Source organism: Mesocricetus auratus, unplaced genomic scaffold, assembly GCF_017639785.1.
Source record: "Mesocricetus auratus isolate SY011 unplaced genomic scaffold, BCM_Maur_2.0 Super-Scaffold_100014, whole genome shotgun sequence".
NCBI lineage: Eukaryota > Metazoa > Chordata > Mammalia > Rodentia > Cricetidae > Mesocricetus > Mesocricetus auratus.
Window position 1 is genome coordinate 54909543 of NW_024429197.1, and position 144179 is coordinate 55053721.

The following is a 144179-nucleotide window of genomic DNA, read 5'->3' on the forward strand; positions in this document are numbered from 1 at the left end:
ATTGTTTTGGAGGCTGTCCTGGAATCGGCTCTTAGACCAGGCTGGCCTCGAACTCACAGAAATCCACCTGCCTCTGCCTCCAGAGTGCTGGGATTAAAGGCATGCGCCACCAACGCCCGGCTCCCTTGGTTTTTTTTGGACAGGGTTTCATTTAGCTCAGGCTAGCTTTATATAGCCAAGGGTAACCTTGGAATTTTGGCCCCGTTGCTTCCACGCTTCCACTTCCCAAGCGCTGGGAATACAGACACCTGACACGATGTCCATTTTGTGCAGTATGGGGACTGAACCCAGCGTCTCCTCTGTGCCAAGTGAGCACTCTACCAGCCATTCTTAGTCACAGGGCAGTCCTGGGAAATGTAAACTTTTAGAAAGACACTGTGCTGTCTTATATAAAAATTAGATTTCCCTACTCATGGAGCAAGGGAACATGGAGGACTGAAGGCAATGAATAGGCTGCTTTTGTTTTCCTTGTTTTGTTTTTTGAGACATGGTTTCTCTATTTAATAGTCCTGGCTGTTCTAGAACTCCATTTGTAGACCAGGCTGGCTTTGAACTCACAGAGACCCACCTGCCTCAGGCTCTGGAGTGCTGGGATTAGAGGCACCCACTCCCAGTTTACAGATTGCTTCCTATTTATTGTTCTTCTTTATGTTTCTTCAACACTGTGTGGAAATCACATATTGCCAAAGTGAGTGTTTGGGTTGCTGCTTTCTTCTAAGGGGTCTCCTCTAAGTGGGAAGGTGACTGGGGGGGCAGGTGGGGAGGGAGGGAGGGATGAAGAGAAAGAGGAGGAGGAGGAGGCAGAGAGCAAGCAGTAGTTAAGTAGACAAAATGCATACTTACTGTGGTGGTTGGAATAAAATGACTCCCATAGGTCCACAGGGAGTAGCACTATTGGGAGGTGTGGCCTTGTTGGAGGAAGTGTGACACTAGGGGGTGGGCTTTGAGGTCTCAGAAGCTCAAGCCCATAAGTCACTTCCTGATGCATGTAGAGCCAGGGCTAGGACTTTCAGCTACCTCTCCAGCCATGTCTGCCTGCATGGTACTATGCTTCTAGCCATGATAATATTGGACTAAACCTCTAAACTGTAAGCCAGAGGCAATTAAATGTTTCCCTTTATAAGAGTTGCTATGGCCATGGTGTCTCTTCACAGCAATAAAATCCTAACTAAGACACTTACCTTATGCCACATTCTAAGTGTCTTACTTTTCATAAGTTTGAAAAAAGGTAGGACAGTTAAAGAAATTCATTCTATCACAGTTCCTTCCTTCCTTCCTTCTTCCCAGCTCTCTCTCTGCCATGCCCAGCTCCAGTACTTCCTTTGAGTGAAAGCATGTACACTTGCGTGTGGAGGCCAGAGGATGACCTTGGCTGTCTTCGGGTGCCATTCGGTTTGGTTTTTGTTGTTTGTTTTTGTTTTGTGAGACATGGGGTCTCACTGACCCACAACTTGCCAACCCCAGGGCTCTACCTATCTTTGCCTTCTCAGTTGGGATTCCAAATACATGCCACCAGACCTGACTTTAGAAAAGTGATTTCTGGGGCTTGAACTCAGGCCCTTCTGTTTACACAGCAAAGCCTTAGCTGACTGAGCCATCTCCCCAGCCTCACATTTTCTTTTCAGATAGCACAGACTTGCATTCCTTAATCTCCAGCATTATTATGGGTTATGCTAATTATGGGAGCTGGCCTTGCAAGGTGCAAGCTATAACCCTTATGTACCGTGAACATTTTATACTTCATTCATGCAGTGGCCATTTATTAAACATCCACTGAGTGCTTATTCCATAATTTTTGCTGTAGACATAAACAGAGTCCATTCCTTCATATAGCTTACATTATAGTGGAGGGGGTGTTGCTGAGGGTCACAGGATTTAAGCAAGTTAACACAAGCACGGATGATGTCATTCAGGTAAAGGGAGATAGTGCAATGTACATAGCAGGAGGGTGTGGCAGTGTCCCATAGTGGGAGGGGCTGCTTTAAAAGGAGGAACTCTCCTTGGAGAACTGAGACAAAGCCATCCATAAACATGATTCACCACAGGGACTTGCATAGATCTGAGCTTCTCTTACAAAAGCCAAGGTGTAACTTTTATTTAAATGAGCATCAACAAAAAAACCCCAGCACCATCAAGGATAAAGAGTCCATGAAGACTAAGGAGGAAACTGTCCCCAGTATTATTAGATTCATTTTGAAACAGAAACTTCTCCAAGTATGTGTGACTTTAACATGAAACAATTTCAACATCATTCTTGCTTAATCCCTATGCTAGGTAAATCAGGAAATGGGCTATTTGGGTAATCACACTTGCCTATTGGAGCATAATGATTCCTGGCAAGGAGAGCTTTGTTTATCAAATGACCCTGTTCTAATTGTTCACGGGAAAGAACTGATTTATATTTGTCATCTGTGATCTTATAAAGTTGCTCATATTCGGAAAAAGAAAGCTGACATCACTAAGAGCAAAAACCCAGAGACTAGATGTTCCAGTGGCTACAACACATTTATTACTTGTAACTGAAACAAATAAGTGACGAGAACCGACAGCAAATAGGACCTCAGCTCAGCCGGCGCCAAACCCAAGCTTGCAAATAGACACTGTTGAAAAATTAGACCTGATTCTCGTTATAATATAATTATGTCATTAATTAGAGCACCATAGTTTGAAAACTGGAGGAGTTGAAAGTAACACGAAAACAACAGAGCATATGGGAGAGGAAGTCACCAACAAGATCATTTCACATCAAAACATATTATATTAATTTAGGAAGCAGCGAACTCTAAATCCAGCCCCAGGCATGAGTAATAGTGTGGAGTCTGGTCCCAGACAGGAAGGAGGTGAGAGTAGAGTGGGGTGGCTTAAGGGTGGGGGTGGGAGTAATGAAATTTTCACAGGTATTACAGTTAAATGACATTCAGGTCCTTTCTAGTTCTGTGTATCTGTTTCTAAGCACCTTACGAATGTGTTTTTAGCTGGGTGGTGGTGGTGCATGCTTTTAATCCCAGCACTGGGGAGGCAGAGGCAGGCGGGTCTCTGTGAGTTTGAGGCCAGCCTAGTCTACAAGAGCTAGTTCCAGGACAGCCTCCAAAACAAGAATAACCAAAAATAAAAATGTGTTTCTAATGCCAGCTTCATAGATATTTGTGTGTGTGTGTGTGTGTGTGTGTGTGTGTGTGTGTGTGTGTATATGTGATATATATATATATGTAATTATAAAATTCACCCATTTGAAGAGAATGCTTCGATAATTTCTTTTCTAGTCAAGGATCTTATGTAGCTCAGGGTAGCCTCTAACTCTGTGTGTTGGGGAAGATGACCTTGAACTTCTGATCTTCTAGTGTCTGTATTCAGAGTTGAGATAAGACAAATGTGTCACCATACTGGGTCTCTGCATACTGGGAGGCACCCGGGTCTTCCTCCATGCTAGTCCATCTCCAGACAGGAAAGTGCTTAACTAGTGTGTCACCTCAATCAAAGCCATTTTTTTTCCTTGTTACTTATGGGTTAGAGACCATTACCAGCCCAAAGGTCATAACCTGTGGCCTGAAGACCAAGTTCAAACACCTGTCTTTCCTGAGCCAATTCAAAAGTCAGATTAATAGTAGAAAGCAGAAAAAGGAGATTAAATCAATGTGGTCACATTGAGAAGAGGGACAAAGACATCAGGGATGTCCCAGGATCATCTTTGGCAGGAGACCCTGAGTGCTGTTAATGTTCTGCAAGGGCCAGTGACCAGCAAGCAGTATGTGAGTCTGGGTGATCCAAGGTGTAGTCCTGCCCATCCTCTTTTTTTTTTTTTTTTTAAGTGTCCTGACAAGTTGTAAATCTCTTTCTGAGAGAAAAGTTTCCCTTCTGGTCGGCTCATGCCTTTAGGCTTTCACCTTTCCAGGACAAGATTCCTGGAGGGGAGCTCTAATTTCTTGAGATGCATTGTTTTAATATTCTAAAAAACAATGAGTAAGACACGTGTGGGTATTGTTTTTGTTTTTAGATTATGATCCTTCCTACCACTTTGGCTACAAGGTGTTTTTTATATTTTTAGTATAAAGGCGTTACTAGAATTTTAGGGAGTCCCTTCATGGTAGCTAACTGATACTAGGAAATCAAGATCTCCTTTTGGGGCTCTTAAATTATTGATAAAATAATTTAAGAATGGACTCAATTTGAAGTTAGAGGACAATTTTATGCGAGTTTAAGAGAAAAGCCTCAAAGGGCAGTGGTGGTGCACGCCTTTATTCCCTTATAAGTTGTACGCCAGCCTAATCTGCAGAACGAGTTCCAGGACAGGGGGAGAACATAGGCTTAGAAAAGAGAAGAAAGGGAAAAGTCTGGCTTTTCTGAGTAATTCAGGAAAGTGGGCAGACTTAGGAAGCTGCATGTCAGTCTCTCCGTAAGAGACAGCAGTAGGGGGAAGGGATTCTGGGAAGGAAAAGTGAACTATCTCACAAAAGAAAGAAGTATTCCATTCTCCTCTTTAACGTGGCTTCAGGTGAGCCCGCCTTCCTAGGGGTGGTGCCTTAGCCAATGCACTGACACCTTTAACTGAAACGTCAATTCTCCAATCAGGTCAGAGATTCTATTCTGTTGACCAGTTTTCCCTTAACTCACCTTTACTGCTGCTGTGTTAAAGGTGCTTGGAGCCAATAATATCATCAAGCTGGTATCAAGGATGCCATGGTGACTGACGGGAAATGTGTGTTAATAGGCTTCCGCCAGCTAGTCACTCTGTCGAGACCCACGGGAGAAGAGGAGGGTTGGATGTAGGCGTACTGCTATCAGCTAGGTGCTGCAGATTAGGGCGTTTCTGACTCTGTCATGGCTGTTTTACTTAGCTGCCTGACCCCAGGAAAGTGACTTAAACTCCGAGTTTCAGTTTACTCATCTGTGCCCCACTTCTTAGGGTTACAAAGAATGGGCTCCGGCGTAGTTGTAGTACATGTAAAATTAACACTCCGTTAATTAGCTAGCTGCTTTCATGTTTACAGACTGACAAACAGTATTTCAGAAGCCAGATACCGCATATGCAAATGACTGCATCCAACAAGGGGGAAATAGTGATAAAAGTTTGGCGTCTGCTGGACACCACGGAATCGGGTAGGGAATTTTGGCGTGGTCTATACGAGCAGGTGTTTTGTAACACTTGCCATCAAATTACACCCTTAGGGGAATTTAAAATAAAATTGACCCCAACCCTAAAGTATATAGCTTTAACTTTTCCAGCTGGATTGCTCAATTCTTTTGCAAGTTAGAAGCAGGAATCAATTGCTAAGCAGTCCACAGATAATGGAGAAGGCACATGAGATCCAAGGGATACAGCCTTAAAGACGGCATGCCTATCCTCATGGATAAGTCAAGTACGAGCTACACACATCTATTTCCATAAGGGCCGAGTGAGAGACGTCGCTGTAGCAAGAGTATTCTGGACCGGGTTGGGAGGCACACAGGGCTCTGAGTTACACTGACGCCTTTGCAAACACAGAGGCCAACACAGTTCCTGTCTCTTGAAGAGGATGCTCTCTCTCTTTCCACACCGGGCATGTGATGCGTCAGATGCCTCTAGGTGACCAGTGACCCGTGGCTGTCCTCCAGCTGCAACTGCCAGACGCGCTGCCCTCTGGGCGAAGTAAACGCACTGGTTCCGGACGAAGGACCGGGCGGACCAGTAAGCCACAGAGAGCGCGCAGCCATGACCTTGTGTTGTCAGCTCGGCGCTCCAGTCCGGGCGCCAGGCTCACGCTAACCTTCTGGGGAGGCGGGTACCCCAGAGGTCCTTTCCCCGAGCGCCCGCTGACTCTGTTGGGTGACTCCGCCCCACCGAACCCGGTTGGTTGCTCTCTAAGGGGCCGCGTGCGGGGGCGGGGCTAGCCGACGAAGGGGCGGGGCTAGCCCGCGAGGGGGCGGGGCGCCAGCCCGGCATCCGCTTGGGCGCTGGGTGCGCTGTGGATCCCGCGGCGCCGGTGGGGGGGCGGAGACAGCTGGGTCGGGGCGCCGGGGGCCGCCCGGTTCCGCCTCCACCCGCGCTGGGCTGAACCAGAGCCGAGGCAAGAGTCGGTTCTGAGTTCCCTGTGTGTGTGCGGCCGCTGCTGAGGGGAACATGGCGCTCGTGGGCAGCCGAGTGGAACTGGACGCCGATGAGGTGCGAGGACAGGCAGGGGCGGGCTGGTCCCGGCGCCGGGGGGCGTGGGAGGGATGCGGAGACCCGCGGGGTCCCGGCTGGCCGGGAGGGTGAGCAGCGCTGTCCTTCTCGCCGACGAGCGTCCCGCGGGGCCCGGGCAGCGCAGCGCCGAGCCCGCCCGGCTGAGCCTTCCTGGACCCTCGGGGTAGTTTGCGGAGCCGTTCTGGAGCCGACTGTCGTCGTCCGTGGAAGTTCCGCGGGGTGTCAGCCGGGCCGGGCAAGGCTGCCCAGTCACCCCGGGACCGAGGGCGGGAGCCTCAGCCCGGAGGCTCACCCCGGAGGCCGGGAAACGTCCCTTGTGGTCCAGAACCGCCGGCGGCCTCGCCCGCCCGGGCTACCGAAGTGACCCGCCGCGTCCTCGCGCGACGCCGGGGTCTGAGCGCTCTCTCGGGCGAGGGCGCCCGACCTGTTGATTCGAGCGCTTCCTTCAGCGCTCCGTTGATGCAGGGAGCGCTCTCTCAGAGCTGAGGGGCAGGCTCCTGCCGCCGCCGCCGCTGCTGCCATTTTACCTGACTTGAGTTTTACAAGTCGTGGCCTGAGAAAGCTTTGGTTTCAAATGATGCAATAGGTGGATGATCTGGAGGAGGCGAGTTGGGGTTCTGTCTTTCCTGCCAGAAGATCCTGGTAACGAATAAATACTGTGCTTTAACTGTTGACCTTACGAACTAATTGATGAAAAACCGAAGGACAGATCTTTATGCTACTGGCAGTTAAGGTGAGCCGAAGCTTTCCTCTAGAGCTTGTCCAGGGCATTGGGTGTGTTGTGGGACCTTCTAACTGCACAAGGCAAACCCTGAGATAGCATAATTATTACTATTTTCTTCTGTGACGAGTTATTTATAGCTTTAGGCTGTATTTTTGATATGACCTGTTGCCTGCTGTTTTAATTTTATAGCCCTAGATCTTGTCTGTAATCGAGGTAATAACACCTTTACTACTTTGTCTATCACTTCCTTAGAAGTTTCTATGGCTCCCTCTTGTGTATACGTTAAATATTCATGCTCTTGGCATTGTAGGCTCTCTACAGTGAGGTCCCAATTGCGTCTGCCTTCAGCTGCTTCCCTGTCCCTAATCAGGTAGTTTAACTGTATTGAAAATGAAGGGACAATAAGGAGCCTGATGACAAAGGCCTGTAGTCTTTGCTCTCAGATGACTGAGGCAGGAGAATCACAAATTCCAGGCTACCCAGGACTAAATGGTGAGTGCCAGGCCAGCCTGGATTATATACCCATGGGGATTTTTCTTCCCCAGTAAGGGGAAAACCAAGACTCAGAGCCTCTCATAACTATGGAGTGGTATTTCTGACTCTTGCTCACTTTGAGGAAATGTAAGTCATAACAGTAGGTGTAAACTGGGACTGTCTTGGAATAATGGAGACAAGGGACACTCAGTGTCAACCTCCAATGAAAAAGCTCAGGAGTGGAGAAGAGATAGCTGGTGAGGAGGGCTTCAGCTCGTGTGGGACTGTTAGGTTTCAGAGCAGCCTGGCACAGAAACTTGAACACATGCTTGTTGACTGAATGCATCACTGCTGGAAAGCTACGGCTTGATCAGGCCCAAGGTTTGCCATGTCGTTGGTTGCCTATTAAGCTCTTATTTCATGCTAGGTATTAGGTAGTCTTAGGTGATGGATAAGGCACAAAGAGACTCTTTGTTCATGTCAAATCTACCGTTATCCCTCATGGCGTATAGGTATGTTGGCGCAAATTTATCCACAGTTTACTGAGCATTCGCTCTGTGCTTAAATTTGGTACCTTAGAAGGAGAAGGTTCGCCGGGCAATGGTGGCGCATGCCTTTAATCCCAGCACTCGGGAAGGCAGAGGCAGGCGGATCTCTGTGAGTTCGAGGCCAACTTGGTCTACAGAGCAAGTTCCAGGACAGCCTTCAAAACAATACAGAGAAACCCTGTCTCAGAAAGAAAGAAAGAAAGAAAGAAAGGAAGGAAGAAAGAGAGAAAGAAAGGAGAAGGTTCAGTTTTGGTTGCTTAGGTCTTAGCATGACTGTCCTGTTTCACCAGGTGAGTAGAACGGAAGCAACTTATCCCTCGGTCCATACCCTAAGAACGCTTTGCTCTGACGCTCTTAGGAAGTACAAGGACAAAGCATGTGACTGAGAGAGCCCTAAGCTCTTTGCCTTGCTTCTGTGCTTGTGCTTGGGGATTAACTTGCCCATGGCCATTTATTCATTGAAATGGCAAACATCAGACTGTCTTAGGTGTCAAACTAGTGCTGATTGGAGAAACAGCTGTGCCTAAGACAGAGGGGACCTTGTCTATGACTGGTGACCTTGAAGGACAAGTCATTCCGCCTCCAAGGGCTCATTCAGTGTCCTGGTACTGAGATGTTAGGGCTGTGGGTATCTAAGTGTCTAGTGTCCATTTTTTGGGGGGGTCCCTTTTGAGGTCATGGTTAATACTAAGGGAGTTCTTTTTCTTCCTAAGTAGGAAGGGGAAGATAGTGTATCCCTTGCATGGGTTTTTTTTTTTTAAACTGATTCCCTCCTGCCCCAAGACAGGGTTTCTTTATGTAACAGCTCTGGCTGTCTTGGAACTCACTGTGTAGATAGGCCGGCCTCGAACTCAGAGATCCACCTGCCTCTGCCTCCCAACTTTATCAATTAAAGGAATGCACCTCCGCTACCTGGCTTGAAAACTTCTTCTTCTTCTTCTTCTTCTTCTTCTTCTTCTTCTTCTTCTTCTTCTTCTTCTTCTTCTTCTTCTTCTTCTTCTTCTTCTTCTCCTTCTCCTTCTCCTTCTCCTTCTCCTTCTCCTTCTCCTTCTCCTTCTCCTTCTCCTTCTCCTTCTCCTTCTCCTTCTCCTTCTCCTTCTTCCTCTTCTTCTCCTTCTCCCTTTTTTTTTTTTTTGAGACAGGGTTTCTCTGTATTGTTTTGGAGTCTGTCCTGGAACTTGCTCTGTAGACCAGGCTGGCCTCGAACTCACAGAGATCCGCCTGCCTCTGCCTTCTGCCCTCTGTGTCCTGGAATTAATGGCACATGTCACCATGTCTGGCAACACACTTCTAAAGGTGGTATTATAATAAATAGAGTTACTGGTGAGATTTCTAGAAAATGGCAAGTGTGGAAAGAGATAGGCCTGAAGCAAATGCTGAGGAGTTGTTAGTTCCCAGCCAGACACAGGCTTCCACCACACTCTGAAGTGAGGAAGCCCTTTTTTCCACGGTCCCATACTGTTCTGTCTCTCTCCAGCCTCAGGAAGCTCAGATTGTGTGGTTGGCGGCTGGAGGAGCAGGAGGCCATTTGACCAGTTCACGGGTTGGGATGAGGCCTGAAGAAGAACAGAGAGGTGTGGGGTTGGAGAGGAGAGGCTGAATTGCAGGGCCTGATCAGGGAGAGCCAGGGGGAGGACTTGGCTTGGGGCAGAGGTGTGGGGGAAGGAGCATGCAGTGGTAATTCTGGTTCCTGTGCGAGTGCAGGTTGGGTGGAGGTGGTGGAATGTTCTCAGGAGAGGGAGTCATTCCCATACCTGTGGGATGGGTGCATAGGCAGGCACCCTGGGCTTATGATAAGAAGGTGGTTTGTAAACTGTAATGCAGGTGGCTGGAAGGAGAGCAGCATCAGTTACTCTCACTCAAGCTTGGGTTAGCAAGCTGCCCTGTTGGTGAGATGCTGGGCGTTGGATGTCTTCTGGGATCCTAGCTAGACCTGGAGCGCTGACTTCCTCAGCAGAACTTTCCCTGGTATTGCCCGCCTCTCTGCAGACCTGGGTACCCCCTCCGTCCTCTCTCGTTGGTAGGACAGTTGTGCTTCTGTGGGCAGGTGTTTGAGGTGCCTTTTGCCCTCTCAGTGGTCTCTGCCTGTGGGCCTGTTGCTAATGGTCTACAGCAGGAATCTGATATTGGGAAATCCCGCCAGACTCCCCGTTTCCATCCCTGCCCCTCCTGAGTGGGGTCTCCCAAAGTCACTTCATGTTCACTGGCACACTCGTGAGGGTACCCCCACCCCCAGCCCAGTAAGTCTGGGCTCCCTCCTAATGCACTGGATCTCTGTGCCATGGTGGTCATGTTGGTGAGTTCATCATACCTCTCTGAAGGGACTCTTTCTTGTGGCCTGTGGACAAGTTCTCGGCCTGGATGGTATTATGCTGACACTTGTAGGGGCCTGCATGTTTAAAAATATTTCAGTAAACGGTACATTGTGTATGTTAGTTGGATCTTGGGTGGGAAGTTCCCGGATCTGAGAGCTTGGGTTTTCTCTTGGTGGGGCTCTGGAGGGAGGGCTCAGTTTGGGTGTGCTGAGAACCTGCAGGCACTGGGGACATGGTTGACTTTCTCATTTACAGATGAATGGAGGCTACCTGGAGGCAGGATTTGGTGTGAAAGGGTTCAGTCTGAATGGTCAGCAGGGTGTGTCCTGCCCCCAGAAGGGAGGGAGATCAAGCCTTGGGTTCAGACTGAGACCCTGTTGAAGGACAGTGACTTAGAACCCACCCTTTAATCCTGGGGGTAAGGGGCTTCAATCTTTTTTTTTTTTTCCCCCGAGACAGGGTTTCTCTGTGACTTTGAAGGCTGTCCTGGAACTCACTCTTGTAGACCAGGCTGGTCTCGAACTCACAGAGATCCACTTGCCTCTACCTCCCGAGTGCTGGGATTAAAGGCGTGCACCACCGCCTGGCTGAGCCATGATTCTTAATGGGCAGCAAACAGTTTGAAATGCTGTCTATAAATTCTTCCTGGTTTAGACAACTGTCACGTAGAAGGTGACATTTTGGACAGGGCCTCAGAGGAGGAATTTCCGTAGCCCGTGTGGGAGCTGAGAGCCTGAGGAGAGCTGTGGTGGAGCGAATCTGGAGGTGGTGTGGCTGTGGAGGTTAGGCTGAGACTGTTGAGCCAGGCTCTCCCCGAGCCCAGTGGGGAGATGTGTGATTCTTCCTGTATCTGAGCATTGTTTTTTTCTTTTTACTTTTTGTTTTGGGGGAGGAGTACTTGAGGCTTCTTTTGGCTTGTTTTCTTTTGTTTTGCTTTTTTTCAAGACAGGGTTCCTGTGTATATTCCTGGAACTTGCTCTATAAACCAGGTTGACCTTGAACTTGGAGATGCCCCTGCCTCTGCCTCGCCTCTGAATGCTGGGATTAAAGGCATGCACCACCACTTGGCTGTCTGGGGCTGTTTAGGTTTGTTTGGAGTCAGTACTCCTGTGGATATTGTCAGCCATCTCCAGCATTATTACAGTGTGTGTGTTTTCTGTCCAACACATTGCCTGAAGACTATAAACTCCTCAGAAGCGTGAGGAGCAAGCTAGCCCTGCAGCAGTACCAAGTGGGGTCTGATGGCTTCATCGTGAGAGAGTGGAGACTGTTGGGAAGTTCAGTGATGTACTCAAGGGCCCAGCTGCTGCGCCAGGCCCTCAGAGGCCAGCAGTCTGCAGTCAGTCAGCGCCTGCCTGGTGGCTTCTGGGCGAGCACTTGGAAATGAGGCCTCCCCACCTTCCTCCAGGGCTCTCATTCTTTCCTACTCCACCCCCCTCTGCCTGTGAAGTGAGCCTCTGAGGGTAGTTCCTGGATGCTCAGTGGCTTGGAGGAAAGGAGAAACCCTGGCTGGGCTGCCACTGCAGCCAGGACTCATGCTGGCTCTCTCCCAGGCTCTGAGAATCAGGTGATGAGGCACAGCCCGTGTAATTCCTCAGACGTGTCTGCCTGCCTGGGTCCCTGCTCACTCCGTGAGGCTGTAGTCAGAGTGCTGCCCCACTGACTGAGGCTGAGGACGGGAAAGTGAAAGTAAAGGCGCTGGGCAGTCATTGTCCTTCCTGTTGAAAACAGCCTGAAGGGACAGAACTGGAGAGTAGAGGTGTCCTCAGTGGCAAAAGAGCTCTCGTCCACACAGTGGCACACATCTGTAGTCCCAGCTACTCCATAGACTGAAGCAGGGGAATCCCTCGTGCCCAGGAGCCTCTGCATCTTAGAAACCGAAAGGAAGCCTTTGGTACAAGGCCACACAGCTATTGGAGGCAGAGAAGGTTAACTCTGAATTCAGCGTCCTTTCCTTTAGGCCAGGGCACTGAGAACTGTGGAAGTCCTAACACAGGTGTGGCCTCTGTCACCTATGTTTTAAGTAAAATTTTATGGGATTGCAATCATGGCCATTTGTTTAGATACTGCCTGGGTCTACACTTGAGCACCTGGGTCAAAGGTCATATGGCAGGTACTACCTAAGTACTCCTAGGTTCTTTCAGTTTGCTGACCCTTGTACTGGGTGATTTCTAGGGATATAGTTTATTTATATATGTTGTAGAGTCTATGATTAAGTTTGCTTACTTCCTTATTAGACTTCAGAACCTAGGAAACACTAGTCTGTGTGACATATCCCATCAAGGGGTGTGTGCAGATCTAGAGTAGGGTGGAAGTGGGCTTGAACCTTGCTTCTTGTTCAGTGTAGGGCTAATCTCTTGGTTTCTTCATTGTAAGGAGAAAGCAGTTCAGCCCGCTTCGTAGCTGCGAAGGTGTGTTAGGTGTTAGCAGAGCTGTAGGGCTGGGCATCAGGGATGACTCGGACACTGGCTCCTGTCTCTGTCATCAAGAGCAGCTGTTGGCATTGTTCTCCCAGTATGCATGACTGGCATACTCCACTGGGGGTTCCCTTGGGACAATGCAGTTTCCTATTGGGTTAATTCCCAGGACTCCAGCTGTGTAAATGATGCTGATCTACAGTCCTTAGGTTTTCTAGGGGAGAAGAGAGAACTCACAGGGCCATCTGTTCTAGCTCTGTCCACCACTGAACAGCGCTAGCATTTGTCAGCAAGAGAAGTGAATGCCAGTCATTTGGAAAGCGGTTCCACTGACGCATAGGTAGACGGTGGTGTAACCTCCAGGTGCTCTGAGTATTGTGTTGTGTTCTTACAGCACCTTTGTAAGGGTGGCGATTTAGGAAAGGCACGTTTGTGTGGTTACTGTTTCTGCTGAGATTGAGATGGTTGGTAACCGGTCCCTGGAGAACAGCCACTAAGAGCACCATCTGTGCACATCCACTATGCTCTCCTTTAAAGGATGGGCCTTGCCTACCTCCCCTCTCTTTTTCTTTCTCTCTCTGCTTTTCTGCCTGTCTCTCTGTCTCCCCCCTTCTCTTTTTCTTCTCCTTCCTCTCTTTTCCCATTCCATTTCCCCTATTAAAACAACCCTCCACGAGAGCTCTGTCGTATGACGTCTGTCTCTCGTGGGCAGCTTTTTAAATTACAGCTAATGTGACCGATGGACAATGTAGGGAAAGAGCATATGGGGAGAGAAAGAGTGAACTCATGTGAACCAGTAACACACTTTCCTCATGGTTTTTAAAAATAGTGCATGGAATGAACTCAGGACCTCATGTATGCAAGGCAAGCGTTCTGCCAAGTAAGCCACATCCCAGACAATAACCCACACTTATGATTACTAACCCACTACTGCCAGTAAGCAGCCCTCTCCATAGTAATTGATAGTAACCCATTCATGAGGATTTTGTCCTTAGTGTTCCATTGCTGGAAAGAGATACCATGACCACGGCAACTTATAAGAGGAAGCATTTAATTGGGGGCTTACTTAAAGGTTGAGAGGGTTAATCCATGATCACCACGGTGGGAAGTAGACAGGCATGGCACTGGAGCAGTAGGGGGGAGGCTTACACCCTGATCTGTAGGCCAAGGGAGAGAGAGGCTTACACCCTGATCTGTAGGCCAAGGGAGAGAGAGGCTTACACCCTGATCTGTAGGCCACAGGGAGAGGGAGAGACAGATAGCCAGACAGACACTTGGACTTTGTTGTTTTGGTTTTTTACTTTTTGGCTCTTTTACTTTGTCTTTTGGGGGGCCTGCCACCCCAGCTCCCAAATAAATCACATAGGGAGGCTCATTATTACTTATGAGTGCCCAGCCTTAGTTTGGCTTGTTTCTTGCTAGCTTTTCTTGTATAATTATCCTGTCTGCCTTTTGCCCCTGGGCTTTTATCTTTTTATATTTCTATATATCTTATGAAATTTCCTCTTGCCCTGTGCCTGGCTGGCTGGGTGGTTAGGTGATTGCCCCTAGTGTCCTCCTCCCCTTGTTAAACACTTTTGCTCCTTCCTCCCTCCCAGATTCCTCCTATTTATATCGTCTGCCTGCCAATCCCGCGTATCCTTTCTCCTGCCTTGCTGTTGGCTGTTCAGCTCTTTATTAGACCATCAGGTGTTTTAGACAGGCAAAGAAACACAGCTTCACAGAGTTAAACAAATGCAGCATAAACAAAAGCAAAAGATCTTTACATCGTTAAAACAAAGTTCTGTCACTTAAATATAATACACCTTAAAATAATTTCCCACAACAGGGCTTTTAAGACATCAAAGCACACCTCCAATGATAGACTTCTTCCAACAAGGCTATGCCTCCTAATCCTCCCTAAATATTTCTACTAACTGGGGACTAAGCGTTCAAACACGAGTCTGGGGCCATTCGCTTTCAAACCACCACAGTCCTCATGTTGTAATCACTTCCTGAAGATCCTAACTTTCAGGACAGTTGGAGTAAAGAATAAAGTCCAGTGTGTGGACTCTGGAGGACTCTCTTAATCAGTGGTAGTTATAGTATAAGAGATTAAAAGGTAATGGAAGTGACATGTAAGGACTCCTGGGCACTGGGGCATTTTGGATTCTTGCTCGGCCCCAAAGCAATGCATCAAACTAGACTGTACTTCTAAAATTCAAGTCCATCCTCACCTTGTCTCTTAAAAGTCTTGTCTGGGCTTTTCATTGCCTTTGAGGTAAAACGTGGTCATTTTGTCACAGTGGCTCAGTGGTTCCCACTCGTTTTCGAGACAGGGTTTCTCTATTGTTTTGGAGGCTGAAACTCATTCTGTAGACCAGACTCGCCTTGAACTCACAGAGATCCGCCTACCTCTGCTTCTTGAGTGCTGGGATTAAAGGTGTACGCCACCAACGCCTGGTGGTTCCCACTCTTGAGTGTGCACAAAATCTCTTTGCTGAGGACCAGGTGGCTTGTTAAGGTTATCCCTGAGTTTTAATACCAGTGTTTTTTTTAAAAGATTTGTTTGTTTATTATGTATATAGCATTCTGCCTGCATGTATGCTTGCATGCATGCCATAAGAGGGCACCGAATCTCATTACAGATGGTTGTGAGCAACCATGTGGTTGCTGGGAATTGAACTCAGGACCTCTGGAAGAGCAGCCAGTGCTCTTAACCTCTGAGCCATCTCTCCAGCCTGTTTTTTGTTTGTTTTTGGTGTGTGTGTGTGTGTGTGTGTGTGTTGGTGAGTTTTTGAGACGGTTTCTCTGTGTAATATGTAACAGTCCTAGCTGTTGTGCAATTCACTTTGTAGACCAGGCTGGCCTTGAACTCACAGAGATCTGGTTGCCTCTGCCTTAAAGGCGTGTACCAACACTGCCTGGCTTTCACCAGTGATTCTTACTCAAGTCTGGGTTGAGTCCTAGCTAGGTATTTTTGCGTAAGCCATTCCAGAGTGCTTATTGCTCTGGGGCATCGTGCCCTCAGGGTGTCCTGCCTCACTTTCACCTGTTTCCTTTGAAGTTCCCACACAGGCTAATCAAGTCTTAGATCGAGGTCAACCCCTGCAGGTGTGAGCACTCACACAGCTTCCTCTGCTGGCCCTCCAGCTATTTAGCAGTCCCCAGCTGCCTCAAAAGAGAAATAAGTCTTTCTTTGGCCCATTTGTTGTGACATCCAACCAGGATGGGATGGGTCCTGGGGTTCAGCAGGAACTGTGGCCTTTCTTTTCTGTAGAAGAATTTAGCAGTTCCGAAAGGCAAGGTATATCCTCTCTGCCATCTGAGTCAGACTTCTCTGTTGCTGGGATGAAAATGCCTGATAAACAGCCAAGGAAGGGTTTGCTCCAGCTCATTGTTTGAGAGGGTTCATTCTCTATCACTTGACTTTGGATCTCTGGGCCTATAGTGTGGCAGCATGTTGTGGCCATGTTACAGAGAAAAGGTAAGAAAGGTCGAGGACAGTAGACAGGTCTCAGATGCCTGCTTCCTCTAACTAATCCTGTCTTCTGCTTTTCACCACCCCTAATAATGTCTTCTTCATATGACTCCAAGAAGCATTAACCCGTTGATTAGGGGTAAGATCCGAACACTTCCTAATGCAAGCAAGCAAGCAAAGTGGCCAACCACCTAACTTATTTATACATCATAAACCTTATTCCTTCCCTCCCTCCACCCAGTTTGCAAACATGTTGGGCAAATGAGCTATAGCTCACTCCTTTGTATGTGTTCAGGGACTACTTTTATCTTTTAGTAAGTTTAGAGTTCTGTAACTATCACCTCAATTCCACTTAACATTTCCGTGCCCCCATTTCTGATCTCAGTTTATTTTTAACACTTAAAATGATTAGAAAAATTAAAGACCCCAGGTGTATTGAAACTGAGCATCTGTTCCATGTGCAGAGAACAAAGCAGACTGGAGATGTGGGGTGAATTTGGATTGGGTTGTGCCGGCACAGATACTGTGACGCCACCAGGAGTCTTGAGGGCTTCATGAGTCACGGCTGCCCAGGACAGTAGAAATGGGTTCTGTTGCAAGAAGACAGATGTATCGGTGTCTTCTTTACCCCCTCATTTTCTGCTTCATTCCCCGAGGCAGCTGCTGAGTAGCCAGATTTCACTTGGAAGAAGCACTAACAGTTACACTTTGTAAGCCCTGGCCTATTTAGAAAACTGGACTGTCCTAGTAGCTAGTCTCAAGGAGGATGGAGAGTCAAACAAAATCGCCTGGATTTCAGATTTTTTCTATTTCAAGCAAGGCATATGGATGGGAGGAAAGACCATGGGTGGGCTTGTAGCTGAGTAGACATGGGTGGGATTCTGCTATTGGCTGAGTGCATCCGAGGTCTTCGCCACCAGATTGGCCTGTATCTAGTCTATGGGGCATTTTCTTGATTAGTGATTGAAATGGGAGAGCATAGCCCACTGTGAGCAGTGCCAACCCTGGGCAGGTGGTTCCGAGTTGTATAGGAGAGCAGGTTGAGCAAGCCAGTAAGCAGCCTTTCCTCCATGGTCTCTGCTTCAGTTCTTGCCCTGACTTCTCTCTAAGCTAAAAGAAGCCCTTTGCTTCCTGGAGTTGTCATTGGTTTATCGAAGGACTCAGCTGGGCCAGGGAAGCAGGGAAAGACACTTTTTTTCCTAACTGAGAGCTAAGTGAGGGAGGGTTCCCATCTTGCCTCCTTGGGGAGTGTGGGGCGTTCATGAAATGAGGGCGCCTGTGCTTTGGCCATAGGCATTGCTTGACCATGCATATCTGCAGCCACTTGATTATTTCGTATCAGTCACACACTCGGGGCATTTCTCATGAGTTCTCAAGCTAGACTCATGGAAAATAGACTTTACTATTTCCTCCAGTCAGTCATTAGCCTAAGTGAGAAGTTAGTTTGCTTTGGGTTGTATTTATTAGGGTATATGAATTTAAGAATTGCTATTTGAGTTGCTGGCTTGAGTTTCATTAACAAGATGTTTAATGAGTTTTGGTTTGGAATTAGGACAGAATTTCCAAATATTTCTGAGATGACCTAAACACATTTTTGTTGTTTTATACTGTATTTTATGTGGTATTCTTAGCATTGCCTGTTATAAAATCAAGATATTCGGCTTTGATTTCATCTTTATTTTCATGCTTTTAAAAATATTTTTATGTGTATGAGTGTCTTGTTTGAATGCATGTGTATGTACTATGTATGCCCGATGCCTTTAGAGGTCAGAAGAACATCAGATACCTTGGAACTGAAGTTAGAGATGGTTGTGAGCTACCATGTGGGTGCTGGGAATCAAACCAGAGTCCTCTGCAAGAGTAACTTCCTTAACCGCGGAGCTATCTCTCCAACCCCTATATCTTTTATAAATAATGAAATCAGATGTATGCTAAAGAGTTGTCTTTAAATAGATTTGTTATGATTTATTATCAATCAAGATTTGATTTGTATTCCTATTTTGTATACCTGTATAACTGGTGTTACATAAAAATTTCTTGGGCAAAAAGGGATTATCAGTAAAGAATTTAAGAAGCCACCCATTTGAAAGTGTACAAGCCCAATTCCTGTGGAAGTAGGGTCTGTTTATCACATGATACCACTTTTAAGGTCCAACGAACCCTTGTTCCTGTGCTGAAGACCACAAAGACCTTGCTTTCAACCGAGGCCGCTGGAGACTGTCATCTTTTTCTAATTTTCTGAAGCCAACATATGGCTTTAAAGTAGCCGCACATACCCAGAGGGAGCCTGGCGTCAGCCTCCATCCTCCCTTTCTAGCTGTTTGCCCGTTCTTTGCCATCAGCCACCGCTGTGGAGTTTGCAGCTACATTCTGCTCCTCTTTGCTATCACTTCGGCCCCCTCCTCAGCCCTGCACCGTGGTCTTACACGACCCCACCCTTGGGCGGTGGCCCTGCTGGTGTCTTTGCCTCTTCTTTGCCCTCTGTGATCTGCTCTCCACTCTGTCTTCCCTATGGTTTGCAGACATTGATTGCACGCTTCTTCCCAGTGTACAAGCTTTCAGTGACTGTCCGTAGTAATTAGAAGAAAACCGTGCTGCTTGCAACCAGAATAGTTCTGCTTGGTCTTCTCCCTCCACCTGTCTCCTGCCTTCCTCCGCCTCTTTCCCTCTCGACACCCCAGCTCCCATTCAGTTTCTTGCATGTGGCAAGCTGTTTCTTACCATACTGCTCTTGTGTGGCCTTCCTGGCCTAGCTGACTCAGCGGAGAGCAATTCCTGAACTTCCCATCCTCACCACAGAGGTCAAATTTCCAAAGAGGCTGTGCTGCCTAGTTTTATGTCATCATGACACAGAGAGGAGGGAGCCTCACTTGAGGAAATGTTTCCATAAGATCCGACTGTAGACAAGGCCTAATTTTCCTAATTAGTGATTGAGGGCCCACTTCAATGTGGCTGGGGCTACCCTTGACCTAGTGGTCCTGGGTTCTCTAGGAAAGCAAGCAGAGTAGGCAAGCTCTGGGGAGTAAGCACCCCTCCGTGGCCTCTGCATCAGCTCCTGCCTCCAGGTCCCTGCCCTGCTCCAGTTCCTGCCTGGCTTCCTTCAGTGATGGGCGTATTGTGTAGAAGGGTGATTGTCCTTTGGTCATGTTCATCACAGCAATGATAGCCCTAACTAAGGCAGCCGCTTTGCTTGGTCCCTATCTTCACATCAGCTGGGTCTTTTCTGCATAGTGAGTTTCTTTTCTCTTAGCTGTGATCATTGTCTTCATGATCTTGTTTGTTTATATCCTTTTAAAAATCTGCCTCCTTTATCTAATTTTCATTGCAGGAAACAGCAGTTGCTGTAGGCAGTTAAAGGAGGAAATGAGGTACTTGGAAGCACAACAGTCGCGTTTGATGTAGGCTCCTGTTCATGAATCACCTCAGTCCTATCTAGAAATGACCCATTTACGGAAGACCCTGGGGCTCTGGGATTAGATTTTTTTTTTTTTGGCTATGTTTGTTAGCTTTCCATTACTGTGACAAGATATCTGCAATAAACTATTAAAGGAGGAAATGTTTATTTTTGGTTTCAGTCCCTGGTCAGCTGCCTCCATTGTGTTTTGGGCCCCAGGCGAGACAGATCATTCTAGTAGGTAGATGTGGTTGAGCTGAGCTGCTGATCTCAATCTCGGGGTGACCAGGAAGTTGGGGTCAGACAGGTTCCAGTATCCCATAAGGTGATGCTCTCTATGATGTGACTTCCCTCCTAAGTCTCTACCTCTTACAGGCTCCATCACAGCCCAGTAGCACTTTATATTAGCAGCACTGTCAGGGAGGATGGAGCCTTCAATATGTGAACCTCTGTGGGCATTTAAGACAAAGACCTTGACTGGAGTGCCTTTATGGTACTCTGGCACTCTGCAGTGAGCTAGAGTACATGCCCAGACACTGCTGTTGACATAGCCTGTTCTCACCTCTGCTGGGCAGCAGGGAAAGCCAGAAAGAGGAAGAAGGTGGGCCCAGTCCTCCAGATGGCCAGGGTATCCTGTCAGAAGGCCTTCCTCCAGTCGCCACCTCCAAACTCTGGAATTACAGGTGCGTGCCACCTGCCCAGTGTGTACAGGTGTATTTTAGCAGGTGGAACCTAATCCATGCCCAGGCATTTAGAGGAGTTGAGAGATTAATTTAGGGCTTGTGATGAAGTCAACTTCAGACAGCAGCAAACCAAACACTCTCAAAGTCCTTGTGGAATGTACCTTGATGTGCCAGGTATGAGAGTCAGTGGCTATATACCTCAATGTACATTGGACAATTGGGCAAATAATCTAAAGTTCAGATATACCTCATATTCACAGGTTAAGAATTCAGACATAGGAATTCTTATGACGAGCAAGAACTAAGTATTAGACTTTTCTCAAGAGGGAAGATTGTGAGAGTTTATAAGTTATCGGTCACCCTGTAGAGCACTGAAAAGAGTAGGAATCTTTGAGTCCATGCTGATGGAGATAAATAGCTAGCTATGTAGCAAGAAGGTTGGCTGTGGTAGAATACCGTGGGGGTTGGACAGGGCTGGATGCAGTGTTCAGGGTTAGATTGCTGCTCTGGTGTGGTGGCTGGTGATGTTTGTAATCCCAGCACTACAGAGGCCAAGTCAGGACGGCACTGTCCTCAGTGCTGAGTTGAGGGCCCATTTGGGTGAGGAGTAAGGTAGTTTGTGAGCTTACATGCTTTTCTTCCAGCAATGATGCTGTAACGATAAACGGCACACTTACTGAAAGTAAAACTAAGTATTTATTGTAGAAATTACTCACAAGATACCAAACAAGTAACCCAGATGAGCTGAGTAGTTTTCCACCGCCAAACTGGAAGCCGAAAACCGGAAAAAGAGACCAAGACTTCCGGTGTTCAGTCTTTATACCTTCCCCTGTAATGCCCCCTAGCCATGCCCAAAAGTGGGCCTGGTTAGTGACTTAGTTCACCGCCTACCTTCATACACGTCTTTACGTCTTTATGTCTTTAGTCATGCCTAAAGTGGGTGTGGTTAGCGGTGTGGTAAACCGCTCTTTTATTTGTATGCGCCTCTAGTAAGTCACATGGTTAATGGTGGCATTGTTTTCCTCCTACACAGCAAACTTTTTTTTTTACATTAATTAATTGAGTCATTGTATGTATATGTGTGGGAGTCAGAGGGAAGTCCTTTAATCATGTGGATTCCAGGATTGAACTCAGATCTGCAGGTGTGATGGCAAGTGCTTATCTGTTGCCCTGTCTTGCTGGCCCTCATCATAAACTTCTTAGTAATTGCCAAACAAACGCAGTCACAGTGCAGTGGGGAAATTCATGATTAAAATCAACGCCACTGGAGGGGCAGGCATTCCAGATAGAATGCCCTGAGAAGGTATGGAACCCTTACTCTACTCACAGAGACCGTCAGAACTTCAGTAATGAAGGCTGTAAAGAAAAGAGGAGAGAAGAAAGAAAAAGAAATTGTCAGATTGATGGAGGCAGGAGAGAGACAGGACGGCTGAGTGCACTAGCTGACTCTAGCCCGGAGCCTGTACTACAGGAATAAAAAGTTCTGTGAAGGTGCCATGGAGTCATCTGACACATGGTAACCTGGGCAGTGGTATAAAGTGGTCTAATTACAGAACCCAGCTGTGTAAGAGGTAAATATGTAATTGGACATTTTTTTTTGGGGTCGCCAGCTCCCAAATAATGACAGGGCTTCTTATTAATTATGAAAGCTCGGCCTATAGCTTAGGCTTGTTCCTAACTAGGTCTTTTTTTTTTTTTTTTTGGTTTTTCGAGACAGGGTTTCTCTGTGGCTTTGGAGGCTGTCCTGGAACTCACTTTGTAGACCAGGCTGGCCTCGAACTCACAGAGATCCGCCTGCCTCTGCCTCCCAAGTGCTGGGATCAAAGGCGTGCGCCACCAACGCCCCGGCTCACTTAATATGTCTTAGAAATAGATACACTCTTACTTTTTATGTAACAAGGGAAGAGAATTGAGTGACATAATTGCAGCATAGTGTAATCTATGGAAGATCATGTGATCAGTTTTTTCCCTAAGACTGTATGTTAACAGGTGGATCCTGGTGTATGAGTATTTTTATTTATTTATTGTGTGTGTTCACATGTGCATGTGGGCACCTTCATGCCATGCCATGAGTATGGAGGTCAGAGAACAGATTACAGAGGTATCTCTATGATGTGGGTCCTGGGAATTGAACTTTGGTCATCATTTGTCTTGGCAGCAATCATCTTTACCCACAGAGCCATATTTTAATAATGTGAAATTGAAGAGACAGTATTGTGGTGTTAACTCTCTTCCTTTTTAATTTAATAACACTCCCTTTAGTGATAGTTTCAAAAATCAGATAGTTTAAAACACTAACTCCTGGTTCTGCTTGCTGTTGATCTCTTGAATAAAATTATCCCCACCCCTCATAGTAGGCCCTTAGCTGTTCTATGAATTGTGGGTAGGTAAGGTCTTGGTTAGCACTGGATGGCAAGGGTGTTGATATACAAGTGAGTTGCAAGGTTGACTTTACAACCATAAAAATACTAGCCACTGGGTGGTGGTGGCGGCGCATGCTTTTAATCCCAGCACTCGGAAGGCAGAGGCAGGTGGATCTCTGTGAGTTCAAGGCCAGCCTGGTCTACTGAGCAAGTTCCAGGACAGCCTCCAGAATAATACAGAGAAACCTTGTCTCAAAAACAAACAAACAAACAACCCCCCCAAAACAAACAAACAAACAAAAAGCCAAAACAAAAAACTAGCCAAGTAATATCAATGAACATGAAATAGTTTGCTCATCTATGCTAAGTAAATCCAGCATATATGATTGCAAAAGTCTTACCTTTTGCAAATGAACTTTATTGTATTTTATGTACTGTAGTGTGCATTCTTTAGAATATCTTTTGTATACTTTTGACATTTCATACATCATATCCCCTCCTAAATGTGGTACACATTTTATGTCCTACATACTCGTTCCCCTGTGGACTCACTATAGGTGCTCTGTTATGGCAATTTAGAGGTTCTGTTTGTTTTTGTTTTTTTGAGACAGGGTTTCTTTTTGTAGCCCTGGCTGTCCTGGAACTTGCTCTGTGAACAGGCTGTCCTTGAAATCACAGGCATCAGCCAGCCTTTGAAGTGCTGGGATTAAAGGCATTCACCACTGCTTTCCGGTGGTGTGAATGGTTAAAAGTCCCGACTGTAGAACTTCTCCCTTAAGCTGCAACATCTCCTTATAAAGTTAACTTTCATTTAAAAAAGCATGTCAATCTGCTGGCAATGGACGCTAAAGCCACACTATCCCATCTTTTCATGAGGGTGAGCGACATCTGGTGGTTGATTTCTTTATAATCTCATCACTTCCCTGGGCTCCTTGTGTGAACTGTTTCCTTTGCTTGGAGGATCAAGTTGGTGGCATTGACAGTGGCACACTCTCAGAAATGCAGTGCTCCACTTGTGTGTCTCACGATAGCTAGTCTTCCCTGAGGTTTGTTTGCGTGTGTGATGGGCGGATGCCCGCACTGAGGAGGTGGTTTTGTGTAATTCAAATACTGTATGACTTTGGATCTGTGCCAGCCTCTCTGCTTTACGCTTGAGGCTGGGTCCCCAGAGTCTGTGTTTGTTGGCCAAACATTTGGAATGTCTTATCTCTTTGCTATAAATATACCCTAATCGGATTTGTTTCCTCCTTTCCAGGAGGCTCAGAATGTTGGGTGTGAAAAAGAATTAAGTATGATGAGGGCTTCTAGTTCTGTCTTCAGGAGTCAGCCAAATCATTGTTTCTGAGGGTGGATATCACCTGCAGCTGTATTGGTGGAACCTGTTTTGAGTCAGGCCTGTGTGTGTGTGTGTGTGTGTGTGTGTGTGTGTGTGTGTGTGTGTGTGTGTATGTATGGTGTCACCAAAACCCTTACAGAACTTCTGGGAAGGGGTTGAGATTCCTGTCAGAGCATCAGGAAATGGAGGCCTAAAAGGGCTAGACTTGCTTCAGGTCAAGGGTAGAGTCAAGGTTGACACCCAGACAGGTCTACCTTCCAAGCCTAAGTTGTATTTTCCACCATCCTCTACTGGCACTGTAATTAAGCCACTAATGTATATTTACTTACAGTGATAGTGCTCAGAGACAGACTTGCCCCTTAGACCTTAGAGCGCATGACTGAGCATGTGACCCATAGACTTTCCACAGAGCCCTGCTCAAACTTGCAGGAGTGCTTTTTGCCGGGGAGGGGGAATTGAGGGATTGGGTGGGAGACTCATGTCTTCATGCTGTGATTACATCACTGGGCATTGACTGTTTGACTCTCTGGTCACCCTGATTCTCCTAATAACTGTCGCATGCTGACACTGGAATGGGTGGCAAGGGTTTGCTCTGAGAAAGGGAAAGGGACAAGGAGATGGGCAGACAGTGACTAGACACACTCCTTCCTCCAGGCTCTTGAGGACCTCCATGCCATAGTCATCAGGTGTTCTCCTAGATCACCTCAGGTCAGACTAAGGCTCTTCTGCACGTTAGCAGCACTCACGCTCCTCCTTGGTTGGTGACATGCCAGCACAGTTTCCTGCGTGTGCGAAGAGAAAAGCGCTTTTGTGTTTTTGACTGTTTTTAAAATGAAGATCTTATGTCACTGTGTGAATCATGTGTAGGCTGCTTTAGCAGATAGCTGAGTCATCTGGATAAAATATAACCCACCAAAATGAAGCAGCTGCTTAGCAAACATGGACTCACTTGATTTTGTTATAGTTCTCTTGTAACTGACCATGTAGTCCAGGCTGGCCTTGAACTCACAGAGATCCAATTGTCTCTGCCTCCGAGTGCTGGGATTAAATGCATGTGCTACAATGCCTGACTATAGTTCCTACATTTATAGAAAGTGGTCATTCCTACCAGAATGATTTAATCTATGACCCCAGGTTTTTACATTAAAATCTGTGATATTATGGGGTGGTGGTGGGAGGGAGAACTGTGGCTGGAATGCAAAATGAAATAAAAAAGACTTAAAAATGGAAAAAGATATGTTATTTGTAAAAATGAAGTTTTAAGCATCAAAAGGCTTAAGCCAAATGCTTGTAGTCTCAGCACTTAGGAGGCTGAAGGGTGGCCTGGGAGGCAAAGTCCTTGAGCGCCAGAGTCCCAGATCTGCCTAGACAATGTAGTAGTCCTGTCTGAAGGGCAAAGGAAGGAAGCAGTGAGGAAAGAGAGAAAGAGAGAAAGAAAGAAAGAAAGAAAGAAAGAAAGAAAGAAAGAAAGAAAGAAGCAAGGCACAGTGGTTTTTAATCTCCGTGAGTTTGAGGCCAACCTGATCCACACAGTAAATCTTAGGTCAGCCGGATGAGAGCGCTTTCTCCGACAGTGACTGGAGAACAGTGCACTAGGAGGCTGCCTCAGAGGTTGTGTGAAATTATATTCAGTCATAAACGCCCCAGGCAAACTTGGGCTTCAGTAGGTACACAGTTAGAATATTGTTTTAAGAATAACGGGATATTTTGAGATGAGGTCTCGAGTGCTGGGATTAGAAGTCTCTGCCACCACACTTGAAGTTTTCCTGAGGCTGAGTTGTGTTGACTGAAAGCTCTCATTTTCTCCCCAAACATAGAAGTCAGACTTAAAGACCTGTGGGTCAGAGGCTCGCCATGCTGCTTCCCTTTTCTTTTCTTCCCTTTAGTCTGCTCTGATTGAGAGTTAAGTTTGTAGCCTTTGAAACGTCCTGAAGGTTGTATTTTGTTCACCGCCAGAGCTAGGAGCAATTACAGGTGTGGCTTTGGAGGTGGTCTCTGGAACACCAGCTTTTGTAGCTTTAGATTAAGAGCTCTGGTTCAGTTCAGGTTCACAAAGCACTTGCTTTGATTTCTTTTCTTTTCTCTATTTTTGAGACAGAATGTTGCTATGTAGTCCTGGCTGGCCTGGAACTCACTTATATAATAATGTTCTTTTTTTTTTTTTGAGAATTTGGTTGAGTAACTATTTCTTCTTTTTCCAATATATTTTTTATTTAAATTAGAAACATGCTTGCTTCACATGTCAATCCCAGCTCCTTCTCCTACCCCTCTTCCCTTGTCCCTCCACCAGTCCCTCAGCCCCCCACCCAATCCCCACACCATTCCCTAGGGAGGGTGAGGCCCTCCATGGGGATCTCCACAGTCTGTCATTTCATCCAGGGCAGGACATAGGTCCTCCCCTGTTTGTCCAGGCTGAGAGAGCATCCCTCCATGTGGAATGGGCTCCCAAAGTCCATTTGTACACCATGGTAAACACTGATCTACTACCCAAGGTCCCAGAGATGGCCGACATTACCTTCAGGGCATCTGGGTCAGTCCCATCTGGCATCAGTCTGGGGTCCAAGAGCTCTCCTTGTCCGGTCAGCTGTCTCTGTGGGTTTCACTAGCACTGTCTTGACCCCTTTGTTCATCACCCCTCCTTCTCTGTCACTGGGTACTAGGGGTTCAGTTCAGTGTTTAGCTGTGGGTATATGCCTCTGCTTCAGTCACTGGATGAAGGTTTTAGGGTGGCATATAAGGTAGTCCTCAATCTCAGTCTCAATCTCATCATCAGGGAGGGGCATTTAAGGTAGTCTCTCCACTATTGCTTAGTTTGCCAGTTGGTGTCATCCTTGTACATCTCTGGAAATCTCACTAGTGTCATCTCTCTCCTCAAACCTATAATGACTCCTCTATTGTGGTATCTCTCATTCTGCTCTCCTCGATTCTTGCCCTGACTCAACCTTCCTGCTCCCCCATGTCTTCCTCTCCCCGTCTTCCCTCTCCCCAACCCCCATGTTCCCAAACTGCTCAGGAGATCTTGGCTCATTCCACTTCTCTGGGGTATCATGCATATCACTCTTGGGAACCTCCCTGTTTCCCAGACTCACTGGCAATGGGATTGTAGGCTGACACTCCCCTGATCCATGTTTAAAATCCATATATGAGTGAGTATATACCATGTTTGCCTTTTTGTGACTGGGTTACCTCAGGATGGTTTATTCTATTGCCATCCATTTGTCTGCAAATTTCAAGATTCCATTATCGTGTCCCCCCCCCCCTGCCGAGTAGTATTCCACTGTGTAAATGTGCCACATTTTCTCTATCCACTCTGCAGTTGAGGGGCATCTAGGTTGCTTCCAGGATCTGGCTATAACAAATAATGCTGCTATGAACTTAGTGGAATAGACATTCTTGATGAATAATTGTGCATCCTTTGGTTATATGCCTAAGAGTGGAATTGCTGAATCTTGTGGTAGACTGATACTGATTCCCATTTTCCTGAGGAATCTCCATACTGATTTCCAAAGTGGCTGTATGAGTTGGCACTCCCACCAGAAATGGAGGAGTGTTCCACTTTATCCTCATCCTCTCCAGCATAAGCTATCATTGGTGTTTTTGATTTTAGCCATTCTGACAGGAGTAAGATGATATCTCAGAATTGTTTTGATTTGCATTTCCCTAATGGTTAAGGATGCTGACCACTTTCTTAAGTGTCTCTCAGCCATTTTAGACTCCTCTATTGAAAATTCTCTATTTAGTTCTCCAGCCCACTTTTTAATTGGATCCTTTGGTGTTTTGGAGACTTGCTTCTTGAGTTCTTTGTAAATTTTGGAGGTCAACCCTCTGTCAGATGTGGGGTTGGTGAATATTTTTTCCCATTCTGTGGGCTGCCTTTTTGTCTTGCTGACTGTGTCCTTTGCAGAAGCTACTCAGTTTCAGGAGGTCCCATTTATTAATTGTTGATCTCACTGTCTGTGTTACTGGTGTTATGTTCAGGAAGTGGTTTCCTGTACCAATTTGTTCAAGGGTATCTCCCACTTTCTCTTCTGAGAGATTCAGTGTGGCTGGATTTATGTTGAGGTCTTTGATCCATTTGGACTTAAGTTTTGTGCATGGCGATAGACATGGATCTATCTGCAGTCTTCTACATGCCAGTATCTAGTTATGCCAGCACCATTTGTTGAAGATGGTATCTTTTTTCCATTATGTAATTTTAGCTTCTTTGTCGAAAATCAGGTGTTCGTAGGTGTGTGGGTTAATATCAGGGTATTTAATTTGATTCCATTGGTCTACCTGTCTATTTTTTTTTATCATTTTTTATTTTAATTTTAAATAGCTTGTTTTACATGTCAATCCCAGTTCCCTCTCCCTCCCCTCCTCCCACAGTCCCCTTCCCCCCCCTCCCTCCCACCCTATTGCCAAATCCTTCCACATAGGGGATATCTAGAGTCTGTCATTTTACTCTTGGTAGGGTCAAGGCACTCCCCTAAGAGTCCAGGCTGAGAGAGCATCTCTCTTTGTGCTATAGGCACATGAAGACAGTTTGTATACCAGGGATAGACACTGATCCACAGCTCAGGGCCCCATAGGTTGCCCAGGCCTTCTCACTGACACTCACATTTGGGGGGTCCAGATCAGTCCCATGCTGGCCTCCCCACTGTCGGTCTGGGGTCCAAGAGCACTCCCCTGTTCAGATCAGCTGTCTCTGCTGGTTTTGCCAGCCCATTCTATGTCAATTTGCTCATCACTCCTCTCTCTCTGTCACTGGGTTCCTTGGGTTCAGTTCAGTGCTTAGTTGTGTGTTTGCCTCTGCTTCCATCAGTCACAGGATGAAGGCTCCCGGATGGTTATAGACATCAAGTTCATTATCAGGAATGGGCATTCGAGGTGGTCCCTCCACTATTGCTTAGCTTGCCAATTGATGTTATACCTTTAGATCACTCGAGGTCACTCTGGTGCCTGATCTGTCTTCGATCCTATGATTCCCTCTTCCCCCTATTCTACCTCCACCCCCTCAACTTCCTGTTCCCCCATGACCAACTCCCTTCCTCTTTACCCCCTCTATTCTTCCCAGGTCCCACTCCCCCCCACCCCTCGCCGTGTTCCCCATCCATTCAGAGGATCTTGTCTCCATCCTCTTCTCTTGGGTACTATGCATATATGCATATCTTTTAGGTTCTTTCCTGTTTCCCAGACTCTCTATCTGTGGAAGTGCAGACTGGCACTATCCTGATCCATATCTAGAATCCATATATGAGTGAGTACATACCATGTTTGTCTTTTTGCGACTGGGTTACCTCACTCAGGATGGTTTCTTCCAGTGCTATCCATTTCCCTGAGAATTTCAAGATTCCATTGTTTTTTTCTGCTGAGTAATACTCCATTGTGTAAATGTACCACATTTTCTCTACTACCTGTCTATTTTTGTGTCAATACCAAACTGTTTTCATGACTATAGCTCTATAATAGAGCTTGAAGTCAGGGATGGTGATGCCTTCCGACGTTGCTTTGTTGAACAGGGTTGTCTTGGCTATCCTGGGTCTTTTGTTTTTCCATATAAAGTTGAGAATTGTTCTTTTGAGGTCTGTGAATAATTGTGCTGGGATTTTAATGGGGATTGCATTGAGTCTGTAGATTGCTTTTGGCAGGATTGCCATTTTTACTACATTGATCATACCTATCCAAGAGCATGGGAGATCTTTCCATTTTCTGGTGTCTTTAATTTTTCTTTAAAGACTCAAAGTTCTTTCGATACAGGTCTTTCACTTGTTTGGTTAACGTTACCCCAAGGTATTTATGTTGTTTATGGCAATTATAAAATTTCTCTGATTTCTTTCTCAGCCCTTTTATCATCTGTATATAGTAGGGCTACTGATTTTCTTGAGTTGATTTTGTATCCTGCCACTTTGCTGAAGGTGTTTTTATCAGCTGTAAGAGTTCCCTGGTACAGTTTTATGGGTCACTTATATAAACTATCATCATCTGCAAATAGTGAAAGTTTGACCTCTTCCTTTCCAACTTGTATCCCCTTTATATCCTTTTGTTGTCTTATTACTTTAGCTAGAACTAGAGGTATGGGGAAAGGGGACAGCCTTGTTTTGTTCCTGATTTTAGAGGAATTGCCTTGAGTTTCTCTCCATTCAGTTTGATGTTGGCTGTTGGTTTGCTGTATGTAGCTTTTATTATGTTTAGGAAAGTTAGAATTCAACAACACAAATTGCAGAAACCCTGCAAACTTATGGAAATTGAATAATGGGCAATTGCACCATCCTGGTTCAAAGAAGAAATAAAAAAAGAAATTAAACTCTTCTTAGAATTCAATGAGAATGAAGACACAACATACCCAAACTTATGGGACACTTTGAAAACAATGGAAAGTTCATAGCACTAAGTGCCCACATGAAGAAACTGGAGAATACTTGCACTAGAGAATGAACAGCACCACTGAAAGCTCTAGAACAAAAGGAAGCAAACTCACCCCAGAGGAACAGATGCAAGGAAATAATTAAATTGAGGGCTGAAATCAATAAAGTATAAACTAGGAAAACAATACAAAGAATCAGTGTAACAAAGAGTTGGTTCTTTGGGAAAATCAACAAGATAGACAAACTTTTATCCAAACTCACCAAACGGCAGAATATGAACATGCCAATTAACAAAATCAGAAATGAAAATGGGGACATAGCAACGGACACTGAGGAAATCTAGAGAATCATTAGGTTATATTTTGAAAAACTATACTCCACAAAATTTGGAAATTTAAAGGAAAGGGCCAATTTTCTGGATAGATATCACTTACCAAAATTAAATCAAGAACAGATAAGCAATTTAAATAGACCTATAACACCTAAGGAAATAGAAACAGTCATTAAAAGTCTCCCAATCAAACAAAAGCTCAGGGCCAGATGTCCTCAGTGCAGAATTTTACTAGAAATTCAAAGAACAGTTTATACCAATTCTCCTCAAAGTATTTCATGAAATAGATGCAGAAGGGTCTTTGCCAAACTCTTTTTATGAGGCTTCAATAACATCGATACCCAAGCTACACAAAGACATAACTAAGAAAGAGAACTTCAGACCAATATCCCTCATGAACACTGATGCAAAAATACTCAATAAAATACTGGCAAATTGGATCCAAGAACACATCAGAAAACTCATCCACCATGATCAAGTAGGCTTCATCCCAGGGATACAGGGATGGTTCAACATACGAAAATCCATCAATGTAATCCACCATATAAACAAGCTGAGAAACAAAAATTACATGATCATCTCACTAGATGCTGAAAAAGCCTTTGACAAAATCCAACACCCCTTCATGATAAAGGCCTTGGAGAGATCTGGGTTAACAGGAATATAATAGTGTTCTTACATTGGGTATTAGAATTTAAAATGACTTGGAAGAAAACCAGAGAGAAGTTTTGATGGACTTCAAGAGGGAAAACGAACAAACAACAACAAAAAAACCAGGACAGGCAAGCTGCCTCCTGGAGAAAGTGGGCAAGGAGAAAGTCAAGCCTTTTGAGTTACAGGCCAGAGGAGCTGGCAGGCTCCTTAATGGAAGTTTGTGAGCAGCGAGGTAGTTATCAGGACGAGTGAGAGTGCCCAGACCATCAGTCAAGCGGATTGGAAAGGAGATGGAAGGAGGAAGCTGTGTTCTTCAGCCAGACCTTGAAACAGCAGACAGGCTAGCAAGCAGTGGAGATCCCAGCAGCTGCATCGAGACTGCTTCTGGCTAGAAAGTATATATCTAAGGGGACAATTGTTACTCCCTTTTTTATGTATTTGTATATGTGTGTCTCGCGCTCACATGGGTTCAAGGTGCTCACAGAGGCCCAAAGAGGGTATTAGATCCCTTGGGACTGGAGATAGAGGTGTTTGTGAGCCTCCTGATGTAGATGCTGAGAAACAGACTCAGGTCCTAGCTAGGCAGGAGGGGCACACACTTTTGACAGTTGAACATCTCTCTGGCCCCGCACATATCTTTTTAACATCTTTCAGGTGTGATGGACAGATTTCCTCAAGGATCTTTCCTTGTCCAAGTGATTGACAGGCCCACATGGCTTAACATTTAAAGGGAAGAGGAAATAGCATTTCTTTGTGATCTTTGGACAGAGTAGAATGGCATGGCACCATCCAGGACTAGAAATACAACTCAGGTTCCTTTCTTTTGGCCAAAAATCACAAAACAGAGCTGTTTAGAAAGCATGAAAACAAAACAAAATAAAAAATAGCCAGGCTTTACTGGGAAGACATTCATGGCCTTACCTCAGTGGGCTTCAACAAGCCGTGCTACCTCCACCCTCGCTTTTATATGGTATTACAAGTCTTTTTAAAACTTTAGAATAAAACAACTGTGTTATTACTGTGTTAGTGTGTATGAGCCGAGCCAACCCGAGGGGGCATATGCCAGGATACACTGTCAGAGAACGACTTTGTGTGTGTTTTCTCTCGTTCCTTTTGTGGGTTCTGGGCATTGAACTCAAGTTAGGAGGCTTTCATGGCAAGCTCATTCGGGTTTCCACAGCCACCACTCACCATGTGGCAGTCCCTGGTGTCAGACCTTAAAGGCAGGAAGGGAGCTTCCTCCTCCTTATTTTAAATCCTAAGGAGTGCAATTGTGATATTTTTCTCTTTCTTACAATGAGTTATTTGCCAAGTAAACAAAGAAGATGATTACAGATTACAAGTATTGTGGACGAAAGAAGTCAGATGATGAGAAATTGTAAGTTGCTATTCTTGGCAACTTTAATTAGTGTGATCAAAGACCTAACCTTGACGAGATGAGCTGAAATCAAATGATGAGAGTCAACACACACTGGAGGGAGGTAGAAATGCGCCCTGCTTGTTAGAGGAGCTGGGAAGAAAGGTCTGTGACTGAGGAGCAATGGCTGTGAGGCTGGTGAGTGGAGGTGTGCTCAGGGACAGGTGGACCGGGCTCTGAGGCTGTTGAAAGGAGTTGGGCTCAGCGCAATGAAACCTCATAAAGGGTCTACATAGGGTGGGGGTGCAGAGGGGATGGGAGTGGGGAGGGGAGGGTATGTGCTGCATAGTATTGGAAGGGGAAGACGAGGCTGCTCTTGTGTGAAGATGGGACGGGAGCTAGGGAGGCCAGTGAGGTGGCCCTTGTAGAGGTAGGTGCTGACGGCTTGGGTCATGGTGGTCGGCTAGGGGACAGAGAGAAGGGTGCTTTGAGACTGTGCTCTTTGGGAGGGATCCCACGTAGCTGATGGAGGCCTTCCCACTTGACTTTTGCACCTGTGAGGGAGCTGTTGCAAATGTGTGTGTCTTGAGTGCAGAATGTATTGTGCACATGAGATAGGGGACAGAGGGGAGAAAAGTGGAGGAAGGGAGGGAGAGATATGAATATATGAATATGTTCCGGCAAGTTTTTGGCTTTTCGAGACAGGGTTTCTCTGTGACTTTGGAGGCTGTCCTGGAACTAGATCTTGTAGACCAGGCTGGTCTCGAACTCACAGAGATCCGCCTGTCTCTGCCTCCCTAATGCTGGGATTAAAGGCGTGCGCCACCACAGCCCGGCTTGTTCTGGCAAGTCAACTTGACACAAGCTAGACTGACTCATCACATAGGAGGACTCCTCAGTAGAGAAAGTGCCTTTATAATATTGGGCTGTCAGCAAGCCTGTCATTTTCTTTTCTTTTTTATAATTTATTTATTCTTTTTTAAATTTTATTTTACATTCCAAACACAGTTCCCTCATACCTCCCCCATCAGGGCTAAAGGCTCCCACGAGGAGTCAACAAAGTCTAACACAATAGGTTGGGGCAGGGCCAAGCCTCTCTCCCATGCATTAAAACTGAGCATGGCATCCTTCCATAGGGAGTGGGCTCCAACAAGCTAGCTCACATACCAGGTTTGTATCATGATTCTCTTGCCAGGGGTCCCTCAGATAATCCAAATTTCACAATTGTCTCCCACATATGGAGGGCCCAGTTCGGTCCCTTGGAGTTTCCACAGCTGTCGTCTAGAGTTCATGAGTTTTCAAGAGCTTGGTTCAGCTGTCTCTGTAGATTTCTGCATCATGTTCTTGACCTCTCTTGCTCATATATTCCTCCTCCCGTTCTTTGACTGGATTTCCAGAGCTTGGCCTGGTGCTTGGTTGTGGATCTGCATCTGGTTTCATCAGTTACTGGATGAAGTCTCTATGATGATAGTTGGGGTATTCCCCAATCTGATTACAGGGGTAGGTCGGTTCGGACATTCTCTCAACTATTGCTGGGAGTCTTAGCTGAGGTCCTCTATGTGGATTCTTGGGAATTACCCTAGCACCAGGTTTCCCCCTAAAGCCATAGTGTCTCTCTCTATTAAGATATCTCTTTCATTGCTCTTCCACTGCACCCCCCCCCATTTTCTTAATTAGTGATTGATGGCAGAGGGCCTGGCCATTGTGTGTGGGGCCACTTTTGGGATGATGGCTCTGGGTTCTACAAGAACAGGTCGAGCAAGCCATGGGGAGCAAGCTAGTTAGCAGCATCCCTCCATGGCCTCTGCATGAGTTCCTGTCTCCAGGTTCTTGCCCTGTTTGAGTTCCTGTCCTGACTTTTTTCAGTGATGAACAGTGATGGAAATGGAGGCCAGACAACTCTTTCCTCCCCATGTTGCCTTGGTCATGGTGTTTCATCACAGCAGTAGTAGCCATAGCTAGGTCAGAATATGTTGATGCTTTTGAGCAAGTTACTGGCATGCAGCAAAGGGCGTGTTGGTGCTGTAAAAGCAACTGAATGCAACAGTCCACACTCTTGGAACAGGCGACTGACTGCAGGCTGAGTCTTTTTACCAGTCTCAATCACAGTCCAAGTAGAGAGAAAGAAATTTCACTTAGATTCACAGAGAATGGAATTCCACTAGGAATTGTTACTCTGCCCCCCTGCTCATCCTTTTCCTACCCCCTCGCCATACAGAGACTCATTCTTTTTCACATTTGAAAGTCTTCATTCTCCAGAAACTCACTGTAGTTTTCATTCCTTTCCAGGACATCTTTGAAGATGCCTTGGAGACCATCTCTATGTAAGTAATCATATAATAAAAAGGGTTAGAGTGAGGAATTGATGGCTCTTGTGTATAAAATGTCAATATTTCATTCTCAATTTTTGAAAGTAGTGGCCACTGTCTGCAAAAAGTTACGTCAATAAAGAAGGAGTTAGGATGTGATTACACTTGACATTCTACCTAACATTCTCAACTGTGTTTGATTTCTTGCATTGTTAAATAAGAGAATGGTTTCCAGCCAATTATTTTGCTTATTGCTAATGTTCTAAACATTTGTCTGTATTATTTATATAATTAGCTTTGTTATAGATTGTTGCTTTTGGTTAGTATTTGACTTCATGTTTAGCCTGAGTGATCCCTTGTGTGTGTGTGTGTGTGTGTGTGTGTATGTGCGCATGTGCATGCATGCGTGTGTATTTGATAGGGTTTCTCTGTGTAGCTTTGGCTGTCCTAGAACTCACTCTGTAGCCCAGGCTGGCCTCAAACTCACAGAGATTTGCCTGCCTCTGCTGGGATTAAAGGTGTACATCACCACTGCCTTGCCTGAGTGGTTTTTGTAATAATTTAAAATGACTATATAGCATTAGATCAAGTAGGATGCTGTAGTTAACTACCTCTCCGTTGTCAGACATTTAAGGTGTTACTAGTTTGAAAACTTAAAAAAAATTTGTATGTATATGAGTGTTTTGCTCAAGTGTATGTCTGTGCACCACATGTGTGCAGTGCCTACAGAGGTCAGAAGAGGACAGACATTGAATAAACAGGAGTTATAGACAGTTGTGAGTGGCAGTGTAGGTGCTGGGATTTGAACCTGGGTCTTCTCAAGAGCAACAAGTGAGTGATGTATGTTTTCTCATATATATATGAGATATATATATATGCATATATATATCTTTGTCACATGTTTGAATTACTTGTTTATACTTGAATTATTTGGAAACAGTTAACTTGGATGTAAGATCATTGGTTTAAAAAGGAGGAATGGGTATATTTATTGCTGCTTACATATCTTGAAATGCCAGTCTGTGGTAATTAGCTTGGGTTGCATAACAGAATGTAATACAGTACACCGTATGATTTAAGCAACAGAAGTGTACTGCCTCAGTGTTTTGAACCATGGGAGTCTGAGATAAAGGTGCCAGCATGGCTGGGTATTGGTGAGGTCTTTCTGTCTTCCCACTTGTACTGGTTCATCTTCTTGCTCTGATTTCATGTAGCAGAGCACTGTTCTCAGGAGTCACCGACCTCATGGTGAGTGCCTCACACTTCTGACCTCTAACCATCTCCCGTAGTCTCCATCTCTGTCACACTGAGGTTAGGGCTTCTCTGGGAGAGGACACACACACTTCAATCCCTAGCATTTTCAAACAGTTTTTTTTCTCTTTATGTAGGTATAGTCCTGTGTGAGTAATGGAGGCTTCAACATTACCACACGGAGTATGGCCTAAAAAATAATTCCACTCTGCTGTCATGAAACACCATGACCAAAGCACCTTAGAGTGGAAAGGCTTTACCGAACAGCCTGTCACCGTAGGGAGTCAGGGCAGGAACCTGGGGGCAGGAGATGATGCAGAGACCATGGAGTGGTGCTGCTCACTGGCTCCCTTCTCATGGCTTCCTCAGCCTGCTGTCTTATAGGGATGGTACCACCCACGATGGGCAGGGCCCTCCCTCATCAGTCACTAATTAATAAAATGCTCTACAGGTTTGCCTACAGCCATTTTTTCAGTTGGGTTCCCTTCTCCCAGATGACTCTAGCCTGTGTCAAGTTGACATGAAATTAGCCATCATACACTCTTTAAAGGATACCCATTTTAGTTCTTAAAACTTTTTTGGGTTCTCATTGTTTAGTATAAAACATTTGCAAGCTGGATGGTGGTGGTGAATGACTTTAATCCCAGCACTTGTGAGGCAGAGGTAGGTGGATCTCTTTGAGTTCGAAACCAGCCTGGTCTACAGAGTAAGTTTTAGGACAGGTTCCAAAGCTACACAGAGAAACCCTGTCTCTAAAAACCTAAACCAAACCAAAAAACATTTGTATAACTTCTTTGAACCTGTTTACTTTACAGTTGTTTAGAGACAGGACCTCATGTGGCATAGGCTGGTCTCTAATATTGGGTCTTCCTGTCTCTCGAGTGCTAATACAGGCATGTACCAACAACATGGCTTTCTCTTATGTTGTTATGGACTTTATATGCATCCTAATCTTCCATTTGCAAAAGTATACTTAATACTTTTTATGTTAGAATTGTAAATTTTTATTTTGTTCATAAGTTTTAATGTTGTTGTTGATTGCCTCCGAGACAAAAAAAGAAAAATACCAAAAAAAAAAAAAACCCAAAAACCAAAAACCAAAACCAAACTACTTTAATCATAGTGAGGATTGGAAAAGCCCCTTTCATTTTAAATGGTCTCAGATTCTAAGAGTTCTTGTGAAAACAGCACAGCTCCCGTGCACCTGCACTGGCTCCTTATTATTCATTTACTAAGTAGCACATTATATTTGCCATACTGATGAGTCAACATGGACCCTGATGCAACTCAGATCTGGAGTGTCCTCTGCACACCTTATGCTGTGGGCTTTGTCCTTAGCTCGGTGCTCTGGCAAAGTATTGGGACATTTTAAGAGATGGGGCATGGTAGCCTGTAGGTCATGGGGGGCATGCTGATGGAGGAAATTATGGGATCCAGCCTCCCACGTCCCTTTTTCCCTCCTGGCTACCGAAGAATGGCCTTCCTTTGCCCTGCATCTTTATTACCAAGATGGACTGCCATGTCACAAACCCCAAAGCAATGAGGTCAGCCAGCCGTGGAATAAACCTCCAAATAAACCTTTCCTTATTTTAAGTTGACTGATCCCCAACATTGTTACAGTATAGAAAGCAATGAGGTCAGCCAGCCGTGGAATAAACCTCCAAATAAACCTTTCCTTATTTTAAGTTGACTGATCCCCAACATTGTTACAGTATAGAAAGCCAATACTGATCATTTTTAGTAACCACAGTCTGTCCATTTAGTTTTTACCTCATACCTCCTTTTTCTCTTGCCATCCCAACTGTCATATCATGCTACATTTAGTCAGTATGCCTCTTTAGGCTATTCTATTATTGTTGTTATTATTATTCCTCCTTTTTTTGAGACAAGATTTCACTGTGTAGTCTTGGCTGGCCTGATGACAAATATCAGCACATGGACTTGGAAGAAATTGAAGTTGTTGATGAGTTTTGTGAGTTGTGTGGCACGAGGAGCAAGCTCTTAGGGAGGTATGATCGTTAGACTCCTATGCAGAGATCCGCCGTGTGTGTTAGCACACAGCTCTCTACCGGCTCTCCTGGGGGCCCTGTTTCTTGGATGAACCAGTTAGCTGGCCTGTGTCCCTCAGTGCACTCACAGCAAATAGGCTATTCTTTCCTGGTCTGTGCACATGTACTGTTATGGTCGGCTGTGAATACTGTGTTCATAAAGCAGCTGTGACATGTCGTACGAAGATATGTGTTAGGGTTTCAGTTGTTCAGGAGAAACATCATGAACATGGCCACATTTACAGAGGAAAAACACTTAATTGAGGTAGCTTACATTTTCAGAGGTTTAGTCCAGCACTGAGCACTTACCAAGTGCAGGGTAACTGCTGTTAGTGTTCGAAGGTTGACTAAAGGGGTCTTTAAAATATATTTTTCACAAAATAAATGATGATTTGTGGTGGCTGTGTTTGTCAGCGTGTCCGGTCTGGCAATGCACACACTACCCAGAGCTGGAGGTATCCTTGTTGCCATTTCTCAACCATTGGCTGACTTGGTTTTTATCTGAAGTTTATGTAAATGACCTGTCAATTCTTAAGTGATGAACTCATTGCCGTTTAACGTCCACTGTCTTGTAGCTGTCTTTTCCCTGACACTTCCGTCCATTCCCTTTTCTACCTTTGATAAAACAGTCACTTAAAACCGACTGTTAAGACATTTCAAAGCAGGTGCTTGAGAATGTCATCCTTTGAAATGTGTCCCGGTTGCTGTTTTGGAAGTTAATCAGGGTCTCTGACTCCTCTCTCCCGCCTTCTTCTCTCATTAAGTTCACAGAACAGCATGTATGGAACTCAAAGGCTTAGGGATACTTGGCTGAGCATTTTACTGGATGTAGTTTAGTATTGTGTATCATACACAGTTAATAAATCTGGAGATTTAATAGCCACTAACGAATTACAAGGGCTCACAGTCGCTGAAACCTGAAGAGGCATTAGGGGATTTATATAACTTCCATTATTGTGCAAAGTAATTTCCATGCTATTTACTTTATATTTGTTGTTCAGAATGGAAATGTTTGAGACAGCAGGGGTTGTCATCTTTTTACCTGTAACCAGAGCTTTCTGCATTTGTCTGCAGAGATGATGGATGCCCCTCCAGGGTTGTGTCCCTCAGGTGTTCCAGTTAGAAGCTTCTGGTTTCTGTCTACTCTGGCAGAAAAGCGAGTGCATATATAAAGTTATGTGAGCTCTCCCATGACTAAGGGACTGTTTGGCTTTTAGGAATTGTGAGCCAGTCTGAAAGAAATATGCCCAGAAGAATGTATGACTTAGTGCCATTTCTGCAAGAGAGTTAACCCCTTGCCTAGCTGTTTGAAGCAGCACCTGTGCTTTTAAATGAGCCTTCTTGTGGTTTCAGTAGTGACATTGTTTACAGATAGAGTGATCCTGTATCTTAAATAAAGCATAGTCACTAAAATTGTATATGGATGCTTTTCCACATAATTTCATGTAAGACAGAAATGTTTTGCAATACATATCTTTTATTTTGTTTTGTTTCAAGACAGGGTTTCTCTGTGTAGCCCTGATTGTCCTGGAAGTTGCTCTGTAGACCAGACTGGCCTGGAACTCAGATCTACCTGCCTCTGCCTCTAGAGTGTTGGATTAGACACCTGGCTTGTAAAACATATCCTTAACCTATGAAATAATTGTTAGCTTAGATGTAAAAAAAAGCTTCATAGATAAATGTCAACCAACATGCAATATATATTGAGAAAACACTGTTGTTTTTATAGAGCCATTATACTACCCAAGATGTGAGACATTATGTTTATTTTCATGCAGTCCCATAATGGCTCTAAAATTAAAACAAATGTTTTCATAAAAGGAAAAAAGTCATTCTTCTCAATTTATCAGATAAAAGAGTGTAATTTTGCGTTTAATTTCCCTGTTTCTGAGATCCGCCTGTTTTCAGGGTATTGGTGCTACCGCCTCCGCCCTTACTCCTCGTCTTGTTCCACTGCTCCTTTTACTACTACTTCCTATGAATTTACAGGATACCCTAGGCTTACAGCCATCTGTTGAGCACTTTCTCTCTATTACAGGGCATTAAGTTAGTGTGGGGACAGACTTGACCAAAGCTGGTTGTATACGTATGGGAGTTCTAGGAAGTCTTTAGTCTGCCTTGGGTGTCTTTTGCTATGATAACATATACACCAAGGCAGCTTACTTTGGCTTATACCTCCAGAGGGGAAGTCCATAATGGTGCCAAAGGTATGGCAACGGGAGCAGGGTGTTGGCTGATCACATCTTCAAAAACATGCAGAAGACAGAGAGTGAACTGGAAGTGGGGGAGGGACTGCAGACTCTCACAGTCCACCCCGAGTGACCTACTTTCTTCATCAAGGCTCCTAATCGCAAGCAGCACCACCACCCGAGGACCAGGACCAGGCGTTTAAAGACCTGAGCCTATGGGGGCTTCTCCTTCAAAGCACCACGATGCTTTGACATCCTCCTCCAACCAAGTCTCAGTGCCAGCTCTGCGGGGTGGGAGGAATGGTCCAAGCACATGTGGGATGGGTAGCTTGTAATGCTAAAGAGGAAATACTGGGAAGTCTACTGTTTGAACATTAAGAGCAGACAGGCAAACAGTTCTGCATTCATTGGGTAGAGGAGCATGTTTCTTGTTGTGTAGCCCTGGCTGTCCTGGAACTCACTCTGTAGAACAGGCTGGCCTTGAAGTCAGAGAGTCACCTGCCTCTGCCTCCTGAGTGCTGGAACTAAAGGTGCATGCCACCACTGCCTGGTGAGAAGTGTGTTTTAAGCAGGGCACCAACGGAAAAAAAGAATGACACTTGTGACCATTATGATGAAATACTTGACCATGTAAAAGAAGGCTGAAGGGCTGGGGTTGATTTCTAGTCTCTGTTTCTCTGTCTTTCTCTGTCTCTCTCTGTCTCTGTCTCTGTCTCTGTCTCTCTCTCTCTCTCTCTCATACACACACAGAGTCATTAAAGCTTCATTTTAAGGAGTCACCTCCTCTAGTGTTCTCACAGAGTCTTTAGTCTTTTTTAGCTTTGGAGCATGTGAGCTAATTTGGAAATGCTTAAAAAACTGGAGTCTCTGCTGCTTAAAAGATTCCTGGAATTATGTATGTAGCCTAACTCTTGTAGTTTCTTGATTATTATATTCTAATTGATTAAATATGTAAGAATCTATACACATTAATTTTTCTTATACATTACATTCATAAAATATAGTTGGAACCTACATTTAAGTTTTGGTGTAGGAAAAAGAGATATTAGTTGGGATATTAATAATGATGAAAAGTGAAGGTGTAAACTACACTGTACTTAGGATTTTGCGGTTGGATTGCTACATCTCCCCCATGCTCCAACACAAACCTTCACAAGAGCAGGTCTCTGATGTGTTTGTTCTTGGGTGTCTGTAGCTCTTTTTGGTAGTGCAGTATTGATTACATCTGGTGACTGTCTAGCTTCTCTGCTGTGTGGAACTCCAGGAAAGTAGCAATTGTCTTTGCTCTGCTCACCAGACCATATAGCACCCAGTAAGTGCACACATATATTACCTGTTGTGATGTGTACTAATTAGAAATCTGGGTGCAAGATGGCTCAGTGGATAAGGGTGCTTGCTGCCAAACCTGATAACCTTGAGTTCAATCCCTGGACCCTATTGTTTTTTGTTTGTTTGTTTTCTATTTTAAAATGACATTTTTAAAGAACAATCTTACATATCAATCCTAGTTCCCTCTCCCATCCTCCCATGTCCTCCACTGACCCCCAACCCACCCCCACCTACTCCCCAAGGATAGTGAGGCCTTCCATGGGGAATCGTCAAAATCTGTCACATCCTTTGGAGGAGGACCTAGGCCCTCTTCCGAGTATCTGGACTGCAGTAGTATCCCTCCATAGGGAACAGGCTCCCAAAGTCCATCTGTGCACTGGCTCCACTGTTAGAGGTTCCATAGACTGCCCAGGTTGCCACATTCAGAGGGTATGGTTTGGTCCAATGCTGGTTCCCCAGATTTACAACTAGGGTCTCTGTGCCCTCACTAGGTCAGGTCAACTGTTTCTGTGGTGGACCCACATTGTAAGGAGAGAACTAACTCTCTGTGGCACTTGAGTTCCTCCTCTCCAACAAATAATAAATAGATGCTTAAAAATGTAGGCGGTTAACCTTAGGTCACATATATGGGCAATAATTATACTTTTTATGAAGAGAAGTTGTATGTATAGGGAGAAAGGAAGCTGATAAGATACAGAAAACTGGGAGATTCCCAGAGCTCCTCCCTGAAGTTGTATAAGCAGGGAACACTTGCTGGAGGAAAAGGAGACTGTCTTTGGAGAGGTGCCTACAGGTTGGTCAGGTAGTGCTAGATTCAGTCTCCACACTGGTAGAGCTGTTAGGGATGACTGCTGTGGAGTCTTCTCCTGCTAGTGACCCCAGTGAACTCGTTTGTTCACCAAGCAAGACTCTGTTGGAAGTATTTCTTTGTTCTGTCCTTTTATTTATGGATGAATAGACAGCTGTGCACATCATACCAGGAAAAGTCATGCAACACAAAGATAATACATAGCTTAGAAAACAATATTATTAAAGAAAGGAAATACATAATTGTTAAGTCCTATCCAAATGATGTAGGAAGGAGAAAAATATTCTAAGTAAATTGTCACAAAATATTGGCAATGATTATTTCTGGGTCATGGGATTGTGTCTGGTTTTAATTTTCTTCATTTCCTAATTATTAGTTATAATCTGTAGACTATAATCTTTTACTTGGTAGCAACTCCTCCCACCACTGTGACAATGTCTTATATAGCCATGCCAACAATCAAAACACAAAAATAAAACTACAACTAAAAAATACAACTCCAAACCCGAACCCACTTTAAATACTATGCCTCAAATGTCAATTTGAGATTGCCCTTTCCAGCATCCTTGATATGACTGTATTGTGACATGGATTTGTTACTGAAGTAACCTGCCAGACCGAAAACTCTAGAGAAACTGATTTTCTCTTCTTCACTATTCCTTAAAAGTGTGTTTTAAGAAAGTCCATGGATAGAAAAATGTAAGTCACACCTGGGAATAACAGTCTGTCCTTATATTTTTCTTAAAAGAAGGAAGTAATTCATGCTATCCCTTGATAGATAGAGAAATGCCTAGGCTAGGTGAAAAATCATCAGAAGGTTCTGTTGTTTGTATAAACCCGGTCCATCTGTACTTGCCTTGCCTGCTTCTCTAGGATAATTAAACAGTGATGGATTAGGACAAGGCTGCGGCAGAGATTGGGGGAAAAATCTCCCAGCATCCCTTCCTGCGGAAGCAGCCGCCAGAGCAGTGAGTGTAGCTGCCGCTGCAATTGACAGGTCTTAAATTCACCCAGCAGTGCTCTGGGGGCTGTCAGATGCCTCTGCTACTTATTTGCCAGGGTCTGGTAACAGAAAGTCTCTCTGCAGACCAGGGAATGAAACAGAAGTTGCAAGTCTCTGTTGGTTTTTATATTGAGGAATGACTCATTTTTAGTTGGCTTTTAAAAAGATCTGATACAAGAGAGGGAAAGACAGCTTCACAGTGGGACCGTGTTCTTTCCTCGGAAGCTCGGAAGTTGCAGCTGCTGTGAGCCCGTGAGTATGTTGTGCTTATTTAGCGGTTCCGAGGGACCTGATTGCAAGGTTCTCTGTAAGTCCGGGAGGATCTATTTATGGCAAGCTTTGGGGAAACATGAAAGAGTTCAGCCTCTTTAGAAACCTGCAGGTTTGTCAGATTAGCAGCTTCCTGTCATGCTTGCCAGGGCTTCCCACGCCCCCTCCCTTTTCTGACTCTTCTGAGGGTGAGTGCTGTCATTGCGGAAAGCAGTCTGCCTGCCTGCTCCGCAGAGGTTGTGGTCTTCCTCAGTGCCATGGCTGGCTGGCTGATGCTGCAAGGTGTGCCCCGGATCTCCCCAAGACTCCCACAGCAGAACAATGGCCTCCTGCAGGAGGAGGCTCACTAGCTTTTCCTCGTAGGTCCTCTGCTGCCTTCTTCCCTGCATTCATTCTGTTTGGTCTTCTTATGGTAATTAAGACCTTAAAGATGGATAAAATGATGTTCATTCAGAAATAGCCTGTGTTGTTTACCCTGGATCTTCACCTCCAACTGGGTGGTGTTGGCTTAAGCCAGTGTCTGTAGCAGATTATAGTGAATGTGAGTCCCCAGAGAGTGAGCTCCACATCCTGACCTTGCATGGGGATCACTGCTGGTGTGTGTGTGTGTGTGTGTGTGTGTGTGTGTGTGTGTGTGTGTGTGTGTGTGTGTGTGTGTGATACAGATTCTGAACTCGGAACATCTGTCCTGAGTCATTGTGTCCCACTTTCCCCCTCTGGAATTCACCAGGATTGGTGGATGCACCCTGAGCAGTTTGTTAACACAGGGTTTGGTTTCAGATTCCTCCTGATCTGCACCCCCCCCCCCATGTTCTGGTTGTGTATCAGGTGGCCATGATCTTCCTCTCTTACAACCACATTAAAGTGACTTTTAGAAGTGATTGGTGGTCAGAATACTTTTAAATGCCAACTGGTCCCAGTTGTCTTTATACACGTAATATGCTTGACTTAGGCTGACATATTATGAGCTTTTTGAGTGCCAGTATTTGGTTGATTTCCTGCAGAGTAAAAATAAGCGAAGGATTTAAAAAAAAATCCTGCTACCTAGAGATCAAACATCTGCTGCTTTTATTTTTAAACATTTTCTCATACCTAAGTACAGCAACTTGAATTTAATTAGGAAGGGTTGCTAAATTTAGGACACTCTGCCTTTAAGCTTGCAAAGAACATTCATTCATTCATTCATTCATTCATTCATTCACAAATGTTCTCATTTGTTGCAAAGCTTTTTCCAAGGTCTGTGGAAATGATGTTGAAGAAAATATTGTGTGTGCACTCCTGAAGCAGATATTTTTAGTAGGTAAAGGAGGCTGTTAAAACCTAATTACTAAGTTATTGTATTAGAGCTGTGGTGAGTTTTTCAGCTGTATAGCTACAGGCTGCTTTGCGAGCAGCCTTATATGGGACACATCAGTGCTTGTAACTAGTGCTGCCCCAGATCTTCAGGCACAGAGCCTTTGAGTCCTTAGCTGGAGAGAGGTGTTAGAAATATGCTCATTAGTTCAACAGGCATGCAATAAGCCCGTAAGTATAGTGTTTAGATTAAAAGAACTGTTTGATTGGCCCACTGGGGAAGGGAGGGGAATTGGTTATTCTGTCACTCTGTGCCATCATTTCCCTATCTTAGGGGAGATGATAGAACTGGACTCTTCCTCAAAGGTTTTCTAGGCCAGGCCCAGTGTTTTTGGTCAGTCTCCTCCTCCTCCTCTTCCTCCTCCTCTTCCTCTTCCCTCCTCCTCCTCCCTCCTCCTCATCCCTCCTCCTCATTCCTCCTCCCTCCTCCTCCCTGTCCTCCACTTTCTCCTCCTTTTCATCCTCTTCCTTCTCTTCTCTCTTTAAATTCATAACAACTGTCCTGTCAGTGGATTTAGAGATGAGGAAAGTGCCTGGGGTCACTCTGAGTGTCGACTGTAATGGCACCACTTATAAGCTGGCAGTCCTGTGTTCCCCTGGGTGACCGAATGGTGTGTCTCAGCTGGGGGTTGATTACGGGGAGCTTCTCCTGATTCCTTCGGGTGTATTTCTGGATATCATGCATCATGAAAAATAAGAAGTGATCATTTCCTTTGGCCCCAAGCCCAGATCGCCCTATCATTTGCAGTTGCTTTCCTCCTGCTGACACATGCTTGCGTCCTCCGCTCCTTTTGGAGAGGAGAGAGAGCACTGTGCATGGACAGAGCGAGCTCAGTGGTGGGCCCGTGAGAGACATGGACACGGTTTATCCGGGAAAAGGCATGCCAGTGGGAAGAAGCCCAACTTTTCTTGTACATAATGTCCAGATTGCTGTCCATCAAGTCCAGATAGCTGTCTGCCAGCCTTAGTAGTGTTCCCACAGCGTCACACGGCAGTCTGTCAATTTCTGCCATGCAGGGATGAGGCAGAGGGTGACTTTTCAGCAGAGACGTTCAGCAAGTCTCCCTTGACCTGCTGCAGTTTCTAGATGGCCATGCTGCTGCTTGGCGGGAACTGTGACAAAGAACTTGTGGGCCCACGGGCTCTGTTAACACCACACTCCCTACACTAGACCCTTTGTGTTCCAGCTTCGTCTCACACCTTAAAGACCGAGCTGGGGCTGTCCCCCTGCAGGTGGACACTTCTTATGTTACACGTAACAGTTTGCGCTTCCAGAGTACCACCTAGCATGACTCTTCAAAAGAGTGTTTGAGTCTCCACTGCTGTGTCCATTTGGAATTGCCTAGCCTGTGACTGTTCCTACACATGTACACCACACATGTAGCCTGCACGTATGTTCCACACATGTGACTGTACTCTGCACTGAAGATGTAAACACGTCGGGCAGGACAGGCCTGTGGGTGATGGAGACCCTTCCCCAGACTAACACCTAGGCATTAACCAAAATGCCTTGGCAAGAGTGAGAAGCGGCAGTGCTGTTTGTTCTAGTGGAGACTTAGTGCTTAGCATGTGGATTTGCTGTGAATTTCATGCGTGGTTTCCTCTTCTTTTGCCGGTTCACTAGTCCACAAGTGTGGGCAGTACTTAGTGACTGTTCAGGTGGGATGAATGGATTTCTTTGGTGATTATTTTAGATTAGTGGGTTATAGAATACTTTGAAATCATTACAGGTGACTGCAGTTTAGAAAGAGAAGAGCATGGGACTAAGACTTGAATTTCATTGTGGTTGAGGCTGTGGTCATTATCTTCTTAGAGAGTAAGGCAGAATTCCAGCCTTTCAGTTATCCACAAACCGGGACGTAACATAAACGTTTGCCAGGTGTTTACCTCCTTAATAGCTAGGGTTTCCCCTCCCTCCCTCCCTCCCTCCCTCCCTCCCTCCCTCCCTCCCTCCCTCCCTCCCTCCCTCCCTCCCTCCCTCCCTCCCTCCCTCCCTCCGCAATAGAATCCATTATGGCAGCCATTCCGTCTGATAGCTTTATATCACAACCTGAATAAATGCAGCATGTCAGCTAGGAGAACATGGAAGTGTGGGAGAAGAGTCAGTGCTGTTGCTTAATTTCCTGAGGACTTACAGGCCTCTCCTTCCATGTAAACGCCCACCGTCTCCGCACTGGCACATTCCCATGTAGTCATACTTCATACTCTGCTCACCACAACTGAAACTGCAGGTCCACCTCCAGTCAGTGAGCAGAGACACAAGCTCATCTGAGACAGTGGCTTTTGGGCTGCAGTTACTTCCTCCTTCCCTCCTGGATTATAAGGTGAAGGAAAGGAAAACTTGTCTAAAGACATCTTGCTATTCTTTATTTCAACTTCGGATTTTTTTTTTAAGTGAACAACTTCTTCCCAATCATCGTCACCCAGAAAACCTACATTTGCTGTGCACCCTGCAAATAACCTGCTTCCATGTTGGGAGGGGCATGATAACTGCTTTTAGCTGCCTCTGCCCCAGGATTGCTGGAAACATTAGGCAGAGTTTCTGAGTAGCAGGAATGCCTCCCATTCTGTGTAATGGGAAATTCTGACTCTCCTTACTTTAAGTGGCATAATGACATCACCACTGCTTAAAACCCCTTACAGTAGTCATGTGCTGTCTTAGTTGGAAGGTGATCTTACAAATGGAGTGCATCTCATTGTGGGAGCATCCCATCCTGGTGAGGTGGACTGAGCCCGGCATTTTCTTTCCTGCTCTTGCTAAGGTTCAACAACAAATCTGCTGACATGCCTGGGATAGCCCTCCAGCTTTCCCTGTGTCTCGGCACACTGCCTCCTCAGTCTGCAGTACTCTGGTGAGAAGGGATGAGGCAGAGGGAAGCCAATCTACTGCTAGGAGTGAGTCCTCCAGTAGAAAGACTCGTCCCTATCCACCTTGCAGCTAAAAGATCCAGGAAGATAACCAGGAGCTGCACGCATCTTCTGCCATCTGCCACCCTGTGGTCGTTGGTTTCAAATAACACAGGAATTTGATTTGCTCTGCCCGAGGAAAGACATTGGAAAAATATAGTTTCCTGTTCTTGGGAGTTTGCTGTGTCTTTGGGCAAGGAAAACAGCATTCCTTGGGCACAGATTCAACAGATAGCAGTTACCCTTCTGTCCCTTAGCCAGACTTGAAGTGCTTTATACTTTTTTTTTTTTTTTTTTTTTTTTTTTTGGTTTTACAAGACAGGGTTTCTCTGTATTGTTTTGGAGGCTGTTGGTCCATCCTGGCCTCGAACTCACAGAGATCCGCCTGCCTCTGCCTCCCGAGTGCTGGGATTAAAGGGGTGCGCCACCACCGCCCGGCTCGAAGTGCTTTATACTTTATGTGGAAATGAACTTTTATTCTTTCCAAAGGGTCTGCTTTGCAGTAAAGTTCCCATTCCCACCTGGAACTGAAACCAAACCAACAGGAAACTTTCAGGCAGGGAAGCTGACTTTCAGATTTTCAGTGCCCTCTTCTGGAAGTGGAGTGGGTGGTGGCGGGGAGGGAGGGGCACTACCAAGTGAAATGTGAGCTGAAGCTCTGTAACTGCATCTACCTCCTTTCCCTGCTTCCAGGGAGAAGCTGCAGCAGCACAAGTGTGGGAAGGGGCCCTGGGCCGGGGCTGCTCCCCAGCCTTCGCACTGGCTTCACACCGCTGTCGGGGGATTGTGGAGGCATGGGGGCCCGGGCTGCTCTCCAGCCTTCACACTGCTGTCCGGGGATTGTGGAGGCATGGGGGCCCGGGCTGCTCTCCAGTCTTCACACTGGCTTCCTGCCCTGTTGTCCAGGGATTGTGGAGGCATGGGGGCCGGGGCTGCTCTCCAGCCTTTGCACTGGCTTCCTGCCCTGTTGTCCAGGGATTGTGGAGGTATGGGGGTCGGGGCTGTGAGCACGTGTGTGTACTTGTGGGGCTTGTGAGGGGGCATGGCCCTGATCCTGGGGCTTAGTGTTCTCTCTTGGTATTGTTTGGCCCACAGGAACCCCAGATCCTGAAGTTACTCCTAGTTTATCACTAAGCTAACCTAAAAAAGTCTTATTTTGTCGTTATTCTAGGCATAGAGAAAAAGTGCATTATTGAATAAAGAGTTAATGAATATGCTTAATCTAGTTTCAATATTTTGTTTGTTTTATTATTCCCTCTATGAGCTGGGTGTGGGGGCACACACCTGTCATCTCAACCTTTGGGAGACTGAGGCAGGAGGATTGCAGACTTGAAGCCAGCCTGGCCTATATGAGACTCCTTCTCAAAATGAACCAACCAACTAACCAACCAACCAACCAACCAACCAACCAACCAACCAACCAACCAACCAAAGCGCTGGCTTATGATTTATTAAAGCTTGCCTGAGGATTCAGAAAAGCAAAGTCAGCCAGCAGTCAGAAGCTAGAAGGTGGTGGTATACACCTTTAATCTTAGGACTCAGTATTAAAAAGGTAGACTGTCTCTCTGAGTTCAAGGCCACCCAGATCTACCCAAGAGTGGATCAGTCTAAAAGAGAATTATAGCTCACACCTTTAATCCCAGCACTAGAGAGGTATAAAAGACAGGAGCAAGGATTCAGTAAAAGGCATTCGTTCTCCAGCCATGCTGAGGAGAGCTTACAGTCTGAGGCTTGGTGAGAGCTCGTGGAGACAGGATTGGCCCATTCAATCTGAGATAGAGGTAAGAAGCTAGTGGCCCGCTGCTTTGCTTTTCTGATACTCAGCTTGAAGCTTGAACCCCAATATCAGTCTCTGGGTCATTTGTTTTGTTCGTGTTACAGGTGATGGTGTTATATATTCTTTTTGAGTCATTTCTTAGTAGGGTGCTCTAGAAGGGTGCATGGGAATCTGCGAGTAAACAGTTTTTTTTTTCTCTAGACATGGGTTCTCTGTGTGGCCCTGGCTGTCTTGGAACTCAGCATATAGACCAGGCATTCGGCACCACCCCCTGGCTTGAACAAAGCCTTTTATGTGCTTCTGTTTTTCTCAGCTTTCTGCCTATGCTTCATGCTCTGAAGTTAAAAAATTAATGTCCTCGAGAACCAGCCTTGAGTGCCTTCTCCTCCTGACTGTGGGCTTTTGATTGACTTTCCTGTTGTTGCTCTTATCACAGGAGTGTACCTAGGTTTGTGGGAAGACTGGGGTGGCTGGTCTGCTCAGGGGACAGTGGTGCCACCCTGCAGTTGTTCCCTGGTTCCATTATCCAGTCAGCATAATGCTAATTGAAGGTTCCCACTTACAAAGCGCAGGGCTAGGTGCTGTGACTTCTCCAAGATGCTTGGTGTCCCAAGAGGAGACAGTTATTTAGGACTTTGCTCATCCTAGATGCCCTGTCTCTATTACTACAACTTAAGTTGTTCCAGTTAGCATTCTGCCGTGTTCATCAGTTCACTTTTGAGTAATCCAAGGTTTCATTACTATGTTGCTAAGCCACATCTCTCTTAAATATTATTTTATTATTGCCATTTATGTGTATGATGTGTGTGTGTGCAGGTGCATACCTGCCATGGGGTGTGGGGGAGTTGGTACTCCCCTTCCACCTTTATGTGGGTCCCAGGGAACAAATTCAGGTTGCCAGGCTTGTGTTTTGAGTGCTCTTGCCTGCTGAGCTGTGTCTACGGGTACCCAGTCATATCTTCTTTATACAGCACTTACCACTTGATTTCATTTTGTTTGTGTGTTTTTTTCAGACAGCAGCTCTCTATAGAGCCTGGGCTAGTCTCAAAATTCAACCCTTGCTGACATTTACACAGTCCTAATGTCAAACATAGGAAATTGAAGTTGATAGCGTAGCCTACTGTCATGTCGGGCCAGTTCCTTCAGTGAAGAGTAAATCTCTGTTTGGCCGGGCAGCCTGGGAAGGTCTGTGATCCCCACTGCCAGGGAGGCTGAGGCAGGAAGAAGACAGAATTCAAGGCCTGTCTGGACACCGTGGTGAAACCTGTCTCAGAATAAAGGTGAAAAGAAGGTTGGGGTCTCAGTGGGACAATGCTTGCCTAGAGGCCCAGTCCCCAGGACCTCAAGTAAAATGGAAATCAGCCACAGTTCATTTCCAGTGGAGGCAGAAAACAGTGAAAAAAACAGGCTGAGCCAGGTGGTTGTGGTGCACACCTTTAACTTAGCACATAGGAGTCAGAAGCAGGTGGATCTCTGTGAGTTTAGGTCCAGCCTGGTCTCCAGAGCTAGTTCTAGGACAGCCATGCTACACAGAGAAACCCTGTCTTGAAAAACCAAAAAGAAAAAAAAATTAGTGATGAAGCATGTTATAGTGGAGGAAATAAAAAGGTTCAAATTTTAAAAACCCACAGAGGTTAAGAACTTTGCCATTTAGTAGGAAATTGAAAGATTTCTGAACGGTCTAAAATGATGTGGGAAAAACCATTAGGTAGAGAAACATTTGACTTCTTCACCTGGAAAGGGCTAAAAGCAATCAATTACGCTGTCCTTGCCTATTTGTAGCTTCCTTTTGAGCTGTGTGTGATATGCATGGGATGTTCAGAGTTTATTTCCTTAAATTAATACTTGAATGTTTCTTTAGTGATTTGAAACCTAATATTCCTAAATATTCCTTTTCCTGATTATGAAAACAGTGTATGATCATGTCTGAAAATTTGGAAAAGATGGATACAAGTGCAAAGAATGGAAACCCATCAAGTCCTAGAGATAATACTAAGGTTCTCTGTTTTGGTTTAGGGGGCTTTTGTAGTCTTAGAGGAAGGGCATCTTGGTTTTCAGTCCACTACTCTCAGATCTAATATTTTCTTACTTCAGAACGTAACAGTTCTGTTCCTGTCACCCTGTGGCTTTATGGCTTTTATTTTCCTGTAAGGAGTCAGGGTGAGAAGGAGGGCAAAGGCTGGGCTGATGGCCTGTTGATCCTGCTAGCTGTGGTGATGGCCAGGTGAGCCACGGTGACGCGGTGAAGGCGGAAGGGAACATGCTGAGGGCGAGCTGTTCCAGTTCTCTCTCCTCCCCCACTGTGTATTTGTTTCTGATTTAAGAAAAGATTTATTTGTTTATATTCTCCAGGTCTGTGGTGCAAGCATATGCCACATGTGTGAGTTCCGGGACAGCCAGAGCAACATGGAGAAACCTTGTCTTGAAAACAAAACAACTACAACAAAATAGTTGTATGTAGTATTTGAAAATTAGAGTGATACTTAAGTCAGTAATAAAAAGGCAGATAACCCAATTAGAAATATGAAAAGAATCTGGATGGTTCTCAAAGAAGATACACAAGCGGCCAACTAAGTGCCTTAAAAAGTTCTTAATGTTATCAGCCAGTAGGCAAATGCAAGTCAAAACCACAGTGCAAGGGCTTGGTCAGTTAGGAAAGTGTTTGCTGCATGAGCACGAGCATTTGTGGATTCCAAGCAACGGGACTACGCATACGTTATAAAAGGCCCCAACTCACAAAGCAGTTACCACACTCACCAAAATGGCAAGCAATTGCTAAATTGTAAGGAAATTGGAGCTGTCATATTTTATTGGTCACATTAAAATCATGTAACCAATTTGGAAAACAATTGGTGGTAATTCTTCCGTGTCAAATGTAGAGTTATCGTATAACCTAGCCTGTTATATTAATACAAAACTTGTACATGGATATTAATAGCAGCCATCTTCATGGGGTGCAAAAAGTGTAATGTCCCCCATTCATAATGAATAAATGAAATGATAACCAAATTTGACTTATCTTAGCTATGGCATATTACTTAGTATTAGATAGTTTGGAGTATTGTTACCTGTTCCATACAGTTTGGATGAATATTGGAAACATGGAAAGAGAAAAAAACAACATATATGATAATTGATTGTTGCCCAGAAAAATAAAATATGCTGATGCAAAAAGATTAGTGTTTGCTTAGAATTAGAGGTCGTGAGGGACGTGGAGAATGACAATGAATAGGTTGGCACTTTTAGATGATGGAGTGTTGTAATTTAGATTGTGGTGTGTGTTGGATACCTCTGGGAATTATATCTAAAAAATCTATTTAAGGCATTTCTAAAAACTGGAATGTTCAAAACAATGCAAAATAAAGGCATATTTCCTTATATATTAATTAATACCTGTAATTGAAATATAGTATGTGGCCTTTTTTGTCACTGTCAACCTAATAAGAGTGTTTTTGTCACCGTTTGAAAACATACTTTCTAACATAAGTAAGGTGGTATTTAGGATAACTGTAGAACTAAGAAGCATTTAGGCAAACATTTTCAGACATAAATTATTTGTGTGTCTATTAGAGTGAAATAGCTACAAGTTAATGTCAAGTTTGTTTTTAAAAAGATGTATTTATTTTATGTGTGAATGTTTTGCCTGTGTGTATGTGAGTGCACCATGTGTGTGCCCTATGTAAGCCTGGTGTCTTCAGGGATCAGAAGAGGGCATTGGGTCCCCTGGGTTCTGGAGCTATGGATGGTTGTAAGCCATCATGTGCATACTGAGAATCAAACCTGAGTCTTCTTTAAGAGCGACAGGTTAACTGCTGAGCCATCTCTCCAGCACGAATGCCCCATGGAAATATAGATGTTAGTGGTAAATGGCCAGCCCAGTGAAGGCAAGCAGGTCCCTAGAGAGTGGATATTCCTGTGTGCCTGCCAGTGCTGTAGGATCCTGGGAGGACCTCAGTCTTCCTTTTGTCTCTTTTCTGAGCACAAATGGCTGGAGAATGGCCTATTGATTGCCTCTCTTAGGAGGAAGGGAGGAACTGGGGGGGGCTGGAGGTTAAGTGCAGCTCATATTGTACCCAAAACCATACTCCAGGTATAATATAGTGCACTGTGCTTTTTTTTACTTCATACGTTTGGAACATTTCTAGTTTAAAATAAAAGGAGAAAATAGGTTCTGATGAAGTGTAGGCAGTAGTTTCTACCGAATGAGTTAGGTGTGTAGATTCTGAGTAACTGCTAGCAAAAGGCCAGCATGGCTGTCTTGGTTCTGTGCCCTGTCTGACTTGGGAGCAAGCTGTGTTTTTTGTTTCTTTTTTCAGGTTTTTTGAGACAGGGTTTCTTCGTGGAGCTTTGTAGACCAGACTGGCCTCGAATTCACAGGGATCCGTCTGGCTCTGCCTCCCAAGTGCCACCACTGCCCAGCACAAGCTGTGGTTTCATGTCTGTCTGTCTGTGTATTCATTCATTTATTCATTCATACATTTTTGAGGAAGGGTTTCTCTGTATACCCCTGGCAGTCCCGCGACTCATTCTGTAGACCACCTTCCTCTGCCTCCCAAGCGATAGGACTAACGGTGTGCACCACTACCACCCGGCTCGTTTGCTTGTTTGAGAGTCTCGGTTGGGAAATGTGGTGCTGAAAAGGATGTGAGAAGGCCACCCGGGTACTGAGGGAGGCAGGATGCTGCACTGCCAGCACCCCAGCAGGTGTTCTTTTCTGTTCTCCAGAGGTCCCTCTTCACATCACTGGCATCCTCCTCATTACTCTGTCAAGTAATTTTTCTATAGAGCAGTAGAAGACACTCAGACGGAGAGCTGGAACAGAGACATTAAGGAGTTGTAGGTAGAATCATGTCTGCTGGTTTTAAAAATGAAGCTTTGGCTCCTGCCAGAAAAGATGATACACGCCTTGGTTGCATATTATGATCAGATCCCTGGAGGAGCCATGGAGAAGGGGAGATTTTTAGACATACATGCCTTACCATTGATACTTGCAAGTGAAGTGTATTGTAGAACAACCCTCCCCCAAATAAACAAAAACAAACAACTGATCCTGAGCAAATACTGGTGATTAAAAGCACAGTTTGTGGCATGATGGACTGGTTGTGATAATAATATAAAGTTTGAAACAGAATTTCTGGGAGTTTCGTGTGCAAAAGCATAAAAGGTGAGGAGGATGGAATTTAAACTTTTGTTAGCAGACTCAGGTCTGGCCACTCACCTAAGCTAATACTTAGGAAGGAAGTTGGTTTTATTCAAGATCTGGCATTCAGGGCCAGGCATGGGAGCATACACCTTCGATCCTGGCACTTACGAGGTTGAGGCAAGGGGTGTGTTCAAGACCAGTCTGGCTATAGAGCAAGCATTTGACTTTAGAAACAAAACAAAACAACAGAAACAGCGTTGGAGAGATGGCTTACTGGTTAAGAGAATTAACTGCTCTTTGAGAGGACCTGAGTTGGCATTCCCAGCACCCACATGACAGCTTATAACTATCTGTAACTCCAGTCTTTGAAGCTATGGCACCCATTTCTGGCTTTCTGGGTCACCAGGCTCTCAAGTGGTACACAGACATAAATGCAGGTAGAACATGTATATATATTAAACAACAATAACAGCAAAACCCAACATCCTCAAAAGATGGGTAGCTGCTGTCTCAGAGCTCCACCTTTTGAATATAATAAATATTTTAATGATATATATGCATACATACATACATGCATGCATACATAGCTTTACTTGAGGAAAAAAGTCTGAGTTAGGCATGGTGGCTCATATTTGTAATCTCAGCACTTGGGAGGCTGAGGCTGGCCTGGCCACCTGAGTGTAGAGACAGATCCTAGCCAGAAACAAAGCCAAAAAAAACCTGGAACACTATACATACGTGTGAATGATCTGGATCAGGCGTTCGTGATCCCATCATTTGACAGACAGTTTGGAGGATTGCTGCAAGTTTGAGAGCAACCTTATCTGCATACTGAGTTCTGGCCAGTCAGAACTATGTAGCTAGCCCCTGCCCACCCTTGCTCCCTTCCTAAAATAAAATAGAATAAAATAAAATAAAATAAAGGTTGGGAGAGAGGGGAAGAGTTAAAGAAAAAGGATGCAAAAGATAGCAGACTGTGGATGATTTCAGTTATCATTTTAGTGTTAAAATATAAGGAAAGTCAATCTCCCAGTGGTCTTTTTTTTCCTTTTCTTTTCTCCTCCCTCCCTCCCTCCCTCCCTCCCTCCCTCCCTCCCTCCCTCCCTCCCTCCCTCCCTCCCTCCCTCCCTCCTTCCCTCCCTCTTTCTTTCTTTCTCTCTCTCTCTCTCTCTCTCTCTCTCTCTCTCTCTCTCTCTCTCTCTCTCTCTCTCTCTCTCTCTCTTTCTTTCTTTCTTTCTTTCTTTCTGAGACAGTATTTTTCTTTGTAGCCTTCCTTAGCTGTCCTGGAAGTGCTTTGTAGATCAGGCTAGTCTCTAACTCCCTTGCCTCTTGAGTGCTGGGATTAAAGGCCTGCACCATCACCACCCAGCTCCCATGAAGTAGAAATAAGCTGAAGTAAAGTTGAGTTCTAGAAAATGATTGACAGGTGTACACTCTATTCTCATGTTTGTGCAGTCCCTTCTCACAGAAGGAAGAACTAAAAACCACTGCTTTTTAATCGACAGATCTCCCTCGGACATGGCAACAAGCAGCTTTTCCTTTGTACCATGTGACAGCAAACCGGCATCCAGACAGCTTGGAGCATCTGCTGTGGGCAGGTGAGGACAGTTGGGGACTCTTAGGGGACTGTAGTACACCAGTGAGGTGGGGGTGGGCCTAGGCAATTATAGTGCCCATTTTGCAAGGTAGAGAAGAAGATGCATGCATGGGGACTCCATATATACTGTTGAAACAGGGGAGAAGGGACAGGAAAAAAAAAAGCTGGGAATCTTTCTAAACCCCACCCTTCTGCTTCCTGCATCTTTCTCCATGTCCTTGGTCCTCCAAAACCTCTATGGCTAATTTTGGTCAACTAGTAGCTAGCTCTGCCCCCTGATTCAAAGTAAACCTTATTGGCAGTCTTGGGAGTGTCAGAGTTTGATCAGAATATCCCACAATGGGTTGCTTTATTTGTTTTCGTGTTTGTTTCTTTGTAGCTGGGCAGGTTTGATTTCCTGATCCTTCTACATGGCATCTGGGATTACAGGCATGGGCTACCACATCTGGTCCATAATAGATTTTAAAACTAATGTGTTACTCTTACTCTTCTTTCTTTTATTTTCTCATGACCTTAGCTTAAAAATGCATTTTAAGAAATATAATCACTGTTGCCTGGCGGTGGTGGCACGCACCTTTAGTCCCAGCGCTCTGGAGGCAGAGGCAGGCGGATCTCTGTGAGTTTGAGACCAGCCTGGTCTATAAGAGCTAGTTCCAGGACAGACTCCAAAGCCACAGAGAAACTCTGTCTTGAACCCCCCCCCCAAAAAAAAAGAAAATATAGCCACTGTAGAAACTCAGGAGCCACAGAAAGCACAAAGAGAAGGAGATTGATACCAGAATTTGTAGTCTCAGAATTACTAAATTGTTTACATTGGGATCATATTACATTGTTCTGTAGTCTGCTTTTTAAACTTACATATCATTATATTTTCTTCTTTTTTAATGATAATGTATTTTTATTTTATATTGGTGTTTTGCCTACATGTGAGTTATATGAGGGCATCAGATCTTGGAGTTTATAGACAGTTGTGAGCTGCCGTGTGGGTGCTGGGAATCAAACCCAGGTCCTCCGGAAGAGCAGTCAGTGCTCTTAACTGCTGAACCATCTCTCCAGCCTTGAATTATATTTTTCATTCATAATAGATATTTTTACAGTATCATATTTGTCAATTAATTTATTCTTTTTTTAAGTGTGTGTGTGCATGTGTGTGTGTGCACGTGTGTGTATGTATGTGTGTGCACGTGTGCATGTGCTCTAGTGCGCATGTGTATGTGTATGTGTGTGCATGTGTGGGTGCTGGTGTACCGTGATATTGAGGTCAGAGGACAAGCTCATGTGTCAATCACACAGGATGTCTTCTGTCAGCTGCTTAGCTGCTAACTCCAGCCTAGCTGTGCACAGCCTCTGAGGGATTTGCCTGTGTCCTCTTCCTGTATCACCACGGCAGTGCTTGGCTGATGAGTCATTGCATCCGGTTTTCATGGGCTCTGGGAATCTGAACTCTTGCCAAGTCCTGTATCCACTGAACCATTTCCTTGGCCCTAATTTGTTAAAGCAAACAAACAAACAACCCGACTCTCTTTATTGAGGGCAGCAGGATGCAAACAATATAAAAACCCAAAGCCTCTTTGTCCATGAATTCACTTTTCTTTCTCTGCTTGTTGAATTGGAGTTGGATGTTATCGCACATTTCCTGAGGGTCCTGATCAGTTCCTGAGAAGCAGTGAGGCAGGTTCCTCAAGGGGCCCTGTGGGAGGGAGGACCAGGGCTCCATGTGGCCTGCTTCTTCCCCTTCTGCTTCACATGTGCTACAAAATAGTCATTGCAAGCAATGATAAGCTCTGCAACCAGTGATGAAAGCTTTGGAAGCCACTTTGCCATCTCGGCACTGGTCCAGGTCCTTCAGTGTTTTGTCCACAGCCAGGGGGTCCTTTTGATTTTCCAAAAACCCAGGCAACTCCCTTTCCATGAGCACTCTAAGGTCCTCCTTTGCCCCCGCAAATCTGTGAAATGTAAGCATCATGGTTTCCATGACATGCTCCATCTGAGGCAGCATCTTGAAGAGGTCTGTTGAAACCAGAGCCCTGAGGTGCAGTAGTCTCTGGGAGAGCTAGACACACAGCCGTAATTTGTTATTTTATGAATTTCAAGTCATTTTTGTTTTGTCTTAATACCTGTGAAAAAGTACTTTTTGTCTTTTTTTTAAAAATTTTTTGAGGCACGATTTCTCTATGTAGCCCTGGGTGTTCTGAACTCACGGAGATCCTCCTGCCTTTGCCTTTTGAGTGTTGGGATTAAAATTAAAGGTGAGTGCCACCATGGTCTGCCTAAAATCATGTATTTGTTTATTTATTTATTTACTTGTTTGTTTATTTATTCTGTTCTTACTTACAGGTTTGTGGAGCTTTTAAGTTTAATATCGGGTCTTCAGTTTAGATTTCACATTTGGAATTAGATATTTACAAGTGTGTTCATTATACTCATGAATTTGGTAAATTGTCTTAGTATGGTAGGGGTTGAGGGATGGAGATGAAGTTGGAAATAACTTGTAAGAAGCTTAAAATTATTTTCCACATTACTTTAAAAATTCCAAATGTTCCTACTCATGGAAATATGAGGGGTTTTTCCTAGAAAGAAATACTCCCTTCTCATAGTTATGCTCTGATTCTTCTGTTTCCTAGGCAACAATTAAGTCAACATTTATAAAGCTGTGTTTAAAAGCTGCAGTAAAATAAAATAACTGAAAGCAGTGGTAAATAAGGCCATAGCTTGACTGAGGCTGTGGTCCAGGATTCTTAACTTGAACCCTTGTCCACAAATGCTATTTCTGGGAGACAGCATAAAAGGGGGAGTGGCTGGAGGGAGAGGTGTGATGGGAGGAGTCTTTGGGAAGAGGGAAGGGTTGCTGAGAGAATGGGGGCTCTAGCAAGAGTCACAGACATGGGGAGGGGGTGTGAGACTGAATAGTGGCCACAAGATGGGCCAGCCCAACTGCTTTTGGCTCTGTGATCATGGGAGGGAAAGCACGGCAGGGCAATATCGCACTTAATGTCATGACCAGGGAAGGAGACAGGAGGAGGAAGCCAGGGCACCACAGCCCCCTTCAAGGGCATCTGTCCATCACCTAAAGACCTTAGAGACTCTACCATCCCCAGATAACACCTTTAACACCTTAGCACACGGGTCTTTGGGGACATCCCATATGTGAGCTATCTGGTAGGACACAGAGCAAGCCTGAGGGAAAGTTATTTCTTGTTTAGTTTGCTCAAGTAAAAAGGAGTGAGATTTGTGCATATGCCTGAGTCGGGAAGAGCAAAGGTTAGAGGTGGACATCCAGGAACATGTGGAGTTCAAATGTGAGAAATTGTGTAGAGATGCTTTTTTTTTTTTTTTTGGTGGTAGTAACACCCGCAGATTGTGTAGCCTTAGCAAAACTAAATGTCCCCACCCTGCTCATCAGAAGATCAGAAGTCCGTGGCCTTTCAGAAGTCTGTGGGCGTGGCTGGTACCAGTTAGGTGGCACAGGAAGTAACCAGCTTACTGCCTTGTTGCTACTCCTTGGAGTGCCACTCCCCACAAATACCTGCCTGCTTCTCCAAACAGTGCTGTAAGGCAGGCAGGGTCACCATTTAATAAACTCGAAACACTAGGGGTGTCACATGAGTTGATGGAGGTCCTGCAGCTAGGCAGTGGCTGGAAGGCTCCTCCCTCATTTCTAAGCAGAGTGCCTTTTGTGATTCTATCTGCCCTGGTGATTAGCCTTCTTGTTTGTTTAGTCTTAAATTATTTTGATGGTGCTAGTTTCTTCTGACCCTTAATAGAGAACCTTCTCATAGAAGGTTCTTGATGCCTAGAGAAGTATCTGGCTACTAGCTAAGATGCTTTGTGGCTCCAAAATTCTTTGAGTTTGTATTTATTATGAGTATTTTTAAAGGGGACCAGTGATGAAATTATGGATTTCTGTAAGTTTTATGCTTATCACCTCTAGTTCCTTTTTTTTTTTCCTTTTTTTTTTTTTTTTCTTGAGACAGGGTTTCTCTAGCTTTGGAGGTTGTCCTGGAACTCACTCTGTAGACCAGGCTGGCCTCGAACTTGAACAGATTCACCTGCCTCCCAAGTGCTGGGATTAAAGGTGTGTGTAGCAGACTAGTTGCTGAAGTAGTTGTGCTAAGCACTTTGGAAAAATGAGGGCGACTCCTTATTGGCAGACTTTCCCATCACTTCATCCTCTTACTGCATCCCATAATTAGAGAGGAGACATGCTGTTAGGGCTGCACACAGGTATTTTTCCATGGAAGTGGGATGTTGGGAAGGTTGTTCATTTTCAAATCTCAAGGATAAAGTGTGTCGTAGTTGTTTGATGTACTGTATGTGTACAAAAGCAGGAGTCTGAGGTCTTAGGCTAAAGGGATGGAGAGAAGCCTTTTATAGATCTGCTTACTCCTCACTTGCCAGCATAGGTACCTCCTCAGCCCCATGTGGGTACAGAGCAGGCTAGTGTCTGTTATTAATGAAGGCTGCTTTGGGGAATCTCAGCAAATGAAGGCGATGATGAGAACCGAGGAAGCAAACTTCCAGGGGCTGTTGAGTAGGATGAGGACCCAGACGGCTAAGTCATTGATTGAGGCACGATTTTGAGTAGAGGCTCGTGTGAGGCGAGAGAGCTTGTTTGAGTTGTTTGGGGAAGAAGGCAGGACACAGAGACTCACTGCTTGTTAAGAGCATAATTTCAGGGTTGCAGGGTGTAAAAGCTCTGGAGATAGCCCAGCAGTGTGGCTATACTGGGTATTTATTACTGGACCATACTCTTTAAGTGGTTATAGTACTTTATTAACATTTTATTTTCTTATGTATTATACTGTTATTTTAAAAAAAGCATGAAGGATAGATTGCCCAGACCATTGAGCCTAACCCTTTCTCCTTTTGAATTAATATGTTCATTAATCTATTTATTGTGAGTTTGTGGGAGGAGGAGTTTTACATGTGGCACCCACAGGACAACCTCAGCTGTCTGTTTGAGCAAGGGTCTCACTGGGCTTCTCCATGCAGTGGTGGGTCTGTGAACTTTTATGGGTTTACTTGTCTCCACCTTCCATGTCGTCATTGCTAGGGCTATAGGTGTCTGCATCCTGCTTTTTACATGGTTTTTGGGGATCCAAACTCAGGTCCTCACACTTGCAAGGCACTTGCTTCACTGACTGCCTAGCTCTTCAGCCTCTGTAGTTTTGATAAGAGGTCTCACCATGTTGTCCAGTCCAGATTTGAACCCTTTATGTAACTCGAGCTGGCCTTGAACTCTCAGCAATCCTTCTGTCTCAGCTTTCTGATTTCTTATTTCTGACGTATTTGGCATTTGCTCAAGGTACCGACTGTAGGGAGAGATCTTACTAGGCACCTAGATGTCTCCCTACTGTCTGTCCAGGTAGCCTGCTGTTTCTGCCTTTGCCGCATCTTTGGAAGCTGCTCACCTGCCCTTCCTGCCTACCCTGGTATTGTCATCTCCTTCTCAGGTCTCTGATGAGGTTGAAGATTAGACTGTCACAATTGTTGTTCTCTCTCCATAGATAGAAATGTTAGGTACAAAATCTTCCCAGCTTAGGACAGCTCTGTAGTAATCTCTGTTGTGCCTCTACCCTAGGACTGGAGGTGGAGTTCTTGCCCTTTGCTCTAGTTGTTTTACTGGCGATAGGTCTTGAGGTGTATGTTCATACTTTTCCTTCTCCTAGTGCATACTTGATTTTTGCTTTCTTTGTATATAGTTTTGTATCAAATCTAAATCTTTTCTTTAGACTAAAAGGGGAATTGTAGGGCGAGATCTTACTAGGTCTACCTGTGGCACTGACCACTCCCATTTGGGAGTGGCCACAGTTGCATATGGGGCTTGTGGGATTTAGGCATGAGGAGAGGACAGGCTTGCTCTCTCTGGGTTCCCATTGGGTCTCAGTTGAGATTGGATGCTTGGAGCTCTGACGTTGGGTTATCGGTTTCTCATGTAAGTGATTTCTCCCCAGTAAAATCAACCTACATCATCCCTATCCCGTGTATGGTAATTTTACTTCAACAACCGACTTTACCTGCTTATCAGTGTCTAGCATCTTTGATAGTAGGCTAAACCAGGGTAGTTCCCAGTGTTTGCCAAGGAGCCATTTCAAAATAAGCTAATTTTATTAGAGATACATTAGGCATTGCAAAAATAGCACCACACTAGTGATATATTAAAGATCAGTTCATTGTACTTTATACTTAAATAAATTAGGGTAGCAAGGATAGCCATAGAGCAGAATTAACTTATGGAACCTTCCTGCCTCTTCTTTGAAAGCACATATCGGGTCTGAAGAATGAGCACACTGTGACTAGACTAAGTCTCTCTCTCTCTCTGACCCCTGCTGTCCTGGAACTTGCTATGAAACTAGGCTGGCCCAGAACTCACAGAGATCCACCTGTCTCTGCCTTCCAGATACTAAAGTACTAAAGCCATGTGCCACCACACCTCATTCCCTGAGAAATGATGATTTTTACCTCATTCCTTTCAGTGTGTTACTTAGTCACACTTTTATCTCTCTTACATTCATATTTTATTGTTTCTTGGCTTTGATACCTATTGCCACATCTTCCTGTATTTTCCACACTTAGAGTTTAATTAATTTGTGTATGAGGGGCTTGTTAAAACAGGGTCTGCCCCCACAGATAGATTGGCATTGAACTTGTTCTCCTCCTGGTCCAGCCTTCTATATGATAGCTTTCTGAGTGCATAGCCCACTGTGGATGTGAACTTGTGGGGTCTCTCCTCTGCCTTGGCTAATTAAAGAGAAAAGATAACAGGAGACTCTGATTTGGTTGTTTGCTGTAGGCTTAAGAGCCTCTGGATCTGTGTGCCTGAATCATTAGATGAGGGCTGTTGGAGTGTTTGGGTGCAGTGGGGGGTATTGGATTTGGAAAATTTTCAAAATTCCCACACTCTTAGTAAAGATCTATAAAGAATAAAGTCTTGTCCCTCTCCCCTTTTGCACTCAACATTTGAAGTGTTAAGTTCCTACTGTGGAAGACCGGTTTCATTGGCATTTTTTGTAGAACAGTGTTTCTCAATCTTCCTAATGCTGCGACCCTTTAATACAAATAGTTCATTATGTTGTTGTGGCCCCAACCATGAAATTATTGTTGTTGCTACTTCAGAACTGTAATTTTGCTACTGTTATGAGTCATAATGTAAATGTCTGTGTTTTCTGGTAGTCTTAGGTGACCCCTGTGAAAGGGTCATTTCACCCACAGGTCACAACCCATAGGTTGAAAACTGTTGGCATAGTGGCACTTGGGATATCAGCGAAGAGTTCTGACCCATGAAGATGGAACTCCTAGCTTTTTAATTCACAAAGACTGCATGAGAAGGATGTAGGCTTGGTTATGCGGAGTCATGCTTTGGAGATTTGTTTGTTTTACTTAGTTCCTGCATGATCTTGGGCTAAAGTTGCAGGTTTTGCTTTGCGGGTTGGGGTGACAGAGCCTACTCTACTTGGCTCATTGCATCAGAGTGAACAGACTTCTCACAGCCCCTTTTTTCTTAAGAAAAGACTGGATGAAGGCTGGTGATTTAACTCAGTGGTAGATATGCTAATATTATGTAATCTTGGGTTTTAATGTCTAGTACAAAAAAAGAAAAAAGGAGGTAGGGTGGTGGCGGTGGCAGCTCCAGCGGGTGGGCCATTTACACTGACTCACTCACTTGGCAATCAGCTAACCCACTGGATTTGAACTTGTGATCCTTCTGCCTCAGGGTCTTCATTCTACCCAGGGGAGGAATGGAGCAGAAAGCAGACCAACAAAGTCCCTCCCCAGGGAATCTAGGGGGAGGAAGTGCTCATCTCCTCCAGATGTTAATACAGGAGAAGAAAGAGTGCCTTGCCATCCATGGTAGGTTCATGATTGAAGAATCTAGAACAAAGCCCAGATAAATAAGAGAAATACATGTGATGTGTCAAATGGCAAGGAACCCCTTAGAAGGGGAAGACCCAGAAAAACTGGGAAATCCACATTGCTAAGTTCTCAGTTTCTTATGGAAGAGCAGAAGCCCCCTTTGCTAGCAAGCCTAACCATGACTGTTCATTCTTCAGTTCTCTTTGCCAGAATAAGTCAGTCTAAATGATGACTCGTCAGACGGTAGAGACATACCCAGAAAAATTGGAGTTGTACTTGTGATCTGTTTTTTTATGACTCAAAGTTTAGTAGAGTTGGTATAGTTTGGGAAATCTTTGATATGTGAACAAATGACTCCAAGTTACTAAAAGCAGTTATTAACAGAATTATGATGCTAAAAACTGACATTATCTAAGGACTTCTGCACAGACACCAAGCACATCATATGTATTAATAGTGCAGCCTGTAATGTGGGCCCTTTTGCTAGATACATCTTATGAGTTAGGAAACTGAGTATTAGGGAAGAAAAGTGACTTGTGTTGGTCATATGTAGGATTGGGGTGAGGTCAAGAAAGGAGCCAAAGGGTCTGGCTCCAAAGGCAAGATCCTCATTCACTAGGAGGCACACAGCATTTGCAATCAAGCATATTGAGTAATTGTAGAAGGAAAAATGAGACTGGGATGTAAGGGATACTTTTAACATCATTCTAGATATTTGCTATAGATTATTTTGTATGATTTTTAAAAATACAAGACTAAAATAGTCATTCTGCCATGTATTAGCATATCTTGTGAATTAGAACTAGGAAGGAGTCTTTACTTCACTGAGGATACAAAGCAGGAAACAGGCAGGGTTCCAGGAGGTCTAGCATGTGAGTGTGTGGGCTGAGCACGCGTGGCTTTTGAAGATTATACACAGCTGTTGGCTCACACAGAGCAGGAACACTCACAAAGTGTGCCCATAGCAACCGTTGCCGTTGTTTCTTTCAAACAGGTTGTGGGTTGTGAAAGCACCTTGGTGTTTCTGAGATGGGCAGACTCTTTGGAGAATGGAAACCCTGACTTTTACCTGTAGTTCAAGATCCTTTTCATTCTGTCATGCTGGGTTCAGGGGAACCCCTTGTTGATGACCTTCTCCAGATGCCTGGTTGTTTTTAAGAATATTGCTCATCATTCTAGTCTGATTGGACAGGCTTGGTTCCCACCTGTTTCCTGGGCCTGTTGAACTTTGTGTGGCCCCCATGGAAGCCATTTTTGGTTCTTTTTGTTTGTTTGTTTGTTTGTTTGTTTGTTTTTTTTTACAAGGCAGGGTTTCTCTGATTGTTTTGGAGGCTGTCGGTCCAGCCTGGCCTCGAACTCACAGAGATCCGCCTGCCTCTGCCTCCCGAGTGCTGGGGTTAAAGATGTACGCCACCACCGCCCGGCCATTTTTGGTTCTTAATCTGTTTTAGGAAGAGAAGTCTGAGAGAGTGGTATAGAGGATGAATTAAAGCAAAATTGGGCTTTCACTTGGGCCCATGCCAGCCCTCCTGATTAGAAGCTTTTGAGTGTGGGTCCAGCTGTCAGCAAATAACAAGCTCTCAAGGTGTGTCTAATGCCTGCTTAAGATGATGCCATGAAGGCAAAGCCTCTGTCGTCAGGAAGGCATTCTTGGGGGACCTTTGGAGCTTAGTTCTGAAGGGGTAGCCTTCTCCATTTGTGGGATGGCCTTGGGACCAGAGGGTATGTGTGTCTCCAAGAGGAAGCCTGACCAAGATGGTAGGCGGTACTGGAAGTCTGCTGGGAGTAGCTGGGTTTAGCTCTAGGCAGACCTCACACAAAACAACTTTGAAGGACTGTGGCTTCTTTGTTTGCTCTGGACGGGACAGGTGTGGATCCTCCAGATGGCAGCTGAGATGTGGAGGTGGCTGTTTGTTGGCAAGGAGAGCATCCTTGCCACAACCCCTTTCCTGGTAATAGAGGATGAGCTTAGAGAGAACTGGGGGTGGGGGTCGGGGTGTGGTACAGAGAAGCCTGGACCACTCAGCAGCAGGGGAGGGAAAGAAGATTAGTCCTGGATGGCTTGGAGCTTGATATGTAGAACAGACTGGCTTACAGAGGTCTTACTAAAGGTGTGCTCTGCCACACATACAACTGCTGGGCCACAGGATTTCTGGTTCTTGGAATAGAATCCACCCCCTTTGACACTGTAGTTTCTGACTGACTTTGGCCTATTTTCTGCCATTTCTCTCATTTTCTGTCTGGCCTGCTACATATGCAGCATAGAATTCCCCCTCCCCCGAAACCTAATATTCCCATGAGTCACCCCACTGTATAGCAGTTAGGGAACATCTTTTCAATCACAATGTTCATCAGAATCCAGCCTCCGTGTGTGTGACCCCTTGTGTCCCAAACCCTCATCTAGTTAGTGACTACTGTGGGCAGTGTTTGCTGGTCCATCTCTTCTACACAACAGCCCAGGAAGTAGATTGTCATGCTCCCATTTTACAGATAAGAAAGTTGGAGGCCCAGCTATGCTACAGACATAGTTGGCATGGGGACTTAGAAAATGATGCCCCAGAATGTAGTAGCACATGTCTAAAAACCCTAGTGCTTAGAAGCCAAGGCAGGTGTGTTGCCATCATTTCTAGGCTGGTCTGGGTTACATATTGAGTTTTAGGTCAGGGCTATAGCTAAGAAGAAGAATGAAAAGAAGGAGGATGGCAGGAAATGGGAGGTTAGAGAGACATGGGTTTTGAAGCTGCTCTTTGATAGTCTGCATGTCAAAGCTCTGTACTTTGGGGTGCCGTTTTCTCTTTGTCTGTTTCCCTTTGGAAGACCAGGGGCGAATCTTCTTTGAAGTCTGACAAGGGAAATGGTTTCAGAGAGAATGCAGTGCCAGGTGCCTCCTCCTTGTGTCCTCACCACTTAGGAAGGTGAGCCGGGGGACAGAACACGAGAGCAGACACTGCCTGCACAGCCAGGGGCTTTGTCTGTTAATGGGGGGCAGAGTTTCATGCCTACAATTACAGCACTTGGGGGACAGGGCTACGAGTCCCAGCCAGCCTGGGCGCTACTGTCAGACTCTGTTTCAAAGAGCAAACCCAAAATAAATGAAATCATCTGCTGCGTCTGGCTCCACTTCCTCTCCTCTGCATAGGGTTAGGTGCTTTCGAATCTTAATGTGGTGACCGGGCACACGGTTCATCCTTACCGTGTACCTGTGTGTGCAGTACATGCGTGTGCCTTCTCCTCCGCCCCCCGCTGTCTTAGAGACTCAGAGCACTGGCCTTACAGAGGGCTGGGGAAGTTCCTTTCCCCCAGAATCGGGAAGTGGCAAGGGGGAGTTGCAGCTGGTCACCATAGTCCCCTTCCCCTACTCCTTGGGACAAGGTGCTAACAAATAAAAGGTACAAAAATCCTGTCTTTTTGTTTTTTCTGCAGTTCATCAGCCAAGGTCGATCTCAAGAGTGGTCTGGAAGAGTGTGCAGAGGCATTGAACTTATTTCTAAGTAACAAATTTAAAGATGCCTTGGAATTGCTTCGTCCATGGTAATTAGCTCTATTTCTCATTAGATATTTTTCATGTGTTTCTCGATGTCATATTTCTATGTTGACGTATCTGTATTTGCCTCAGTATTTATAAAATCCCTTTGCTTCTGCCATGGAAGTTTCAAATGTATGGCAGCGCCCCGCCCCGCCCCGCCCCGCCGCTCACCGCCCTCAGCTCTGCACACCAAAGACTTGCAGAACTGATGTCTCCACTCAGCTCCCGCAAAGCTGAGATCTTCTGTAATTTGCTGGAGGAAGACTTGATGCTGAGGTTGGGAAATTCGATTCCCTATGCCAAGTGACCAGTGGTATCCGTATTCCTCAGCCTTCGTCGCTGTCTTCTGGACCACCCCTTTTTAGCTCGATTGTCTTCTGACTCAGCATCTTTACCTGTTTCCTTTATTGTTTTTTTTACTTCTTCCTTCCTTCCTCCCTCCCTTCTTCCCTCCCTCCCTCCTTCCCTCCTTCTCTCCCTCCCTCCCTTCCCTTTTTCTTTTCTTTTTTTTTTTTTTTGAGATAGAGTTTGTGTAGGTCAGGTTGGCCTCAAACTTACAGAAGATGACCTTGAATCCCTGAACTCCTGTCTCTACTTCTTGGGATGCTAGAATCAAAGCTGTGTGCCACCAAGCCTCACTCATTTCAGATTTTAAGATGGACCTATTCAACTGGAAGAATCAGTTTGCTTTTAGACTTTTTCTGAGAAACGAATTTACAGGCTGCCCCCTTGTGCTCAGTCGGGGAAAGGCATGTTGGCTGCAGCACTTTGTTCTGATGTGTTTAAATGGGAACTTGTGGTTTTAAAGCAGGCCTTTCAGAGCTTTGTCATTTCAGTAACTGGAGCAGAAGTCAGCTGCTTGGGGAGGATTTGGTATTGTTGGTAAAGGAAAGAACCTGGACTTTTGTTGCTTTTTATTTCATTGTATTTCATTGTCTGTTCTCTCCAGGGCCAAGGAGAGCATGTACCACGCCTTGGGATACAGTACCATTGTGGTGTTGCAGGCTATCATGACCTTTGAGCAACAGGACATCCAGAATGGCATTTCTGCCATGAAGGACGCTTTGCAAACCTGCCAAAAGTATGACAGAGTGCCATAGTGCTGAGTGGATGGATGTAGTTTTGCTAAGCTAATTCAAGAATTATAACGTGGCTCCCATCTTAGCTCCTGTACCCACTGCTAAATACGTGGGGTCTGAACTACAGTGAGAGTCTGAGGGAGGCTTAGGAAGGGTTAGCAGAGAGCATCTTTCTAGGTTTTTTTTGAGGTAGATGAGTTTAAGAACTGAGCACCATGTCAGGTCATCAGTGAGTATGCTGTTGGGAGAAACAGCACATTCAGAAGGGAATTTTTATTTGCCTAAGGATGCATTTAGACACTTGTGAATTATCAAAATGGGATAGAGTATCAGTTTTGGCTGTGATTCTAGCCTTTAACGGCTGAGCCATCTCTCCAACCTGAGAGTGTCAGTTTTAAACTCTACTCTGCATGTAGAAGGTCTCAGTGAAAGGTATTATTTGTACTGGTGAATTTCGGTGTGGGTAAGATGAATCTTCATTTAATTACATTGTAAATCCTCAATGAAGAACATTTTCCTAACAGTCCATTTTTTCACCCGTGGAGATGCTTACTACAGAAGAATAAGATAAAAGAATTCTGTGTTTATCCAGAAGAATGAGGGGAGGCTTATGTAAGGTTTGTGCTCAGTGGGCTGTGTGGGCTCTGCACCATGCTTGGTAGGTTGAGTGCCCATAGTTGGCAGTGCAGGACTAGGCACTCACTGTGTATGCAGCACTGGAAGATGAGGGCTTGGCCTTGCAGACCTGGAGCTTAGAGTTCCAGCGAGATTGAAACCACTGTCAGTGACAACGAGCTCAGTCTGATGCTGGCCTTTTCCCTTCTATTCTCTTTCCCCTGTGTGTCTTCAATGCAGATACAGGAAGAAATGCACAGTTGTAGAGTCTTTCTCAAGTCTCCTTTCTCGTGGGTCTCTGGAGCAACTGAGTGAAGGTAAGAGTGTGGTGGAAGCTTGCACCTCCTTTCCTTTAGAGAGAAAGATGTACCCTGTCCTGCAGCCCATCACTGAATTGGGAACGATGAGGAAGTGTCCTTTGCTCTTCCCTGTGCCTCTCATATCCAACCCACCTCAGCTGTGGACACAATGGGTACAAGCACTGAGGTATGTAAGGGACACGTGGAGTTTTGCTTTTCATTTGCTGTGTGTGCGTGTGTGCGCGCACGCGCGCGTGTGTGTGTGTGTGTGTGTGTGTGTTGCACGCATGCAAACATTGAACCACACACGTTCCAGTGTGATCTGGACCCACATCGGTGTGTGTTAATGCATTTTACTGTTCAGAGCTGTGTAGTCATGAACAGGATGGTACATCAGTGTGTTGTTGTTTTTCTCACTGAAGGACAGCTATATGGCTTTAATTTTTCATTGTTAGTAAAATTTGCTGTCCTAAAAACCTTTGTACATGTCTTTATTCTTTCAAGTATTTCATGAGTCAGTTTCTTAAAAGAAGAATTACTACAACAAAGGGCTTAAAATTTTGTAGTATTTATAGATACTGGTATTTTTTTTCTCCCAGAAAACCTTTATATTCATCTACCTTGGAGAGGTTCATTTTATACAGACTATTAACATTTTTCTAAGGTGAAAGTACTTTTTTTGTTTTTGAAACAGGGTCTTCCTGTGTAGTCCTCACTGGTCTGAACTCACTATGTAGATCAGGCAGACCTTGAACTCAAAGAGATCCACCTACCTCTGCCTCCCGAGTGCTGAGATTAAAGGCATGCACCACTGTATCTGGGTAGTTTTTATACCTTTAAAAATGATAATGCTTGTCTACATAGCTGATGATTTATGGGCTTTAAGAGGAGCCAGGAGTCCAGGAATATCTATAGCATTTGATTAGATAGGTGGGAGGAAACATCGTTGTCAATTTCATATTTCCAGTCAGATGAAGGTAGAAGTGACGTAACCAGCCTATAAAGAGGGGTGGTCCACCACCACGGAGCATCCAGGTAATTCTGTAGAAGCAGGGCTGTCTCAGAAGACTTGGTGTGTATATTGTCATTTTCAAACTTGACCTGTGGAAGAGGTAGTCAGTACAAAATACTGGAAGTAGCCATGACTGGGTAAAGCAGGCACAGCTCTGGGCATGGCCGTCAGAGGCTATCATAATGACCAGATGTATGTTGCACACCTGAGGGAAATTTATCATGGGCCTTTGTTTGCTTTCTAGGCGTGTTATCAGCTTATTTGGGACATGGGAGAAGTTACGCACATTTGAGTGTTGATTACAGTTGAGAATTGTGACACATCACTTCTTTAGGACTTGCTGAAACATAGAGTAGTGTTGACTCAACCATGACAGAAACAGATGCTGTTTTGTTGGTTACCATAGGCAGTTGAAATCCATCTTCTTTTTCACTAGAAGCTGACCTTCAACCATGTATAAGAACAAAAACTGATACTAGTAGGCCTAAAGTCTTCCAGAGATGATCCATGGGGGATGAAATTGGCCCCAGTGTGACTCTGGTATCTGTCTGGTATCTGTATGGCACTGTCCAAGGTGGCTCAGACGGTTGTCACTTTGTTACAGTTACCTAGGAGGAGGCTAGTTGGGTTACTGAAAATAAGCTGCCAGTTTGAATTCCTCTGAGGATACTGAGGAGGTTCATTTGGAGGGAGGGTGTCTGGAGACTGCCATCTTGACCGGTGGCAATGCCAGAATGGGCAGACAACAGACACTACATCCTGGTGGTTTCTACCCTGTCTGCCTAACTGTTGCTGGGGAACTTAGCTGCCTGTTACTGCCTGGTAAACTGAACATTTAAGTTGAGTCTGTATGAGAGAGCCCGTGGATTATGTGTGTATAAAGGAAGGAGAACATACACTCTTTTCTAGTCTGTTCAGCAGTGTTTCCAGTTGCCCTGAGTTGTCCTCTGCCTTCTGAACCTTTACCAGGAAGCACAGACACGGGCCAAGCAACAATGGTAAAAGTTGCCAGCATTCATCAGGGTTTACTGTGTCTGGTAAGCCCTACAGGCAATACTCAGTTGCAAAGCAGAGACAGTATTAGTGGGCAGTATGAATGAGGGGACCAGAAGAGAGGGAGGGCAGCCTGTATGGCGCTGTGTACTATGTGGCAGTCCTTCCTCCAAGCTCATTTCCTTAAATAACACACCAATTTGCTTCTCGTGGAGAAAGGAGTCTTATGATTTTGTTTATGCAGAAACATAAAGATTTCTTTTCCTGATCTCTGCAAATGTCACAGGCTGTCCAGGAAGTCAGGGCACGTTTGGGGTGGCGTGTACACCCCTGGGCTGGGCATGGCTTTGGGAGCTTCTCTTTGTGAGCACCCTGTGCTTGTGCTCAGGTCTGAAAGCACTGTAAATTGGAAAGTGCAGCTACTCTGATGCTGTCTCTAAGGAGTCCTGACTTGTGCATGTAGGACAGTAGGTTTTCTTACAACCTCAGGGAGTGGCGGCTGTTAACAGGTTGACAGTGTACCTGATCATTGTCAGGATGCCCATGACTTCATAGTTTAGAAGCTAGAAACCATTGAGCCTTTTGATCTATACAACTGCTAAATGTTTATGATATGACTATTTTTAGGTAGTTTTCTTCTTTCAAAAGGGCTTTTGAATTTTGTTTTCCTCAGTCAGGCATGGTGATTCATGCTATAATCACAGAACCAAGGTGTTGAGGCAGGAGGATTGCTATGAATTCAAGGATAGTCTGGACTACTTAGTGAGTTCCATACCTGCTCGGTCCTGTTCCAAAGTGAGGCTCTGTCTCAAACAAGCAGTTGGTTTCTTCTTCTGTCCAAGCCTCACTCTGCTGTCAGTGTTGAATGGGCTGAAGATGACTTCCTGGAACAGTTCACTCGTTTCCAGGAAACTCTTGTGCCAGGACTAAGAACAAGTCATTCTGTTTCTCTGGAAGCATGTGCGGAAGCAGTCTCTGCCTTTGTGTCTCTCTTGGGCTCATTTGTCTTTCAGTCTTTTCAGAATGTCTAGAGAAATGCTGTGTCTTAATATAATTATATTTGTTTTTAACAGAGGAGATGCATGCCGAAATCTGTTATGCCGAGTGTCTCCTACAGAAAGCAGCACTCACGTTTGTGCAGGTAATAAACGTTTGGCTGAATATTGGGGTTGTGTGGGAAGCCTGCCAGCGTTGTGTAGAAAGCGGTAAATGTTGCTCATCGTGTGTTAGCACTGAGACTTAGAGTGGTAATGAAAGATATTTGTTATCCTGATAAAGTTTGCCTGAAAAAAAGTCTCCAGAGAGCTGTATTCCCACTCAGATGTACTTAGTGGCTGTTTCAAATGGCTTTTAGATGCTTCTTAGTGTGAAAACAAGAGTTGCCTGGGCTGAGAAGCCCCCTCTCTATTCTCTGTGTAGCCCGACTGTCCTGGGACTTTCTCTGTAGACCAGGTTGGCCTCAAACTCACAGAGATCCCCTAGCTCTGCCTTCTAAGTGCTGAGACTTCTGCACATCACTTAATTGTGTTACCTGCTTCTGGGAAACTCAGTTCCACGTGCATGGGTAGCCACCTTTTTCATGGTCCCTTGAAATTTTTATCTACCCCCATCCTCTCTATCCTCATTCCCGTTTCTTGCTTTTGCTTCAAGACATGGTCTCAATCTGTAGCTGTCCCTGGCCTGGAACTCTCTATAAGTCTAGGTTGTCTTTGAACTCATGGAGATCCACGTGCCTCTGTCTCCCAATTGCTGGTCACCACGCCTGGCCAGAATAGTTTTTAAAAGCCAAGGAATCCTTTTCTTAGGAGGTACTTTAATTTCACCTGTTACCTATGTGTGTCCCAATGCTTCTAGAAACATGAATTCTGCATTATGGCCCAGTGATGACTGTCGTGAGGGACAGCAGAGATGATAACGAAGCAGAAAACCACTTCAAACTTCTAAATTATTTTGAAGTTATTTCTTTGTTGTTGGTATTTTTGTTTTGTTTGTTGTTTTTGGTGGTGATATATTTTCCCCCTTCAAGTTGACACATTAGCTTAGATTATGGTTCAGTAAAATTGAATCAGTGTGGCCCTTTTTTCCTGTTCCCCGAAGCCCTGTACAAAACCCAGACAGGTAACCATAACAGTCTCATCACCTCAGTAACATCATGATGCAAGTCACAGAAGCCCCAGGTTTTTCCTTATGCATTTTCCAAATGGAGATTTGGCAATCAAATGTTGGGTTTTCAAGTTTGTTTTGTAACTGGGGACTTGAAGTCAAACATCTTGGAGATGTCCATGACCTCTCCGTCTTCCTCATGTCTGCCTGTGATCACTTCTGTGTCCATGCTTTGGCTGGTTAAGGATCTGCAGCTCCACCCCTCCCTCCATGCTCCCACCATCGCTGCCCCTGCAGAGGTGCTCATCAGCTCCACCCCTTCCTCCGTGCTCCCACTGCCCCTGCAGAGGTGCTCATCAGCTTTTGCCAAATGGATGGTACAGCAGTTGAGTGACTCTGTCCCTGGTTTCTTTTTACTTTTAGTCCCATGTTCTGTGATTGAGGACTCAGTCAGAAATGAGACTCTCGCCTTGTTATTTTCTGCTTCTGCATGTCATGGCTTTCATGGACAAATTGGGAAGGGATTTCCAGGCTGCAGTGGTGCCTTCCCTGAAATCCCCTGCTTCTCCTCCTATGGTTGTCCTCAGGTGCTACTGACCCTAGGCACAGGGGTCAAGGTAAAGTCCCTTGTCCTTGGTGCCTTCCTTCTCTGCAGTAGCTGCTCCGCTAGCTCTCACCTCCATACATGCAGATGCTGGCATGGCCGTGCCTGCTTCCTGGTGCGTCCAGCCGAGGAGCGCTTTGCTTTCCTTCCTTCCCTGGTCTGCCCTTGTCTTTCCAATGCTTTCAGGGGGCATTCTGGCTGACGTCATGCCCCACTTTGTGTTTTCTTGACATCTGTGCGTGTGTAGTCACTTAGCACATCATATTGCTTTTGCATTGCAAGCGCCCAGCACAAGATAAGCATTTGGCCAGTGTTTGCTTAATCATGGAGAGAAGTAATCTTATTTGAATCAGACTTTAATCTAACCCAAGAAATTTCTTTCTGTCTTGTATTTGAACTTGTGTAAATATGAGTTTTTAAAATAAGACTGTAAACGTTGACGTTGCATCATGAATTTTGTATTTACTGACTTGTATAATAATAGGAATGTTAAATATTTAAGTAACTAATAAGAATAGTAAACTAAAAGAGTTTCTCTTTCGCAAATCTCCTTGGAAGTGTGGAGCATGGGCTTGTCTGTTAGCACACAGTTGGCTATTTGGTGTAATTTATTAGGAGTCTCTTTTAGAATGCTGGTCCTGAAAGTGCCATTCATCTAGGCCAACTGCCTCAATTTAATGACTGATAACCCTCAGGCAAAGAGAAGTAAAACGGTCCCCTACCTCCATATTGCATATTAGTGACAACCACTTCAGAATTTAGATCAGTGGTTTTTGGTCTGCAAGTTTATAGGAATGCAATCTACAGGGTTAAGTAGACTTGCCTGTCCAAGCATCATCAAAAGAAGAACCATTATCCCATTTACTGGGTATGGTGGATGGAGAGTTTGGCCTGAAAACAGATTTGTGTAGCCAAGTGTTCTGGATACCACTGACCCCTCAGGAATATTGTTCAGTAGATGCTGATGTTTACTGAAGTAGCTTTGGACTACATTTGTGACAATTACTTTCTTAGAAATACAAGGTAATGCAAGCTTTTTAAAAGTGTATTTTCACCACCTTCAAACTTGTAAGAAAATTTGCAAAACGACATAGTTCAAATGTAAAGGGAGAATCATGTCGACTTCAAAATTATGCACTCAAAAATACATTTGGGACTAGGAATACAGCTTGGTTTGTTTACCTAGCATGCTCTAGGTTCCATTCCCAGAAACACACAGACACACACACACACACACACACACACACACACACACACACACACACACACACACACACTTTTCTCATTATACAATACATACTGTTTAATTTTTCCCCTTTAAGTGCTCTAATTATTTAATTGCATTATTTTCAGGATGAAAATATGATCAACTTCATCAAAGGTGGACTCAAAATTAGAACAAGTTACCAAATATATAAGTAAGTTACAAAGTAAGATTTGACTTAAGTTGAAATTAAATTAAATTACATATTTTTGAAGACAGGCTTTCATTCTATATAGCTTGGACTAGCCTGGAACTCTTGATTTGCCTGCCTCACCTTCCCAAGTGTTGGCTTTGTAGTCAAGTGTTATCATCCCACTGATTAATTTGTAAAGTGATTCTTGGGCTGTACAGTTCTGTTCTTAAACATTCCTACGAACTCAGTGTGGCTAGATTTCTTCCATTTGGTGTTGGTAAATGCACTTGACTCTTGCCCGAGTGTACTCGGTGCTATAGGACAGAGAGGTTTAAATGTACATACATTTCCAAGAGCAAATATTGGAAGAGAAAGTGGCAGACATAGTTTCTGGTGAGGTAGCCTTTCTTTATCTCTCCTAAGATTTATTTGTGTATTTTGTATTTATGTTGTTATTTATATATTGTTTCCTTGAGGTTCACTATATAGCGCAGCCTGCCTTTAAGCCTCTGATTCTCCTGCCTGAGACTTTGGAGTGCTGGGATTGCAGGCATGTGCCACTACATTTGGTTTGCTTTAATAAAAACTTAAAAAAAAACCTACTATAATTTTGTGTCTCTTTTTTATGGTTGCTGTAGTGATTATAATGTCCTTCTTGGCTTGTTATAATTGCTGTGGTGGGTAAAATGTAAGAACTTTGTAAACAGTTTCATTGCTGTCAGTTGGTCTTTGTTCTTGCTTCCTTCCTGTTGCTGTGATAAAATACTCAGGCTGAAAGCAATTTAGGGGGAGAGGGGGATTATTTGGCTCACACTTCCAGGCCACGGTCCATCATTGAGGGAAGTCAGAGCAGGAACTTGAAGCAGAAACTGTGAAGAAACCTGCTTGCTGTCTCGTGCATAGGCTCATAATCAGCTTTCTTACATAATCTAGGACCTTCCTAGGGAATGATGCTGCCCACAGTGGACTGCATCTTCCTAAAGCAATTAGTAATCAGTCTCTCACAGACTTGCCCACAGGCCAGTCTAATTTTGATAATCCCTCATTTGTGAATCCCTTCTCAGGCAACTCTAGGCTGTGTCAAATTGACCATTTATAGGACAGCCTTTTAACTGTTCTTACGATGTGCTCTGTATGTTTATCATAAACCCATAATGCAGCATCCACCTTTTGTTCTTAAGTCCTCCATCTTACTCTGCTCTGCTTACCACAGTGGCTTCGTTTCTGTTCATCTTTATGCTGATGAACTAGCATCCTGCATAGTATCAACTGTAAACAGTTTTCTTCTGTTTTCATTTATTTGAAAACAAGCTTATTTTGACCTTTACCTTCAAGGATATTCTTGCTAAGTATGGTAATCTGAGTTGTTAGGGTGTTGTTTTCAGCCCTTTATAACTACCATTCTGTCTCACCAGTGCTTGTATTGTTCAGACCTCCGCTGTTTGTGTAATTGTTCCGTATGTCTAACGTGGCTTTTTTTTTTTTCTGGTCTCCTTGAAGACTATGTTGTATCTTTGCACTTCGGCAGTTTGAGTGTGGTTTTAGGCTTTTGTGGCCATTATTTCTTCAAAGTTTTTTTTTTTCTGCATCATCTTCTGCATCCTATGAACCTCTAATTGCCTGATTATGTTCAACAAAGTATATACATACCCACACCTATTTTTTATTTTAGATTAGACCCAACATGTGGGTCATCTTGAAGTCAATTTCTTTTCATTGCTTTTTCTGTTAACTATGTTTTCCTGTGGAATGATTTTTAAATTGTACACTAGATGTTAATATATCTGTAGAGACTCTTGATTCTGTCATCGTTTTTTTCCTTGAAGTGTGCCAAGCTCTGTTCTGGGAAGCAGTTCATTTGCTTAGAACAGATTCTTACTGTTGTAGGGACATCGTACCTGCACTTCTGCAGTCTTCTGCTGCCTCTTGGACCCTTCCCTAGTCACATAGCTGATGAGTCAGCCAAGACTTCCAGTGTTGTGACATCAATTTTCGTGTTACCATCAGTGTAGTTCTCTTTCTATGGAAATGTCCACCTGGCTTCTCTAGCTGACTTGAACTCCATCTTCTGACTTTTAACCCAGTAAATCTGTGGCTTACTGATGGGTTCTGTGCACCCACCCCATAAGGAGTGGGACATGCTCGCAGGCACATAGACACACAGATATAAAGTTAATTCATGAGCTATTTCCTGCTTTCACATTTAGCTCTTCTCCAGTTTCTGCCTACTCCATCCATCTTCAGTTTCCAAGCTGCAAAATATTTCAAATATATATCTATATATTGTGTAGTTTTCAGGGTTATAATTGTTATGTGTGGGAAATCTCACATAAACTTCCTGCCATTACTGGGAACAATTCCCATTACCAGATGCAGTATTTCAAGAGGCCCTTTTTACCAGGAGTCATTATGTAAACCCAGAATCAAAAAAAAAAAAAAAAAGCTTGCAAGAGAGAGCAGATTTGGAAAACTTGGCATAATGTTTTTAGATTTCCTTTCCAAGTATTTTTTAGGAGATTAAAGAGCTGATTGCTTTTCCAGTCATCAGAACTTTAAAGAACTATTTTAAACATTTGTATGGTGACAAAGACACCTGTATCAGTTCAGTGACAGGGCTTTGAAACAGGGTTTGTGTGTGTGTGTGTGTGTGTGTGTGCACGTGCACGCATGTACTTATACACACTGATGTTTAGCTAGAAGTTCACACTATACTAAATTCCTATTTATACATGAATCCTTTCAAAATGGTGGAGAAAGAGAAATATTTTTGCCCCATACCCAGTATTAGAATTAAAAGTGTGTGCTACCACTACCCAGTTGGGTCTTTGTCATTTTTGTTTGAAAGAGAAATATTTTAAATAAACATTTTTTGGAAAACTGTTTTTTTGTTGTTGTTGTTGTTTTTTGTTTGTTTGTTTTTACGAGACAGGGTTTCTCTGTATTGTTTTGGAGGCTGTCGGTCCAGCTCGGCCTCGAACTCACAGAGATCCGCCTACCTCTGCCTCCCGAGTGCTGGGATTAAAGGCGTGCGCCACCACCGCCCAGCTGGAAAACTGTTTTAAGGAAAAAAACTCATTAATATAAAAATGAATTTCAACAATATCTAGCATTTAAAAAATTAAAGTTATTAGGAAAGAACATAGGGGAACATTTTATGATCTTAAAATTTAAAGCTTGAGGCTAGAGACATGCCTCAGAGGTTAAGAGCACTTCCTGATTTGTCACAGAACAAAAATTTGGATCTCAATACCCACTTTGGTGGTTTACGAATCCCAGTGATTCCAGTTCCAGGTAATCAGAGGCCAGTTGTATACACACACACACACACACACACACACACACACACACACACACACACGCATCTGCTATAAATCTTAAAAATTAAAAAGCTTTTAAACTTAATGTGAAAATTTTCTACTTTGAGATAATTCATTATAATTTTCATATATATTAAGATTTACAGATATAATCATCTTAAGAAATTATAATTTAAAATCAGCTTTTAAACTTCCATTAAAAATTTTCATTATGAGAGCTGGAATGACTCAGTGGTTAAGAGTTCATACTACTCATGCAGTGGACCCGAGTTCAGTGACTGCCTATAACTCTAGATCCAAGGCCCCTGATGCCTCTGGTCTCCTCGGGTACCCATACACAAAGCAATACACCCACATGCAGACACAAACACACACAATTAATTTTTTAAAAACTTCTTCTTTGAGATATTTGTCATAAAGTATTTTCATAGATCTTTCTCTTAGATTCACAGGTACATACTACATAATCACAGCTCAGTTATTAAGCTGGCATCTACTGCCGTTGGTGTCCAACTGTTTCATCGGTGCTCCTTTTATTCTAGGGGATAGCCTGGGGCTGATATTTAGTTGTCATGTCTGCTTAATCTCTGTGTTGAGGCAGAGTCTCACTCTGTGGCCCAGACTGACTTTGAGCTCCTAGAATTCCTCCTGTTTCGGCCTTCTGAGTGCTAGGATAACAAGCATGTGCCATCATGTCTATCTGTTTTCTAAAAGACAACGAATGTGGCCCAGGGCAGACAACAGTGTGGGATGGTCGTCAGTTGGGAGGAGTCTAAATTAGTGCCTTTGGTCAGTTAGTACTGCTTAAACACCAGGGCAACTCTGAGCTTGCTGGATTTGACTAGAATGCATCCTAGGGGAAGCTGTGTGTTTTACACATTGCATTATATTGTGTATACCTAGTTATACCTTACTGTTTTGTAGTGTTGCTCTTTGTGGCACTGGGGATGTAATGCGGGGCCATGGGGATGATAAACAGGTGTCCTGTCACTGAGACACATCCTCTGCGCTACCAGTTCAGTAAGGAGTTACCACTTACTGTCTATTTGCATGCCTTTGATTGTCTTTTGAAGATGATCTGAGGTCTGGAAATTTAGCTTAATAGCAGTTTCCTAATATGTGAGAACTCACCATCGTCACCATCACCATCACTATCACCACCACCATCATCACCACCACCACCACCACCACCATCATCACTACCATCATCACCACCAGCACCATCACCATCATCACCACCACCACCATCATCACCACCACAACCACCACCATCATCACTACCATCATCACCACCAGCACCATCACCATCATCACCACCACCACCATCATCACCACCACAACCACCACCATCATCACCACCAGTACCAGCACCAGCACCAGCACCACCGCCACTGTTTTGCTTCTGCAAAGGGAAAAGATAAGACAAACAGTGCAGTTGTGATGGGAATAGTGTCAGCAAGCCCTGGTGTATCTACTACAGGGAATTAAAATCTTTTTTGCCTGCAGCACCCGAGTTTCAGGGTGGAAGGCAGGGCTGAGAAGTGTTCATAGCAGTGGAGACCTAAACACTCCCAACGTCTTCCTGGGAGACACCTGGGGAAGCTGTGAGGCTGGAGCTGAAGGTGCTGGCTCCTAAGTTGAGCTTGCTGATGGCTTAATCCCTCTTTTTCTTTAAGGTTACAAACACTGTCCTCCTAAACACTGTAAAAATGGGTGTTTTCTTTCTCCTTGGTGGGAATTACCTAATAGCTTTAGGAACAGATGGGCTTAAAATTGTATTTTGCATTTTATAATATTTTAGGTAATGACATTTATAATATACAATTTGTATATTTATAGTATACAAGAAGAAAACTTAGTTTGACTGATGTTCTGTCGTTTTTTTCTCACTCCAGAGAGTGCCTTTCTATTCTGCATGTAATTCAGAAAAACAAACACGAGCAGCATTTCTTCTATGAATTTGAAGGAGGTGTCAAGCTTGGAACAGGGGCCTTTAATTTGGTAAGGAAACATTTACATGGAAACTAGAACTTTGTGTAGATGAAACCAAGTGTCCAGTATCTCTGTCTGAACATCATCCCAAACCTCTACCTGTGTTTGGTTGGTGAGCCCTTGGACTGGACCAGTTTTCTATGCTGTAAACGTTATAAAGTTCTGCACATGCTCAGAGTAGCTTTAGATTGCACAGGACAGGGGAAGCATGTAGCACCCTGATTTGATTGGATCAGTAAGGTTTTTAGCAACAAGGAGCCCAGAATGTAGTTGTTTCTGCGTTGGAGATATTTTTGTCATGATAATGATGGCTCTGGATTTGAAGATGGGGCGGGGGGATGTAACTTATGAAACAATTGTTTATGATCCCTGGGGAGATGCAGAGTCTGAGTAAGGCTGTCAGAATACAATGTGTTATTTAGAGATTTGGAAATTGTACAAGCTTTAACTGGTTAGAAGATGAAATAGTAAAAAGAGCCATGTTTAGGAGCTTATCGACCCCAGGGCTATGTTCATGAGACCATATGCATTGGTCAGTGTCGGGGCGGGCTGACTTGTCTCCAAAGACTGCCGGCTTGGCTGTTAGCCTGGGACACAGTGCCTCCCATTCAGAGGATATATCCAAAACCTCTTCCTTCCTCCTAAGACCCTGGCCATCTAGCCGCAACCCATTGGCTATAGCCATGAATTGGTATGCCACTCTGCATATAGCCATTTCTGGTAGACTGTCCCTTCTCCACGGCCCTTCAGGGACATCCCAGGAAGGGGCTGAGCTATTGCGGCTCCCTACTTCTGTTAGTGATGAAACACTACCTTAGGTTTGTACTTTCCAGAACAAACTGAAAGAAACCTTGCAGAAACCAGGCTTGGTGGGTGGCTCGTGCCTGTAATTCAGCACCTAGGAGGCAGGAGGTCACTGCAAATTCAAGTCCAGCTTAAGCTACAGATGGGACCCTATCTGGATAAAACAAAGCAAAATGGAAAAAAGAAAGAAGCCTTGCCTACAATTACTTTCGTGTCACTCCATTTCACACAAGAAGAGCCAAGCCAGTGCTTAGAGGATCATGGAAGAGCCAGGGTTTATTGTCTCCTCACGGAGTCATAGCCACTTTAAACTTGGTTTGGCTTATGGGAGCTTTTGAACTTGTAACCAGTTTAGGGCTAACCGTTGCATTGTCTACAGTTAGTTTCTACCCCTAAGTGCACTCACACTTCTATTTTTTCTTACAGATGCTGTCTCTTTTACCAGCAAGAATTATCAGATTGCTAGAATTTATTGGATTTTCTGGAAACAGGGTACAAACAGCATTTTGTCTTAATTTTGACAGAAATTTCTGCCTTTCTCTGTTGTAGAGCTCTTCCCCAACAACTTTTCAAATGAGTTCTTTCGAGAGGGCCTCATTGCTTAGGTTTGAGATGAGTGCCATCCCTTCTACAGTGCTCCCTCAGACATGCCAGTGAGGTGTTTCTAACTTCATTGTTCTGATGGTGCTCACTCTGGTCCCACAAAATAGTGAGGTCCTATCCCACCTTCCCCACCGGGTGGCAGGCCTCTGCAGGCCTGTGTTCTTGCCCATCATAGAGCTTGCACCTCAGTATGTAGTTTCTGATGAAACCCAGGCCTGGCTTTACACATGATTGGGTAAGTGCTCTACCAATGAGACAAGTTCCTACCAACTCAAAATCAATACTTTTATCAAAGAAATGTAGTCTTGCTTGGAAACGGGCAGTTTCTTCCTCTCTCTAGGATCCATAATAGAAGGGCTTAGTTTGATCTCTGGTGATGTGATGAAACACTTTGAACAAATGGAGGGGGTCCACCGCTGAGGGCAGTCAGCAGGAACTGAAGGCAGGAACCGGCAGGAAGGAGCCCTGGGGAAGTCTGTTTGCTGACTCGCTGTGTTGCTTGCTCATGCTCGTGCTTAACCATCTGTCTCACACAGCCTGCACACCTGCTAGGGATTGTGCTACTCACAGTGGGCGGCCTTCTTGTGTCAAGCATGATCCCTAACGGACATGCTTACAGACCAGTCTGAACCTGGCAGTTCCTCAGTGTGAGCTTTCCTCTCGGGTGACTCTAGCCTGTGTTACATGTACAAATAAAGCCGCCTGGGACAGCTTAGTAGAATTTACCAGATTGTCTTCTGCCAGTTTAAAATATGAAGTTTGTTTCTGATTAAATAGTACCACGATTCCAAACTGGTAAAACATAAATGGGAAAATTTCTAAATGTACTTTTTTTTAGTCAGATTTTTCTCTTTCTGTAATGCATTTATTCTCTGCAGGACCTGGGCCTTCTGCAGCTGCGGGAAGGTGCGTCAGGGAGCAGCATGCGGTCCCCACTGTGTTGCCTTACTATCCTGGCTTTTCATACCTACATCTCCCTGATTCTTGGTAAGAGCCGGCGGTCTCCAGCTTTTGCTTTTGACTTTTTTGAGTTGGAAGACAGTGAGATTTGTTACAGTGATCTTTGGCAGGTTGATTTCAATGAACATTTTAAAATGTCACTTATATCTATTTATGCATTTATTTTATGTGTATGAGTGTTTTGTGTGCATATATGTCTGTGTACCACATGTGTGCCTAGTTCCCTCAGAAGAGGGCATTGGATCCCCTGGTACTGCAGTTACAGATGATTGTGAGCTACCACATGGGTGCCAAGAATTGAAGCTGGTTTCTCTGGAAAAGCAGTCAACACTCTTAACCACTGAGCCATCTCTCTAATACCTCACTGAGCATTTTAAAATCTATTCTCAGATGAGATTTATGTATCAGACTGCTGAATTTTACCACATTCATGTTAGATTTTCAAGTTTTTATTTCTGATTTCATTTTTTAAATTTAAATTAGAAACAAGCTTGCTTCACATGCCAATCCAAGCTCCCTCTCCCTCCCCTCCTTCGGGTTTTTTAAAAATAAAATTTAATTTGAGGTAAAATAAGTTAAATTGCCTTGAAAAGTAGAAATGTCAATAAGAATCTGTGATAGCCAACTCCTTTCTTAAGAATTTGTCTGCTCTAGAGTTCTTTAAGTCATAAACTTCTCAGATGAAAATGAAGACAAAATAATCACTTTCATCTTGTCTGTGAGAGTTTGTTTTGTATGAGTGACGTTTGGGGAGTTGGTTGTAAATATGTACCATGTTTCGTGAGCACTGAGCCGTGTCTGTTCGATTTCTAGGTACAGGAGAAGTGAACGTTGTGGAAGCAGAGAGTCTCCTTGCACCCTTCCTTCAACAGTTCCCAAATGTATGCTCACTGTTCCCGTGTCTGTCTCAGCCATGATGCATCAGCCGCCATTGTCTGTTGAAGTGTGTTCTGTCCTTTCTCCACAGGGCTCCCTCATACTGTTCTACCATGCCCGAATCGAGCTGCTGAAAGGCAACGTTGAAAAGGTAGTCATTTCATCACGGGTTATCTAGGGGCCATGTCTGTGCGGCAGGGTTGCATCCCACGTCATTCAGCATGAGTAGAGTTGTCTACATGGACTAGGAAAAAGTAAGAAGCAGGCAATATAATTCTGAAAAGCCAAGCTTTTACCTTGTGCATATAGATTGTCATACTTGGTAACTTACCTCAGTGAATGTTTATACATAAAGTACATGAAATAGTTCATGGTAGAATGCATAAAACATAACACATGACCAACTAAGGTGCTCCAGGAAACTTTGACTGTTGTCTGGTTCTGTGTTGATTTTGGAACCTACCTCTTGCCTATGATGCCACTGCCCTGGTCCCTCATCAGAGGAACTAGTTGATTAATTCCCTTGAAGTAGGAGAGGGGTATGTGTGTGTGTCTGTGTGTCTGTGATATCCTTCCTCACAGATGAGAACAAGCATTTTTCCTATTTATATTAAACCCTAGATCTTCCTCCAGGTCAGAATATTTAAGTCTCCTTAGTTCATTTTGATGGCTGTATTTCCTTTCATGAGATGGATATTTAAGTGCACTAAAGTGGCTGCTAGTGATTAGTGACTAGACCATCACCATGTGTGTGTGTCTGTGTACAGAGCAGTCACTAGCCCATCACCATGTGTGTGTCTGCGTACAGAGCAGTCACTAGACCATCACCATGTGTGTGTGTCTGTGTACAGAGCAGTCACTAGACTATCACCGTGTGTGTCTGTGTACAGATGCAGTCACTAGACCATCACCATGTGTGTGTGTACAGATGCAGTCACTAGACCATCACCATGCACATGTGTCTGTGTACAGAGCAGTCACTAGACCATCACCATGTGTCTGTGTACAGAGCAGTCACTAGACCATCACCATGTGTGTGTGTGTGTACAGAACAGTCACTAGACTATCACCATGTGTGTGTGTGTGTGTGTACAGAGCAGTCACTAGACCATCACCATGCACACATGTCTGTGTACAGATCCAGTCACTAGACCATCACCATGTGTTGTGTGTGTACAGAGCAGTCACTATACCATCACCATGCACATGTGTCTGTGTACAGATGCAGTCACTAGACCATCACCGTGTGTGTGTGTGTACAGAGCAGTCACTAGACCATCACCATGCACACATGTCTGTGTACAGATCCAGTCACTAGACCATCACCATGTGTGTGTGTGTATCTGTGTACAGAACAGTCACTAGACCATCACCATGTGTGTGTGTGTGTACAGAGCAGTCACTAGACCATCACCATGCACATGTGTCTGTGTACAGAGCAGTCACTAGACCATCACCATGCACACGTGTCTGTGTACAGAGCAGTTACTAGACCATCACCATGCACATGTGTCTGTGTACAGATGCAGTCACTAGACCATCACCATGCACACGTGTCTGTGTACAGATGCAGTCACTAGACTATCACCATGCACACGTGTCTGTGTACAGATGCAGTCACTAGACCATCACCATGCACACGTGTCTGTGTACAGAGCAGTTACTAGACCATCACCATGCACATGTGTCTGTGTACAGATGCAGTCACTAGACCATCACCATGCACACGTGTCTGTGTACAGATGCAGTCACTAGACCATCACCATGTGTGTGTGTGTGTACAGAGCAGTCACTAGACCATCACCATGCACACGTGTCTGTGTACAGAGCAGTCACTAGACCATCACCGTGTGTGTGTGTGTGTGTGTGTGTGTGTGTGTACAGATGCAGTCACTAGACCATCACCATGTGTGTGTGTACAGAGCAGTCATTAGACCATCACCATGTGCGTGCCTGTGTACAGAGCAGTCACTAGACCATCACCATGTGTTGTGTGTGTACAGAGCAGTCACTAGACCATCACCATGCACATGTGTCTGTGTACAGATGCAGTCACTAGACCATCACCATGTGTGTGTGTGTGTACAGAGCAGTCACTAGACCATCACCATGCACACATGTCTGTGTACAGATCCAGTCACTAGACCATCACCATGTGTGTGTGTGTATCTGTGTACAGAACAGTCACTAGACCATCACCATGTGTGTGTGTGTGTGTACAGAGCAGTCACTAGACCATCACCATGCACACGTGTCTGTGTACAGAGCAGTTACTAGACCATCACCATGCACATGTGTCTGTGTACAGATGCAGTCACTAGACCATCACCATGCACACGTGTCTGTGTACAGATGCAGTCACTAGACCATCACCATGTGTGTGTGTGTACAGAGCAGTCACTAGACCATCACCATGCACACGTGTCTGTGTACAGAGCAGTCACTAGACCATCACCGTGTGTGTGTGTGTGTGTGTGTGTGTGTACAGATGCAGTCACTAGACCATCACCGTGTGTGTGTACAGAGCAGTCATTAGACCATCACCATGTGCGTGCCTGTGTACAGAGCAGTCACTAGACCATCACCATGTGTGTGTCTGTGTACAGAGCAGTCACTAGACCATCACCATGTGTGTGTCTGTGTACAGAGCAGTCACTAGACCATCACCATGTGTGTGTCTGTGTACAGAGCAGTCACTAGACCATCACCATGTGTGTGTCTGTGTACAGAACAGTCACTAGACCATCACCATGTGTGTGTCTGTGTACAGAGCAGTCACTAGACCATCACCATGTGTGTGTCTGTGTACAGAGCAGTCACTAGACCATCACCATGTGTGTGTCTGTGTACAGATACATCGGTATTGAATCCTGGGTCACATGGTGCTTGCATTATATCATCCGGCAAATTGCCTTTCTTCCCTAAGAGTCGTTCAACTTCACCCTTTGTGAAGAAATGAGAAGCTGAGACTGGAGAGATGCCTCAGTGGTTAAGAGCACCTGCTGCTCTTCCATGCTCCATTCCCAGCACCCACACCAGGGGCTCACACCTGCCTGTACTCCAGTTCCAAGGGACCTCACACCCCCTTGTGGCCTCTGCAGACACTAGGCATGCATGTGTGCAGTGCATGTGCAGTCACTCACAAATGCACATAAAATTAGTACATTTTTAAACACCACCTCTATTTCTAGTGCTCTCTGTCAACTCTGGATGTCTCTGTCCTTTAGGTTTTTGCCCATATGATAAGTGTGAAAAAAAAGAATTGAATTTTTAACATAACTTTATTATTACTATTATTTGTCATGCTTGTGAAATCTAGGGTCTAGTGCATGCTGGGCAAATGCTTTGTCACCAAGCTGCATTCCTAGCCCAACGTTTCAAATATGATTAACTAGTTTGTCAGTTTGTTGTATGTTTATTGATGGTTTGTTCTTTCCTCTGGTTTGCCTGGTTACTACATCTTTACCAGTTTTTCTGTTAAGGCTCAGTTAACCCTTTGCTGATTTGTGAGCACCAATGCTTTCTATTTGCCTACCCAGTGCCTGAAACTGTGTTTAAAGTGTGTTTTGTCCCAGGAAGTTCTTTAATTATTATAGTCTGTGTATTATGAAAGAATTTGAACATTTCTCTCACTTGGAAAGGGGCTTTCCTATTCTCATGTTACAAAGTACAAGGTCCCCTCACAAAGTGAAGTAACACAGCAGAATCTAACTATATCACCGCACATAAGGAAGAGAATGTAATGTCATATTGAGTGGCTTAATGAGTGATAATTTGTTCTTTCTGTACAAAGTGTTTTATGTATTTTTCCATTAGGTTATTATCTCCTTGTCTAATATCTGCATGATCAGCTTTATGCAATTGACTTATAGGCCCAAGAAACGTTTCGAAAATGCATTTCAGTTCAAGAAGAGTGGAAACAGTTTCACCATCTCTGTTACTGGGAATTAATGTGGATTTATATATACCAACAAAATTGGATGCAGGCGTATTATTATTCAGACCTACTTTGCAAAGAGAGTAAATGGTCCAAGGTAAAGTGTCCTACTTTTGTTGGTGTCTTCTGTTGCTCCATGGCCATTGTGGTTTGTCATTTAAGACTGATGTTTCAAGAACATGGCATGGATACTTTTCTTGATTTATTTAGAGACTGTGGTAGGAGGAAGTGGGCAGTGAGCCTAGTGTTGTCCTCAGCATTCCCAGCTCAAAAAATCCCCAGACTGCTCTCCAGCAAAGGCATTTTACTGCCAGGGTAAACTGCATGTAGGTTTACAGCCTTTTTTTTTTTTTATCAATATTGCACTCTTGGTGGTTTTTTTAGACTGTTAGTACCCTGTAAGCAAGCTTTTGGTGATAGTTGAGGTTTATTCTGAGCCCCTTTGAGAATTGGAAGAGATCATGATCTTCTGTTTGTTATGCCTGCTTTCCCACCTGTGATGGTATGGTTCTGTCGTTTCTGCTTTTGGTCTTTTGAGACAGAATTTCACTTTGTTGCCAAGGCTAGCTGGGAGCTCACTATGAATGGCAGGTTGACCTTGAACTTGTGGCAACCTCATGCCTACACTTCCCAAGTGAGGAGTTATAGATATGTCATTGGACCCAGTTTCATCAGCACATTTGAGCAGAGAGCTGAAACCTGTGAAACCTGTGTTTGTTTGTTTTATTTAAAATTTTTATTTTTTCTTTTTTTTAATTTAAATTAGATACAAGCTTCTTTTACATGCCAATCCCAGTTCCCTCCTCTCCTTCCCTGCCCCCAACTGACCCTCTAGTCCATCCCCTTTCTGCTCCCCAGGGAGGGTGAGGCTTTCCATGGGGGAATCTTCAAAGCCTGTCCTATCCTTTGGAGCAGGGCCTAGACCCTCCCTCATGTGTCTAGGCTGAGAGAGTATCCCTCTCTGTGGAGTGGGCTCCCAACGTCCATTTGTATACTAGGGATAAATGCTGATCCACTACAAGAGGCCCCATGGATTAACCAGACCTCCAAACTAACATCCTCATTCAGGGGGTCTGGAACAGTCCTATGATGGTTTCCCACCTACCACTCTGGGGTCCATGAGCAACCCCTTGTTCAGGTCAGCTGTTTCTGTGGGTTTCTCTAGCCTGGTCTTGACCCCTTTGCTCATCACTCCTCCCTCTCTGTAACTGGATTCCAGAGTTCAGCTCAGTGCTTAGCTGTGGGTGTTTACTTCTGCTTCCATCAGCTACTGGATGAAGGCTCTAGGATGGCATATAAGGTAGTCATCAATCTCATTATCAGAGAAGGGCATTTAATGTAGCCTCTTGACTATTGTTTAGATTATTAGTTGGGGCCAACCTTGTAGATCCTCTGGACATTTCCCTAGTGCCAGATTTCTCTTTAAACCTATAATGGCTCCCTCTATTATGGTATCTCTTTTCTTGGCTCTCCTCTCTTCTTCCCCTAACTCAATATTCTGCTCTCTTCTGTCCTCATCCCCCCTCCTTCCTCCTTTCTCTTTCTCTTAACCCCCCTCCCATGCTCCTAGTTAGCTCAGGAGATCTTGTCCCTTTCCCCTTTTTCAGAGGATCATGTATGTCTGTCTCTCCTAGGATCTTCCTTGTTTCTTAGCTTCTCTGCCAGTGTGGATTGTAGACTGATAATCCTTTTCTTTGTGTCTAAAATCCATATATGAGTGTGTACATACCATTTTTATCTTTTTGTGACTGGGTTACTTCACTCAGAATGGTTTCTTGTAGTTCCATCCATTTGCCTGTGAATTTCAAGATTCCATTGTTTTTTTCCCCATGAGTAGTAATCCATTGTGTAAATGTACCACATTTTCTCTATCCAGTCTTCATTTGAGGGGCATCTAGTTTCCTTCCAGGTTCTGGAAATTACAAATAATACTGCTATGAACATAGTGGAACAGATGTCCTTGTTGTATGAATGTGCATCTTTTGGGTACGTGCCTGAAGAGTGGCATTGCTAGATCTTGTGGTAGACTGATTCCCATTTTCCTGAGGAACCGCCATACTGATTTCCAAAGTGGCTGTACAAGTTGGCACTCTCACCAGGAGTGGAGGAGTGTTCCCCTTTCTCCACATCTTCTCCAGCATAAACTGTCATTGGTGTTGTTGATTTTAGCCATTCTGATAGGAGTGAGATGGTATCTCAGAGTTGCTTTGATTTGCGTTTCCCTGATGGCTAAAGATATTGAGGACTTTCTTTCTTTCTTTCTTTCTTTCTTTCTTTCTTTCTTTCTTTCTTTCTTTCTTTCTTTCTTTATTTTTTGGGTTTTTACGAGACAGGGTTTCTCTGTATTGTTTTGGAGGCTGTCGGTCCAGCCTGGCCTCGAACTCACAGAGATCCGCCTGCCTCTGCCTCCCGAGTGCTGGGATTAAAGGCGTGCGCCACCACCGCCCGGCTAATTCTTTATTTTATTTTATTTTTTAATTTTTATTATTTATTTTTAAATTTAAATTTAGAGGACTTTCTTATGTGTCTCTCAGCCATTTTGGATTCATCTATTGAGAATTCTCTGGTTAGTTCTGTGCCCTACTTTTTAATTGGATCCTTTGGTGTTTTGGAGACTTGCTTCTTGAGTTTTTTGTGTATTTTGGAGATCAGCCCTTTGTCAGATGTGGGGTTGATGAATATTTTTTCCCATTCTGTGAGCTGCTGTTTTGTTTTGTTGGCTGTGTTCTTTGCCTTACAGAAGCTTCTCAGTTTCAGAAGGTCCCATTTATTAATTGTTGAATTCAGTATCTATGCTATTGGTGTTATGTTCAGGAAGTGGTCTACTGTACCAATTCCTTCGAGGGTACCACCTACATTTTCTTCTAAGAGGTTCAAATGGATCAAAGATCTCAACATAAAGTTTTCATGTATGCAATATACTTTTATCATGTTTCCCCTCCCCCAACTCCTCCCTACCCACCCAACTTTATGTTCTCTCCCTTTCTTTAAAAAAAAAAAACACCAATAAATCACAAAACTGAAAATCAAAACACACAAAGGATCAATAAACCAAAGGTCTTAGAACAAAGCAAAAATCCCTGTCCCCAAAACAACCAACCAAGCAAGCAAAACCCAAAACATGGAGTTTGTTTTATGTTGACCAGCTACTCCTAGGCATTGTACTATGTCCTGCCCTGGAATGTGGTCAGTGTCACTTACTCCACTGTAGAAAACTGATGTTCCCTTTCCAAGCAGGTATCAGTTGCACATGGTTTCTTAGTTAGGGGTGGGGCCCCGTATTCACCGACCCTTCTTAGTTCTGGGACCCCACTGAAACACGCAGTTAACCTTGATACCTTTTAACGTGATGCATGGAAGGTTTCGAGGTCATTCGGTCTGCAAGGTTAAAATGTCGTGTTGTATGGTAAGCCCTTGGCTTTGTTTCCTCTAGGCGACGTATGTGTTCTTGAAAGCTGCCATTTTGAGCATGCTTCCAGAGGAGGATGTGGCAGCAACTAATGAGAATGTGGTGGCTCTGTTCAGGTGAGCATGGCACTGTTTCTGTCACAGGGGCTCTGGGGGTGTTAGACACATAGGGCTTTCCCCCCTCACACTCTACTTCCGTAGTTTCTAATTTCTCTGCTCACTGGTGTGGACACTTAGAATAATACGTTTAACTGAAAATCAGCATGTCATTCCTTAGCATCGTTTTCAGATGTGTGTGCATGTCAGGGAATCATGAAAACATACCATTACACTTATTTTCTAGAATAAGGGTTTAACTACTAGACTTTGCACCTGCTCTTTCACACTGGGGCTCTTTTCCTCCTCGTTTGATTCTTTCAGTGATGTAATCAGATATTTTCTTGAATCCTTTCCCTTGTTTATACATTCATAAAATTACGCATAAGAAAGACGCCCCACAAACAATGCAGTCTTTCCCCATGAACTTGTAGTCTCTCTCCATCTTCATTTCATATTCATGTGTTTAGATTGTGTGTGTATGTGTGTGTGTATGCATCATGTATAGGAATGTGTGTGCATGTCCAGACATGTGCAGAGGACAGAGGACATTAGAAATTCCAACTCACTTAGATTGTGTGTGTGTGTGTGTGTATGCATCATGTGTAGAAGTGTGTGTACATACCCAGACATGTAGGAATTCCAGTCTACCACTTTCTGCCTTATTCCCTTTAAGACAGGGTCTCACCAAATCTGGAGCCAAGCTGTTGGCCACCAAATCCCAGTGACCCTCCTGTTTCCTGTCTCCGCCTTCCCATCTCACTGAGTCACAGGCACGAGCACGAGCCAACCTGGGTTCTGGGGATTTGCACTCAGTTCTTCATGCTTGCCCAATCAGCATTCTTGAGTCACCACCCAGTTCAAATTCCTTAGAAGTTTGAAAATGCTAAATCCTAAAATGATTATTTAGAAAATTACCTATGTCTGGTTGGCTTTCTCAAATTTGCATTATGATGTACATCTGTGCAATATCTCCAGAGAGGAACAGGAAAAGTACTAATTTACATGCTTCCCTTCTCTACTCTGCTTATTTATGGAAACTGACAATTTTATACCTACACTGGACTATGACAGCTGTAAGACACTAGCTAAGCTGACTAGAAGGAAATACGTGAATTAGTGGCTCTTAGGGAGTTGTCCATATATATTGTATATATGTAATTGAGATTGTTGGTCCCAGCCTTAGAACTGCTGATTCAGGTTTAGGGTAGTGCCCAATAGTGTGCAATTGGAACAGGTTCCCGGATGATACTGACCTTGGATATGGGTACGAAAACCTCAGTTGTAAATAATATGTAGGCTCACTGGCCTTTCCATGGGATCTTCACAGACAGGTAGATGGCTTGAAGCAGAGGATCGCAGGAAAATCTCTCCCAACCGAGAAGTTCGCTGTGAGGAAGGCGCGTCGGTACTCACCATCCTCAGGTGCCCCGGGGAAGCTCGTCTTGCCAGCCCTGGTATCTGCTTTTATTCACTGTTTTCATACTAGAGATAAATACACTATTGAGAGCATCAAGAAATGCATTTACCTTTGGTTGTGATGCTTATAGCTCAGTTAAGAACTATTGTATATTTTTATATTTATACATAAATTGCTTTTAAAAACATTAATAATTTTACCTGAGGCTTTTTGATTAGTTAGTATATTCTAGACATTGTGATAAAGGCAAATTTTAAAAAATCATGTCATTTGATTTTTAACATAAAGTTAAGTATAGTCTTAGTTCTATGCTTCAGATAAGGAAGTTTGAGCCTGAAGGGGGAAGATGACTTCACTACAGTGGAATTGAATTACAAAACAAACCACAAATTCAGTTTTACATTTTCTAATAGCTATATAAAAAAGTAGAAGGAAACCTTTAAGGAATAATTTGTCAAGAATATAGTTTGTTTAATCTGGTCATGGTGGCTCATATCTGTAATCCTTCTTCAGTTTTATTGGATTCTTTTTGTTTTGTTGCTGACTCTTAGAAGTTTTTCGTGTATTTTAAGTGGAATAAGAATATAGCCCCTGATGGGGTCAGACAGGAGCTAGCTTACAGGTAGCACCTAGATCCAGGTGTTTCCCACAGAACATCAAGACTAGACCGTAAACACCCTCTCCCGTTGATGCCTGTTGTTGCCTTAATTAGCTTTAGCCCTGTTCCACATTCATTGACATCAAGTGGTTTGCATTGGGAAGGAACTTTCCAGAGACTTTACTGGACCGTTATGTTTGTCTATATCAGTGCTTAGATACTGGTGTGTATAACGGCTTGTTATGCTTTGAACCCCTGAAGGTTGGTGGGTTTACGGTGACAAAGAATTGACTAGACTCGGTCATACCTAAGGGTGTTGGCACAGCTTGTTTTTCCTAAAAATTTCAAACCAAGCTTGCCTCTCCTTTTGCTAAATACTATATCCATTAAAAATTTTAAATTATTGGTTTAAAATGTCATTTCTGAATGGTGCTCCTAGTTTCCAGTGCCATAAAGCAAACCTGATTCCATCATTGCTGCCTCATTTCCATGCTTCTCTGGCTAGAAGGGTTCTCAAGCAGTATCTGTCGTATTTTAAAATTCATGCTCGCCATATACCCTTCAAAATATGAACTGCACTATCTGGACATTAGAAAAATATTTTCAAGTAAAAACACATTTGCTTTTGATCCAAAAAATTTTTTTCTCATCTGTTCACCATTAAATATAATCTGCAATGAGAAATCATTAGTTTACATTTCAGGAGCTGTCATTCAGCCATATGGCCTTTAAACAAACGTGTTTTCTGAATATTGGATCATATTACTGGGCCGACACATGTTTTTAATGATATAAAAGAACCTGAGCCCAGTAAAATAAATATTCCAATGATCATTTCTAGTGATATGCTTGGAAACACTTTATGTAAACAGCTAGCAGACATTTTAAAATATTTCCCTTTACTTAAAAGTAACAACAAAAATTTACATTAAACAAAATTGTTCATAGTGTCAGTTTAAAATATTGTTTTACTTCTGTATATTCTATCCAAAGGATTGTATATTAATAGATAGTGTGTATTTGTTGAATGAATGAATTGATGATTTTAGTAAGAGTATAAGATACATGCTTACTTACCTCAGAGCATGGAAGACAACAGGCATCTAGTAAACCCATGAAAATCATGTCACTAAATTCCAACTGAAGAAAGGTTGGAACGAGATCCTGCCTGTCATGTTGAGGTCTTAGCAGACACCTCACATACGGTTTTCTCTTCTCCCATCTTAGGAAATGATGTACGTCTGGAATGGCTTTTCAATAGTGGCCAAAAGAAAAGACCTTTCAGAAAACCTCTTGGTGACTGTGGAGAAGGCTGAGGCAGCTTTGCAAACTCAGAGTAAGTGTGGAGACCCTGTCTCGGCTCCGTTTCCTCCCTGCCCTCTCCCTGGTACACATCTGCCCGTCATCTAAGGGAGGAAGGTGCCTCTTGATACACCAATGAATGGTGTCAGCCACAAAAGACCATGCAAGATATGATTCTACCTTTATGGAATAGCCATTTTGGGCCAGTTTAAAGATGGATCAGTTAGCATTATTTTTAAGGAACTGCTTTTCTTAGTCTTTTTCTGCTGCTATAACAGAATACCATAGGCTGGGTAACTAATGAAGAAAAAGAAGTGTGTTTTCCACAGGTCTGCAGACTAGGGGGTACAGGATCAAAGTGCTACAGTCGATGGAGACCTTTGTATTGCTGCCCTGTAGCCTGGCAGAGGGCATCACATGGACACTACCTTTAAAGTTCTTATCTCTCAACACGGGCTTGGGATATATAGTCAGATCTCAACGTGTTTTACCACCATTTTCAGGGGACCTGACTCCATCTTCTGGCATCCATGAGCACCAGGTGGGCTTGTGAGTGGTACACATTACATGCAGGCAAAATAGTCATACATATAAAATAAACACCAGTACTTTTTAAAATGAGATTTCATGAGATGGACTTCTCGGGATTCAAAATTTTGTAGTGCTCATTTTTGTTCAATGAATTTAACTAACGATAGATCTTGCCTTTATAGGAATTTTCTTGTTTAAAGTCCAAATATCTACAAATTAAATGGATGAATGAATGTTTATGTGAGAACAGTTGTAGGATCCCTGCCCCCCACCCTGAAAAATAGCCATCTCTCTTCCTCTGTATTCCCCTGCCTCCCTCTGCACAGGTGGGCTGACTCAGGATAAACTTCCACGCCTGTCTGTCATGTGCTTCTGTATCGCCTCAGCTCCCAAGAATGGAGCCTTTGTCAGTCAAGGGTCCTGAGTTTGCAAATGACTATTGGAATTTTTGCTGAACAGACTCTTTACCCTCAGATGATTTTTGCCCTCTATTGACAGGAGAAAAAGTATGAAAGGAGTAGTGTTTGCTTCGTATGCTCATGCACTCGAAGTGCTTAGAAACCAAAATCACTGCCGTTCCTGTTTGTGTTTCTATGACATCTTCAGATGAGAGGCCTGTGTGAGTTCTAGAGAATGAGCTGAGTCCTGCCCTGCGTTTTCCTCTGGGTAAAAGAATCGGTTTATGGTCACAGGGTCACCTCTACCTTACTGCGAACCAAGTTTATACTTCTGTATCTTCCCCACCCCTAAACTCCCGACTCTTAGTAATTAAGCGTCTGTTCTTCAGAGTAAGAGGTGGGGAATCCGATTGGGAAATGGAGAGAAGTTCTAAGCCTGAGCTTGTGGGGGCTTCTACCCCTCTATCCCCAGGCCATTGTTAGATACCATAGCAAATGTGGTTCTGGTTTTCGACTTGTCAGTTGTGGTTGAGGAGCAGAGGGTAGAGGGTACTATTGACCTATCGCAGTGCCTGGTCATAGTGAGTAAAGGCTGGCCATCCACACAGAGGGCACGGCCAGACGCAAGAGCCCTTGGTCACATGCTTAGAGTTGGCATGTGGTGGCAGTTTCTGTGCTGTTTTCCTCGGAAGGTTGACCTGATCCATCGTGTAGCCAGAAGTGGGCAGTGGGTCCACTTTGTCTGTCATTTTAGTTCACTTGTATGGCGACATTATACAGCGAGTGCAGTCGGTCACATGGAGGAAGAAGGTAGGGCTGCCTGGCGGATTTGGGATTTTCATGTTTCAGTCAGCTTTCATGTTTCCCGCTTGGTGCACTGCAGCGAGTTTCTATAATGCTCAGCGCAGATGTTTTGTAGTTTTCAAACTGACTTCTTTCTTAGCCTGCCCACATTTAGGATATTCGGTGCCTTGCTGTGCTGCACGAGCATGGGCATTGTTATCGTGATAAAAAACAAAAGCAAAAACTTGTCAATCATCATTTTTCTCTGTGTATGTGTACATTTTGTGGGTACTGGTATTGTCCTTCCACCATACGGGTTCTTGGGCTCCAGCTCAGGGGGCCAGGGTTACTGGCAAGTGCCTTCACCCACAGTGATTTTCTTCTTCCCAATGGAAACTGTTCAACTCTTCCTCTTTCATGAGAGTGCAAGTCATGACAGGGATTGGTCATATGACAGTGTGCTGTGGTCAGAGGAAACTGTGCTTTTGCTTCTGAGGTTTGTGGGAGATGTGGGTATGAACCTCTCTATCACATTGCTAACTTCAGATCTCCACAGAGCGACTTTACTAGGTTTTCAATGGTAGTTGTCTCAAAAATCATCATTCACTGAGCAAGCAGATGTTGTCATAACACAAACTGTTAGAAAACTGCTTCTCAGAATTCAATAGCATATACACAATTGAGACTGAAAAGTAGCGGCCAGTGTGGACCTGATTTGGGCTTGGGCCTGATTGACCTGCTTCTCAGCAGACATCTCTGATGGAAGCATGGGTTAGCAGTGGGAAGAAAGGTTAGAGATGTTGGTATCTGTGCTTTTCCTAGTGGTGGTCCAGGACATATCAGCACTTGACAGTTAGCGGTGAGCCTCGTACGTTTAAACACTTAGAAGTGAAGTGAGCCCCTTCTAGTTGGGTGAGTAGCACTGTTAACCTTCCATAGGTGAGGGCTTACCAACTGAAACACCAGCATGTGTCACTGATGAGGTCTGAGGCTTGAACCCAAAGCATGAGACTTGCAGTATGGAAACTTCTAGGATCCAGTCATTTCCTTTACCACCCCTCCACACTGTTGTCACAGCCTGAAACGTGTAAATTAGCAGTCTGTCTTGGAATGACTTCTTTGCCTGTCACTTTCAAAAGAGAAAAACAGAAAAGCCTTCAGGATCGTAACACGTGGTATGGCTACCTTTGACAGATAGCCGCTACACCATGTGCTTCACTCTGCTTAATACATACCCAGACTGAGCAGGAGGGGCCGGGGCCCGAGCAGGGAAAGGACATCCTGGACATTCTCCTGGAGCATGGAAGTTTGTGGTGACTCTAGGTGCCTTTCCTGTATTTAAGAACCTTTTCACGGCATAATTTTCCCCCAAAAGAACATAACCTGGGAGAATCGATAGGTTGTAAACATAATGATCTGGAAGAGGGGTTTCTGCTTCCTGCATTTTGAACGGGTGGGAAGCCATCTGCTTCTCCATATGGAAATGCTATCCTCCTCTGCATGGACGCCAGCATGGTTAGATGCCAAAACAACAGGAGGAGACAGCCTGGTTCCTCCTCTTTACCTCCAAGAGAATTAATGAAGCTCATTCTTTATTTAGAGTTCAGATTTCCTGTTGTAGCTAAGGTAGCAGAATTCACTGTGGCCACCTGAAAAACCTGCCTGTGACGTCTCCCTTAATGAATGGTGTAGAATGAGTAAGTTCAGGGAGTGTTTTCATCGTGCTTTATATGGCAGGTTAGTAAACGTGTTTTTAAATGGTCCCCTAAAGCCCCACACCGGCTAGCTTTCCCCTCAGTTAGGGTATTGGAAAGTGCTTTCCCACTGGCTTGGCAGCGCACTCATCCCAGGCACCACAAAAATCAATGACATTTCCACTTGTGTTGGCTTCTTGTTGTTTTAAGACTTTGGTGACTCTGTGGATGATGAGTGCTTGGTGAAATTACTGAAAGGATGCTGCCTCAAGAATTTACAGCGGCCCCTGCAAGCTGAGCTGTGTTTCAACCACATTATAGAAAGGTAAGAGCTGGCTTGGGTTCAAGTTGTGGCTTCAGGGAAATCTCTGGGACAAAGTGATATGCCAAGCCTGTATCACAAACAAAGCTACTGTATCACAAACAAAGCTACAGTTTGCATGGGATTTGGCTGTATATATTTCTACTCAGTGTTTAAAGATGAACCATTTCTTGTACGTATGGTGATCTTTTTTATAGCAATGATAGTGCTGCCTGATGCGAATTGGAGCAAGGGTGGATGCCTCTGGATGAACTGGTGGCCACTGTGTTCTCTCTAAGGGCTGGAACTGTTCACTTTGCACAATGTGGGCCCAGTAACAGTGGTCATAAGAAGTAACATTGTCATAAGAAGCTGGAAGCTGCATCAATGTCAAATCTCCTGATTTTTAAACAAACTTTGGCTCAGTGTTTTTGAAAACACTGCAAACCATAAAGATGGAGGCCATACAGTGTCCTTCCTCACGACAGTATTTATGAGAATATAGGACACAGTATCTAGTTCCCAAAGAAGGCAGGTTAATGTATTTGGTGAACATACTAAAGAACTATGCGTGTGTTTATTGGTGTTTTTATAAGGTTCAAGGGCCGGTGACAAATGTGACCCTATGTGCTGCTTGCTGTGGAAGTTTTCCCACACTACTTAGAGGCCACTGTCATGTTAATGTCATGTATAACAGTTTTTAGATTTCTTGAGCAATGTAAATTTGAATTGCAAATTTCTGGGAGGGTTGGCCTATTTGTTGTTAAGTTTCAAAGAGATGTGCTTTGTTTTTTCTTCATGTCAAAAGTGCAGGCAAAAGGCGGCTATCATCTGTCTTGTTCCTTGCCAATGAGTGGGATTTTTTCCAATGTGCTTCCTCCAAAGCCCAGACTCTACCTTCCAAGTTTACGGTGTCAGCTCCAGCACCTGCTTTCTGTGTCTAGGGCCTCATGGCCTGCATGACCACTGAGACTCAAAGTCTCAGGTCTCTCTGCAGACCCCAGGGCTCATCAACACAGCTAGTCTTGCTCTTGCTTCTCCTTGGCATCTGAGAAGTTTGGGTGATAGCCTAGTAAACTGAGCTGTGGATTATTGTCATTGTGTTTAATTTATTTTAACTTAAAAAGTTCCAAATTTATTTAAATTACAAATTTATTTTAAAAAGTAACAAAAATAAAAATCACACACTAAAGTTAACCTGGCAAAAACTATACAAATCAGTGAGCAGTCAGAATAGCCATTCCAAATAGAAGCTATTAGATGTTATGCTTTTAATAGCCAATATAATTTTCTGTACTTATCCAACACCAAGAATGAAAATTCCATTGCAGTTATCACTAGAGACACAATTTTCTCTAGATTTAAAAGGCTGTTTGTTCTCAGGCTTTTCCCTGAACTTCTAGGTTTCACAATGATGCTGAAACCGGACCGCCAGCCACATAGTCATTGACGGTTTGAAGAATTCTAAGATTATGTATGAAGGAAATTGATGCTTTGTTAAATGCAAAACTAATGAGCCTTTTTTATTACTAAATTTAGAGTCGCTTGCTCATGAAGGTGATCTTGTCCTCTCTAGGTTCATATTGGAGGTCTGTGTGTATAGATCTGCTTGAGAGGCGATGCCACATTGGTGGTGGCCGTACTTTAAGGAACAGATTAGTGTATGGGAGTGGGCAGAAGATTAGTGTATAGAAGTATACTCCGTTCTGTAGGTTGCTAAGGACCATATCTGTGGGACAGCAGCCTTCCTCTGGTGATAGTCCTAATGTTGTCTGGGAAATGAAGAATGATACCTGTTTCAAATAATACTTCCTGTTTTGTTAAGACTTAATTGATTTTCATTTGTCCATTTAGTGAAAAACTACTGAAGTATGACCACTATCTGGTGCCATTCACTCTGTTTGAGTTGGCATTTTTGTATAAAAGCCAAGGAGAAATTGACAAGGCCATAAAGGCCCTAGAAACTGCAAGGTGAGTATTGACGGTAACTTAACATTTTCCTCTAAAAATAGAAGTTGAACCATTTAGCTGTAGTTAACAAAATAATGCCATGCCCTTATGACCTTGCTATAGTTGTGGTTTGGTAATTAGAATGCTGCAAATCAAAGCATGGCTTTGTAAATCACCACAGGGGAAGCCTCTGGAAACCCAGAAGAGAGAGGGTGCAGAGGAGGGGTGGTGGTGCCCTGCTAGACAGAGAAATGCTGACTGTACAATTTTTTTCTTCATTGTCTTCAGAAGCAACTACAAAGATTACTCCTTGGAGTCTAGACTACACTTCAGAATTCAAGCAGCCCTTCATCTCTGGAAAAAGCCATCCTCAGACTGATCGGCATGCACAGGATGGAACCCCCCAGATAACATGGACTCTTGCTGTGGAGATCAGTCCTGGCCAAGGTGGAAGCATAAGGGACTATTGTCAGGCACTTCCTGTCTCCTGAGTGACTGCATATTTTCCCCTATGGAATGGCATTCAATATTGTATAGAAATTCTTATACTCTACCTTTAAAAGGCATTTTACATTAGATTTCAATTGAGGGGTGAAGTCTTTTAAAAGACTGACAGGTACAATAAAGTCTAGTTAGATTATTTATTTTTTTAATGTGAAAATTAATATTGTTCAAGTAGCAAATGGCTTTGTAAGCTAAGCCATTTTTAGATTGGCTTGTCCTTTAAACTTCAGAAATATTTTATTGCTTAGTATTTAAATCTCAGAGTGGAAATAAATATCACATCTGAAATAGTATAGCAGTGGGTTTCTGGAGCTTGGAAGAGAGAAGCAGAGGGCCCGAGGGGTGAAGTATTATTAAACCGAAGGACCTGCATCTCTACAAGATGATGCAGTTGCCAGCTCTCGGGTTTCCACTGTCTCAGTGGTTGAAATGGTGATGTTTTTCAGAAACAGTCCTGTATTTGAATGTACTCATATCTGATTCAGTAATAGCATTCAATCATACAGACACATTTCTTATATAGCTGTGGGAAAGAAAAAGCTGTATTTTAGAACTCTCTAATCTTAGTGCTGAGCCTGAAATATAGACTATCACTGCTTTTCTTATAGGAAGGAAAAGTCCCTGTTTTAAGTGGTATGTAAAATATCAGTAATTTTTACATTTAGAATGTGGCTGGCCCAGCGCTAATGTTTGTTGTTTTTGTTTTTGTTTTTTGACATCTGTGCTGTGCTTTGGTTCTCTATGAGTAGGAACCAGAACCAGAGCATGGAGTTGGACACGCCAGACTCTGCTACTGGTGAGCAGATGACCTTTCTGGAGTTCCCGTATCTGTCAATCACTGTGTCTTCCTCATTTGTGTACTAGAAAAAGAACAGGTGACATTAACGGTCTCTTTGAGTTTTAGAACCGTGAATCTGTTGTGTATTAGGTATTTTCAACAAAGTTTAGCATTTAATCTACACCCTTCCCATTTAGAATGTTTTGTAGTATTTTATTTCAATCCTCCTCCCTCTCCTCCCAATCCACTGCCTATAGCAGGTATTACAGCTAAAGGCCAGATTCCATCTAGTAAGGAAAAACAGCTCAGGAGTCCATGAATCTGGGTTTTTGACTAGTTTACTTGTCTAGGTACACCATTCCCAGGCAGAGCCCAGGTTTTGTAGTTGGGAGTCCCTCTCTGTTGATGAATAGTTAACAACACAAAACAAATAACTTGCCCTTTCTAGGACTTGGGTTTTCCAGTGGGAATAGCAAGGTAGCACTCTGCGCTCTAACATTGGATGGTACATTTGGTAGCTTTCTGTACCCTGGGGAGGCCATATACATATGTGTGAGTCTGATAATTACAGCTCTTTGCATGGATTACAGTACCTATAAAAAAGTATCAGCTGCATCTTTTGTCTCTGCTGTAAAATGAAATGAATGTGGGCATTCAGAAACTTCAGTTCATGCATTTAGCACCGACAGTAGCTCAAATCATGGAGTTGTTCCTCTGCCCCTTACTGCAGTTCCCATGCTCAGCAGGCATTGGTATTGTGTTACTTAAGGTACCACTTCTTGATCAACATTCAGGAAACATTTATTGAAGAAGGTGATAGGTACACTTTGAGTCAGAAGACGATCCCTTCAAATAATATGGGGGCAGATATCATTATGTTACATTAATATGAATTATACAGCTAGCTACAGATGGAAGGGGAAATACATTGTCATGATACTGTAGAAATATATTCAATAATTATATATAAAACTTTGAAGAAAAGTTTATAAATTTTTTTTGTTGTTTTTTTTTCGAGACAGGGTTTCTCTGTGGCTTTGGAGGCTGTCCTGGAACTCACTTGGTATTCCAGGCTGGTCTCGAACTCACAGAGATCCGCCTGCCTCTGCCTCCCAAGTGCTGGGATTTAAGGCGTGCGCCACCAACGCCCGGCTAAGTTTATAAATTTTTTAGAAGAGCCTTGATAACATTATCTTAAAACCATATAGTCATATTATTAAAGTATATAGATGGGTGTGGTAGCACATTCAGTTATTTAATCCCAGCATTTGGAAGGCAAGGGTAGGTAGATCTCTGAGTTTGAGACCAGCTTGGTCTACATAGTGAGTTTCAGGCCAGCCAGAGCTATATAGTTAAACCATGTCTTCAAAAAGAAAACAAACAAAAAGAATATATACCCATATTTTGTGAGAACTGTCAGAGCTTATGGTCTGTAACAAATTCCCATTCTGGTATAAAATGAGAAAAATTAAGCTTAAAAATGACATTTTAGGGGCTGGAGCGATGGCTCAGTAGTGAAGAGCGCTTCCTGCTTTTCTAGAGGACCAGAGCTTTTTTCTCTGCACCCATGGCAGGCAGTTCTCAACTGTGTAACTTCAGAAGACCCTGCTGGCCTCCATAGCCACCTGAACAAGCGTGGCGTATGCCCACAAAGAAGAAACACACATACACATAAGTAGATAATCATTTTTAAATGATGACTTTTACATTGTCAAACAAGTTCACTTGTGTCAGTTTTTGTTTTGTGGTTTTCTTGTTTTTATTATTCACATACTTTTTGGCAGTTAGCAGTGTGGACCATCTATCTAGTGGCTTTATAAATGCTGCAATAGAATTAATGCCGCAGACATCTTATGTATTTCCTGTCGTGTTCAAGATACTGTACCAGCACCAATTTCTTAGCATGTTTGTAAGGGTCATCTTTTAAAATCTGTCTTGTGATTTAGGATTTTTGTGGAGAGTAAGTGCCCAAGAGACAACATTTTATCTAATTGTCTTTTTGAGAGGTACAGGTAGTGGGTTAGGTTTCCAGTGTGTCTAATGACAGTTTATATAGAAAAATGGCCTCTGTGTATTTGTACATAGTGAGTCAGTGTCTGGATTGGTGCTTTGTAGACATAAAGGTCATGTTTCAGAGCTTTGGCGAGGAGGAGAGCCTGGAGGATTGACCACACCAGCTCCTGTGTATACTTGAACACTTGCTCTTCCTGTGTCTGAGACACATTCCCAAGTTACAGAACAGACAGGGGCTTTGCATCTAGGAGAAGACAGCGGGTAAGAGCTACAGGGAGATAATTCTAGATTCCTAGGTGTAAAGGGCAATCTCTAGCCATTAGAGCAATCTAACAGTCGAATCAGCTCCTTGGAGAGGGGTGAGTTTAGAGTCCTGGGTGCCTGTCTTTCCTCCCTGATCTGAGTGCCTGGGTTAATTGAGTTGGAGGTCAGGTCATTCTACAGTTTTTTGACCAGGGCTTAAAGCCTGTGGTGTGGAAGGGTAAAAAGTGAACGAGAAGTGCGTGTTCTTCTGTCAGTCACTCTGTCGTGATGGGCACGTCATGATTGTGTATTTCCTCCATCCCCGTGAAGTCTGTTGGTCTTCTCGAGATTGCCCCATTCCCTGGAAAATAAGAGTAATTTAAAAATAGTCCTTAGGACCAAGTGGAAAAATCAATTCTGGAATTATTCTGGTTAATTCTCTAGACACTTCATTTTTCCTGTTTCTTTCTAACCCTTTTTTGTATTCCCTGTATTCCTGGGTCTCCGATTCTGGTGCATTTAGTTGAGTTTAGTTAATGCAGTTTCCGGCCAATTGAAGTCCTAAACGTTTGTAATTCATCAGGATCTTAGAAACTTGTTTTGTCCTTTTCACCCTTTGAATGTATTCTTCTTCTGCCCTCCTCTGTCAGGTGTACCAGCCACTTGTCAGCTGTGGCTGCTGCACTTGAAGCAAGCACGGGCATGGGCGGTGGGAGCTTCTTTCTTGCCTGCAGCCGTTCTCGGAGGCTTCCTGGATTCCTGCCCCTGGCAGTGTGGCATTTGCGTGCTGCCTGCTGTGACTGCCCATTTCTCATCTGTCACAGCATCTTGTTTCCAGCATCTCCCAGCGGTTTAAGTGCCCGTAAGCTCTCGTCCTTCCTGTGTGTTTGGCAGATGGACATTGGCCTCCCCCACCTCAGGCCTCTGTGAACTCCTGTGTGCCCATCTAAAAGTCCTTACTCCTAAGATTGCTAGCTTAGCCTTATTTTATAAACTATCTTTGCATGTCACAATAGTTAGGTCGATTTCAGGAGTAGAATAATTTCTGAAAAATTTAGTGAACCCTTTGTGGTACTTTTACATTATCAACATGCTAACATTGACCCTCATAACTAGTCCAATATACTACTTAAAGATTGTTAGGCACAATTTATCCACTTAAGGAATAAAATGGAAGATGGTTTATCTAAATTTAAATATATTATGCCTTCCAGTTGCCTATTACGACTATTTTGAGTGTGTGTACATTATGACATGCAAAAATGTAAATTTTAATCTCTTAAGCACCTGTCAATTAGATACAGTGATAGATCTAATGTATCAATAGACTGGTCTATAGATAAGTAATATAAAACAGTCTGTGTTGGCTAATCCCTCATGCCCCTGGAAGAGTGGAAGGGTTTTTCCAAATTGCTCTCCCACAGCCCAATTATTTGCATATTTTTCTGTATGTAGTAGATTTCTAGAATCCTGCCTCCCTAGTTCATATTTTGGTCTATTGTATATTTGCTGTTAGCTTTCATTATTTTAGCATGTTGAACTTGAAATGTAAAGGGCCCATCAGACTCTCATCAAGGAAGTTGGAGTTTGTGTTGAGTGGCTACATCTGATCTGGACAGACTTTCATATGTGGGGACACATTTAAGTCCATTCCAGTGCATTTACTTCATTACTTCAGGAAGAAGTGACAGAGGAACTATGTGTGTATTGAGATGGCTGAGCAGGTTCTCAGCCTGAACCATTCAGAGGATATATAGAGTAAGAAGACTAAGCCCCGTGCCCCCCTGTGTGCAGTACACAGTAACGTGTTCACCACAGTTACACTGCAACATAACGGTGTGCAAAAATCAAAGCGGATGTCTCACTGTGTTTAAATAATAAAGACTTCTGTACATGCCTGCAGCTTGAATTTTATTTTGCTTTATTTGATTATTTTTGTGGTGCTAGAAATGGAACCCCATGGGCTGGTATATGTCTTGTAAGTACTCCAATTGAATATCGAATAGGAAAAATCAAGGAACAGTAGTAACAGACTTACTGACAGTAAGCACATAGTGCACCTTGTATGTTAACTCAGTAGTTCTCTTTTTTTTTTTTTTGGTTTTTCGAGACAGGGTTTCTCTGTGGCTTTGGAGGCTGTTCTGGAACTAACTCTTGTAGACCAGGCTGGCCTCGAACTCACAGAGATCCACCTGCCTCTGCCTCCCAAGTGCTGGGATTAAAGGCATGCGCCACCAACGCCCGGCTTAACTCAGTAGTTCTTAGACTGTATAACTAAAGGATAAACTTGGGACATGTGCATATTACATTGGGCACGCTTTAACTTTTTTATTGCACCTTAACTTTTTTTTCCCTTTAGGACTGAATTAAAGGTCTTATTTGTTTGGATACCAAAAGAAGATAGAAATTGTTTTCAGTGGAACAGAATATTACTTGCATTTATTTTTGAAGGAATTGCATCACTTTGAGCTTCTGCTTGAGGAATTATACAGGCTTTTAACTACAGTCTTGCCTTTAATAGAGTAGAATGCGCAGGCTGCAATTTTGGAGATAGTAAATGAGTATAAATAAGTCTTCACAAATTCCCTGATTTCCTGAAGTGTTTTTTTTTTTCTTCCCTACAGTAGACAGATACATGCTTTCCATATGGCTCTCTCCTTGCCCAAGCCTGTCCCAGGGCATAAACCAAGGGTCCTGACACTCTGCTAAGTAAGCACTGGACCACCGAGCACCCAGCCCAGGTGATTTATGTTTAAGGAAGTAATTTACATGAAGAGAGAGATTGTGGTAAACACTTTAAATCTCAGGCTTGTGGTTCTATTTAATGATGTAAGAAAATAGCACTGTTGGGTCCAGATTACCCAAGGTTTACAGAGACAGACATGTGCTATATAGGAAGGCACTTAGCAGTTAACAGTGTGCTGCACTCAGTCACTGTGTCATGGGGATTCTAGGGCTGAGTGCTTATTTCTTTCATCATTTTTCTTTTTGCTGACTGTTAGTATCTGAACACCTGAATGAATATTAACTGTGTCTTTATAGATTACTATTTTAAAATATTTATTGCAGATGTTCATAGAATACTTAATTTTTGATGCAAGTTATATACAAAGGCATATATATATTTAATAATTGAGATGTATTATTTTATTATACAACTTATTTCCAAAGCAAGTTTACTTTATGGATGTTTGTCTTTTGAGATTTTTTTTTTTTTTTGCCTCAAAAACACAAAAAATAAGCCTGTCTTCTCTCTGGCTTGTAAGAGGCCTTTATGGTAACATTTGCTTTTCACTTATTTTTGGATTAAGCAAAATGAAGGCAACTGTAAGCCAATTTGGAGTTTCCAGTTGAACCAGTTGGGCTCCCATCTGTACTTAGGATTCAGTGTTGTGCTGGTCAGACTTGGTGGTGTCTTGTGTCGGCCTCCTTTCCTCATGGTTATTTGAGCATGGTCTTATGCAGTTCATTCTCAGCAGTCAGTCTTACAGAGGAAAACCACTGTAGAACTTGAAGAGGTTAGGACTCTTTGTAAAGTGAATGTGTTATTAATATCCATCTAATCAGTGGGTTAGGTTCAGTTCCAAGGGAGGGAAAGAGACCATTTAGTCAAGAAGGATTAAGGAAAGTGTGAACTGTAGTTTTCTTGTGTTCCCATGACTTCGTATGCTGATTTTGTGTTAATGGTATCATCTGTGATGTGTAGTGAATGTAGTTGAAGATTTAAATTTTCAACATGAAGACAACAGTTCCTGTTTCTATTTTTACAATTTAGACAGTTTTGAAAACAGATGTCATATTAGAAATTGTATTTTTAAGTGCAAATAGATCAATTTGAAAATCAGTGTTTCCTTTCCCCTCCTTTGTACCTTCTAGGAGACTCTGTGTTATCAAATACATATTTAAGTTGCCAGGTTGTTTTCAGAATTCTATATTTTCATATTGCTATAACCAGGTTACCTACAATGTGCAATTGCTTTGTTATTTAAATAAATGACACTTGATGGAATTACTGTCTTGCTCTGGTTGGTCTACAAGTGAAAGATGGAATTAACATCCGTTTGGCTGGCCCTTAATTGCCATGTGGTATAGGCTTGACTTTTTGTTTCTTGGTGAGACTTCCTTTTTTCTTCTGCCAACCTTATAGACAGGTGTGAAGGCTCTTTTTAAAGCCATGTTCTTGGCTGAGCCCTGGGCATGAAGGAAAAAATGGGATAGATCATTTGCCCCGAGAGAGGGAGGGTTTGGCTGTCTCTTTCATCTTTGTATAATCTTCTAAGTAGCCCTGGGATTTAAGCTAGCTGCTGAAAGTCCAGTTGAAGCGTCAGCCGTAGCAGAGTGGACAGAGTGCTCGTCTCTGAAAAGCAGGTATGTATTTAGATTAGACCTAGATCATTGCATGTATTTCCCTATCAAACCATTTAACCATGCCAAACTCCACCCGAATCTAATGTAAAATAGGAATGACTCTCCTACTCCAGTGTTAAGGACCATCAAGGGACATGCAAGAAACACAGAGGACTAGTCTAACATCAAGTCCTTTTTTCTGCACCACAAGCCAGCTCCCCTCTCTAGGATATAGTCTTTTGTCTCATCTGCTATCAGAAGAGATGGAGAAGTGCAGTCTAGACGTGGGCTCAGGAAATTAGGAAATGAGGGTGGTGAGTAGGTTGATTGTGCCTTGTCATCTTTCTTTGGCCATCCTAACATGTCCTTTGGAATTTTGGGAGACCTAACTATGTATTCCTAGATCTTGGTCACTCAAATTTGGCACTGGAGTGTGTGTGTGTGTGTGTGTGTGTGTGTGTGCGTGTGTGTGTGTGTGTGTGTGTGTGTGTGTGTAGACAACAAATCTGCAAACACATTAGTTCTTGGCAGATCTCTGTTCCATAGTTCCAGGCCAGCTAGGGCCATCGATAAAACAAGATTGCTCCTTTTATGGAGCTTGTTGGCCAGTAGAATGAGAAGCTGAGAAGATTTTTCTAACAGGGACTGATCATGTATAATCCTCAGGCAGGCTGCCAGTTTGTTTGTTTGTTTAAGTTGTATTATTAGAACATGGCCATCACCACTTACTAGCGTATTATCTATTACCATTCTCCCACTACAATGAAACCATGGTAGCAGGGACCTTAAGGCCTTAGAACTTAAAATGTTTATTATCTGGTTCTTTAAAGGCATTTAATTGACCTGCCTTCTGTAGAAGTTGTTAATTGAAATAGAAAAAAATAGAGTTAATAAAGGGAACTGGGAAGGTTAAGGAGTGAATGATTGTGAATGATCTGCTCCCTGAAGGGTAAAACTAGAAAGCACACTTGGTCGGGAGAACAGCTAACAGAGATCTCAGGGAGCATATTTCAGGCCTACGCGAAATGGAAGGCTTTAACAAACACTGCACCTTACGTGTTCTAGAGTCATGAACAGATGCGTAACTGGTCTGGAGGGAATGGGGAGCTTAGTAGTTAGGTGGGAAGTAAGCAGAAAGGCTGCTTGTTAGCTAGGGACTTCAGCCTGCTGTGAGCATGGATTCTGGCAGAATGTAAGATACTCCAGAGTTAGAAAGTTTGCCAGAGAGACACAAGAGGCCAGTGGAGTTTTGCCATAGCTGAGTAACCCCAAATTCGGGTAGCCTGAATGCTTTATGTGGATAACAAGCAGACTTCCTTGTCCTTTAAGAGAGACATTGTCCTTGTCACACTGGACAGGAAATAAATCAGAATTGTGCTCAGGAGGGGAAAAGATTTTAATTTGATAATGAAAGTTGACCACTTAAAAAAAAAGAGCCTGGAGCAAAGCTAGTCCTTCTTGGAGGGATAAAGAAAAGTGGGAATATAAAATCCCCGAGGAGGATCCTCACGATAGTGAGAGAACACGCACAGGTATTATAATGGGGCCATTTTAAGGACTTTTACTCTGCAGCAAGGAGCCATTTGTCTTCAGCAAGTGAGTAGCATGAGCCACCGGTGCTTAGGAAAGGCTGTTCTGAGTGTCCTGTGGGCAGAGCTGGAGGATTGGAGCCTGTGACTAAAATCTAGCCAAGACGTAATGACCACCAGGACCCACCAAAGTGTGGCATCTGTTGTTTAGGCCTGAAAACTGCAAAGATGGAGTGGTTTGAGCCAAGATGGGAGGTATTGCCAACAGCAGGCTTAGCTCTGTCTACTCAAAAACAGCTCTCATCTCAAAGGCAAAGAGTTTATCCTGGAGCCAAATGTGAGTGACCATTGCCCAGGAGCACACATTTAGTTATCCCATGTTCCAATGAGGTAGCAATTTTATGAACAGAACAAAGTCATGAATCAAGGCACTTTTTAAATACATTGGTGGATATATCAGGTAGGTTGGTTATAGGAAGACTGGGACAACTCTGCCACAGGCCTCTGATGCTGTCTGACAACACTCTTAGCCTTTGATTGGAAAACTGTGTTTTTGTTATTTTTAATTTATTCCACATCCCAGTTCTACTCAGTCAGCTGGTTCTTTCTAGGAGAGCTTGTTCACACATCAAAAGTTGCTTTGGGCCTGGTGGTGGTGGCACACGGAAGGCAGAGGCAGGAGGATCTTTGTGAGTTCCAGGCCAGCCTGTTCTACAAAGCTACACAGAGAAGCCCTGTCTCAAAAAAACCAAAAATGAATGAATGAATGAATAAATAAATAAATAAAACAAAAGTCCAATTGGGTCGTAAGCTGTCTTGGGTTTGTGAAGGCAAATGTGTAAATGACACTGGAATTCTGGAGGGAGGTTTGGGAGCCTTCAATAGAGTGACATTAAAAACCAGGTGACTACAAGGGTCCTAGTTTCCTACAGCAGCTCCAGTGGCAGCTGCCACGGGTTTGGGAATAGAAGTTCCTTCCCAGTGTGGAGCTGGATACAGGCTAGAAAGGAGTAGGAGATGGCACGGTTAGCTGGGATGAAGAAGGTAACAAGGTCATGATCCCAGGCAAGAGAAGGAATGGTAAGTAATTGGGCCTCCGAGACAGTTTATGAAAATCAAATACAGCTTTAAAGCAGAGTGTGGATTTAAATATTCAAAAGCAATCCTGTTGCAAAATCTGTAACAAATGGACACGAACAGTGCTAACAGTTCCAGTGGAGTGGTGGCAGGTGGACCCAGGAACCGTGACAGTGGAGTGGCAGCATTCCTACTGCTTGAGGCTCCTCCTGTAAGAGCGTAATTCTGCTGAAAGCACACGAAGCTCCCCCAGCTCTGCAAGGACAGCGTGACAGCACTCAATCGCCAAGAGGCTTCCCCACCCGGTCTCATCACTCTGCATTTTGCACAGTAGTACATTTTCTCAATACGTCTTTTAGGCCTCAGATCCTGGGAAGAAAGCGCCCCTCAAAGGCAGTGTGTCCTAAGGTGCCGCTGACAACACTGTCTCCTGCCCATTTGAAATACACAAGTGTGACAGATTTGCCTGTCAAGTGCCACCACTGCACACAAAACTGAGCTTCGGATTAGGAACTTATATTTAAAGTGGTTCCCATCAGCTAAGGCAAGTTTGAACAGACATGTCACAATCGCCTGTCTCTCCTTAAATAGACAGGAGAGCTTCGTGTAGCAGCCCTTGGGACTACTGTTTTCTTAAGTGACACCCTGTGCTGGCTAGTCTCGTGTCAACTTGATGCAAGTTAGTTATCTGAAAGGAGAGAATCTCAATCGAGAGAATGCCTCCATGAAATCCAGCTGTAAGGTACTTTCTGAATTAGTGATTGGTGGGGAAGGACCCAGCCCATTGTGATGATGTCATCCCTGGACTTGTGGTCCTATGTTCTATAAGCAAAAGTTGACTGAGCAAGCCCATGGGAAGCAAGCCAGTCAGCAGCATTCCTCCATGGTCTTTGCATCAGGTCCTGCCTCCCGGTGCCTGCCCTGTTTTGGGTTCCTGGCAACGTGGAAGTATAACCCAAGTAAACCTCTTCCTTGTTGAACAAGAAGCAGCTGCAAGGGGGAAGATTTATATGCATTTTTAGGCCCACTTTCAGAGCCTCCGCTTGTCTGTGGAGCAGAGTGGAATAAACTGTCAGGAGTCTTACTTTCTGAGCAACCAGTTATACCAACATTGAGCATGCCACCACCACAGCCAGGATGCCACCGCCACAGCCAGCATACCAAAAATAACATGAAAGGAATAAACAAAAATCTATTTAGAATTAAGCCAGTAATTTCTGCCTTTGTGATCATTTCCAAGAATCGTTCCTATCCAAATATTAAATGGAAAACAGGAAGAGTTATTCTAGTCCTGTGAGCTTTCATTTCATTTTTCCTTTAATGATTTGTGTGAGTATATTATGGATGGTTTTAAAGAGAGCCCAAGGCACTTAAATGATACAGAGACCATGTTCTTTAGTTTAAATTAGAGTCCTGAGATTCTATTTCTGGATCTGTCCTTATCAAATGATAAATCTTAATTTTTCAAATTAAATCTACTTGGCCAACTCTGAGTAAAATGCAGGAATAGAACTAAACGTCTTTCATATGTCCATGGCATAACTTTTCCAAAATACAAGTGCTGGCTGTACAACGCTTGAACAGATCTCCTTTATATTTTCCCATTTCCTTCCCTCACTCCCACCGTTCCCTTACAAGGCAGGCACATCTGAGGAGCATGCAAACATTTGTGATACTTGTCATTCTCTGAGGAAATGTGTCTGGACATTTCAGAGCTTGGGGATTCTTTTAGTTCCTCTTGGACATTATCTGATATTTAGGCATAGCTTTTATTTAGTATGAACAAAAACACATTCCTTCACCACTCTTCCCTTCCCAGGTAATCTTCCTAAGGCCAAATCTGGGAAGGTTTTACCATATGTCTGACATATTGTCAGAAAGATGAAGGCTTAATGGAAAAGGGGCTTATATCAGTTCATTTTCTGTTGCTGCAATTGCACACCAGAATAAAAAACAACTCAGGAATGAAAGGCTTTGTTTTAGCTCACAATTCAAAAGAGACAGAGCCCTTATGGCAGGGATGGTGACAGAGGTAGAAGCTGATTGGTCACATTTTCATCCACACACAGGAAGCAGTAAGAGAACAGGAAGTAGGGCAAGACTATAAACCCTCAAAGCCTGCCTCCAGTGATGAGCTTCCTTCAGCAAGGCTATGTCTCCTAAAGGTTTTATGACCTCTCTAAATAGTGTCACCCACTGAGGACCAAGTATTCTAATCCATGAGCCTAAGGGACATTTCTCATTCAAACAGTCACAGAGTTTATGATATCTTCTGTTAGTGAAACTGTAGTCCTTGGAAAAGATGTAGGCCTGTGCTTATAAAGGAAGGAACTGGGCGTGGTGGTTCACACCTGTAATTCTACCAGTCAGGAGGCCGAGGCAGAATAATTACAATTTTGGGGCTGGCCTGGGCTATGCAGTGAGGCCTCATCTCAAAGAAGGAAAAGGAGGAGAAGACTAGAAGAAGGAAGAGGTGGAGCAGAAATGGAGAAGACACCTGGGAAGGCCGGGGTTATTCCTAAGACAGATGGTGGTGTATGGTATGGCGATCTTTTAGCCACATTCACCAGAGTTGTTCATCACCAGGGCCACTTGCTACCCCTCCCCGTTGGCAGTCAGGGTCTGGAAGACTGGCCACAGTGTGGCTTAGTGTAGCGGTTCTCAGATTTCCCATCTTAAAAAATTTCCATTTTTCAAGGGAATGGGGAGGGAGGGAATGCATCCAAGGCATCTTTGAATATTATTGCTGCCTAAGGGTCAAAGGAGGCAGTGGGGGAGAGACAGCGCTGCATGTTAATGTACCTCTCTGGACCGCCAAGACTGTCAGTATTCAGGCATCTGTACTGGCCTGCCCTTGGGGTTCTGACAGGATATGGCCTCAGCTGCAGCCACTGAGAGCACTGCCTGTGCACATTCACTACGTTCCCTTTTAAAAGGGCCCTGCTCACCTCTCATCTCTCTCTGTGTCTCTCTTACCCCTCCCCTCTCCCTTCTCTCCCTATCTCTCTGTCAGTCCCTCCCCTTTTCTGCTGCTCCTGTTCCCAGAGGCCGGGGGCCCCCTCCCTCTTTTCCCCATTCCCTTTCCTCTAATTAAAAAAAACCAACATCTTCCATGTGGGGGGGTCTACAAAGTGAGTTCCAGGACAGCCAGGGCTACACAGAGAAACCCTGTCTTGGGGGGAGGGAAAATATAGCATCGTATATACTACTTTTAGGGGGAGAATGGGCCAAGGTCAGCAGAAAGCTAAAATAATATTGGCAAAGAGAACACAGGATACCCCAGATACAGATAGCTGCCTCGGGACTGATAACCATAGCCATTCATGGGAGAAAAACTGAGTTCCCAGGAACCTAAACCTCAACTCCTTCAAGGCCCTAGCCACAGCCCCAGACTCCACCTCTTCAAGACAGTCCCTAAGCAAGGACAGAACTACATTCAACTAGTCCCCTGAGAAAGCCTTGGGTCGGTCTAGCTCCCAACAGAGGAGCACACATTCTCAAAACTGGATGTTAACCAGTAGCACAGACACTGAGATGGACACTGAGATTAACAAATGGGACCTCCTGAAACTGAGAAGCTTCTGTAAGGCAAAGGACACAGTCAACAAGACAAAAAGGCAGCCCACAGAATGGGAAAAGATATTCACTAACCGCACATCTGACAGAGGGCTGATCTCCAAAATTTACAAAGAACTTAAGAAGCAAGTCTTCAAAACACCAAAGAATCAAATTAAAAAGTGGGCTACAGAACTAAATAGAGAATTCTCAATAGAGGAGTCTAAAATGGCTGAGAGACACTTGAGAAAGTGCTCAATATCCTTAGCCATCAGGGAAATGCAAATCAAAACAACTCTGAGATACCATCTTACTTCCATCAGAATGGCTAAAATCAAAAACACCAATGACAATTTATGCTGGAGAGGAGAGAGGGGAACACTCCTCCACTGCTGGTGGGAGTGCCAACTCATACAGCCACTTTGGAAATGAGTATGGAGATTCCTCAGAAAAATGGGAATCAGTCTACCACAAGATTCAGCAATTCCACTTTTAGGCATATACCCAAAAGATACGCAATTATACAACAAGGACATCTGTTCCACTATGTTCATAGCAGCGTTATTTGTTCATTGCCAGAACCTGGAAGCAACCTAGATACCCCTCAACTGAAGAGTGGATAGAGAAAATGTGGTACATTTACACAATGGAGTACTACTCAGAGGAAAAAAAAACAATGGAGTCTTGAAATTTGCAGGCAAATGGATGGCACTAGAAGAAACCATCCTGAGTGAGGTAACCCAGTCACAAAAAGACAAGTATGGTATGTAGTCACTCTTATATGGATTTTAGGCATGAAACGGGAGTGCCAGCCTACAATGTCACAGACAGAGAGTCTTGGAAATAGGGAGGACCCTAAGAGAGATATGCATGGCACCCCAAAGAAGGGGAATAGGACAGAATCTTCTGAGGGGATTGGGAGCACGGGGGAGGGGGAGGAAGCTGGGAGAAAGAGAGGTTGTGAAGACAAGGGGATGGGAGGACATGGGGGAGCAGGAAAGTTGAGTCAGGGGAAGAATAGAGGAGAGCAGGGTGAGAGACACCATGATAGAAGGAGCCACTATAGGTTTGAAGAGAGAGCTGACACTAGTGAGATTTCCAGAGATTTCCAAGGATAACAGCTGGCAATCTAAGCAATAGTGGACAGGTTACCTTACATGCCCTTCCCTGATATTGTGATTGATGACTTCCTTGTATGCCATCCTAGAGTCTTCATCCAGTGGTTGAAGGAAGCAGAAGAGGACACCCACAGTTAAACACTGAACGGAACTCCTGGAAACCAGTTGCAGACAGGTGAGCAAAGGGGTTAAGACTTGGTGGGTAAAATCCACAGAAACAGCTGACCTGAACAAGGGGGAGTTCATGGACCCCAGACTGATAGTTGAGAGGCCAGCATGGGACTGATCTAGACCCCCTCAACGTGGGTGTCAGTGAGGAGGCCTCAGCATTCTTTGGGGCCTTGGGCAATAGATCAGCATTTATCCTTGGCATCCAGATGGACTTTGGGAGCCCATTTCATGTGGAAGGATGCTGTCTCAGCCTGGACACATGGGGGGAGGGCCTAGGCCCTGTCTCAGATGATATGGCAGACTTTGGAGATCCCCCATGAAGGGCCTCACCCTCCTTGGAGACTGGAGTGGGGATTGGGTGGGGGCTGGGGGAGGATTGAGGGGGACGGGGGTGAGAGGGAGAGAGAGCTGGGATTGGCACGTGAAACAAGCTTGTTTCTAATTTAAATAAAAAAAAACTGGATGTTAAAACCCCATGTTTCCTAATTGGTTAGAGAGCAACAAGCTAAGGCCAGGCCAACAGAATCTCTTGGTGTGCAGTTTCATGGTTTTAAAACGTCCAACTCATGGGGAAGCACAAGACCAGGGGGAGGTGACAGCCATGGGGTGGCCTGTCAACCTTGTGATGATGGGGGCAAGAAAATGCTCCTTGGGGGCTAGATGTGCACCTGGGTTGTATAGTTCATCTTGGTAGTGAACTTGAGGGAGGAGAGGGAAGGAGGACCTGCTTCCCTCGCTGGACCAACTTTCCTTCCTGAGATCCTCCATTGTCTTCCTTCTCTATCGTCGTTTTCTCAGAACATTCATCTGCGCCTCTCTTTAAAACGATGCCTGAAATTGGTCCAAATCCTAGATGTTATACTAGATGTTATTCCTTCCTCACCATTTCATCGTAGACTTGCTTTTCCGATTTATTTGAGTGATCTTCTGCTCTACGATAGAAGGTTCTGTAAAATGACTCCCAAGGAAAGTGTCTCCTGCTCTGAGGCCAGCAGAGTTCCTCTTCCAGATGGCCTGTAGCAGTCAGCCAGCCCTGGCTCCTCTCACTGCCTCTGCTCGCATGCTCGCAGCCAGAGGGGCCATGCTGCTGACAATCCTGCCTCTCCAGCTGCCTCAGCCCTTCTGGCAGCAGCACTTCCTTGGGGAGGATGTGGAGAGGAAGCAAAGGCTGCCTCCTCTCCTGCCTTTGTTGGATGTGTTGCTCCGGCATGGCAATGGCTGCTCACATTTAAGCCGGCGATTAGAATGAGGTCGAGCTCCCGAGCTGCTGTCTGAAGACTCACAGAGCTTGTGTTCCTATCTGGAGTTATGGCTTGTTCACTTCTGTTGAGTGTCTTCGGACTGAACATAGAAGAGGGAGTCTGCAGTAGACCTTGTCCTCCACTACATATAGAGGTGTTTTGCATTCAGTTGGGGAATCTCTAAAGCCTTTCACTCTATACTCAAGTCGGTCGGCTTAGACCTCAATTCGTGTTTGTTGTGAGTACTTGGGATGATTGTTTTTGGTTACATTTCAAGTAAATACTTTTCCCTTTTCTGTGATTTTTTTTCTTACTGTAATACATTGTAGAAATATACTTGCCATGATTGACCATGTATCTACTCAAACAAGACTATACAATTATAAGCAGATATGTACAATCATAGGGATGAAAATAGCCAGTTGTAGAAGAAAACACAGCTACACAAAAGGAAACTACCATGAGGGCATTCTGTTCTTTCTTTGAGGCCACTGAACCCTGCAGGGGATAGAGTTGTGCAGCTGCAGGGAAATGGCGTCTGGGTCACCAGTGCCTCCGGATGTCCTCTGAGGTCGTGTGACGGAGTTTATGCGTGGAACAGAGCAACGAGGGCACATGAGCCTGCGGCTGGTTCCTGTCTGCCTGTTTGTTTTAGGGGGCTCAGTAGCCGAGACGTGGGGTTGGAGGTCTAGGATTAGATGCACCTCCATCGTGTTCCAGCTCCTCAGCTGGACAACAGTTTGCTGTACCCAACAAGCTGGAGGTGTGAGCCCTCGAGAATATTTCTGGATAGGTCTGTCTGAAATAGTGTACTTGGGCAATTTATTCAGGTCACCTGGGAAGCTGGTGTGACAGGAGGGATGGGGGCTGTTGAGACAGTTGCAGAAAAGCAACAACTCCATGCAGGATGAGAGGCCTGAGTATCTAAGGTGTGGAGGGGCACCCTATTTGGTATTGGAAGTCCTAGTTTTTCTTTTTTTAATAATTAATTTATTTTGAATATATATATTCAAAACACTCATACAAAATGTATATATATTACATGCTTAATTGGCAAGATCAGAAGAGGGCATTGAATTCCCTAGAACTGGAATTGCAGACAGTTGTGAGCTATCACACAGGTTCTGGGAAATGAACCCTGGTCCTCAGGAAGAACAGTGGGTGCTCTTAACCACTTGGCCATCCCTCCAGCCCCAGAAGTCCTTTTAGAAACACCTTTTTTTAAAAAAAAAATTTCCCCTTTTTAAAATTTAAATTAGAAACAATCTTGTTTTACATGTCAATCTCAGTTCCCTCTCCCTCCCCTCCTCCCATGCCCCCTACCAACCCCTTATCCCATCCCTTTTCTGCTCCCCAGAGAGGGTGAGGGGATCTTCAAAGTCTGTCATATCATTTGGAGCAGGCCTAGGCCCTCCCTGTGTGTCTAGGCTGAGAGAGCATCCCTTTATGTGGAATGGGCTCCCAAAGTCGGTTCGTATACTAGGAATAAATGTTGATCCATTGCCAGAGGCCCCATAGATTGCCTCAGCCTCCTAACTGACACCCACATTCAGGGGTTCTGGATCAGTCCTATGCTGGTTTCCCAGCTATCAGTCTGGGGTCCAAGAGCTCCCCCTTGTTCAGGTCAGCTGTTTCTGTGGGTTTCTCTAGCCTGGTCTTGACTCCATTGCTCATCACTTCTCCCTCTCTGCAACCGGATTCCAGGAGTTCAGCTCAGTGTTTAGCTGTGGATGTCTGTGCATTCTGGAAGCAACTCGGAGGGAAGAGAGTGGGCAGGTTGTTGTGAGGGAATTGCTACCTAGTGAGCTCCCCTCCAGAGCCACTGGTGACATCACCAGGTGGGCTTTCTTAGAATGCTGGAAGGGCAGATGAGGAAGGCGTGGTTGAGATGTGTCCTCCTGTGGGTCTTGCAGTTTCCTTTGGTGATGCTGGTGGCTTCAGGACCAGTCTCTAGCGTAAGCGTGAGCTGTTGGAGGACCTGAGGTGAGTTTGGGCTCCGGTTGAGCCCACTCAAAGATCTGGCTTTTTCTAGCCTGGGACTCCTCTCTGACCGTGGGATCTTGAATCTGGCCACAGAGCAGGAAGTTAAGCCACTGGGAAAGAGACTAACCGTCCTAGCTAGAGGAAGGTTATGGCAACATTGCTTTAGAATCCCCTGTGGTGGACCAGCAAGATGACTCACTGGATGAAAATGCTAGCCACGAAGCCTGAGGTCCCGAGTTACATCCGGAAACCCACATGAAAGCCAGATGCAGTGGCCTGGGCTCGTAATCTCAGTACTCTTATGGGCGGCCGAGACAGGAGAATTGCCAGGAAGCTCACAGGTTAGCTGGCCTCGAGGGAGCAACACCGCAGAGATGAGGGACCCAGCCTCAGCAAGGTGGATAAGGTGGAGAGAGAGCTTACTCCTAGAAACTGGTCCTCTGACCCCCACAGCTGCACCGTGATCTGCACGCACACACACACACACACGCATACACACACATGGCACATGTACACAATCAGGCACACACACACACACACAATAAATAAAAACCTGTGACATTTGAATTTTGTGCAGCAGAAGTTCATGTTCCTTACGTGGCCTTCGAGACTATTGAAGCTATTGAGCTAGACTGTGGCTGTCTGGCCTCAGTCCTGTGCTTTCCTTGTGAGCCAGACTGCAGGCACCTTCATTTCTTAAGCTTGCCTCCTTGTGTGTGCTTCATAGGCTGGGCATCCGCCATCTGCCTGGAGCCGTCTCCCCTCGGCTCTTCTCTTGGTTAGGTTCTCATCCATCGAAGCCAACAGTCACCTCTCCAGAAGCTGGAGTATCTAGTTAGTCTCTGGGCAAGAAAAGAGAGTGCTTAGCGTAGCAAAGTCCCAGATTTTAGGGAGAAGCCGAGCTTTGAAGGACTGCAGGAGCCGGGCCACGCTTGTGAACTCAAAGATGGGGGTGCGGCAGAAGTGTCCACGTTTCCCAAACCCCTTCCCTGCAATGAAAACACTGGCAGCTCTCAAGTCATTTTTAATGCAGAATCTCCTACGGACCCAGTGAGAGGGTGAAACCATGAGCTGTTTTCACCCCCATAAGTGCTGTGAGTAGGGGGTGGGGGTGGGGTGCCTCATTTCAGCAGCTGCTCAACTTGGTTTGTTGGTGTGGCAAAGATGTAAACGCTGTGGCACTAGCTTTTAAAGTTTGAGTTTAGATTAAATTCAGGATATATAAAGTGCTGGGAGGTAGTGGTGGGAAAACACATTTAATCCCAGCACTTGGGAGGCAGAGGTCTACAGAGTGAGTATCAGGACAGCCAGGGCTGCACAAAGAAGCCCTGTCTCATAAAAACCAAAATCAAATAAATAGAATATGTGAAGTGTGAGAAATCTTCTCTTAACCCAATAGAAGAGCTCAAATAATTAAAAACAAATATTGGTGGTGTGGGATAAGCAAGCAAGAAAACTGGGAAGTTAGGGAAGTTAGAGATCTCTTGTCCTTGGCTAACGAAACATAAAGCTACCAACCTTGGGAAAACCTGCGGGATCCAAAACAAACGACAGGAAAATGGAACAAATTTGAGGGTCCTGAAACCTAGCTTCATCTCAGAGTGACTAAGTGCACAGCGATGACAGAAAACACTGAGGACCCAGGACAAAGGACTGTGGAACAAATGAAGCTTCCCTCCTAGTTACAGAATTACAGCCTTAAGTAGGAACAACCCAAGTGACTATCAGCTGAGGAATGGATGGACTGCAGTGCGGGACACAGTCAGAACCACTTAGTCAAAACAGATACAGTCAGAACCACTTAGTCAAAACAGATACAGTCAGAACCACTTAGTCAAAACAGATACGGTCAGAACCACTTAGTCAAAACAGATACAGTCAGAACCACTTAGTCAAAACAGATACAAAGTACCGATGTGGATGGATCTTGAAAACCTCATGCCAAGTGAAAAATGCCACATAAAAAGCCTACCTATTTTGGTTAATATACAATGTCCAAAATAGAAAAGTAGCTTAGTGATTGCCCGAGAGGGTAGAATGGAACATAGCTCAATAGATACTGGGTTTCTCTGGGGGTGGTGACAGTTATGTAACTTTGTGACTATACTAAGACTCACTCAATTACGAATTCTGTGTTTTGTGCATTACTCTAATGATGGGAGATGTCATTCTGTAAATCTGTCTCTCTTATTGGTTGTTGAATAAAGCACTGTTGGCTAATAGGGAAGCAAGATAGGTGGGACTAAGAGTTGAGGAGGATTCTGGGAAAGAGAGACACAGACAGACACCATGTAGACCGCCAGAGTAAGAGGTCCGGACCCTTTTCTCCCTTAAGAGGATTAACAATTATGAGTTAACTACTTAAGTCAGAGATAGCCAGTAAGAAACCAAGCAAACGGCCAACAACTTCATAATTAATACAGTGTCCTGTGCATTATTTGGGGACTGCAACTGTGGCAGGGCCCAGGCGACTGGCAAATAAAAATACACTCTACACTCTAAGCCTGTTTTGTGTTGCTAGAACAGATTAGTGGAGGTGTGGGTGATTTATAAAGAAAAGAGGTTTGGGGTTTATAATCCTAGTGGCTGAAGAGTCAAAATAGCAATGATGCTGTATTACATCAGGAAAGAGAAGCAGAAAGGAAAACAGCTGCATCAGAAAGATGTGTGTTTAAGGGAGCAAGAGGGCATGGGGGTGTCGGGTTTAGTCTTTTATTCAATGACCTGCAAGGATTACATTATTCTCTTCCAAGAGTCCTATCTCTATGATCATGTCTCTTCCAGACTTATCACCTCTCTGCGGGGCCTCACTAGGGACCAAGCACATCCAAACAACAGGATGCTGTATCTCTGTAAAAAGATACTGAAGAGACTGATCGTGTAGATAATAATAACATCAAGTCAGAGTCATTCATCAATGGGTGAACTAATTCATTACACCACGTGTCTAAAGCTAGCGAGGCCTCTTCATGTAGGTTGTTTTCTCCAAGGAGAATGCCCTGCTGTAGAAAGGGCAGCATTTGTTTATTTGTTTGTTTTTTTTAGAGACAGAGTTTTCTGTGTAAAAGCCCTAGCTGTCCTGGAACTGGTGCTGTAGACCAGGCTGGCCTCGAACTCACAGAGATCCGCCTGCCTCTGCCTCCCAAGTGCTGGGATTAAAGGCATGCACCACCAATGCCTGACTGAAAAGGCAAATTTTATATGTCAAAATGTCATAAAATTAAGCAGTAATACGTGGAGACATACCTTTATTTACTATGTCAGTAATAAAGTTTTAGCACATTGATAGACCAAAAATTCTAAGGCTGATAGGAAAAAAGGGGACATAAGCCATTCATGACTTTGTAAGAAATATAAATCACTACCATCATGGAAAAAATAAGAAGTAAAATTTGAGCTGGGAGATCTTTCTTCTACCATACTAACAGCAACTCAGCTTTGCAAACAAGAGGAGTTTGTTTGTTTCATTCCCAGAACACCTGGAAACAAAATGTGAGTCTAGATTTATAATTAAAATGTTAGGACAGGAGGATACGTCTGTGGAGATGCTTCAGAAACCATTTCAAGTGCTGGAGAGAGAGCTCAGTTGGTGAAGTGCTCCTGACCACGAGGACCTGGTTTCCATCTCTGGAAACACAAAAAGCTGATGCGGTGGTGGTGGCTGGAGAGATGGCTTAGCGCTTGAGCGCCCTGGCTATTTGGTTCCCAGCACCCCCACAGTGGCTCACAACTGTCTTCTACTCTAGTTCTCAGAGATTTGATGCCCTCTTCTGTCTTCCGCAGGCACCAGGCACATGTGTGGCGCACAGACAGACATATGTGCCTGCAAAGCACCCATACACATAAAATAATTAAAAAGAAAAGCTAGGTGCACACCTGTAAGTGTGCTGGGAGGCAGAGAGGAGGGCTTGCTGGGCAGCCCACCCCCCTCGCCCAGCTAGCCAGCTCCAGGCCAATCAGAGTCTTTGTCTTAAGAAACAAGTGGAGTTTGCTGGGGGAGGAAGAGGACATGCACACCTGAGTGCTTGCACATGTGCATGCACCGGTGTGGGGCATGAAAATAAGAAGGGGCTTGGTTGGGAAGAAGGGGTTCAGAAAGGCGGGAAGAGAAGATAATGGGGAATATGATCAAAGTGCATTGTGTACACGTATATAAGAAATTGTGCAAGAGTAGGAAAGAAAAGAGACATAACAAACAAAAACAAGGCAAGAAGATTTGAGGAGAAACCCCAGCATCTACCTTTGGCCTCCACAGGCATGTACTCTGTCCTACAGTACACCAACACACGCATGCATGCACGCGCGCGCACACACACACACACACACACACACACACACACACACTCAGAGAGACAGAAATAAAAATATAAAATAACATCAATGTGCGTGCTTCCCACTGTCCAGCTTACTAAAATTCAACCTGTTAGAAGCTTGAATGTTAGCTTTTAAATCCATACTGTATTTTTAGTTTTTCATGATGTGTAATGTACTAACAAGGGCTCAACATAATTTAGTGTTCTAATGTGGTACTTCCACTTTATCTCATAAACCCAGGAGGCTGTATCACCTTTGAGATGCTGAATTGGCAGGGTTCTTACTTTTCTCCTTTGAGTTGATAGCAGAATATCTGTAAGTAGACGTATTTTGAGTAGAAGCAATGAAGATGAAGTCCACAGACATCTTCTATCCACAGACATCTTCTATCCACAGACATCTATCCACAGACATCTTCTATCCACAGACATCTTCTATCCACAGACATCTTCTATCCACAGACATCTTCTATCCACAGACATCTTCTATCCACAGACATCTTCTATCCACAGACATCTTCGATTCATAGACATCTATCCACAGACATCTTCTATCCACAGACATCTTCTATCCACAGACATCTTCTATCCACAGACATCTTCTATCCACAGACATCTTCTATCCACAGACATCTTCGATCCACACCTGGTTTTCAGGCTCAGGAGACAGTAAAGGCATAATGCTAGAGTTGGTGATGTATTACAAGCTAGTAATGACTGCTTCAACCCCATTCTGCCTTCCTCTAATCCATGCACATTTGACTTGAGTCTATGTGTCTCAAACACACCCAGGCATAGAAATCTGGAGACTTCCACTCTTTATCAGATCTGGCCCAGGAAAACACAATTCCTTTCTTACATATGGGGCATTAATTTATTCATAAGCAAGAATTTATCATTTTGTTTTGGTGCTGCCTCAGTGTGAATGAATGGCCCATGTCTTTCTATGCCCTGCATTTTGTCTGACTTGGGTGGATCTGAGCAAGGGGTCTGGGCAGATGCTGCAATGATGGTGTGTGGGAACATCTACACAGTTTGGGGAAAGCAAGGGTTGGCCTTTTGTCTCTCTCATCCTTGGGGCCTAGCTCAGGCTGAATCAGGGTATTAAGGCTGTTCTATCAGAAATCTGTGCTAATTAGCCACAATTTCCCAACATCCTTGGACTGCTTTTGAACGCTAATTACTGGGAACCAGAGAGAGTAAGAAAATACACACCCTGAGGACACCTAGTTAATGCACACCCCTCTACCAGGTGAGGATGGGACAGGCCATTTAATTTCCCCAAAGAGAATCCTTTGGCTTTTCCCCTCCTCGTCTTTTAAGTTTTTCTTTCTTAACAGCTTTGTTAATTTAGGTTAAGTGGTTTGGTTGCCATGGAAACCAGTATTCCTCTCAGGCTGATTGTGTCAAAGGCATCATTAATCTGTTTTCTCAACTGCCTCTTCCTCATCCATCTAATTGCAGCACCCCCCTCTCCCCCTCCCACCGGATGACATCATTTTGGACATTTTTAGGACACCATATGTGGGATTCAGCACAATTTATATTCTATTCAAATTCCATATCACTACATTAATTGTCGTATTCCCACTGCGAAGAAGTGCCATGGCTCCCCAGGTGGGAACCACGGTCTCCATGGGTGAAGGGGAAGGCTCCTGCTTTATTTGCCTCGGGTGCAGCTGAGTAGCCCAGATAAAGGAGGCTTTGGGAGCCTTGCCACTCCTGCCTTCTCACCTGCGTAGTTTTCTGTTTCCAAAACAGACTCTAAATAATTAACCGTGATGTTTTTCTGGGAGCCATGATCTTTGAAAGAGTAAAGAGCCTATCCTATTGGGGCTATGTAGGGGAAGGATGGCTTGGGGAGTAGGCTGGCCACTGTCCTACTGAGGTGGCCTTGGTCAGGGGAGGGCATACAGGGCTCCTTAACTTCTTTAGTCCTTTCAGGAAAACCACAGGGGCAAAAGACTGTGCCCTTTGGACATGGTGTCCAGTTTTACACAAATCTTCCCAACAGTTCTGATCCACAAAATCATTCTCCACAATTTGTTCCATTTCAGTCTCTTTACACACCTGCATCCTTGTGAGAGGATGCTAGCTAGATTCTCTGTCCATCCTCAGAATGGGTGAGCAATGCCACAGTGGGGCCTATCTTATGGGAATCATGTAGCAGAAGGATAGATTCCCGATCTTTGCCCTTATATAATTTGGACAATTGTTGGTCTTAACTTTTCCTTTCAGGAAATCCAAATCTTATCTTTTCCCTATCTGGCTACTGTTTTTATGAATGATGATGAAAGATTGAAAATAATTGAAAATTGGTTCAACCATATAACATTTTGCATATAAATCATGTAGTAGAATGAAAACTTCATTTCATTACAATACATATCATAACAATTAAACTATTTTTGGTGTGATACTTACTCTGGATGTTTACATCCTGATTTTTCATTTTCAAGACAGGGTTTCTCTGTATAACAGCCTTGGCTATCCCAGAACTAGCTCCTTAGACCAGGCTGGCCTCGAACTCACAAAGATCCACCTGCCTCTGTGTCCCCAGTGCTGGGATTAAAGGCATGCCTCACTACCGCCCAGCTACATTCTGACTTTTATTTCTGAAACAAGATTCATTATCACTTTCTTTTCATCCATTTGTTGTTTTAAAAAGTTTTGAATTACAAGTGTTTATTTGTTGTATAAGTGTGTGGGGAAGGCAGCAGGAACACCCTACAGTACCTGTGGGGCGGTCAGAGGACAACTTGCGGGAGCTGGCTCTCTCTGCTTCCACTATGTGTGTCCCAGGAACCTAACTTGTCAAGCTTGGTGGCAAGTTGCCATCTTGCCAGCCCTCAGCCACTTATTACAGCCCATATTTCATTTAATTATAGTTAATTTGAAAGTATGTCTCTTCAAACATGAGCTATTTAAATCACATCTCTTATCCTTCTGCCCAGTGGAGTGTCTGACACATCACATTTAGTCAGAGTATTTGTTGGATAAGTGAATGTTGACTTAGAACTAAAACAATATTGATTTGTGGCTAAATCAGTTCACAATAGTCAAGAACACCTATTGGTCGTAACTGTCAACAATGGTGATAGACCACTGTTGATAAGACTCAACACATGGGTTCCTTAAGAAGGATTTCTATTTTAGACCAAAGGAATGAAGTAATTCATAAGAAAACCATGAAAAGTAGGGTTGTGGCTATGATTTCTGCATCTACAATTTAAGTTGGACAAATTTAGTGATACCAAGTTGGATATGAGGCACGAGAGAGGGCTAATGATGACTCTTGCTTTCTGGCTCTGATTTCTGGGAGGTCAGCAGAATGGGGCTGTGTGAGTTGGGAAGATAAGAGAGCTGATCTGAACTTTAAGCTAGCAGCGGTAAGAACTTCTCTGAGTAAAACACAAGGATAGCTATGGTCTTTTTATAAGAAGGTTGAGTCTTTCATGCAGAGTGTCCAGTGTCTTCCTGTCTAAACGAGATACCCTCTCTGGCAAGGCTGGTAAACATTGCAGGGAAACAGGACACATGAATACTTAAGAATTTATAGCGAATGGAAGCAAAATTCAGATTCATGAGATAAGTTAAAAATTTTAATTAGGAGAGATCAAGACTTTTTATTATATCCTTCTGCGGTGTGTGCATGTTGCTAGAGATTAAATGTAGGGTCTCCCACATTCGAGGCAAGTGCTCCCAAGTCCTCTCTCTTTTTATTTTGAGATAGACTCTCCTGAAGTTGCCCAGGCTTGCCTTGAACTTATGATCCTCCTACCTCAGCCTCTCAAGTAGCTGAGATTATAGGTCCAAGCCTCTGGGGCTGACTTTCAATATTTAAAATTTATTGACTGAACTTAGTTTTAGAAATGTTTATTTTACATGTATGAGTGTTTCACTAACATGTATGTTTGCGCACCATGTGCCTGCCTGGTGCCTTGGAGGTCAGAAGAGGGCCTGAGATCCTATGGAGCTAGAGTTAGGGATGGTTAGGAACTGCCACGTGGGTACTAGGAATGGAAACCAGGTCTTGTTCAGGGACAAGTGCTCTTAACCATCGAGCCAGCTCTCCACCCTCTGAGTCTCGATTTAAACAAGCAAACAAATGAACAACAACAAAATACAGTCAAATAATTAACCTCAAAGAAAGGTAGAACCAAGGTAGCCTGTTGATCAAGCCAACTCTCCATTGATTTCCCTGTTTCTCTTCCACGACTCTTGTTTCTTACATTCTGTTTTCTGCAGACCATCTCCATCTTTATTGCTCCTGACTTTTAAAATTTTGGCTGTGGACTAAGCCTATGTTGACTACTGTGATGGCTAATCTTGGCTGTCAACTTGACCTCACCTGAAATCAACTAAAACACAAGTTCCTGAGAATTCTTCTGAGGGATTTTCTTGACCAGGTTTCTAAAGTAGGATCACCCTAAATGTGGGGAGCATGTGTGTGTGTGGGGGAACCCAGATAAGAGACACAAAAGAAGGAAACTTTGTTTTTTGCCTGCTGCCTTCGCTTTCACTGGCAAGTCTGTCTCTCCCATTGTTATAGTCCTTTATAGTCCTTTATTGCTGTTAGAATCTACCTCTGGCTTCTAACACAGACTGAAGGACCAGCAGCTCTCCCGGAATCCTCCAGGCCTTCTGTGCTAGTTTGGGATAGCTGAGACCTCCAACTTTGTGGACCCAACAACTATTGTATTCTCAGCCTCTCCATTGTAGCCATTTCGGACTACCCAGATCAAACCCTGTAAGTCAAATCCCCTTTTAATATCTATTTTCGTCCTATTCATTCTGTTCCTCTAGAGTAGTGGTTCTCAACATGTGGATCAAGAACCCTTTGGGGCCAGTATTGGTCACCCTGAATATCAGGTATTTACATTATGATGTTCAACAATAGCAAAATTACAGTTATGAAGTAGCAACAGAGTAATTTGATGGTTGGGGGTCGCCACAGCACAGCACGAGGAAGTGCATTAAAGGGTCTCAGTATTAGGAAGGTTGAGAACCGCTGGTTGTCTAGAGAACCCTGCCTCGTACAGACATTTCTCTCCTTCATGAGTGCTTTCATCTTGAACCCTCTACGGAGATAACATGGTCTTTGATGGTCCCCGTCTCAGAGTTGTCAGTGAGGGTGATTGTTATCCATGCTATTTTTAAAGCCATGGTGTCAGAGTATAGGGTACGATCGTATGGCGTGATGCAAATTTACAGGGTGTGTGGACGAGCTGCCACCAAAGAGCAGATGACAGAAAGCAAATCTAATTCAAAGCACTGTTGGGAGTATTCTGAGAAAAGGCAAAGAACTGGGTTCCAAAACTGTAACTGTAGGCATGATTTCTACTGATAGGGGCCAGAAATACCTTCAGAGGTTTTGAGAATTACAAGCAAAGAAGCTTACAGGATCATTTCGGGATGGGAAGGAAGGTAGGAAGATAATAATGATAATGATAGTAATAATAATAGCAATGATAATAGAAAAGCTGAAAGGTAGCACAGGGGGTATGGCGAGAAGGACTGTGAAACCCCAGACCTCCAGCACTGCACAGAACCCTAACCTGGGCTGCAGTTAAGCCATGGGAAGGTGGTAGACCTGGAGGGAGCCCATCTCCCAGGCCCTTGGTCTCCTAGCTTAGCATTTTCTTTCTTTCTTTCTTTCTTTCTTTCTTTCTTTCTTTCTTTCTTTCTTTCTTTTTTTTTTTCTATTTTGGTTTTTTGAGACAGGGTTTCTCTGTATTGTTTTGGAGGCTGTCCTGGAACTCACTCTGTAGACCAGGCTGACCTCGAACTCACAGAGATCTGCCACCCTCTGTCTCTCAAGTGCTGGGATTAAAGGCATGTGCCACCAATGCCTGGCTTCTAGCTTAGCATTTTCAGCAGGGGGAGTATGCTAAGCATGAGGCAAGTCTTGGCCATTGCCCTGCTGTACGCTAAAGTTCCTTGTTGCTAGGAGTCTGTGCTCTGAATGTGTGACAGGGCACCTCCTAAGATGAATCCATTGTGACAAAACCAAGAGCACGCAAGTGTCGACTGGTAGCAGAGAGACATCTATTTGGCTTGAAATCGCAGATTCATGCTCAGCGTCTGTGTGTGTTCAGAATTTAGGAGGCCCCGGAATCGAGTTGTTCAGGTGACTGTGGGTGCCTCCGCAGTCCTCCCTTTCTTTCCGTGTGTCTGAAGCCTACCTGGTCACTATGGCTTCCCGCCATCATGGACGACCACAGTGACTCTTTAGACCCTGTCAGGTCTGGGCAAATATTGCACAGACACTGTCAGAGGCAAGCTGCAGAATGTAGAACACTACCCGCAAAGGTGGTATCTGGTGGTTTCTAAGTCCCAGTGCATCTCCTCAGGCGGGAAGTAAAGGCTGAATTCAACACACCAAACACTGAGTGAGAACATAATGGTGACCCATGAGTTCTGGAAAGCACCCTAGAAATGGTGAGATTTAACATCCTCTGCTGTGGTGCTTAATCTGCCCAGTGGACTGCTTCCCCCTCCCCTCTCCTCCCCTCCCCGCTCTTCCCTTCCCCTCTCCTCCCCTCCCCTCTCCTCCCCTCCCCTCCCCTTCCCTCTTTTCCCTCACTTCCTTTTCTTTCTCTCAGTCTCTTTAAGACAGGGTTTCCCTATGTCCTGGAACTCACTACGTAGACCACCCTGGCCTTGAACTCACAGAGCTCTGCCTGCCTCTGCCTCCTAAATGCTGGGGTTAAAGGCGTGTGCCACCACCACCCACACCACAACTTTTCCTAGCCAGGAATATACCTTGATATCTTTTACATTATTAAAATTAATGCTAGGTTGAAAACACATTTGAAAGATTTTCTTCTTCACCGTTTAAAATTGCCACAGTTTTAGGTTGTGAATTTAATATTTTTCATGTGCCCATTATTGACCCTGGGATAGGACCAATATGACAGCATTTTGTTCAAAAGGCAATTGAGATACAAACCTTATGGACTTATACTATTTAACTCACCCTTTTAGTTCTGGTAGTCAGTCAGATGTTTGACTGATATCTCAGCCTTGTGTGGAACTAAGTCTTAAATAGTAAGGGTATCATTAGTTCTTTGTTAAATGTTTTTATTTAAAGAGAACACTGCAGAGCATTTAGGCCCTTCAAATTTCTTCTTGTTGATTAAAAAAAAAATACCACACAAGGCTTGTCTGGTCTACAGTGAGAGTTCCAGGACAGTCAGGGCAATACAGAGAAACCCTGTCTCGAAAAAAACTAAGAAAAAGAAAAAGGAAAAGGAAACTATCACAAACCTTAAGTAGGTTGTTTTCCAATCTGCAGCAGAGGTTTTCTTTAGGGTGAGGAATGTGGTACCCTACAACTACAGGAAGCTCCCTGTTTATACCTTCATCTCCTCTAGGTTCAACCCACTTGCTTTTATGTGGCGATCATTCTGGTTGTCCGTTTCCTAGGCATCATGAAAAAAATGGTGACTTAGCGGAATGTAACCATTCCTCTGAGCGGGATCATTGCTTCCTGGAGGGAAGCTCACAGGTCTCAGGAAGCTAAAAAAGACTCAGCAGTCTCCAGAAACTGAGAGAGCTACCAGCCTCATGAGATCCCTCCTTCTGGTGACTCTGGCTAAGCGAGTTGTTCAGGGAACTCCAAGGATGGCTCTTTCCCGAGTGTCACTCATGCTGGGGTGACACAGCTGCTGTGTGTCACCATGCTTTTGTAAGTAGCCTGTCACTCAGGGGCTCATAAGTAGCACTGATAGGATTGTTCACTTTGCTTGTCAGTGTCTTTCCAGGATAAGTTATGCAATACTCGCTTTTATTGCTGGAGATGTGGATGGTAGAGCCATCCAATGGCAAATGTTTCTCTTTCACCCAGACCCGATGCATCTCCAAGGTCATTAGCTCTTGGCTCAGAGTTGACTTGAGTTCAATGTCCAGCTTATGACATCTTTGGAGTACAACTGTTTACACTCACGGTGGCTTTGGGGTTATCTTCAACTTACACAAGTAATTAAAAGTAATTTCTCCTCTGGTGTCTCCCACAAATTGTACCCATATGTCTCAGACACAGTGGAATGCGAAGGTGAGAGCTGTCAAAGGGTCTTAAGAGTCAACCCTGAACCAAATGCTGCTAGGCCCAGCTACTGTGATAATTAGCCACAACACACACCAGCAGCTGTGCCTGGGAACTTCTAGTCTTTCCAGGAACTAGGCAGCGTTGTTGGAATCCAACACAGGCAACCACTATTTCCTTATTATCCAGAGGTCCAAAGTCAAAGAAGGGTGCCATGTGCTCACTGAATTGATCTATTCGTGTTTCCCCTTGGGAGGGATGAGTAACTCCCTAGGAACAGCCTCTTTGAGAAGAAACTTTGGAAGACTTCAACAACTTCTTTGTAGACACATCTATGATTCAAAATGGCATGTTCCGGTCTGGGAAAAAAAAAAAGCTGATTTTCAATATTTTTGAAAGTTGATTTACAGATAGGATAGATAGTTTCTAAGCAGAATTTAAGAAAAAACCCTTTGAAATGCCCCCATTGATTCATGGAGCATATACAGATACTTCCTGGAATGAAGACAGTGTGTACGATTGTGGGGTTTATTTTGTGTGTTTGCCATGAGGATGAAATAGGGGTTGGAAATTATTGTGCCCAGGATGCAGAAGGAAATTAAATAAGCTCCCAGGATGAAAAGAAATGTTTAAAAAGTACCCTGCATGACATTTCAGGTAATAAAGTACCAGGGCCAGATGGATACACAGCTGTATTGCCTAGAACTTACAGTTATAAATTACTTCTGTCTTGAGAGGGGTTTATAAACAGGCCCCAGGAACTGCAGAAACGCCCCTGCTTCCCATTGCATTGGCAAGAAAAGGAAATGTGTAGGCTGTAAACTCACTTGGTTTTTTTGAATTCTAACCAAAAATTGCAAGTGTTAGATTTATAAACTACTAAGTAGTGTTTACCTTTCCAAGTATGTTTATTTAATAGAGGTTTCCCATAGGGTATTTATCACCTTATTAATATTAAAAATACTGTACCAGAGCTTTGAGCAATAATTATGGATAAAGTCTCCCCCAGTAAACCTAATGTCTGAGAAAGCATTCTTCTCAAAGAAATAGTCACAGAAGGTTTTGTTTTGCTTTAGATTTTGAGACTAACCGGAATCCAGGCAGAATATATTGACTTTTTCCATTTCTATGTTCTTGGAATAGTTACAGATATGTGAAGCTATCTGATATCCTCCATACTTCTCCAAGTGTGTTTGGAGGGTGGAGTGGAGTGGTGGTCTTCTCTCTGGGATGACTCACTTTTTGCTATGTACTATGATGTGCCCGTGTGTCTGCAATGCTCAGCCTAGAGCTTTGTTAGAGTCAGTTAAACACCGAGACTAAAGACCCTCAGAGGATACTAGTAGCAGTGGTGGGGGGCAGGACAGGAACCTCAGATTTTCTGCCGGGCAATGCCTTTGAGTGCTTTCTTAAGAGTTAGGCAGACCACGCACTAGAGGGCCAATGCGCATGCGGAGGGCAAGAGATGCCGAGGCTTCAGCCTCAAATCCCACAGGGGCTGCGCATTTCTCACAACAATGTAATAGCCTTCCTGGGTCACATTCCAGACACCAGAGCCACCATACTCAGGGAAACCCTGAGCGGCCCCGTCTGACCAGAGAGCCGCAGTTCACCTACTGTCTCTCCCAAACGCGGATCCATTTGCCAGCCCAGTGTGTCTGGAGCGGGTGAGTCTTGACTCTCTATGTCACGGGAAACCCACCTCTGGGTGGATCTGTGAAAGCATTTCAGGAAGGGATTAACTGACGGAGACGACTATCCCTCCGACTGGGTGGTGCCATCAGCCAGCTGGCCCAGATGTGAGGAGGTCTGGGGGAACAGCGGTGGTGTCCCTTTGCTTCTTGTGGTGAGAGCATCTATTGCTCCTGCCATGCCCTGTTGATGTCAGATGCTGTCTCTTTGGTCTTCCCATGCAGGGAGAAGAATAGCACTCTCCAGAAATCCTCCAGATTCTCTGCACCAGATGAGGGTGCTGAGACGTCCGATGCTGCAGACCAAGCAGATACTGGATTCTTGGCCTTTCCAATACTCAGATTGCCACTGTAGAACTACCCAGCCCCTGTAAGTCTGTCCAAAGAGTGAGTCTCCTTCCAACATACAATCTCTCTCTCTCTCTCTCTCTCTCTCTCTCTCTCTCTCTCTCTCTCTCTCTCTCTCTCTCTCTCTCTCTCTCTCCTAGTTGAATAATCAGACATTAGGATGATCAACTTTAGACAATAGCCAAGGGAGAGTAACAAGCTTATTTGTGTATGTAATGGAAGGCTGGATAAGGCGCCAATGAAACACCCGTAGAGGTGTCTGTGCGAGCTTTCCTAGAGATTAACCGATAGAGAGACCAGTTAACTAGGATGGGGACTAAATAAGAAGGGAAAAAGGACACAAACTGGCAGGGTTTAAGTGTCTGTCTTGTTTACACCTTCACCAACATTTGTTATTGTTTTCTTCTGTCTTTATATCATTCCTTTTTATGCTTTGAGACATGATGCTTTTTCTTTTATCTATTCTTCTTTCATACAATACCTCCCAGCTGCAGTTTCCTCTACCTCCACTATTTCCAGCCCCCGCCCACCTTCTCTCTCCCCCAGATCCATTGCTCCTGTTTCCCTTCAGAAAAGAGCAGGCTTCCCACATTCCAACTGGATTTGAGATAGATCAATGTAGTTTTGTTTTCTTTCAAAAACTCAAAGCTTTATTTAGGTAGCAAGTGGATTATGTCCACCGAATTGTATGAAACATCATACTAGCATATGCTGGAGAGGTGAGGTTTTAATTTGCATTTCTCTAATGGCTCATGATGTTGAACTTTCCCCCCATGTACTGGCCACTTGTATTTTAGCTTTTGGGAAGTGTCTGGTCATTTCATTGGCCCTCTGGCAGAGGATTCATATCTAGACTCTGCCAATGATTTCTCCCATTCTGCAGATTGTCTCTTAGTAACTGTTTCCCTTGCTGTACAGGAGCCTTTTAGTGTCATTAAGGCCCGACCTCACAGGCCCTAGCCACAAAGCGCTTGCCTACGCCCACATCTTGAATGATTTTCCTTTAACAATTTGAGAGTTCCTAGCTCAAATTGAAGTCCTCAGTCCATTTGGGGTTGATTTCTGTGTGAGGTGAAAAGTAGGGATGTAGCTTTATTTTTCTGTATGTGCTCACCTGGTTTTCCCAGCACCATGCTGAGGAGCTGGTCCTCTCCAATGTATGTTTTTGGCATGTTTGTTCTATCAGGTGACCGTAGCTGTGTGGGTTTTTAACTGGGTCCTTATTCTGTTCCTTGATCTAAGTGTCCGGTTTTGTGTCAGAACCAGGCTGGTGCAGCATAGATGGTCTCTCTCTGGCTGAGGCGTCTCTCCAGCCCCCTGTGGCTGTTGCTGTGGCTCTGCAGTGAAAGCTGACATCAGGAAGAGTGACACTTCTACAACTGTTTGCTCAGGACAGCTTTGGTTATCCAGGGTCTTTTCTGCTCCCATGTGAATTTTTGTCTTCTCTATTTCTAGGATGTTTTATCTTTGTCCTTGTTTCCCCAGTCCCTCCGTGGTCATATCCGTGCCTTGATGTGTTCTACTGTGAGGCTCTTCATGGAACTTGGGATTTGGCTTACGTTTCTCGTTTCCGCTCGACTGGTTTTTCTTCAGCATTTCTATGTTGCCCTGGTGTTTCCTGTTTCTTACGTGGCTGCACTGGAATTTACACACCTGAAGCTGTTTTGTTGCTCATTTTCCATCCGCCATAGACTTCCAGCTGGAGTGTTTGCAGTGTCCAAGTGGGACTTGGATGTGGTACAGGTTGAGCGAAGTAGTTCAGAAAATAATTATGCAGCCCAGGAGCTCAGGTGCCTGCTGCAAACTTCGCATCATTCCCTGAGCAGAAAGCTCTGAGAGTGATAGCAACAGCTGGGTAGGACCACTACATAAATGCTGTGCCAGAGAACGGACAACGCCGGAGGAAGAACAAGCAAGGATAGCATGGGGTTTATTTGGATTTTAGTTAGTTAGGATTAGGATTGGGAAGGAAGTAAGGTAGGGAAGGATAAGGAGAAACATTAGACCAAACTTGAAAAGAAAAATGAGTTCCAGCTGAGTAACTTATCTGGGAAAGGGGAATCGGGTCATTGTTTGGACCCAGAGATTTTAGAGATCATTACAATTAGAAAGTAAAGAGGAAAGGAAATGGGTGAGAGAATGAGGAAGAAAATCTGGGATCGGAGGTGTAAGAGATATGGGCGGGGGGATGGGGTAGGGTGGGGGGGAGATATAGTCAAGATTGCCCTCTAGTCGCCTGGGTGAAAAAAAAACTCAGGAATCCTAAAGCCTGACCAAGAGATATTAGGACAAAAGCAAAATCTTCACGCGGCATCCATGGAGATTAAATAACAGAAACTGGCTGGGTGGTGGTGCACACCTTTAGTCCCAGAACTTGGGAAGCAGAGACAGGCAGATCTCTGAGTTCAAGACCAGTGTGGTCTACAGGGCGAGTTCCAGGACAGCCAAGGCTGAAGAGAGAAACCCTGTCTGGAAAAACCAAAACCAAACCAAAATAACAGGAACTAAGAAATAAAATGAACAGCTACGGAGAGACTTGCTGGCGCCTCTTCAGGTGAAAGACGATGTATGATCTCAGATCCCCCTGGCTCTAGGAGGCTCTATTGTGCAGTGTAGAGGCAAGTGAGAGACTTGATCTCTGCAGCCTCCACACTCTGTGAAGTGTTTGGGGGAAGGGGGAGGGGAGGCTGTAAGTCCTTTCCCTTGGAGCCCTGTACTCCAGCGTGGCCTTTTGGTGCTGCAGGCCTGGTCCTGTGTGTGAGGAACTTTCTTCCCTTGCAGGTTGCCGACCCCCTCCCCCAGACTAATTGGTGCTGATTGGGGAGTGCTTGCAGCTGGGCCTCAAAAGCTCTTCCTGCGCCTATTGAGATAATCATGTACTTAGTGTCTTTGTGTCTATTTATGGAATGCATTACATTTATTGATTTGCCTATATTGAACCATCATTGCACCTCTGAAATGAAGTCAACTTGATCATGAGGAATGATATTTTTTGATGTGTTCTTGAATTTAGTTTGCAAGTATTTTGTTGAGAATTTTGGCATCTATGTGTATAATTATCTATAGTTTTCATTTGTGTTTGTCTTTTAAATTGCTTATTTTTACTTTTAATTAATTGTGTGTGTCTGTATGTGCACACACACATGGGCGTGCTCGAACACATGTATACTTATATATATGCTGGTGCTCTCAGGGGCCAGAGCCATTGCGTCTCCTGGAGCTGGAGTTACAGGTGTGACCTGGCCTGTGTAGGTGCTGGGAGCCAAACTGATGTTTTCTGGAAAAGTAGGAAGCTCTCTCTACGGCGGAGCCATCACTCCAACTCCTTTGTCTGGTTTTGATATCAGGATAACAGCCTTGTAGACGAAGTTTGATAGAGCTCTTTCCTTTTTATTTTATGGATTAATTTACAAAGCACAGTGTTGATCTTCCCTTGAAGATTGGTAGAGTTCAGTGGTGAATCTATAAACCTAGACCTGCCTTTCTTGAGATTTGAAACATTTTCCTGATTCATTCTCTATGTTTATTATAGCTTCATGTAAATGATTTGTCTCACAGTTGTTTAGTTTTGACTAGCTGTGAACATCTAGAAATGCACCCATTTCTTTTAGATTTTTCCAGTTTGGTGGGGTATGCCTTTTTCTGTAGATTTGTAGTTTTAGTCTATTAATAGAATTCATGAAATTATTTCAAGTTTCCTGTGTCTGCTAAGATTTGCCTTGTGTACAATTATATGGTCTGTTCTAGAGAACAGGTTGCTAGGAGAAGATGTATTCTGCAGTGTTGGGATGAGATGTTCTGTACTGTCTATTGGAATCCATCTGGAGAAGATGTATTCTGCAGTGTTGGGATGAGATGTTCTGTACTGTCTATTGGAATCCATCTGGTCTGTGATGTCAGTTAGCTCAGGTGTGCCTGTTTATTTTCGTCAGGACAACATAGGTGAAAGTGGGGTATTGCAGCCACTTACTATTATTGTGTTGGGATCAATCTGTGTCTTTATATACGGAAGTAGTTCTTTTATAAATGGGATACACTCATGCTTTAAATTATAATGTCCTCTTAATAGAGAGTTTCCTTAAGTGACCTAGTCCTCATCTCTTCTGACTGGTTTTGGTTTGATGTCCATTGTGTCAGATATTAGAACAGTGACCCTGCTTATTATTTCCTGGTTCCCTTTGCTTGTAATGTGCTTCTTTTCAACCTGAAGCTAAGGCGGTTTCCTTCATGACAATAAATTGATGGGTTCTATTTTAAAATTTGATCTGCTTGCCTGTGTCTTTTGATGAAGAAATTGAGACTAATGGTGTTCAGAGTTTTCACTGAAAGGGTATATGTTGATTCTTTTGTTAATTTTGTAATGTTTGTGTTGTGGAATATTAGTTTAACCAGGCAAAGATGTGTTACATTTGTTCATGCTGCATTTGTTAACTATGCAAAGATGTGTTGCATTTGTGTTAATTAAATAAAGTTAACCTAGGCTCAGAGAGGCGGGGCTAGCAAGTGGTTGACAGAAGTAGCAGGGAGAAGTTTAGCGTCAGTTTTCTTTTAGCTGGGGTGGTGTGGAAAGGAGTAGCTTCCTGGATGCCTGCAAAGAGAGTTAGCCAGTCAGTATTCTATCTCTCTGAGCTCAAATATTTTCACCCTAACTTTTGAATCTGGAGTTTTATTAGAACTATAGAGATTTAGTTAGAACTACTTTCAGCGGCAGCAACTGAGCGGTTTATCAGGAGGGACAGGATTCCCCCCAGGCTATGGCCTTAGTGGCTGGGCCACTAGTAGTTTACAGCACAGCCACTGTAACAAAGATAAAACAACATGTTTGTATTTTCCTATTCCTGTGACTCTGCTTCTTCCCCTGGTCGGCTGCATAGGTCCATGAGGGTGGAGAGAGCAGAAGTGGGAAACTACTCAGATGGCTGTGAGGATGATGGGAAAAGCCCCCTGGAAAGACTTCAGTGAATCAGCTCAGCTTTATTGCAAAGCATAAGCAATACATAGGATTGCACAGCCTGGGGACAAACCCTAATTTGCATTAAGTGGTACACTCCGGTCAAAAGGCTTCATATGTGGCAGCAGGGTCCTGCAACAAAGCTCCTAGTATAAGTCTAGGTTACCATATGTACAACAGGGGAAAGGCTTCTAGCAGAAAACTGTGCCAAGGGTCAGGCTAGAGATAAAGCAGGCATCAAAGCTTAGAGACAGCTTCCAAATAAGGTCAGTCCTCTGGCCCAGGGACATTCTCCAGATAAAGGCAGGTAGAGAGCAGGAAGTCTTGATGGGGAGGGAGTCCCCCGTGTTGAGGGGCTTTTAGAGAAAGCTGCTAGGCCATGATAGACTGTAACAATCCCGGGCAACAGTCTGTAGACTCTGTCTCCAACCATCCAACCATGTTCATCCGACTGAATACTACATGGTTCCTATTCAGAGTTTATTCTTTACAGTGGAGAGTTATTCTGACAACCAGGTTTCAGTCGATAGTCCTGACATTGCTTTGGGTTTCCTGGGGGTGAAATTCATAGCTGCTGACTGTACAAGGGTATTTTAAAATATATAATATTTTTATTAATTCTTTGAGAATTTTGTAAAGTGTATTTTGCTCACATTCACCCGTTAACATCTCCCAGACCCACCTCATACCTTTCCATCCCTTCCAACTGGGTGCTGTCTTATACTCATGCCAGATCGTCTACTGGAGTGTGGTCATCTATCAGAGGCCACACCCTTAAATAAAACTAACTTTCCCTTTCCCAGAAGTCGCCAACTGCCTCATTTAGGGCTTTCTACTTCATGTTAGAATATTGACTAGGTTGACCTTATGCAGGTCTGGTGTAGGTCACCATGGTTACTGTGGGTTCATGAGAACAGTGGTCCTGTCATGTCCAGAAGACTTGGTTTTTACCTTGGTCATTTGTGAGGCCAAAACAAGAACAATATACTTTGCAGGTTCAGGATTCTGTTTGCAGTTTAGACAGTTAAGAACAACTTTCTGTTTGTCTTGTGTTAAGTCCTCAAAAGTTAAGTTTTCTATGTGTAAGTAAGAATAAGTTCCTGTTTCTTAGATCTGATGTAAACTATAAGACATGTTTCTCAACCTACACAAACTTGCAACCTCATTCACATGATGTATATCCTGTTATGGAATATTTTTTTAAGATATGTTATACTTGCTCATGCTGTGGAATATTTATTTAATAATGGAAAGATGTGTTGCATTCTTTTATGTTGCAATTGTTTAGCTCTGTGAAGCTGTGTTACTTTGCCTGCCTAAACCACCTGATTGCTCTAATAAAGAGCTGAATGGCCAATAGTAAGGCAGGAGAAAGGATAGGCAGGTCTGTTAGGCAGAGAGAATAAATAGGAGGATAATCTGGGAAGAGGGAGATCTAGGAGAAGAGATGGAAGAGGATACCAGGGGCCAGCTACACAGTTACACAGGAAGTCACAGAGAAAGAAATAAAAAAAAGTATATAGAAATAGAGAAAAATAAAAGCCCAGAGGCAAAAGATAGATGGGATAATTTTTAAGTTAAGAAAAGCTGGCTAGCATACAAAGACACAACTAAGAAAGAAAACTACAGACCAGTATCCCTTATGAACATTGATGCAAAAATACTCAATAAAATACTGACAAATAGAATCCAAGAACATATCAGAAAAATCATCTACCATCATCAAGTAGGCTTCATCCCAGGGATGCAGGGATGGTTCAACATATGAAAGTCCATCAATGTAATCCACCATATAAACAAACTGAAAAAGAAAAACCACATGATCATCTCACTTGATGCTGAAAAAGCCTTTGACAAAATCCAACACCCCTTCATGATAAAGGTCTTGGAGAGATCAGGGATAACAGGAACACACCTAAACATAATAAAGGCAATATACAGCAAACCAACAGTCAACATCAAACTAAATGGAGAGAAACTCAGTGCGATTCCTCTAAAATCAGGAACAAGACAAGGCTGTCCACTCTCTCCATACCTTTTCAATATTGTACTTGAGCTTCTAGCTAGAGCAATACGACAACAAAAGGAGATCAATGGGATACAAATTGGAAAGGAAGAGGTCAAACTTTCACTATTTATAGGTGATGATAGTTTACATAAATGACCTGAAAAATTCTACCAGGGAACTCCTACAGCTGATACACACCTTCAGCAAAGTGGCAGGATATAAGATTAACTAAAAAAAAATCAGTTGTCCTACTACATACAGATGATAAATGGGCTGAGAAAGAAATCAGTGAAACATCACCCTTTACAATAGCCAAAACCAACCAAAATATCTTGGAATAATGCTACCCAAACAAATGAAAGACCTGTATAACAAGAACTTTGAGTCTTTAAAGAAAGAAATTAGATACCAGAAAATGGAAAGATCTCCCATGTTCTTGGATACATAGGATCAACATAGTAAAAATGGCAATGTTGCCTAAAGCAATCTACAGACTCAGTGCAATCCCCATCAAAATCCCAGCACAATTCTTCATAGACTTTGAGAGAACAATACTCAACTTTATATGGAAAAACAAAAAAAACAGGATAGCCAAAACAACACTGTATAATACAGGAAATTTCGGAGGCATCACTATCCCCGATTTCAAGCTCTATTATAGAGCTATAGTCCTGAAAACAGCTTGGTATTGGCACAAAAATAGACAGGTAGACCAACGGAATTGAATTGAAGATCCAGATATTAACCCACACACCTACGAACACTTGATTTTTGCCAAAGAAGCTAAAACTATACAATGGAAAAAAGAAAGCATTTTCAACAAATGGTGCTGACATTATTGGATGCTGACATGTAGAAGACTGCAGATAGATCCTTATCTATCACCATGCACAAAACTGAAGTCCAAATGGACCAAAGATCTCAACATAAATCCAGCTACACCGAAACTCTTAGAAGAGAAAGTGGGAGGTACCCTTGAATGATTTGGTACAGGAGACTGCTTCCTGAACATAACACCAGTAGCACAGACACTGAGATGGACAATTAATAAGTAGGACCTGCTGAAACTGAGAAGCTTCTGTAAGGCAAAGGACACATTCAATAAGACTAAACAGCAGCCCACAGAATGGGAAAAGATCTTCACCAATCCCACATCTGACAGATGGCTGATTTCCAAAATATACAAAGAGCTCAAGAAGTTAGTCACTAGAACACCAAACAATTCAATTAAAAAGTGGGGTTCAGAACTAAATAGAAAATTCTCAATAGAGGAATCTAAAAATGGCTGAAAACACTTAAAGTATTCAACATCCTTAGCCATCAGGTAAATGCAAATCAAAACAACTCTGAGATACCATCTTACTCAGGTCAGAATGGCTAAAATCAAAAACACCAATGTCAGTCTATACTAGAGAGGATGTGGAGAAAGAGGAACACTCCTCCATTGCTGATGGGAGTGCAAACTTGTGTGGCCACTTTGGAAATCAGTATGGCGGTTTCTCAGGAAAATGGAAATCAGTCTACCTCAAGATCCAGCAATTCCACTCTTGGGCATATACCCAAAGGATGCACATTCACACAACAAGGGCATATGTTCAACTATGTTTATAGCAGCGTTGTTTGTAATAGCCAGAATGTGGAAGCAACCTAGATGCCCCTCAGCTGAAGAATGGATACAGAAAATGTGGTACATTTACACAATGAAGTACTACCCCACGGGGGAAAAGACAATGAAATCTTGAAATTCACAGGCAAATGGATGGAACTGGAAGAAACCACCCTCAGTGAGGTAACCCAGTCACAGAAAGACAAGCATGGGATGGACTTACTTATATATGGATATTAGACATAGAACAAAGGGCTACTAGCCTCCAATTCACAACACCAGAGAGATTAGGAAACAGGGAGGACTCTAAGAGAAAAATGCATGGTTCTCCAGAAAAATGGGAAAGGGACAAGAACTCCTGAACAAATTGGGAGCATGGGAGGAAAGGGGAGGGAGGTAGAAAAAAGAGAAGGGGAGAAGAGGATGGGGGAGGAGGACATGAGGGATCAGGAAGACTGAGACAGGGGAGGAATAGAGGAGAGCAAGAAAAGAGATTCCTTAATAGAGGGAGCCAGTATGGGTTTAAAAAGAAATCTGGCACTAGGGAAATGTCCAGAGATCCATAAAGATGACCCCAACTAAGACTGCAGGCAGTAGTGGAGAGGCCGCCTTTGATGCCCTTCCCCTGTAATAAAATTGATGACTACCTTAATTACCATCCTAGAGCCTTCATCCAGTAGCTGATCGAAACAGAAGCAGACATCCACAGCTAAATACTGAGTCATACTCCTTGAATCCAGTTGTAGAGAGGAGAAGGGATGAGCAAAGGAGTCAAGACTATGCTGGAGAAACCTCCAGAACCAGCTGACCCTACTCAGTGAGAGCACACGGACCCCAGTTGTAAAGCTGGAGAAACAGCATTGGACCAAACCAAATCCTCTGAATGTGGGTGTCAGTTAGGAGGCCTGGGCAGTTTATGGGACCTTTGACAGTGGAACCAGTATTTATCCCTAGTGCACAAATGGACTTTGGGAGCCCATTCCTTATGGAGTGACACTCTCTCAACCCAGATACCTGGAGAAGGACCTAGGCCCTCCCCCAAATGATGTGACAGACTTTGCTGATCCCCTCTTGGAAGGACTCACCATCCTTGTGGAGAGAGTGGGAGGTGGGTTGGGGGGTAGGTAGGGGGCATGGAAAGATGGGGGAATTGATATGTAAAGTGATTGTAAATTATTAAAGAAAAAAAGAAAAGCTGGCTAGAAATAAACTACACTAAGGATGGGCATTTATAAATAATAATAAGCTTCTGTGTGTATTTCTTTGGGAGCTTGGTGGCAGGCCCCTCAAAGAGCAAAGAGTAAAACCAACCAACTACAATATCCTCACCCTTGTTCCTTCCCTTGCCTTGTATTTTTTCTGACAACATAGAACAACCACCTCTCTCACCCCTGTGAATAGAAAGGACGTCAAGGGGCTGACAGGGGTTGTTCTCTTAAATCCCGACTTAGGGTGGGACAGCTGACTGACCAGTCCTGGATGCACACTAAAATAAAGCTAGCTTTAATGGGACAATCATGGATTTGGTCTTTTCTCCTCTTGATGCTCAGATTTAACACTTTCCCAGCTTCTGGCTCTATAAACTTCATGATCCCTCTTCTGCATGGGTTTCTGGACCTTGGAGTGGTGGTGACATAAATGTTCCACTTGTGGCTGA

At 44.0% G+C, this 144179-nt stretch overlaps 1 protein-coding gene, 1 long non-coding RNA gene and 1 pseudogene across 6 annotated transcripts in view; 2 read left to right on the top strand and 1 right to left on the bottom strand.

Moving 5' to 3' along the window:
- The first annotated feature begins 5933 nt into the window (after positions 1-5933).
- On the top strand, positions 5934-108546 carry Ttc39b (tetratricopeptide repeat domain 39B). 5 transcript variants are annotated; one of them, XM_040757224.1, is made up of 20 exons: positions 5934-6139; positions 34853-34887; positions 56456-56548; positions 67825-67932; positions 68877-69008; positions 69862-69938; positions 72999-73066; positions 75986-76050; positions 81242-81347; positions 82569-82634; positions 83624-83732; positions 84519-84586; positions 84673-84732; positions 88454-88615; positions 91952-92043; positions 93353-93479; positions 95268-95376; positions 98959-99073; positions 100904-101020; positions 101288-108546. In XM_040757224.1, the coding sequence occupies exons 1-20, from the start codon at positions 6098-6100 to the stop codon at positions 101376-101378; spliced, it is 1842 nt and encodes a 613-aa protein (XP_040613158.1). In that variant the 5' UTR covers positions 5934-6097; the 3' UTR covers positions 101379-108546. The 5 variants fall into 5 exon arrangements, with proteins under 5 accessions (XP_040613158.1, XP_040613160.1, XP_040613159.1 ...); XM_040757225.1 differs by lacking the exon at positions 5934-6139 and adding an exon at positions 15889-16104; XM_040757226.1 differs by lacking the exon at positions 34853-34887.
- Positions 58228-58546, bottom strand: LOC106022133 (annotated as a pseudogene).
- A 24940-nt stretch (positions 108547-133486) lies between the features above and the next one.
- LOC121144033 overlaps positions 133487-144179 on the top strand; it is a 15300-nt gene continuing 4607 nt past the window's right edge. The window contains exons 1-2 of the long non-coding RNA XR_005881379.1: positions 133487-133585; positions 133835-133979. This is a non-coding gene — a long non-coding RNA (uncharacterized LOC121144033). The remainder of the gene's footprint in view (positions 133586-133834; positions 133980-144179) is intronic.

What these genes read in the sequence shown, in the direction of transcription:
- Ttc39b (XM_040757224.1), top strand. Translation starts at nt 6,098, where the DNA reads ATGGCGCTCGTGGGCAGCCGAGTGGAACTGGACGCCGATGAG. An exon ending in CTACATCTCCCTGATTCTTG is followed by an intron (nt 83,733 to 84,518) that starts GTAAGAGCCGGC and finishes TTCGATTTCTAG; the next exon opens with GTACAGGAGAAGTGAACGTT. An exon ending in AATGTGGTGGCTCTGTTCAG is followed by an intron (nt 92,044 to 93,352) that starts GTGAGCATGGCA and finishes GGATCTTCACAG; the next exon opens with ACAGGTAGATGGCTTGAAGC.